Source organism: Lytechinus pictus, chromosome 17, assembly GCF_037042905.1.
Source record: "Lytechinus pictus isolate F3 Inbred chromosome 17, Lp3.0, whole genome shotgun sequence".
Lineage (NCBI taxonomy): Eukaryota > Metazoa > Echinodermata > Echinoidea > Temnopleuroida > Toxopneustidae > Lytechinus > Lytechinus pictus.
Window position 1 is genome coordinate 18,164,447 of NC_087261.1, and position 144,179 is coordinate 18,308,625.

General features: G+C 36.4%; 3 protein-coding genes across 3 annotated transcripts in view; all 3 read left to right on the top strand.

Moving 5' to 3' along the window:
* Positions 1-5,396: 5,396 nt before the first annotated feature.
* LOC135157259 (plexin-A4-like) lies at positions 5,397-74,144 on the top strand. The gene is made up of 37 exons (XM_064112242.1): positions 5,397-5,719; positions 7,823-8,376; positions 17,855-17,959; positions 20,239-20,457; positions 22,542-22,682; positions 23,044-23,165; positions 26,072-26,204; positions 27,529-27,682; positions 27,997-28,096; positions 36,535-36,649; positions 37,430-37,567; positions 38,250-38,348; positions 39,028-39,121; positions 39,478-39,668; positions 40,160-40,314; positions 40,856-40,970; positions 41,813-41,946; positions 43,176-43,352; positions 47,504-47,597; positions 48,638-48,877; positions 51,258-51,446; positions 52,412-52,640; positions 53,033-53,172; positions 53,671-53,792; positions 55,420-55,485; positions 57,200-57,277; positions 57,550-57,616; positions 58,135-58,281; positions 58,698-58,851; positions 59,682-59,782; positions 60,431-60,536; positions 60,878-60,960; positions 61,454-61,564; positions 62,279-62,445; positions 62,963-63,101; positions 63,502-63,642; positions 71,589-74,144. Exons 2-37 carry the CDS (start codon positions 8,350-8,352, stop codon positions 71,673-71,675), a joined length of 4,680 nt encoding a protein of 1,559 aa, XP_063968312.1. The 5' UTR covers positions 5,397-5,719; positions 7,823-8,349; the 3' UTR covers positions 71,676-74,144.
* Positions 74,145-99,489: 25,345 nt separating this feature from the next.
* On the top strand, positions 99,490-101,395 carry LOC135157350 (plexin-A4-like). The gene is made up of 2 exons (XM_064112582.1): positions 99,490-100,521; positions 101,378-101,395. The coding sequence occupies exons 1-2, from the start codon at positions 99,490-99,492 to the stop codon at positions 101,393-101,395; spliced, it is 1,050 nt and encodes a 349-aa protein (XP_063968652.1).
* A 5,732-nt stretch (positions 101,396-107,127) lies between these two features.
* Positions 107,128-144,179, top strand: part of LOC129280171 (plexin-B1-like) — a 46,990-nt gene continuing 9,938 nt past the window's right edge. Inside the window, exons 1-27 of the mRNA XM_064112459.1 lie at positions 107,128-107,157; positions 112,635-112,775; positions 113,131-113,252; positions 114,544-114,673; positions 115,360-115,513; positions 115,890-115,989; positions 120,459-120,573; positions 121,333-121,470; positions 124,276-124,374; positions 125,066-125,159; positions 125,518-125,708; positions 126,174-126,331; positions 126,877-126,991; positions 127,559-127,692; positions 128,694-128,870; positions 129,894-129,993; positions 130,433-130,669; positions 134,502-134,690; positions 135,440-135,665; positions 135,924-136,066; positions 136,601-136,722; positions 137,897-137,962; positions 138,523-138,597; positions 139,045-139,111; positions 141,559-141,705; positions 143,297-143,450; positions 144,176-144,179. The exon at positions 144,176-144,179 is cut by the window's right edge and continues 109 nt beyond it. Coding sequence (XP_063968529.1) covers positions 107,128-107,157; positions 112,635-112,775; positions 113,131-113,252; positions 114,544-114,673; positions 115,360-115,513; positions 115,890-115,989; positions 120,459-120,573; positions 121,333-121,470; positions 124,276-124,374; positions 125,066-125,159; positions 125,518-125,708; positions 126,174-126,331; positions 126,877-126,991; positions 127,559-127,692; positions 128,694-128,870; positions 129,894-129,993; positions 130,433-130,669; positions 134,502-134,690; positions 135,440-135,665; positions 135,924-136,066; positions 136,601-136,722; positions 137,897-137,962; positions 138,523-138,597; positions 139,045-139,111; positions 141,559-141,705; positions 143,297-143,450; positions 144,176-144,179 — 3,428 coding nt within the window. The remainder of the gene's footprint in view (positions 107,158-112,634; positions 112,776-113,130; positions 113,253-114,543; positions 114,674-115,359; positions 115,514-115,889; positions 115,990-120,458; positions 120,574-121,332; positions 121,471-124,275; positions 124,375-125,065; positions 125,160-125,517; positions 125,709-126,173; positions 126,332-126,876; positions 126,992-127,558; positions 127,693-128,693; positions 128,871-129,893; positions 129,994-130,432; positions 130,670-134,501; positions 134,691-135,439; positions 135,666-135,923; positions 136,067-136,600; positions 136,723-137,896; positions 137,963-138,522; positions 138,598-139,044; positions 139,112-141,558; positions 141,706-143,296; positions 143,451-144,175) is intronic.

Below are 144,179 nucleotides of genomic sequence, written 5' to 3' on the forward strand. Positions count from 1 at the left end.
TCATCTTTCCCTTTCCTTTTTTAATACCCCTCAGCATGCTCAGATGCAGAGAAGGACCAGTCATTGTCACAGGAGATTGGCAATGATTATGATACCCCTGCCCCTTCACCCATGAGACTCCTATGGCCAGGCTCTAGCAAGCATGTGCATCGACCCTCTACTAGCCAAGACAGGAGACACACATTACCTGTAGGATGCATTTTATGAGCAACATTTTGCTGGCGATAATAGACTAACATAGAAATCAAATATTTACCAGCTTAGTGATTTTTTTTTAAATTGATGTCAATGTAAGGGTTACATTTTTTGTGTTTGCACTTTGTTTTCAAAAAAAATAAATAATCTGATATTTTTTTTTATTGTGAAAAATGAATTTGAAAATCGCCAGCCCTGTGTTTGAATAGAAATATTGATGTGTCCTATTTTCCAATGAATATTGTACATCTGCATTCAATGTTACAATTGTTAAGCGGATCATTTGTTACTTTTTTCAAGTTATGAAAATGCAAAATGTTTAAATCTAAATGATTTTTTTAATATGAACATGTGCAGTGTATTTACATGCTATCAAACTACAGAGTTTTGTAGATCTATTTGTTTACTGCAGAAATTTTATCTGAGCAAATGACTCTGAATCATTTTCATTAAATTTGATTGAGGATTATTAGCACTAAACAAATGCCATTACTGTTCCCATAGATTAAAGGAAGAACAGACATTTATTTCGTTTGACTAACTACAGATGTGAAGTCTCACATAGAATTAAAAAAATGTATACATATTCAATTTCACACTCCTATTTAGCCATTGCAGTTTGGCTCTGTAAGTCATGAAAGGCAAATGGACAAGGAAGATGGATATGTATTATGTGCTTTAAACAGATTACATGTACATTGTTTTATGTTAGTAACTACAGAGATTCTACCTCTACAAAGGAGACTGAAATCACTAATACAGAATCATAATGGGGAAATTAAAAAGATTTGTGTAATGCACTGGTGTTTTCCCACATTACGTGTTGTTTATTGAAATATTGATTACTATGTTTTTGTATTATTCCTTTCTAATAATGTTTTTTTCTCATATTATTGCATAGCCTTATTGCAAACCTTCAGCTATTTTGTATTCCCATTTACCAAAAGTTTCAGTGCAGTGTATCTCACTTATGAAAGACAATAACTATTGATTTAATGTGAAATAATGTTCCTGTCTTTTGACAACCGGTTTGAAAAATATCAATTGTCTTGATGAATTTTATTTTTTGTAATTTATTAATACACTGTATACATGTACGGTGATTCTAAAAAGTTAGCGAACTCAACCAGAAAAAGCACTCCTGCATGCGGAGTGTTGAGTGGAGACAACAACACTACATTGTTTGGTGAGCCCAGACAAACAAACTTTATTGAATGTAATATTTTATTACCTGACTTCAGGATAAAATATCAAAACATGGCAGACTTGAACACTTGAAATATATTCATTGTCTGGTGGGGTTTTCTAACTTCTTAGCACCACTGTGATTCATTCCTGTTTGTGAGTGTTATATTGCATGTATGTGGCAGTAAGAGTGCAGTGTGTGTCTTTAATTCATGTGTAGTGTCATTCATAAACAGTCAGACCGCAGGTCCCTATGCTAATGAGCAAAAAGGCCAGATTCATCCAAATCATCTCGTGGCTGAATCCTCTTTGCAAAATCTCGTGATTCGTGAGATTTTCTTTCTCTAAGAATTGACCTGTTTTAACCTCTATTTAAATGAAATATCATTGCACCATCAGACAGAGTAAATGTTATTCTTTCATACGGGTTATTTATTTTGTATACAATATTTTGATAAATAAGTAAATTTTTGGCCTGAAAATGTGCCTCAAAACTTAATTTTATTCCTCTGTTTTCTTTTGGAAATTGTGCAAAACTTTATATTTTGAGCCTCAATGATATATATAGCACCATAAAGCTGAACTTCTGTACTTTCTCACAATGCCACTCTTGATATGCGGCACCTTTTAATCGGGTCAAGATCACACTTCCCACCAAGGTACAAGACGAGATTTCTGAAATGTTGTACTGAAATCCAGAGTTCTGATTGGCTGGATAAGGTTCACAGAACAACAGGCGCTGGTAATTTGAGGAGATTACCACATGGGAAGTGTGACCTTCCCATGAACCCAGGCACTGGAACCGTTGGAATTTGCCAGTGTGTGGTCCCTCTGACCAATCAGAGTGCAGTATTCTTGTTATCAAGCTGCTTTATGTACTTGGACAATGAAAAGTGTGATCTTGACCCGATTAAACCAATTTTTATTTTGAAACCTATACCATTTCAAAGCATACATATTCACCTTTATCATGATTTAAAAAATCATTTGGGCTTAAACAAAAATAAAGTGTGAAAATAATTATTTTGTAGCATATTTTAGATCAAAATTTTTACCTATATTACAAAATCTTTGAATAAGTTCAAACACATGACCTGAAAGAATAATTATTCTTCTTTACAATGATACCAGAATCATGAAATTCAATGCACAATTACAGCAGCAATGACCGAATGAAAAGAGGTATTTTGGTCCGCATCAAGCTCATTAAATATGCAAAACTTCTCAAGTCATGAATATCACTTGGATGAAAGAAGCCACTTTTTTGGGACCTGCCTACTACTAAAAATGTACTGATACATGTATATCCATATAGACCAAGTCTTTGTAGCTGATACATTTCACCATCACTCATTGATCAATCATACAAGATCAAGCCAATTAAATTAACACAATCATAACACATCAAATCAAAAAGACACACAATGGCATACAAACTAACTCACAAATGCATCAAACGTTCACAGATGAGAGATGAAAGCAAAAGACACAATCGGGGATGAATTTGTTTTTAATTTTATTTTATTGGTGTATACATAAATATTAAGGGGCCAATGTACAAATTCATGAATTAAAACATAACAAAGCAAATAAAAGATAATTACAGTATTCTATCAAAACTTAGTGTACTTTATACTAGATATCACATGACCTGAAAGTTATATAAGAAAAGAGGGATAAGCACTGGAAGAGAGAGAGAGAGGGGGGGGGGGGAATATGTGTGAGAGAGAGAGGGTAGTACCGATAAATGTATAGAGCAGTGCTGGTATAGAGAAAACTGAGTGAAGTACATGTAGAAAGAAAAAAAAAAGTGGTGAAGGAGAGTGAAATGGAAAAAAAAATAAACTCGAGAATTTTCATATTTTTCATATTTTTCTTTTAACTTACCCTTTAATTATTAGGACATTATCCATTCTGCCCATCAGGGGTGGTGACTTTGGGGGAAGGGACAGTGTCCCCACACTTATTGAAGCACTAACAAAGTGCCCCTTTTTCCAAAAGAAAAACGCCCCCCCCCCCCCCCTTACAGACGTTCCTAGTGCCATTTTTTTCTTAGAAATAGAAGGATGTGTGTCATGTGTCAATGGGTGCCCTTTTGCCTTTTTATAAGTGCCCATTCTCTATAAGTTGCTTGTGTTAACCGCTCTTCCAACTAGCACACTCGCTTGCTATGCTCGCTCGCTTGATATATGACCCACAAGCATATAATCTTTATATTTAATAATCAGAAATCTCCTCAGTCAAAAAAAAGTTTTGTCCAATTTAAATGACCACGAAAAAACAGCCATTACAAAAAAAACTGATTGTAAATGTCATCATTTAATTAGAGTGGTGTACGCCCTTTTCAAAAGAAAATGCCATTTTATTACCTACCGCCCCTCCCCACTTCCACCTTTGCCCCACTGCCCCTGTCATTCATGATGAATGTGTAGAAAACAACTAACATACATAAGAGCAAGTCTAATTAAGTTTTACTACTAGCAACCTTATGTAAAAGCAATACAGATATAACTGCTTGAACACAAGAGGGCGCTGTAGATTTAAAAATTTGAATAATTAATCACTGTGCAACTTTTGACCTTGACGAGTTATGAAACAATGTTCAGTGATTTTTCTCTAAAATGTGACCAAAAATTAGGTAGATACAAGAGTTGAGGCACGAAAATGAAAAAGGAGGCAAATATTTAATGTATGGCCCGCGGTCTAGTGGTCTAAAATGGCAAAGAAGAATCACCTTTTTCAAAAGGGGTTAGGTCCATTTCAGTTAAGTTGCAAAGGGGTGAGGTCCACACATAATTTTTTTGGAAAAGAATATTTAAAAAAATATGAAGACAGGTAGATTTCTTTCATACCCAATGTTATGTTCTCATAGTAGGGTATCATGAAAATTTAATTTCGCATAAGAATATTGCAATATGGGAGAATAAAAAAATATATTATTGGAGTGGACCTAACCCCTTTTTAAACAAACTCTTCTGAAGAGCTCATTTGTCAAAAGGGGTTAGGTCCATTGTATAATAAATGTTATTGTTTTCTGTCTCAAATTTTAAGTCACTCTGATGAAAACAAAGAAAATTTTGAAATCCACATGAAAACATGAATAAAAGTGGCAAAGAAAAATCACTTTTTTAATCAAAATAGATTGGATTCATTTCAGTTTACTTGCAAAAGAGGTTAGGTCCACAATGACAATTTTTAAAAGAATATATAGAAAAAAATGAAGACAGGTAGATTTCTGTTATATCCAATTTTATGTTAACATGATAGGGTAGTACATCATGACAATTTAGTTTCTCATAAGAATATTGCAGTAAGTGAGAATAAAAAACGTGGTTTTTCTCGGAATGGTCCAAAGTGGACCTAACCCCATTTGCAACTAAACTTGTATATTATAAAGTGTGGGAAGAAACCCTCTTTAGCCCCTTTACCAGGTACGACGTCGTCCAATTTCCACCCCCAGTTGTGCCATTTCCATAAAAAATACAGCTATTTAAAAGGGAAGTTCATCCTCAACGAAATGGTTGTGGTAAAATTGCCATAAAAAAGTACTGGTGAACGTTTCAGGGCAATCCATCAAGGATTAAGAACTTTTTAGAATTTGTACTTTTTTATTTGTGATGTAATGGTAAGAACCGAGCAGCTGCCCCATTTGTAGTTAAGTATTAAATGCATGAAATTTCATTTGTTTAGCGAATTATGATGACTATTCCCCCTTCAGGAGCGTTTGTGAAATAATCGGTTAGTTGATACATGTACATGTATAATAAAGATCCCGATACAAATTATGTTCATGTTATTTTTAGAAAGGACCTTGTTCAAAGGGTAGAGCCAAAGTATTGTTGCACATCTATTCAACGAATACTGATGACATGGATGATTAGATATCTTGTCGCCAGAGCTCTTGTAAAAATCAACACTCAGAGATTGGAATAGCATGACAATTTCTTTACAACGTGTTCTTATAAAGCGGTGTCACATTGTACCAATCTATGTTCATCAGCCTGTGACATAACGGTACAAGAAAAAAGTCTGGAAAACATGAGCACGGTAGCGGATCAGGGCTGGGCGCAGGAGAAATATCTTCCGCTATATGTTAAGAATTTCCCCATTAATCATTCACATTAATAAAGCAACATCTACGAAAAATTACGTCGGCGACTTTTTTATTTAAACATGTGTTATTTGCAACCTCTATATTTCAAAATTTTGGAACCGCCACTGTAAACGTGATTGTTTATACAATACCCATAAAGTATTATGGAGGCAATAACTATGGTGTTTCTTTTTGAGGAAGATCTACCTTTGAGCTCGTTCCACTGTGATCAAGGGGGTGAAATAGGTATGTGTTGTTTATTCATTGCTCTTTTTTTAAATACCAGGTGTTTTTCCATATTTTAAAGACATTGCAGGTGAAACATGTATTAAATACTAGACTTTGTCTTGACCTGTCTAAACTATAAACAAAAAGAACGATGGTTGAAACACATAGACTGTATACATTCACATTTCGCTATAATGGAACGTTCTAAAAGAGGAAGCAGTATTCAGTTTAATCAAAGCTGACAAATACAATAACTATATTTTTAGTGGTCCTCGTGAATGTTCACGCTATATCTTTTTTTTATCCAGTTGGGATGGTAAGTCTTGATATATACATATAATTTCTTTCGCCAGCGCATATTTTAAATTGTTTGTAGAAAATTTATATCAGATCATTTATCCTAGTAGTGATATGTAGGTTTATGTATAAAGCACGTCTCCTTTTCAAGACAATTTTAGATCCTAAGAGAGAGTTGCACAAAAGGAGAAAACAAAGTATAGAATTGACTAAAATTGAATCAACATTTGTTTCCACAAAATGGGTGACGCAACGTAGGCTTTGCTTTAGAGCTCCTTTTTTAAACTTAAACCAATGAGGTAGGTCATATCATTGATTGCACAGTTGTAAGAAAATATAACAGTCACAATTAAGTATTTTCCATCTTTTTTTTTTTTCGGCTAAGTAGTTTATTATGCCCGATCATATAATTTGCTATAGCTTGTAACCCGTGGACACTTTGGTCATTATTTTAATTATTATTATTATTGTTATTTTGGCATCACCTGTGCCTGTGAGGTGTAAAGCGAACTGAATCACTATGACCCGCATGTCTCTCATCCCGATATAACAGATTGGGGAGTGCAGGTGGACCACTACACCGCGGTTTCCCCTTACTCTTGTACGAATAGTGCAGTGGGTTCTCGTGCAAAGGGGGTGACTCTCCTTTACACGGGGCCTCCATTTTAAGTCCTATCCGAGGGACGAAGTGTTTTCCACTGTAACATAGCATGCATCTATGGGACAGAGGAGAGACGTTTACACGCAACACAGGCTTCAGTCATCCGCCTGGGGTGTATCACTGTGTGATGCCCTAAATGTCTTTTACGCCAAGGCAAAACGATCGATCCAATGTGATATTCTAGGTGACGCTTTTATTAAAAATGCTCGCAAATTTCCCATTCTAAAACATGTCAACGTTTAACAAGTTTCGGAGATGTTATGAAATACTATAGTTGTCTGAAACTTATGCGCATTGTATAGTATACAAATAGATAGCGAATAGGCATGAGTGTGATGGTGCGAGATTTTGCATGAGGTGAAAGAAAGATGCTCTATTCAACGAGGCGTTAGCCGAGTTGAATAGAGCGTCTCTTTCTTTCACCGAATGCAAAATCACGCACCATTGCACGAATAATAATATTCGCTATTTGTGTTGTACAACGCCTCGTAAGTTAGCGAAAACATGAAAAAACAAGAGTTTTTTCCTGCATTAATCTATGAAAAGGGAGCAAAAAATTGAAAGCGAAAAGCAAAATCCCACAAGCGCACATGACCTTGGGCAGCAATGCGCATTGAGCCAGCAGGCTTATACGCGTATCGCACCTTCATTTTACTGAGCGCAATGAATTAAATCGTATTGTGACGTCACCTCCTAAAGCCGTGCAACGGTACATTTTGGATGGTACGTCTTGTGTTCAACGGTACGAATGTTTGACATTCAGCCTCTCATTTGCTCGCGTACAACAAGCTTAGTAGGCGTTGTACAATCTCAGATGTCAAACAAAAAGCAAAGAAACAAACGTACGTATAAGAACAATGGTGGTTCATTGTGTGTTGGCTCAGTTGGTAGATCGTCCGTCTCACAACCGGGAGGTCAAACCGTGGCTACGTCAAACCAAAAAGACGTTAAGAGATGTTGCTACTCTGTTTGGTGTTCCAACGATTAAAGGGATAGAGTCTCGTCGATCTGGCGCTGCACAGCGGCTGCCAGGCCCATGATCAATTGGGCAAAGCAAAATATCGGAGTATTTCATTTCATGTCTATTTCGAACAATCAAATTTTCAACATCATTTTTAATTTTTTTTCATAAAATGTTATTTCACTCACTTTTTTTAATGCAGGTTGTGAATAAACAAAGAAGCCTGGATGCTGGAAAAATAAGACATGGCGCAAAATAGACCACATAATATGAAGAGAGCATATATGCTCTATCTGGGTCTCATAATATTTCACTCCAAATCAATCCAATCAGCTCCTCTGTCCTCCTACTTGGTATCTTCATTTACACCTCCTGATTCTGACTCCAACCTACCATTCAACCACATCGCCATCAACAACATCACTGGCGACATCTATATAGGAGCACGAGAGAGGCTTTACCAACTCGACGCACACCTGAACCTCAAACAGACTGTGGACACTGGCATGTGTTCTTTTCCGAATTACGACCGTTTTAATGATAACAAACTCTTAATAACTGTTATAACACCTCGGAACTATACGCTGATTACTTGTGGAGGCTGTGGTGATAATTGCCAGACAAGGAATTTGGATGATGTATCGGTCACGAGAGATTTATATAATTCTCGGAAAGTAGTGGCACCAGGAGACCTACCAACTGTGGGAGTCGTTGCTCTTGGTGCGGACTATGAAACATATAGAATTACTAAACATGGTGAATCTTTTTACTTATTCATTGCGATAAGTGGCGGGGGAGCTTTTGAATTTAGTAGCATTTCAAAGTACAGTCTTGCAGACCTTCAATTACAACAATACATACCAGCGTATGTCTTTACTGACGATTCAACACGGTCCAAACATATGGGCCCGAATTCACAAAGGTGGTTTTTGCAGAAACCATGGTTTCAACCGTGGGTTTTACTGATTTTGCGATTCACAAAGGTGGTTTCAAATGAAACCATGGTTTCAACCGTGGGTTATCGGCATGATTTTGAGTCAACTGTTTTAGGTGGTTTCAAACCGTGGGTTTTAGAAAAACCATGGTTTTTAGGCACATTGACCAATCACAGAACAGTATTTCGGTACATTGCTGAGCAAGTGGAGATAGACGACGATAAATAGATTTGCACGAAAAGAAAAGAAGCTAGAAGCGAAGCGTGTAATATCGGTATTTGCCGAGCTGTGAGAACATCGTGAGTAATTTACCATTTTATAGCGACGATGAATATTTCTTTCTTCGTCTGTATGTATTTTTTGTGAAGAAATATTATAATTAATGCTGTAAATGCATTCAGAGTTAGGAGCGGAACGGTGGACTTGTGACAGGAAAAGCACTATCGCACGCAAGTTATTTTCCAGTCCCACGCGTGTATTTTTGTGTCCTGTCAAAAGATAATGAAGAGCTCTCCGTACAGAGTCGCTCAGCTCTAACACAGGGAGCTCAGCTCAGGAGAAGCGATGCATGACAAAGCCACCAAAGTAGTCAGACTTTCAACCACAATTGTGCAAAAGTCAACAAAATTTTGTTCTTAATTTATACCTTAGTTTGATATTATTTTCTAGTAGGAATTAAAGTAACTGCACAATTAACTTGGACATGTTCAATGTTGACTTTTGTTGTTGGGTCAATTTAGTGAAAGGGAAAACACTTCGTAAGTCAAGACAGTTTCTAAATTCTATTTCTAGATATTGTTAATTGTTTGTAAATCCTGTCTCCAATAAGAGTGATCACAACAAAATATTATTCAAAATTCAATTATTCAGATCCAACTGGAGAAATGTTGGAACTAGATTTAGCCTAGACAGCTGGCAGCCGTCTGTTTCGAGGAGTTTTTTAACTTTTTTTTTTTTTTAAATTTCTCCTCGTACACAGACGGCTCGCTAGCGTGCAGCCACCATTAGGGGACTTGCAATGCAAAATCCCCCCGTCGGGGCTCTTCAATTTTTGTCTTTAATGAATAAAAATTTTGAAAATTAACGCGACCAAAATGCAAATTAATATTCCCTCTCTGCATTAATTGCCAAAAAACGGAGAAAAATCAAGTTAAAAGGAACAAAAACAGTGACTTACCTCGGCTGTCGCGCAAATTCACTTCCCCGTTTTATCCGATCTTAAGTACATAAACATATGGCCATTGATCCCCTGTACAGATCGCGCTAGAACTTCGGTCTCTGTATTTGGTGAGTGAAGCCAACGGAGTTCAGCTGAACAACCAACATAACACTACAGAGACCGAAGCTTTTGGTCTAGATTTAGCCTCGACATGCTCGAGGACTCTGAATGATAATTTTGAGTTGACAGTGTCTTTTCATCATGGAGCCGGAGCCCAAGTTAGACATGCGCTAGGCCCTGGCCTAGGCTAGGGCAGGCCTGCCTAGAGCTGTGTCAGTGTGTATCGAAGTTTGAAGACAATGTAATTGATGGAATCCCTTCAATATCCACATCACTGCTAATTGCTTAAATACACAGAATTAATTTAAATTTTAATTTTTATACATTTTTTACACCTAAACTCTAAAGCATAAAAAGGAATATTTTTATAGAGCCTAGGCTAGGCCTAGGGCCTAAATAATCAAACATGAAAAATTAGAGGTTTCTTTCCAGACTGATCTGGCGGCCATTGCAAAATCTTCTCATACCTTGCTGCGTAATACAATAGGCATGATAATATCATACCTTCTGTATTACGCAGCAAGGTATCATTGATAGGCTCGACTTGCTTTGTTTATATGATGTACATGTAGCTACAATTGTCAATACGATGAGCTATGTTATGAAGCACCATTCTGTCATACAATTCATTGAATAAATTAACAAATCAGCCCAAATGATAATATGAATTTGCATTTTGGTTGGAAATCTGGCAGGTTTGAGAGATGTTGAATTATGTTTCATGTCCATGATTAGATTTTAAAGGAATTTCATGTAGATCTACCTGTACTTTGTTTATTTCCGCAGTAAATTTTTGAATGGATGAAAACATCGTACAAAATGCGCAGGCTGTCCTGAGAGACTAAGGAGGATTGTTAGAAAGGTATGTTCATATTTTTTGTTGTTTCTATGTGGACTATTGTCTATTTTATAATTTTTTTTTTTTTTAATAATCATGATAAAGAACCACTTTATTTGATCATTTTCAATCTTGGATGATGTACACATCTGACAGTGACTGAATTAATCTAAATTTTGTGTCACATGGTCAATGGTCATGGAGTACATGCCTAAATCATAGTAAATGTCAAATATTTTGTAGATCCAGTAGATCAATTTAAATTTATGAGAATGACGATGTGATTAGGTTGTTGGCAAAATAAGGAATTTATAAGTCAACTGACCAAATATGCAGATTTCTCAAAAGGTACATTAATTTTGACAGTATGCAGTAAAGGTAGTTAATAATAATAATAATAATAATATAGGGTAGGGTATTTATATTGCGCACATATCCACCTTGTAATTAGGTGCTCAAGGCGCTCCTATATTACCCGGCTAAGCTAGGCGTCCATAGCGCACACAGCTTTTTAAGGAATTACTTCCTACCGGTACCCATTTACCTCACCTGGGTTGAGTGCAGCACATTGTGGATCAGTTTCTTGCTGAAAGAAATTACGCCATGGCTGGGATTCGAACCCACGACCCTCTGTTTCAAAGTCCGAAGACTAATCCACTGGGCCACAACGCTCCAGTTAAGAATACATAGGTTTTTTTTCAATGTTGTTTAGATATTTTCTCTTGCTTCTAACATTAGGAATATGCCAACCAGAACTGCAATTAGGAGGAACCTTTGTGAGTTGTAAGAGGATGAAGCTTTCAAGTACAGTAGGCTTATCGCTTTTTAAAGAGACCACACGCTACCTCATCAACATGCTTGAAGATGATCTGGGCCTGAGGAGGGACAAAGGGCCTAGTGACCTTTCTTTCTGCAAGTATTGACAATTCTGCGTTTGTATGCTGTAAGTATTTTTTTTAATAAGAAAGTTATGACATAAACATCTCAAGACAAGCCTAGTGTATGCAAATATTAGTGATGTTCTTGTAAGAAGAAATTGAACTCAAAGTAAAAAGTGATAATACATTTTGGCAACTGCCTGTTTTTAATTCACAATGAACTGAGCATATGATTATTATTTCTTTTTTCTTTTTTTTGTTGAAAAAAATATAAAATACAATCAGAAATGTAAATTAGAACTAGAAGTTTTGTCATCCATTGTGGACAGATTCTTCCAAAATCCCTAATTTACATTAAGGAAAAAATATGAGAGGTTGTTTCATTATCTTGGTTATTTGAAAAAAAGTATTGCATCTACTTTGCTCAATGTATGTTTGTCACACAAATGTTTATGGGGTACGGAAAGGTTTAGCCTTTAGACCAGTAAAGTAATGTTAAACTGAGTTCTATGATATTTAACCCTAATTCTCCGGGGGGGGGGGTATAGTGGCCCGCCCCCTCGACAATTTTCGCGATATATCTGCTGCGCAAAATTTTTTGACCTCGCCACTCACTAACTTTTTACTTTCAAGTCTCGTGCAAATTTTGAGACCAAATTTGTGACGCCCGGGTACGCGGTTACGACATTACGCAGCATTATGTAAGTGCATGTCAGACCCAAAATTGCTCATAAACTTGATTTCATGTACAAATCCAATGCAAATTGTGTATTTAGCCAAAATTCATGAATGTATCATTATTTCCACTTTTACTGATTTAACTTAATTAATTTTGCCTTGTTTATGATCAGAATTAAGTCTGAAACGATTTCCATCGAAAAAACAATAAAAGAAACAATCAGTAAAAAAACAAAGAAATACATAAGAAATTTAAAAAACAATGAAATACATAAGAAATTGGTCTTGGTACCAGAATTTTTTTCATTCAAAACTGTTAGGAATGCTATAAAGAATATTTTCACCAAAAAATAGCATTCTAGGAGCTTTATTTAGTGAATTCAGTGAAATTTACCAATGCAACTGCGTAGATTACGTCATTCTCTACCATCATGCAAATTTTCATTGTTATCGTGCAATCCGCGGCTGAGCTCTTAAGGGGGGCCATAATGCCCCCCTCCCCCCCCCCCTGGGAATGACAAGAATCAAAATACCCCGGGAGATTTAGGGTTAATGGATTCCATATATTGGATCAAAAACAGGCCTGATTTTTTAAATCTTAGAATGTAAAGACAATAGAATAGTTATTTATTGTTTTCTCTCTGTCTTTTAAAAAAGAAAAATAAAAACAAAGAGTAAGGTGCAACTTCTGGCAATATATCTTCATTTACAGGATAATTTCAGGGAATACAGGGTGATGAGGCATCAGTGTTGCAATCATCTGTCGAGTGATCAAAGATGTTTCTCAAGCCATAGCAAGAAGAAAGAGGTTTTGTGAGAACTTCAACAACCAGAGATGAGATTGAGGCTACCCATCAACATCTGTCTGAGCACCAGTACTACAGGAATTCAAGAGTTAATAGGTGACGTGTGATTGATGGAACACATTTCTATATATTAAAGATAATAGGAATTCCTGGAGGGAAACAAGCTTTGTACTTAACTTTCTTGAAGGCCAAGTCCACCCAAACAAAAAGTTTCTTTGATATAATAGAGAAAAGTCCAATGAGCATGACACAAAAATGTCATCAAAATTTGATGCAAAATGAGGGAGGTTCTGACATTTTGAAGTTTCGCTTATTTTCACAAATGCACATCCTGGTCAGTGTGCAAATGAGTCACGACCAAGTGGCATTCTCCACTCACTGTTTCTTTTTGTAAAAAAATTTTCCCCTCATAATGTGTATACAATACAGGAGTATGGTTTGATTTCCCCCTGAAACTTTTGTAAAAAGCCATTGTGGCAACCTATACTCAATTCGATGAAGAGTTTTATTGTCATTGTGAATTCTGTAAAAATTCAAGTATTGTAATATATTTCGTATATTGATATACAAAAGAAAGAGTGAGTGTGTGACATCATAGACTTGTTTGCATATCACCTGTTTTGTGCATATAAGTGATTTGTGTGATTCTTTGATATGTCATTACTTTCTTATTTTACATCCTATTTTGATGTTTTCAACATGTTCAGTGTCATGCCTGTTTTATTTTTCTCTATCCATTCAAATTAACTTTTTGTTGTACAGTGGACTTGCTCTAGAACAGGTATTTTTGTAATGTACAAGTAAAAATGTCATTATTTATTTGTGTCTTTTCTTTTTAACACTTTTTTACTGGGGGGGGGGAGGGGGTTGAATCAACCTACCTTGAGATCTTTGCCAACGATCACATAAATGCCTTGAAAATTGGTATGATAATAGTGGGGGGTGTAATGTGCAATGAAATATGGTTAATTTTTTCGAAATCGTCAGATCTTTTATATGAATTATGCTAATTTATGCGTGAATTATGCTAATTTATGCGTAAATTATACTTTTATACCATTGCTAACAATCAAAAATGTAAAAAAAAATCCTAGTTTGAAAATGAATTTCTTATGTATTTTATTGTTTTATGAATTTCTTATGTATATCTTTGTTTTTCAACCTTTTGGTTTTCTTTATTAAGAAGATGAGAAAACTCAACATTGACCTTGTACACAAAATCGCGTTTTGGAGCAATTTTGGGTCTGACATGCACTTATGTAATGTTGAGTAATTTTCCAAATGCATACCAGGCATCGTAAATTTGGTCTCAAAAGATGTGCAAGACTTCAAAATAAAATGTTGGCGAGCGGCACGGTCGTATAATTTCGCACAGTGGAATGGTCGTGGAAAATGTTGAGGGTGGGGGGGGGGGGTTGATTCACCCCCCTGCGGTTTTAGGGTTAAAATAGCACATTACTGAGAATTTCACATGAATACAAAGGAAAATAATCTAATCTATTTCTTTTTTAAGTATTTGAAATTAACTTTTATCAGATTTAGTTTCTTTGACAGACTACATATCTTCAATGATTTTTAAATTTAAACAGTTTGTTAAAAAAAAACACTATTTAATCACGAAGCATCAAATGTAGATTCCTCATATTTACTTTTTCATGTGAAATATTCTCACATATTTTAAATTGTATTTTTCAAATGATTAGAACTTTGATAGCTCCCAGAAAGTTTATTGCATGCTCCAAAATATGCATGTGTCCATGAGGATGATGAGGTCAAGGGTCATCAATTTAAATTGCTCTCATGTCTTTTATTTTTGCATTAGTTGTGTTTACACTTGGTACAGATAACCATTGAGGATTAAATACCACCGTATGTCCACGAGGATGATAAGGTCAAAAGATCATATTGCATAGTTTATTGATCATGATATCAGGCGAGACACGTGGTTCACCTTGTTTTTTGTTGAAATGTATTATTTTCATGTGTCCCCAGGGCAACAGCCTATCTGGGGCAACCATGTAGCCTTATGAGTTGAGCTCTACTCGGGCAACTGGGAAAACACTAGCTTGGCCTGGCACATGCACATTTAGGGGGCATGAATGAAACAAAAGGGCAATTAATGCATTTTCTTGGAAAAAATATAATTTCAATTGACCCCCAAGGATAACCTGATGGCCTAGTTGAGGAAACCAGGCAGCCTAACTAGTAGAGCTTGACTCGGTCAACCAGAAAAACACCAGCTAATGATTAACACTAATAATTATTCATTTAGGCCATTATTGTATTGTAATTCAAGAATGTGGCAAGATATCAAAACCTGGAATAAGTATTTATTTATGTCACAAATATTTGTAATTTTACAATATGATATAAAATGCCAATTGAGTATTAGATTTTCAGTGTGTTATATTTTTATGTAATTTCCTGGTGTGATTTTCCAAGGTGCCAGGTGATTTCATGCAAATTAAATATATACAGAAAAGATACAAGAGTAGTCTTAATTCCCTTTTCCTGATTTGGACGAAGTAATCATGAAGATGATCAAGAGGACTTTGGTGGTGATGAGGATTTTGATGGTGTTGCTGCTGATGGTGGGATGATGAAGTTGGTGGTGACGAGTGGTGGTGGTCATACATGTGATGGATTGATGATGTTGGTGGTGATGAGATGATAGCAATGGTGATGATAGTGTTGATGGTAATGATGTTGACGATAGTAATGATCATCCCCTTTAATCTCCAGCACTCCTCTTAACTATATATATCCCTCTCATCGACATCCCTCCTCTGATCATCTCCCTTCCTCACAATCTCCATCCCTCCTCTCATCTCCATCCCTCCTCTCACCATCTCCATCACTCTATCCTCTCATCTCCATCGTCTGATCCCCTCCATCCCTCATCTCCATCCCCGTCTCAATCACCTCCATCCCTCCCATTATCTCCATCACCCTCATCTCTTTTCTCTCATCATTTCCATCCCTCTCAACATCTCCATTTGTCTCAGGAAAATGCCTATACACAAGATAGAATTTAACAGTCAAAATACTTCTTTTTAAATATAATGTCCCTTAGTAAAGTGGGTTTTATTATTTACCATATAAATTTGAATAATTACATAGTAAACACTGTATACTTAATCGAATTTGCATTTTTGAAAGTGAAACTGAATTTTGTTCATGCACACTTTCAGTGGATATGAAAATTTTCAGTAAAATTAAATTATTAAAAATTCCAGGGGGGGGGGCAACTGCTGCGTACGGCCATGCTTTTGAACATTTTTTGGGCCGGGATGATATCGTCCCAAGCCGGCCCCCATGTATATTTTCCCTTAATACTCAAACAGCTACGTAATATGCATAGAACTCATTCTAAGGCTAAGCTGTAAACCAGGGGAAAAGTAATATAAAAAGCAATATATTATTCAATAAGCTGCAAGAAAAGTTAAAATAAATCAGGGGAAAACAAGGAATTGAAAGGGGCAAAATTAGATCAATTTATCCATGTAATTTTAAATTCTGTAAAAAAATGCTAAGCCCCCTATTATTTTTTTTTTTTATTGATCGCTTCATTCGGCCCGACATGCCCACACCATATTTAGGGGGCCGGGGCGAAAACGCCCCCCTGCAGCCTCGGCATGCGTACGTTATTAGTACTACATTTAATTTTAGCCTGAATCGAACATCCACAAGCCAAAGAAATTGAAGCCTATTATTACTTAAAACTAAGCTATACACCATTGAAAATAAATATACATAAACAAAAACATTTATTTAAAAATGTAGAAGGGCAGAGCCTCAGCTCAGCCAGGCAAGCTCGGCTCTTTACACGCTCACTTCCGTTGAGGATATTCGGGGCGTAATCGCCCCGGCAGCTAGGGGGGCCGAGCTACGCAGTATTGCGATGAAAAGCACCGAATCGTTCATCCGATTTTCGCTACTCACGGGGCTCACGATCAGAGAGAAAAGATGACAAACCTCAACAATCGTGCATCTACACTGAATGTTACTCTCTCTATGAAGAAATTGAGTTAAAGGAATACAAGAAAGTCTATCTTCTGCGACAAAAGTGAAGAAAATAAATTATGATCACAAAATTAAGTCAGTTCTTGAGCCGGGGCCGAGTCAAGTACCAATACACGCGGGCCGGCTACATGGGAATCGCGAGATAGCTAGAAGCGCATAAAATTACACTTTTTGATATTTCACCGAAAAAAAAAGTTGTAGTAAGTGAAGAATCAGACCATATTACCAGTGCTAGCTGTTGAATGTAAGTTTTCAATGAACTGAGCATGCTCAGTACATGCTAAAAAGGGGAAATCCCTAGTTTTTAGGTAAAACCCACGGTTTAAACCATGGTTTCATTTGAGACCACTGTTGAAACCATGGTTTCATTTGAGACCACTGTTGAAACCGTGGGTTTTAGAAACCATCGTTTGTGAATAGCAAGTTTTAGAAACCATGGTTTTTGAAAAACCATGGTTTCTAAAACCCACGGTTTCTGAAAACCATGGTTTCAAATGAAACCACCTTTGTGAATTCGGGCCATGATCTCTTACGAGGACTTTATATACGTTTTTATATCAAGAAACGAGGAAACTTATTTAGGACGTATTTGTCGTGATTCACCCGACCAAGATTTCGAATCGTACACGGAGATAGAGCTACAATGTACACGTGGTGGATCTCAGAATATTATTCAATCGGCTTACATTGGACCAGCAGGATCCCAGTTAGCTGAATCGATGAATATCAACACCACGGATGACGTATTGTACGCGGTATTTTCATCTTCACCTTCGTCTTCTCTTTGTGTGTATAAGATGATCGATGTCCAGCAGGGCTTTGAAGATGCTATCTTAGGTTGCATTCTCGGAGAGGGCACTGGCACTGAGAATAGCTTCATATCTGGAAGTAAATGTGAAAAGGTAAGTTGTTTTGATTTGATGACCATGAATGATTGTTCTTCTTTTTTTTTTTGGGGGGGGGGTGAATTTATCTATTTAGATAGTCAAATTAAAATCGTAATTAAATTAGTTCAGGTTTGTCAAGGATTTCCTTCTCGCGATTATACCAGACTGGTAGGTTTGCTTTGCCCCCACATGCATCCCTGAAATGATTTGTTAATGAAAAGAACCGGAACCAAGCATTCGTGCCCTCGGTTTCTTTACACTCTACCCTGAACAAAAATGATTAATCCAAAACAAAAATGCTACAGACGTTATCTTAAAAAAATCATTGCAACATTGAAATCTGACGAGATTCTGTAACTTGTGAAATTTGAAATCAAAGAAGGAGAACATGCAAAAAATCCCATTTCAAAGATTAATCCTTCAATTCAAGATAAATGTAGCGTAATTTCTACGAGACCTGAGGTATAAAAATTTGAGATGTTGGTGTCATAACTCTGTGTACGTGAAACGATAAACCCTGCGATGACCCAGGGAAAGGGGGCTAGCCCAGTGGAAACAAAGAGAGGAAAAATAAGAGATGAACGGATATATAACATACAAAAATATCCCCCAAATACTGATAAACATATAATTATAATGCAAAGGAGGTGTCGTGACGAATTTACATGCATCCCGCCTCCCACCTCCACACACACACACACCAAACATGATGGAAAGTGTGAACAAGGCCCTCACAGTAAACACCAACTCTCCAAGGCTGTTGCTCCGCTCCATCATGTCCATGTAGGATCCATCATGTTCACCCCCCCCCCCTTGAGCAATAAATACAGACAGAAAGCATAAATGATATTAATATTGTTTTATTTTTAAAATAACATTACACGTTGGTCTTTATCTAGATTAGCCGGGGCCTTAAGTCAACATAATATTTCGAACCAGGTAGAAGAGAGCCTGCTTGCAGATTCTCTTCTACCTGGTAATGTAAGGTAAACAAAAAATAAACACACACACACTTATATCTTTGATTGTTCAAACTTTATTCTTTGCCGAGCAAGAGCTGCGGATCAAATTGCAATTTGTTCCGTAGCTCTTGCTCGGCAAAGAATAAAGTTTGAACAATCAAAGATATAAGTGTGTGTGTGTTTATTTTTTGACCTTACATTACTATGTGAGGTATACATATACGTCATCGCAGTGGATTGTCTCTTATGTTATTTTTTTTAGAAGTCCTCCCTCCCCCATGAACAATTGATAATCCTCCGCACCAACACCCATGTTTAAAATATATAATTAAATGATAAAGCAATGCAAAATATAGTACAATTTGAAAAAGTGTATTTCCATACCATCAAAAGAACACAAGTAGTCATGCATTCTTCCTCACTTGACCCTGCCAATAAATTAATCTATGTTTTATACCTACACGTCAACACGACATAAATCGTTTATGCTGAATATATTCAGGTGCCGTGGCCGAGTGGACTAAGGTGCCTTGCTAATTGCTATACATGGAAAGTCCCGCATACATTCGTAATTCCGGAGCTTCGTTATTCCGAAGGTTCGGATATTCCAAAGGTTCGTTATTCCAAAGGTTCGTATTTCCGAAGGTTCGTTAGTCCGAAAATGAAATGAGGTTCGTAATTCCGAAGGTTCGTTAGTCCGAAAACGAAGTGAGGTTCGTAATTCCGTAGGTTCGTTAGTCCGAAAACAAAATGAGGTTCGTAATTCCGACGGTTCGTTAGTCCAAAAACTAAATGATTGACGAACCTTATTTCGTTTTCGGACTAACGAACCTTCGGAACAACGAACCTTATTTCGTTGTCGGATTAAATAAACTTCGGAACAACGAACCTTATTTCGTTTTCGGATTAACGAACTTTCGGAACATCGAACCTTATTTCGTTTTCGGATTATCGAACCTTCGGAATAACTAACCTTCGGAATAACGCCACAAATGTTCGGATTGACGAACCCTTTTACGTCTTCAGATTAACGAACATCGAGGTATAGGCAATTTACGTGTTTCGGAATTACGAACCTTCGGTATTACGAACCTTCGGAATTACGAAGTGTAACCGAAAGTCCGGGGTTCGATCCCCGGCCACAGCACCTATGCCCGTGAGCAAGGTATTTAATCGACAATGCTCTTTTGTCCTGCTTTGAAATAAATGAAAATGCTATACGCATTCTTTGTAACTAGGTGTGCGCTTGTTTAAAAAAAATATTCACTACACTCTTAGTCATATATTCCTGCCCACCAAATGCATTACATGCTTTCTGTTTTCACCTGACAGTATCCCGCTCCGAATTACACACCACCGGAATGGTACCCGTGTAGAGTTACATTTGAAGACGGGTATGTACTGTACAGTTATGTCAGTGCAACGAATCCCCTTTCTGCCTCACCCACCACTACTATCCCTAATAATGTGATTTCAACCTCAATTGTGACCACCATAGAAAGACACCACACAGTAGCATTCGTAGGAAATACAGAAGGAAGCCTACATAAGGTACGTGCACCAGGGTCCCGTCTTACAAAGAGTTACGATTGATCCAATTAATCTCAGGTATATGGAAATCCATCAAAGGTAAAAAAAAAATTCTTTAGGAAATTTGCTCAATGTCCTTTGAAAACGAAGAGAAGCATAAGGGGAAGGCAGTTGTGACACTTTTTGCATTTTGCATGTTAGAATTGATATGACTAATACTATTGTAGAAATAAGAACCTTGCCTTTAAATTTGATTCTTGGGAAACATTTTTCACCTATATATAACTTTCTACCCCCACACTGAAATTCATGGTGATCTTTGAAAAAACCAATGTCAAATGGCTCAACTTGCCCCATATGTGGGGTAAGATGTGCCACCTGCGGGGGTAAGTTGAGCCACAAAATCTAAAAGTATGCGGGAAGAAGCAGTATGTCATTTTTTTATTTTAAGTCTTTCTCTTTTTTAATCTCTATAAATACTAACATCCTCTAAAAGTAAAAGAACTATCATGTGAATTTGCACCTTTCTGCCTGCATATCAATGGCTCTTCATGTTTTCTTTTATTTTCTATTATACATTACCATCAGAATTACCATGGATTAACTTTATTATTTAAAGACGTGTGTGGGTAAAATGCACTCATCTATTTTACACCCTTTTTTGCTGAAATTTGTATTTTTCCCTCTAAAAAGTCATTTTTGTTTCAAAGTCGAAAACAATGTGGTAGGGATAAAGATTGTGTAATGGGTCATCAATACATGAAACCATCACAATGTCTGACTCATTCATTATTGGCCTGGGGTGGTGGCTCAACTTGCCCCTATGCTCAACTTACCCCGCCTTCCCCTACTGAATTGTCGAGAAAACAGTGAATGTATGAATATGCATCACTTCTAAAAAATATTTTAAACAAACATGTATTTTAGATGTTTACATTGCTGGCTTCCCATAGTTACGATTGATCGGATCAATCATAACTCTTTGTAAGACGGGGCCCAGGACTACCTCCCCGCCCCCTTCCACACGTACACACATCCGAACATTTTACACACGCCAACCTGCACACCCATTAAGCCCTTTCTTTTCTTTTTTTTTAAGGAAAAGTCTGATGAATATTTTAGGGAATGAAATATTGTATATGCAAATGATCATACTCCTAGCGAATTTTTAACAGAAGAAAACTACAGAAAGGTTTTGTTTGAACAAATCTCCTCAAGTTTATATACCATGATGAATATGCGTGGTTATATTAGTATTTACAAGTTATTTGGTAGCAGAGTTTGTTTAATGTGTAAAGTAGACCCTGCGGCAGAAGACTCGTGTTGTCATGGGTCAGCTGAACAGGGCGATCACCTAATTGTCTTAATGATGCAATTTCTGTAGGCTTGTATAGGCCTTTTTTCTTATTGGTAAATATATATTTGTTTCGTATACATGAAGTTTTTGTTACGGATTATCTTCTCTTTTTTTAAATTAACAGAAATGAAGTGACTGCAACATTATTTTCACACATTGAATAATTGTGCAATATTTTTTTTATCTGATTAGTGTCGCCAATATTGCTGATAATATTTCTTGAGAAATGAGCCAAGATGATTAATCTTATATGAATGCTCTATAATATTTTCAAAAGGTTCGTCATTTTCTTCTTACCCCTCCGTGCTTTTGAGTTGGCTTGAAATTGAAATTTTAAAAATGAAGACTGCTTAATTGACGTCGTTTTCTTTATCTCAAATCGACCAGCACCGTGTCATCTTTAATTTTCACTGACAAAATAATTCTCTAAAATAAATTATCTAACTATTTATCAAACGTTTTAAGAACAAATTCGTTCAGCTTCTCGTGAAAATAATATATATTGCAACAACAAGATAGACAGATAATGGGTTAAAAACGGTTTCAAAATATCACGTGGAAGTAGTTGTGAAGCCTCTTATCCATGAATAGACAAGAGCCATCGACACATCTCGGTTATGTGGTCGTCTTTTTTCTTCGTGATTTCTTCTATAAACTGTTTATTGTTGGATACATGTATTTCAACGTAGGCCTAATATATTCGAAATGTTAAAAGGCTAATTATCACTTGCTGTGTTTGTCAAAAAAGATTAACATAGTGAACACTTCTTTCGGGTACGTGTATGAAGACATCTTTCTTGGAGGTGGTTCTGTCTTACAGGAGATGTTCCTTGATGAATTAAAAGAGCAACTTACACTTGCTACAAGCTCAGACCGACACTCGACGCAGGTGAGAATTTTCTTATACAAGGTTTAATTGAAGTTAATGGAAATAAGACTTTAATTACCAAAAAGTCCACATGTGAGAAAAGTTAAATCTAGCATTATAGTGCACTTGGTAAGAATTTAACTAAATACATGAGGAAAAGCAAATAACGTGATAAATTGTAGTTATGGTATCACACGAAAATGGTAATCTATTTTTTTTCTAAAGCTCTGAGACGATTTTTTTGTGATATGGAGACGGACACAGCGTGCTATCAACATGAAACCGACTTTTGTATACCATTATGAATTCTGGAATAGGTCCTTATTGTAATTCATAAAAAGAACTCCGGTACAATAATTGTTTACCTCTTTTACAAATGAAGAATCGGGTTGTTACAGTCGATATAGTCAACTGTGGACAGTACCAGACCTGCGAGGAGTGCATTGGTGAGGATGGTGGAAATGATGGAGATCCTTACTGTGGATGGTGTACTCTAGAGGCAAGGCAAGTTTGCAGTATATTTACTTTCGCCCCCCTATCCATAATTGACATAGGCTTACATGATGATAATTGGACTTGAATAAATTCTATATCACTTCTTTCCGATTATTATTTGGTTATACTTTTTCATTATCTCTCTTTTTTAATGTTCTTATTTACATTGTCACTGTGCAATGAACTAAAGAACAGCATGATATACAATAACATTTAACATTAAAAATACACATTTTATAGGTGTAAGAAGAAATAATATACTTTCCAAAAGCATGTACAAAAATGTAAAATTGACCATACGATTGTGATTTTTTGTATGCTCAGCCCCTCCCCCACACTTTGAAAACCGTTCCGCGGCCCCTGTATTGTGACGTATCATCATAGGGGTTTTGGTAGTATCCTCTACAACTTGTTAGGTCTTATTAAAATTTGAAAATGTTGGTGGCTACCCCGATTATAGTCCCCTCCCCCATTTTTAAATTCTGGATACCCCCTGATTTGTGCATGAATTAAACTGATCATGAGAAATTGTTAGGAAAATAATACATTTATGCAGTATAAAGAGTATTCATTCCTAAGTTTTCGAATGTGCTCGCTCAACCATGAAAATGTTAAAAGTTCGGAAAGTGTGTGGTGATAGAAATGATGGTTGATAAAAACAACAGCAATTAAAGTCACATTTGAAACCGAATTTGCCCCCAATATTGAACTTATTACCCTTTAAAATTAGTCTGTGACATTGAAAATACCCATTTTCTAACTTTGATGCATGCTCACTCATCCATGAATAAACAAATCGATTTCATTTTTGCACAGAATTCTGCCCATAGGTTGATAAACATTACTGCCAAATGACATTGCTAAAGACAGCCTTGAAAAAAAGTTCCACCATATTTAATATTGGGTTACTTATTCATAAACATATGCACCCGTAATGTACACAAGTCAAAAGAGAGGAAGTCAAAATTTTAACAAATTTGAAATAAGGGTTTGTTTCATGGACGGTTTCTGTTACTTCTGCCAACAGTTATTTCATGAAACTTCGCACATGGCTTCAGGGTGACACTATCCAAAAGGCGCACACACCAAAATAACAATTCGATACGGCACAGAGTGGGGCCAAGGCCTTGAACTTTCTTACCATTTGCATAATTTTCGAATATTGTGTGCTCACTGATGCATTAAGCATCGGGATTTTCATAAAAATCAAATCAAATGAACCATGCAAGGAGGTTTGTGACAGATATCCATAGTTACAAATTGCATTTTTTCCAATAACGTAAAAAAGAGCTAATCACATTCCACATGTTCATTCAAGCGTGAATGTTTAATTGAACGCCTTTGAATCATTGAAGCATGTTAATTGCTCATGAACATAACGAAAAAATTGATAAAAGATCAGTATCAGTTACCAAAATGACACAATACTTGCCTATGATATTTCAAAATCGTATTTTTTGTTTTCAATAAATGTTCATTGATCCGTGAAACGATGCATATTGTTAAAGATACTCTTCCCAAAAATAATTTTCATCATATTCGATCATTTTTATTGATAAAAATGTGTAAAAAATCTAATTATAGCAAATTTGGACTTGTGTTTATTCAACCGTGAAATTTAGCCAAAAAAGTTGTATCGTCTTTTAGAAAGTACCTTTACAAGCCTTCTGACTATTTTTCATGATGAGAGTGTCGAATCAGTTCATATGAAATGGAATCAAAGTCATGATATTTGGCTTGTGACTTTTGAAAAGTGAATTTTTTGCCTTCCGACGGTGCTCACTGAAGCATGACGTAAAATACGTTCATAACATTTACTCAGAAGGTAGCTTATAAAATTACCTACACGCTCATGTAAAAATACATCAAAAACTCGCATTGGTTCGGAAATTATTGATGTTTGTTCAAGGGGGGGACTTACTTTTTTTGTTGTGTATAATTGAGGTGCAGTTCACGAAGGAATTCCCATCGAAAATCATGATCCTTGTTTTTAAATGATGTTTTTTGCCAAAAAGTTTTAGGGCGTTACATTGTAAAACCAATCAGGCCTATTTATTCCTCCTTTTTCAGGTTTCCATATTTTTTTTTTAATTATCATTTCGCTCTTTCAAAATAAAGTTTAATATAATTTGTTCAACTTTTTATTAACATGATTAAGCATGGGAAATACATTCGTTAAATAGGTTATATTTCAATTTAAACGAATTAAAGATTTTCCGAAAAAGTTTAAATATCGGAATTTCCAGAATAATACTTGGTTTTTTTTTCTTCATTTTTTTTTACTTTTTCATTCCAAGTTTTTTCATAAGCATCAAACATATTTTGAATAGAATACACCCCTAGCAGTAATACACTTTTCCAATCAATCTTATTAAAAATAATACTAATAAAAGTTCCAAAATTACCTGAGCTTTTCGAAATATTGAACGATGGTCCAGCAACTTCACATAACATTTTGACTCTTTCTATTACATTTTTAAGGACAGTTCATGTGCTACAGATACTGTTGTGTCATTAGCGAATTGACTAATCTCGACCTCAACTTTACATTATCCTTCAAACTTATACCTTAAATGATATCATACTTATTTAAATCAATTGATGCAAAAAATCTACAACTACTAAGAATAACAGGGCATTCCCCTGGACAACCTTGTCTCACTCGTCTAGTTAGAGGGAAATTACTGCATTTTTAAACTTAAATTTACACCTCTCTGCCTCAGCATATCAAGCTTTTATATAATTAATGAATTTTTTACCAAAATTAAAATTTGCAAGGGCTCTATAAAAAAAAATTCAATAAACTTTAACAAGGCCTTTTTAGGTTAAAATAAAATAGTCCCCGACTTTGTATGTTTCTCAAATAATTGATTTGCTTCCTAATCCACTTTCACGTATATCCTTTCCACCACAAGGTGTACCCGATACGAAGAATGTCCTTCCCCTAATGAATCTACCCGGTGGCTGTCTTACAATGCCATCCAATGTGTATCCATCTCAGATGTCCAGCCTGATCATAGACTGCCTTATCAAAATACAGAACAAGAGGTATGTGGTGTTCTTAGACAAGAAGTTTTTGGAGTAGAATGCTTTTGGGTGATCTCAGGTTCGGTCATGGCCTTAAAGTTTCCTAGTTATGGCACTTTTTAAACAGAAAGTTCCATTATACATTAATGGAAATTTATAGTAAAAAACGATATAAAAAATCCAGCCAGATCTTACATAAAAAAATAACGTAAAACGAAAGGCCCGATTTAACCGTGAAAATGCTGTTGAATCATTAAAATACTAACATAAACCATGAACGTTAAGGTGGAAAGACACACGGCATGTTACCAGAAATCTTGGAAACTTGTTAAAAATCTGCGGTTAGAAACGTAAGCTGTATTAAGCTATTGTGGAACGTTGTGGCCCAGTGGATTAGTCTTCGGACTTTGAAACAGAGGGTCGTGGGTTCGAATCCCAGGCATGGCGTAATTTCCTTCCGCAAGAAATTTATCCACACTGTGCTGCACTCAACCCAGGTGAGGTGAATGGGTACTCGGTAGGAAGAAATTCCTTGAATGCTTTGAGCGCCTAGGCAGCCCAGCTAAAGCCGTGGTAATAATAATAGCAGGGCCCGCTGGGAGAACAGTTTTCGGAACTGAAGCGGCTTCCCTGAGTAAATATACCCGTATTATTAATATTATTATTATCCATTGGCAATGAACTCAGTGCACTGAATCCACTTTGCTTCACGTATAATATTAGTGATTAACGTCTGGGCCTACTGATTATTTGCCTTCTCAATGGAATTAATAAAAAAATTATGATGATTAATTTATGTGTTTTCAATAAATATTAAAGAATGTTGTTTTTATTTAAGGTGCATTTTGTAGTCATCTAGCATGTCTAGGATTAATTACGAAACATTGAAAAGTCTCGCTGATGTGGTTTACGGTACACCATGTGAAGTGTTGTAGAAACAGTGGATAGGAGAAGAGAAGAAATGGATAGGCGAGAAAGTGGAGATTTGAGAGTAGAGTATTCTTTCTTGAAAGTAGTCCTGAAAAGGACTGTAAACCAGGAAAGATTGATGAGTTGAGAACAGCTTGAGTAGAAGAGCTAGTGAGGAGATGCTGGCTTGAGTCGGCGAGTAGAGATGATGAGTAGTAGAGAGACTCGACGTTTCGGGCAGGTTGACTGTCCGTCTTCAGACAGTTGTACAGCGATTGTACATACCACCATGCAAACCTTCAAACAACATTGAAAAGTCTGCTCCTACAACAAAATCGAAAAATATTTTTATATCGTTAAATATGTAACAAGAGGTCATTCAGTTATTTAAAACAATTTGCTATCAAAGGTTATCCTTTCTCTTTACCGACTCTAGATCACCATTACTGTACAGCAGCTTCCAACCCTCAAAGACAACCACCAATACCAGTGTGCCTTCGACTCTTACCTGGTCAATGCTGTTACAACGTCCGACATAGTAGTTTGTACAATCCCTCCTGTGGACGAATTGCCTACAATCCCTGTAGAAGGTGAGGCGAGAACTGTTAGTCTTATCGAGGCTCTTATGGCTTTACCATTATTACATGTATAGTTCTTTTCTTTATCTTTAAGAACTTAAAGACCTCAGTCTTTTTCCCCAGATTAATGACTGAAACTTTTATTAAACATAGGTATTTTAAGCATCTGAAAATCACTCATCATTTTGCAACGAATGACGATCCCTTGCCAATATACTGGAAACTATTTTTTTTCACTAACCATGTCGTTGACGTCCCTTAGAAGATATTGTTGATTATTTTTGTTTGTTGTTGTTGTTATTTTTTTATTTTGTTTCAACTACCAGATGACCATAAGAATTTGACTCTCTCCATGTTCTCAACGGAGACCACAGTTTACTTCATAAGCACGGATTTTATCCTGTTTGACTGCACCTATCATAAATCGTATGTAACAAATTTCACTGGATATTTAACACAGCGCGTTATATTGTATGAAGGTAATAATTGCACATTTTATTGTCTATGTAGAATGTTTTTTCCCTTTATGTGATAAATGTTGCCATGCCCCATTTGCTTAGATAAATTTAAGGAACATCTTGGAAATTCGTACTAATAACTTCGATCTGGCATCTATCGTGTATTTCCTTAAAGAATTTGCCACTTCGTTACGAATAAGAACTTGCAAGTAATTCCCTTAATTTGCAGTAAAAAAAGGGTGTAACTCTGACCCTGAGCTTTACATTTTTCTGAGCTCATTCTTGTTTATACCCATGATTATACCCATGTTTATACCCATAATAACACACTACATTTGTTACATATTATGTTTGATTTATTAAAAGGAAGATTTAATCGCGATTATATTTTTTAAGAAGTTGTGCAGGGGAAGTTGTCAACGTTTTTCCAACGTTAATTGATATGTAGGATTAAAAGTTTGTGAGACACTTCCCAGTCCAAGCTTCGAAGAATATCTTAACGATTGAACGTAGATATATTATTATATCCAGCCCTGATCGTATCTAGCATAATGTTTTTAATGCTTAAACTGACACATTCGAACACCCACACAAACACCCTCACCCACACCCATCCAGATCAACACTCTATCTATTTATTAGTATTTCATTTTTGCAATTACAATGGCTTTCCTAATTACGTTATATTTACTTTTGACTAAAACTTGTCTTATCCAAAATTTATCGGCCAGTCAGTAGGTCCATGGTACAATAATCATGATAATATCAAACCAAATGTTATCTCTAACATGTGCATGAATTTGGGAATTTTCTTGATCTGCATAGGTGGATCCAGGGGGTCGAGGCCCCCCCCCCCCCTATTGGCGGAGCAAAAAAAGGGCGGAGAAAGAAAAAAAAAGGGGGGAAAGAGAGGAGGAAAAAGGGAAAGAAAAAATAAGAAGAAGACGTGTGAATAAAATATGTTGAGGGAAAGACTTAAAAAAAAAAAAAATCATGTTACCGCGCTCGATTGCATAATTATATTGCTCAATAGGCTGATATGGAGCTTAAAGGGATCGTTTAACTTTGTGAACAGCTGATTTAAAAAATTCTCAAACTGAGTTGAAACGTGCGTATGAGTGCCTGTATTTGTCCTCAAAAACCCTGAAACAGACCACAATATAGGATGAAAAACTCTAATTTAGATACAAGTAGCAATTTATTAGCCTGATTTTGAGAACCGTCTAGTAGACGGGTTCAGCTTATGACCACTTTTCTCCAATTCAAAATGTCCGTTAGCTATTTTGACTGCCTTCTGTTGTGTGTATCTCCTATACACACACTATAAGCTGCACTGTACATTCAGTGTATACCTTGTAAACACTGTATGTAGGTCATGCTGTGTTCATCTAGAATTAATGTGTTGTGGTGCACAGATTCCCTGTATACACATAGTCATTGAAACCAACTCCCAATTATTTCAAACTTTGGTTTACATCTCCAAGGTTTTAAAATTGATCCTGTAAATATAATACTTTGAAACTTTTGGGATGGTATTTTTACACTATAAGCCTAATGTTTAGCCCATTTTCAGGAACCAAAAGGAGATTTTTGTTTAAATCAGAACAAAGTGAAATAATCACTTTAATATATCAAGTTTTGAAGTCAATATACAACATATATTTCAGCTCGGATATCGATCTTTCTTCTGTTGGATTTACAATTTGATTGTTTAAATGCCCTGTAAAATGTATGTTTTATGGTATGTATAATGAAGAATTTAGTTGCAAAAGGGGTTAGGTCCACTTTGGACCATTCTGAGAAAAACCATGTTTTTTATTCTCACTTTTTGCAATATTCTTATGAGAAAGTAAATTGTCATGATGTACTACCATATCATGTGAACATAAAATTGGGTATAAAAGAAATCTACCTGTCTTCATATTTTTTTCTATATTTAAAAACAAATATCAATGTGGACCTAACCCCTTTTGCGAGTAAACTGAAATAAATCCAACCTCTTTTGATTAAAAAAGTGATTTTTCTTTGCCACTTTCATTCATGTTTTCATTTGAATTTCGAATTTTCTTTGGTATCATCAGAGTGACTAAGAATTTAGAGGTTTAGAGACAGAAAACAATGAAATTTATGAAAAATGGACCTAACCCCTTTTGACAAATGAGTTCTTCAGAAAAGTTTGGTTGCAAAAGGGGTAAGGTCCACTCCAAGAAAATCATTTTTTTTATTCTTCCATATTACAATATTCTTATGCGAAACTGAATTTTCATGATACCCTACCATGAGAACATAAAATTGGATATAAAAGATATCTACCAGTCTTCATATTTTTAAAGAAATTTTTATCAAAAAAAATTATGTGTGGACCTAACCCCTTTTGCAACTAAACTGGAATAGACCTAAACCCTTTTGAAAAAAAAGTGATTTTTCTTTGCCATTCTATTTCTTGTTTTAATAGGAATTTCAACATTTCTTTGGTATCATCTTTTAGAGCTACTAAAAATCTGTACATTGAGACATAAAGGTCAAATTTGATGAAAAATGGACCTAACCCCTTTTGACAAATGAGTTCTTCAGAAAAGTTTGGTTGCAAAAGGGGTAAGGTCCATTCCAAGAAAATCATATTTTTATTCTCCCATATTACAATATTCTTATGCGAAACTGAATTTTCCTGATACCCTACCATGAGAACATAAAATTGGATATTAAAAAAAAATCTACCAGTCTTCATATTTTTAAAGATATTTTTATCCAAAAAAATTATGTGTGGACCTAACCCCTTTGCAACTAAACTGGAATAGACATAAACCCTTTTGAAAAAAGTGATTTTTCTTTGCCATTTTAGTTCACTTTTTAATAGGAATTTCAACTTTTCTTTGGTATCATCTTATAGAGCTACATGTACTAATAATTTGGACATTGAGACATAAAGGTCAAATTTGATGAAAAATTGACCTAACCCCTTTTGCAAGTGAGCTCTTCAATATAAACATTTTCAGCTCGCGATGCGCGCTGGAATTATTTGATTTGTCAAATACCTACTGTCTTCATGCATTCCATAAATTTAGCAAAATATCAATTTTCAGGTGTGATTTCAAAGCGTAAGGCTATAAGCTAGCGCTGCGCGCTCGCATTTTGAATGGTTAGTAATGTATCACTCTATATTCTATAACAAAACTACTTAAAATCTCCTTTTCATGAAAGTTATCAAAATTTCGGCTCGCGATTTGCGCTCCCATTGTTAATTGTTAATTGTTAAAATTATATTAACCAATGCATCCTATTCATAATTACAAAAGTGCTTCGAATGTCCAGTTTTAGGTCTTAATAGCAACAAATTTCACGCTTTCATTATGTTTATTAGATTAAGAAATAACATTATTTTTCATGAATTCCTAATAACTAAATTGTCCTTTTTTCAGAATGTAATATCGACAAGTTTCATCTCACGCCTAGGAAGAGGAATAGGAAGATGGTTATCATTTCCATATGATGACAAAATGCCCTTAGCATGTCCCGGTTCTAGATCAAAATAATAATCTAAAAATATCAGCATGCGCTTCGTGCTCGCATAATTCATTAAGTGCAATCCACATCAACTCCACGATTTTCTTACACAGTGCTTGAAATCATTCTTAAATTAACCCTTTTTTCAGATCGGAATATGAAATACTTTCAGCTCACGCTTCGCGCTCGCATTTTTTTTTTTCATGATAAAACAAAATTATTCAGAATGCTCAGAATTTAGGTCTAAATCTAAAATACATGTATGCATGTTTATTGAGATACGTAGCTTGTACTTAAAACGTGCTTAAATGATCCACTTTTAGATCGGAATTTCAAGAAAATCTGCTGGGGCTTCGCGTCCGCATTATTAATGAAGGTAGATAACCATCTTTTCATGATTTACAAAACATGAATAGAGTGTCTCTCTTTTTTGAAGGTCTGAAATCTCAATTTTTTTTTTCGCTCGCACTTCTTGCTCGCATCAATTAGTTACATCCCTTTCGTGATAAAAAAAGTGCTTAGAATTTCCATATTTTAGGTCGGAATGTCAAATATTTTCAGCTCGCGCTTCGTTCTCGCATTATTGAATTCTTGAAATGTTTATCGTTTTCATGGCTAACTGCAAACAGTCCTTGCAAGTCCCTTTTCGATAAGGCCAGAACGTATATTAAGAATTTATGTTCGCGCTTCGCGCTCGCAGTAATTATCTTGTTACATACGCATCTTGATCAGGATTAACCCTTTGCGTGCGACGGGCTTCCACAGAAGCCCAGTGAGTCGTTCACTTAGCTACGACGGGCTTCTACAGAAGCCGAGATTTTTTTGGTCTAATTCGATGAAGTTTTTCAGCTTTTTCGTAATTGTTATGTACTAAAACCTCTGCCATTATTTCCTTTATAAACCTATTTCGATAACAGAATGAAAAAAATATACAGCTACGTGGGGAAAAATCCCGAAAATAGGAAATCATTTCAACTTTACCCGATTTTTTCGTTGGATTCAGACGGGGACGAATAAATTTGGTGACGAGCACGTACGCGCGCGCAAAAGGCCTGATCACGTGAGATGTTTGGATCACGTGATTTGATCCATATCGTACGCCAACATCTTTTCTGCAAGATCGTCACGTAATAAGCTACGCGTTTATTCACCATTTTCGTCTTATTATTTGTTTCAGCAAGGAGATTTCACTCTAGAATGATATCTCCTCGGTTTCATCGATCGATTGTATTTTCAGAAAAACAAAAAAGCTTGTACGAGAGTAATGTCTTAGTACTTTGAGCTGATCTCGGTACACTTTTGAACTTTTTCACTCCCCATAATACGATCATCTCTCTTCTTCTCATTATTTTTGTCTACTATTCTGTAAAAAAAAGAGAAAAGAAAGCAGTTTAGCGCACCATTCATCTTATGCTCTTTTCAAAAGGGAAACGCCCATGTTTTTCACGATATCCGCACTACCCGAACAAAAGAAGGTCAGGGCGGCCACTCAAACAAAATCCTTCCGAAAAGAGCAGGATACAGATGGTCAACGCCCCGAACAAAAGGAAGATTAGTGTTTATCGAGAGGATGACTTATTGAATGCTTTTCGTACTTAGCAATACAAAAAGCTTTTATGAATACTTTTATTTATTTCGACCAACATACCGGAACTAAAAACAACAAACTTTGTATCATTTACCAACAACTAGTAGGTGCTTATGACATCCGTCAGTGATTCAAAGCGCTTTCCCTTGGTGATGATGCATATAAGGATGAAATAAGAACCATTTAGGGAAATGGTAGGAAAAAAATGTTGAGATGTCACGGAGAACGAGAGAGAATGAGAGACAGAGAATAAAAGGGTTAATAGACAAGTGCGCGTTGCTAAAATCCATGAATATCCACTTAAACCATGGACCTATTACGAATATAGATTACTAAAAAAAATCCCACAACGTTTGTTTGTCGCAACTCGGTCCTCAGACCCTTGTCAAACTGATGACTTATTTTTATTATTCTTGTTTGACATACCCCTTCCCCCTCCAGATAGAAATGTTCTGACCTGCACTCTAATATTGCTTGTTTGTCTCCTCTCTCCGATTTTCTGCTTTTTTTTCGTCAATTTCTTATTTTTTTTAACCGGCGAAAAGCGTGGTAGAAAAGATTCATTTAGAAAAAATCCAACCCACCCGTTTTTGTTCCCGTTACTGCAAACAAACATTTGGGTCGCTTACCCTGGTTAGCATCAAAACCAAAATATCTTATTTCTTACATAAAAAACGGGGGCCGCTGAGCGTTTTTGATAATGGAGGGGTTGAGCCGATAGTTGGAGGGAGTGGACCGGCCAAAAGAAAAATTACAAATTTATATAGACTTCGGATTTTTTTGTACATGTTTGCTGAAGGGGAGAGGACTGAAACTTCCTACCAACTCCGCCGCTTCTGTACTATTAGATTGAACGATTAAAACGATAGAGGCAAAAGTGAATTATCTAATAATAATAATAATAATATGCAACATTTATATAGCGCTTAATATAAATGTTTCTAAGCGCTGCATACTATTACTATTATGATTTGTTTTAATGATTTATTTATTAACATTATTACTTCATGTGTTTTTGGTTGTGAAATCAAGGAGACAAATAAAAAATAGAACAAAACGAAAGAACAAATAAAAAACACTTTTAATTGCAGATGTTATAATTTATTTAAGAAAAAATAATTTCTCTTACTTTTAGTAGTTGCTAGCATGGCTCTTTTGGAGGGAAAAGTAAAATAAAGAAAGAAACATAGGAAGTGACAAGGAGAGAGTCGGGAGACATGATTTCAGATTTACAATTTTAGTCACTCGTACTCGTGTAACTTTGAAATAATTTCAAGATATTACCAATCGAATACTGGTGCGCAAACTTCAGGAAGAAAATTATTTTACTATTACAATAGCTGCGTGGCAAATCGAATTAAATGAGACATATAATTTACGAAAAAATCTTTAAAAAAATGATTTTTAGTGAAAGATGGAGGCCTCTGTCTTGCCATATCCTCAAGCCCCAAGTTCACAAAAAATAGATTAGTCGTGCCGTGCATTTTCTTTTGCGATAGATATCTACCCACGTTATTGGAAATGGAAGATGATATAGAATTTATTGTGAAATGACAGTTACAATATTGTAGTAGTTTTAAAAGGTTTTTCGGGACTTTTTTTGAGAATCTGGGAGAAAACCCCCCTAAATTTTCGACATGATGGCAACGATGCAATAGGATGAGAGGCTCACAAATGCAACAATCTCTGATCAATACAAGTTGGCAAAATCGAGGCATACTCTCGAAACGATTTCCGATGAAGAGAGAGAAAGGGAGAGAGAGAGGTAGAAGTAATGTAAAATGACAGGTACTGAGAAGAAATAAATCAGAGAGAATTGATAGAGGGGGATGGGGCGGGTATACCTCGTAATCCAAATCGGGGAGAAGGAAGACGATACATATATCATTTAAATGAGAAGAACTAAAAGGGGAAAAAAAGGTGTAGAGGGGAGGGGATATAGAAATACTTTATAAAAAAAGAAATACTTCCCCTTTTTGTATACGTTTCCTGAAGGGGGGGGGGTGGACTCCCGCCTCCTACCAACTCCAACACCCCTGTACTGTTTTAATTGAACGATTAAAAAGAAAGAGACAAAAAGTGATACAAATCTTTCATGATTTATTTATTAATTTTGTTTTCGATTGTGAAAAACACCAGAACGGTAAAAAAAAAAAAAAATGGAGGAACATAATAAAACACTTTTAATTTAGATGTTACAATTTCATTAGATGAAAATAATTTACTTTCTCTCATTGTGACGAACAGTAGTCGGTAGCATGGTTATTTTGGAGGGAAAAAGAAGATAAAGAAAAATGAAATGTAGAACGAGACGAGGAGAGCGTTGGGAGGTATGATTTCAGATCCACTATATAATTTGAAACTTATTTACACCTTCACTCTTTGAAATTGCAACGGAAAACATTTCGAATATTGGTATGTAATCTTCAGGAACATTTTTTTTTTAAATACAAACCATAATCTATGAAAAGATACCAAAGACGATATTTAGTGAAACGTTGAGGCCACCGTCTTGAAGTCCCCCAAAAATCACAAAATAGTTTCGGACTTTCGTTGCGCGGTGTTAAATCGTCATCATCGCACTTGCAAGGAAAAATTCGCGCTTTTTTGTTCATTCTGGAAAATAAAGGTATTTGGTATGCTGTGATTTCACCCAAAACGGATTATCGTTGTAATTATACACTTTGCAAATGATCTCTCTACAAGGAGGTAAAGAGACAATTCATGAGTAGCGGGACAATAGGCAATGAAAAAAAGCACTAGAGCAGACAACAAAGCGGTATCGATCGAACCCGACCTGTCCGCGCGTGCTGATTGCCCTTACGCATTTTTGTACACAGTGCCTATTGACTTGGGGAAAAAGCGAAGATTTTACAAAATAACACGACTTTTTCCTCATAAATTTCTTAACTATTCTGTTGATTTGAGAAGCGAAACCTGTATTTCTAGAAAGAAAAATGTCTGATCTTTCATCTTTACATTTACTAAAAATCCTGAAAATACATCAGTTTGGCGAAATTAGCAATTGATTGGGAAAACACCGCCACAGATCCAAATACCAGCAATGTACCAAAACGGCTCCGCCGCAGGGAGAGGTATCGGGATTCGCGGGTCCGCACGCAAAGGGTTAAAAACATTGCTCAGAATGTTCAATTGTCAGGACAAAAAAAATAAGATTTCCAAAAAAATCTATGGGCGAAAGCTGGATCCGCCACTGGATCTGGACCGGTATAAAATAAATAAATTGCCTTTTGAAAAAAAATGTCAATTTCACTGTAGTATTATAAGGAATAAAACTGAGTTTTCTTTTTCAGTTGTTCATTTTGTGTCTCAAGTGCATGGCCATGTGACTGGTGTGTTTATGACAACATGTGTACGCATGAGAGCAGTTCATGCCAAGACGGTGAAACAGTGGTGATTGGAGAAAATGTAAGCATTTTATCAGTAAAAACATAAGCCTATACCGTGTAGATTTTCATCTCGGGTTACGTAATTTATTTAGCTTTTGTATCAAAAGAGGTTTAATGTAATACTTCAGCAAGTCGCTGATTAAAATACGATGTTTGTGAACCTTTGAAAAGTAATAAAAACATATTTAAAAAATCGCTGAATGAAATCAATCTTGATTTATTCTTCTTCTTCTTCCTAAAATTAATCTTCATTTTTAAAAAGAATTTTGATATGTTTAAACAATCAGAATTGCTTTAAGATTTATCTTTTAATTGTTGGTTTTATTCAAGTTACTTCAGGCAAATTGATTTAAAAACTTAGAACGTAGATGTACCATATTTGATTCATGCTTTACAGCATTGTAATAGTAAGTATCATGTTCAGCATCTTTGATATATTAGTTACACTCGTCATGATTCTATTGGCATAACTAATTATCATCTTCATTATTGTAATTGATCATCATGTATCATAGTTCGTTATGATAATTATTTCTACTATGTTTGCTTCGTTGCTGTATTAAGTAACATTATCCGTTTAAAATCATAATACTTGGCTACTACTACGACTACTACCAAAACATATATCATAATGTAGTCATTATGTCCAATCTCATCATGAATATTATCATTACCAGCATTACCCCTATGATTTAACATTTCATATTTGAAATCATATCAAGCTCTCCATTTAACCTTGGTTAAGAAATGTCATAAGAAACACATAACTGATTATACCCATTGAATTTATTCCATTTAGAATCCCAAAGGTTCTGGAGACAAAGGACAGAGTTACTGTCCTCAGCTCGTTGGTACATCAGAAACCTTCTTCATACCAGTGAATATTCCTTCAAGTTTCTCACTAGTGACAAAAAATATTCCTACAGATCAAACAAAGGTACTGGTGTGATGTAATGCCAGTTGTAACGTGAACGTTTATATTTATCCTTACATCCACGACATTTCGCCCACTGTCACTCATTGCAATACACTTCAAAAACAAAAATGCGAAAAGGGTGGAAAGGGCCGAGTAGTGATTAGACAGCGTTGTCCTCCCTTATCAAGAACGCTGTCACTTTTCAGCCATCTGCATGACCTACCCATTCCATCCTTTCATTTTTTAAAGAATATATCTTATACCCACATTATATACTTATTACTTTTACTGCAGCTTTAATACCAGGGCCTACTGCCGGGTTCGCAGCTGCTGCTGTAGTACTTTTTTGGCTAGACTGCCCATGGTTACTTTTAATGCAGTTAATTTTGCAGATGCGGCTGTTGTTGCTGCCACACTTAGTTTCTCTGAATGTTAGATTTCATGTGACCGCATAATAACAAATGCCTCTACGAATAGGCCTATATACCTACTGCTATACTGTCAAGGCTAGACCGATTAGCATGCAGGTTTTAAATCACAGTGATTGAATGAAACCATAATCAATTTATTATTAGTATCATTGTTAGTATTAAGTATTGAACGTAGCAAACCTTTGCTCTTGATAAGAATCAAATCATTATAATAATGTTGATGACAAAATGTATATTTGATGATTTTATTTGTTTTTATTCTATGTTCACAGATCCAGTCATTCGATTGCATTCTTCTAATTGATGGAGATGAGACACGAGTAGAAACTACATTCTTCAATGAAAGTTATGTTTTGTGTGGGGCTAAAGAGGTGAACATTACTTATTTAACGTATTCAAGTCATATCGTGTATGCGTCAACATCCTTCAAAATGCAGATATTCTATAATTTATTAACTGAAAGTATTAAATTTCATCAAAGAATATTTAATAAATTCATTCCTGCCGATGTATATAAACGCTCTTTTAAATATCTAGAGCGCCAATGTCATGCTTCACATACTTGATTTAATATTTGCCTCAGGAACAGTCTTTTACGTATCTTTGACAAATTGAAATCACAGAATCGCTCCGTAAACGTGTAATTCTCAACCGCAACCTTGTCGAACTGTTCCTATATGAACATTGACACTCTAATATCTGTTATATTTTAGCTTTTATCAATAAACACCTATTACATTTATATCTCGCCCACGTCTCCTGCCAATTAGCACATCTCTTTAATACAAGAGTGACTTTATTACAACAGAGTTATTAACAATTAGTAGCTCAATGGCATTACTAATGGCAGTGTATAGCATTTATGAGAACAGTTCAATGGGGAGGCTTGATTAGACCGAACAGAATGTGCTAACAAGAAATTAGATTATAATGGACAAGCATTTCCCGACATATCCGTCTCCCATTCTTCTTAAGAAGAAAATACTAAATATTCAAACAGATGAAGTATACTCCAGCATTGGCATTTTTAAATTATATACATTTTTACAGTACATGTATGATGACGACATCCTTCAGAACAATGTAAGCGTCTCCGTTCAATGGAATGACCAGCACTATATAGATGACCCTAATGATGCATATGGTATGACAAAAGAATCTGCAGTAATTTTTCTTTATCTATCTTCTAATTTGAAACTTCTTAAAACATTAACGTATTAACAAGGTATTTTCTGTGTAGTAGCTTTAGGCACAATGGAAACTGCTGTGCTTTATTTCAACTTCTGTGATCAACACCTAAACTGTTGAATTACTTATTATCAGTATAAAAAAGTAACGACGATTTATTATTTTATTTAACGTTTTACTAGCATAAATTGCCCGCAATTTAATAAATTGGTGAACCATTTTTTGAGAAATCCGTACATAAAATGTGAGGGGCTTGTATTTTGGTTTGCGAAAATATCTTGTAATACGAACAAACTTACTTTTACCTTGAAGTAACTCTGTACAAGTGTTCAGCCAACGATGGAAGCTGCAGCCGGTGTCTATCTCCGGAATCAACACCTTCGTTTCTAAACTGCGGTTGGTGTGGGAACGACTGTAATGTCATTGAGAGTGATGTTTGTCAGAGCAATCGATTTGTCAATCAGAATGAGGCCAATCTTTGTTCATCACCAGTAATAACTGAAGTAAGATGATATTATACTTCATGGGGTTTTTTAGAGTAATAAGAGTCAACTTGTCAAAAGTCTGCCTCGCGTCTTCTATTGCAGCTTTCCTGCAGTCCTCAATGTTTTGTTTATGAATACTGTGATGATTTTTTTATGAAAAGCGGTTTGCAGGATTGTTTTTGGGTAAGATGCTTCTCTGAATTTTGACAGGGTGTCTTTAGAGTATGTTCTTGTTGTATTTAACAATATTAGATATTGGCAGGCAGAATTGATATACATGTATATATATATATATATATTTATTTATCATATTATGGTTTCATCATTTGCTTTCCAGAGCAAAAAAAAAGATGTAAAAAAATGATACATAGTCAAGTGATAAGCATTACCTTCTGCCTAATATGGTTAAGGTCTATGCCGTTGTTATTTATTATTATTATGAATTATCAATGATCTTTGTAATAAATGTGAAAGGCCAAAAGATAAAAACAAATCATTTTTTTCTATAGTTTTATCCCATATCAGGTCCAATTAATGGCATTACAAGATTGGAAATCATCGGAACCGACCTAGGAGTGGCATTTCATGATGTACTAAATGTTACAATAGGAGACTTGGTGTGTAGCCTGACTGACATGGATTCCTACTATCAACCAGGGCAGAGGTAAAGGTGTCGTATCGGGAGGGGGGCGGGGGGCAAGGCCCTTGCAGGGCCATGGATATCACATTTAATATCGTAGACAAATAAAAAGCGCTCGCCGTCATCATCAGAAGTAAGAAGGTCTGCGATGTGTGATTTTAGAGCTCACCTCCGGTGCTATCATACCACTAGCAAATGGCCGAAGAAGACATGATTGTTTACATCAATGTAAAAAATTTAATAATCATGATTATTTTGTGATATCTTTATTACATCAAACTCCCAGAACATGCAGCTATGCACGTATTCAACTTAAATTTGTCTTTCGTATTCCTACAGTCTTCCCAGTATGTGGCAGTTTTTGAGTATGCATTAAATGTCATTCAGTCCTCAATGTGTGCACGTCATTGGTTAATTGCCATTGTGCGTGTCATCTCTAATTCTTTCTTTGATTCATGATTCATTAAACATAGTATAAGAATATATGCAATATTTTTTGTCTGAGTACACATATCAGTTTCATTTTTAAATAAGTTATCAAATGACACACCGTCTCTCTTTTCAGCGTTAGTTGCCTAATACGGTTATCTTCCGAGGTAACATCAGGACAAATCGCGATTAAGATAAGGTCTGGTGAAGAGACTAGGACCGGAAACAGTAAAGAACATTTCCACTATAGGGTTAGTGCATTCAAAGGAACTATAATCATTTGTTCATAACACTAAGCATACTAAACGCTTTGATAAATTTTGTTAGAAAACCTATCATTTTGTTTTACGAATTCACATGTTGGGCAGTTATTAAAAACAATTCTATGGAGCTAAAAAAGAAACATTAAATCAACTAGATTCATAGCATTCCAATTTGATGATAAATATTTTTTTTTCAATCACACAATACTTTGAAACAAGCTTAATATGTACATTTTCTTTATTGCCTAATAGGTCTACATATTTTATCTAGGGTGCCATACAAAATTCCTCAATGAGTTATCGTGTCGTGTGGTCCAGTGGTTAGAGCATTGGACTCATAACCGCAAGGTTGTGAGTTCGAATCCCAACTCTGCCATTGTCTCCACTTTGATAAAAAGGCCCGAGAGTGATATCTGTCGTCTATAACGTCAGCCACTATGACTGATTAACCTAGACGTAAAATGTTTCATAGGTAATTGGTTATATACCAGCTTGGCGTTTACCAGCAAAATGCTGTCCTGCCGAGTTCCTACGAGAGTTACCACAAACAGAAACATAAACAGAAGGAAATGCCATACATGCTCATTTCCAAAAAAAATCCAAATTAATAAGGTATACAGTGTAATACTATGGGACGCCACTAGGGAATGATATATACTAACTTATCTAACTGTGCATAAAGATGCAACATCACGTCGGTAACCTCCTACTGCTCCAACACAGTTGTTGACGCCCATTTTGTTTTGTTTGTTTCCAGTTCTTCCGAACTTCGTCGAAACAGAATTGTTCTCAACCGATTGATAAATAAACCTCCACTTGTGTTTTTATAGGATCCCATGATCTCAGGGTTTAGCCCTACTGAGGGACAGGCAGCGGGAGGAACCCGAATCACAATTACAGGAATGTACCTCAACACAGGAAGAATCATCGAAGCTAGATTTGGAGAAGCACGTTGCAATGATTTGTAAATAACCTTCATCTCTGTTCCTATTTTTAGTGTAACATAATACATATACATTTTAATTTATAATACTATGCTTGGAATTGTGAATTATAATAGGATTTGTATCTTTTGACAAAAAAGAGAAAAAAATGTGTTAAAAAAATGGGTATTCAATTAATGTGCACGCGTACATAATACATGTAACAATTGGATTGTAAGGAGCATGACCTCTTTAGATTGGCAGGGGCCCGTAACACAAAGCTTAGTAATGATCGTAAAACATTTTTCTACGATTGATTGCATTGACTACAATGTGCAATCAATCGTTAAAATCAAGCGTACGACCAATCGCCAAACTATATGTTACGGGTCCCTGATGATGTCATATCCCCACTTGTTCTTTTGTATTTTAGTATATGAAATTAGGTTTATTCAAAATTAATTGGATTGACAAGTAATGATGTGCCTTATTTATTTCTTGCGCAACTTATTACGTCTTAATGGAGACACATCATTTGCACATTTATAAAAAATATATATAATTAACAATTATGATTTCGTTTAATACCATTAAAAAAGGAAAGTGGGGATGTGACATCATCCGCCCACCTAATGAATATTCATGAAGACATGTTTAGAACTATTTCACCAGAAAAAAATCTAATCTTTTTCTTTATTAGTTTTTCAACTTTGATCAAATTTTCGGAATTTGCTCTGTGAAGTGTACTCTTTTTATTGAGATAAAAAAATATTCAGACCGGAGCATCCGTTCAACTTGTAGGTAGATTGCACGCGAGAAATGGGCATGATGCAACGCAAATTGTTTCATCATGGACATGCAGCAATTAATCAAGTACATCATATTGCATGAAATGATATTGCATTTGCATCACTAGCAGTATATTATTGATAAGGCTAATAAATACAATAATATTATGAAGGTCAAACACTGATTGGGGGGGGGGGGGCTGATCATTAATAGGTGAAACTGTGCCTCTTCGCAGTTTTGCGATGATGAGTTCGATCACTCACGAAACAAAGAAAAAACACGTTACTATATCAAATAATATTCGACTAAGTAATAGTGATCTTTATATTTTTGCATTCATAAAATCAATTTCTCTCAGAAAACAATAATACACATTTATTAAGGACATATTATATAGATGGTAAAGAAATATGGTGATCGAGCTCACTAAATACCTGCTACTTCCAAGGCAACAATTCATGAACGTATCATTTTTTTTTAGGACCGTTCATGATATGAGAGCGACCTGCATTACAAGCAGTATAACACTTAATGAAGAGACTTCATTGATATTCATCATGTCGTTTGATGAAGTGGAAAGAATGTTTAGTGAATTCAGCTTCACTTACAAGTTAAACCCAGTAATTATTGATATTAACAGATCCGAAGCAATTATGTCGTAAGTCCACTTTTCATCTTTTTTTCCAACAATTTGATGCTGACTCATTCGTCTTTTTCGACAATGAAACTGGTATGGAAAGCCAATTTGATTATAAACGCGCGTCACGATTTTAAGACGATGTATCGGTATGCCATTTATATCAATACGTCACTTTTGTATTTTCTGATACCTTATACCTAGTGCAAATATTCATTTAATACGTAATACCCCCATCTCACTAGATGGCGATTCCACTGCGATCGTCAAAAATCGACAAAGCGTGGTATAACGTAGCTTGATCGTCCCTTGATCTTTTCAATCTTCTCCGTCGTACCTTGATCTTCTCTGAAGCGGCAAGGATCGCCACCATCTTTATGGTCGCCACAAAATTTTGAACATGTTCAAAACTTACGTAGCGAGATCGCGGAGGTGCTAAAGCGCATCACAATCGAGTCATGAGCGTATTACAAACGACATATTCGTAGCTGTAACGGAGCCCCAACGCATAAAGCGTAGTATAAGCGCATTAAAAGCGGCACCGATCGCCCGTGGTTTTCAGGCCCGTTCCCAAGACAATTCTGCTACGCTGCTTCCGTTTACAAGGCGACTGCCTTGCGCTCGACACGCTTCACACAGCTTCCACCACGACGCTTCCTTATTTGGGTGGCATGTGGCACACGTTCTCAGCCCGCTACAGGCGTTCGCGTTGCGCTTTTGCTGCGCCGCTGATGACTGGGCAGCGATTGCGCAACAACCCTCCGCGCTGCTATAAAACGCCGTGCCGATGGTGGTGGATTATCATATTTGCAACAGATTACGAGAAGATACCACGGCGTTTTCAAACATACCTCACAGAAAAAGGACCAGAAAAGGGAAAGCTGCCCAAGCTACCCCTCTTAGGCCGGCGGTCGAAGAGGAAGATAGGTTATGGTGGTGGTAGAGGAGGAGGTAGAGGAGGAAGAAGAGGGGGTACAGGAGGAGGATGAAAATCTTACTGCTGAGCCAGCTGGAAAGAGAAAAAAGACGCTCACATGTCTTGATGACGAAATGGGTTACCTCTGCAGAAATAAATAAATTGATTATGTTTTGAAAATAAATTGAATTCTAACCACAGTGACAGTAGACAACATCAAATTGTTTTAATGATTCGATCACTAATGTATTGATTGGGAAAGGCAATCTTTAGGGAGATTCTGGCATTGTGCCCCCCTCCCCCTCCCTTTTTATGAGTGCTCTCACATCGGTAGACCACTTCTTGTCAGCAAATTTGAAAGGAATTTACCAAATATTTTTGAGTGACAAACTTTGTGGAAAAAAATAAACAGAATATCAAAGATTTTTATGCTCTTTTATGAAATTATGGATGCATCCCTCATATTAACTATTGGGCTCATCGACATCTTTTGAATGAAATTTTAAAAATATTGTATATTATGACTTAGGTGACAGCCAGGATCGGACCCTGTATCTTTTTGGCCTCCTCCTTCTCCTGTCCTCGCATTCAACTTTTAACTGATGTTCTTTTAGAATGCCAAGATGTATAAGTCCAACCAAATTCTGGACATCCATGTTGGTCGGAGGTTGGCAATCGACTGAGAAATGTGTCATGTGCCGCGATTAGTATGCCGATTGCTTGAAATCGTTTCAAGAGCCCATCATGAACGTAACATAATCGCTTCATTCGTAACACCACCGTACCGAGGTCCTAATTAGCGTATGAGCCTCGTTGTACGATCGCTTTGATCGCAGAAGCAGCGCATCACATCTGCCTCGAATCGTCGCAAGAAAGTGGCATCGTCGTACTTTCAGCGTATTACCATCGCCTTCAGCGCAGGTCGGTCGCATAGAAGTTGCAGTGCAATCGTCTCGCAGGCTAAAAATAGAATTCGAGGAAGATTCTGCTACGATTTGCGGGATTTACACAGATCGCCATGATCGCCTTCCTAGTGAGATGGGGGTATAACGTTGTATTCTTATTGTAGTGTGATCTTGGGCGTCGGCGCAGAGGATTATCCTTTGTTCTTGGGTGGATCTATTGTGGCGTCCCTCCAAATGAAGAGCTCAGTTGCAAAAGGGGTTAGGTCCATTTTTCATCAAATTTGATTTTTTTGTCTCAGTGTACAGTGCGTCCCAGAAAAAACGAAACCGAGATTTATCGATGATTTGTCATAACTTAATCACATATACAATAGACAAATGACCTACAGTACCATTGTAAAGCTTAGAATCTCCTCTTTCATCTGAAATTACTTAGATTAGATTATCATTCACGCATGAGTGAGCAAAAACAATTTGAAGATGGGATACCAAAAAGTCATTTGGCGGGGGCTATCTGAATTTAAAAAAGAAAATCACATGCCTAAACAGTTCAATATCTGCTCTTTTATTTGATACCTCAATTAAAGAAAATGGTCAAGAAATAAGAAAGTTCTGGTTATTTGAAACAAGGCTTGATTTTCAATAATTTTATGAAATTAAGAGGTCTTACAGGCTAGCGTCCAGACTCACTCGACACTCCGTTTTGTTGACGATCAGCCATGCATTAAATCTTTTGTTACCGTGCGATATTTTCTGTGGGAAACCGGTGAAAACACGTTGACTTAATGAAATTATGGAAATACAAGCATTGTTTCGAGGAATCATAACTTTTTTACTTCTTGACCATTTTCTGTGATTAAGGTATCAAATAAAAGAGCAGATATTGAACTTTTCAGTCATGTGATTTTCTTTTTGAAATTCAGACACCCCCCGCCAAATGAGCTTTTGGCATCCTTTCTTTGAATTGTTTTTGCTCACTCATGCTTGAATAAGGAATAATCTAAGTAGTATCAGATGAAAGAGGAGATCCTAAGCTTAACAATGGTAGGTCACTTGTCTATTGTATTTATGATTAAGTTATGATAAATCATCGCTAAATCTCGGTTTCGTTTTTTGTGGGACGCACTGTATAGATTTTAGTAGCTCTGTAAGATGATACCAAATAAAAAATGAAATTCCCATTAAAAAGTCATCTAAAATGGCAAAGAAAAATTACTTTTTTTCAAAAGGGGTTAGGTCCATTTCATTTTAGTTGCAAAAGGGGTTAGGTCCACACATATTTTTTTTTGGAAAATAATATTTACAAAAATATGAAGACAGGTGGACTTCTGTTATACCCAATTTTACGTTCTCTTGGTAGAGTATCACGAAAATTTAATTTCGCATAAGAATATTGCAATATGGGAGAATACAAAAAAAATGATTTTCTTGGAGTGGACCTAACCCCTTTTGCAAACAAACTATTCTGAAGAGCTCATTTGTCAAAAGGGGTTAGGTCCATTGTTCATAAATTTTTATTGTTTTCTGTCCCAAATCCTCTAAATTTTTAGTCGTTCTAATGAAAACAAAGACATACATTGGAAATTCACATGAAAATATAAATAAAAGTGGCAAAGAAAAATCACCTTTTTAATCATAATAGATTGGTTTCATGTTGTTTAGTTGCAAAAGGGGTTAGGACCACGATTGTGATTTTTAAAAGAATATATAGAAAAAAATGAGACAGGTAGATTTCTTTTATATATACCAAATTTTATGTTTACATGATAGGGTAGTATATCATGACAATTTAGTTTCTCATATGAGTATTGCAGTAAGTGAGAATTAAAAAACATGTTTTTTCTGGGAATGGTAAAAGTGGATCTAATCCCTTTTGCAACTAAACTCTTCAAATACAAAACTTAGGATTGCTCTGCTCCGACGCCCATGATCGTGACTGGTCTATTTTGTCATTTGTTACGTCATGAATTCGTTCACGCGCGTATTAACAGATTGGCTTTCCACAGATTAGGCGCCAAGTAGGCCTACATGAATGGGCCAACGTAGAACCTAATATAGTCTGTCATCGCAAAGCATAGTACATGTATATTGTATGCTAAAATATATACATCATGAATGTTTTGATTCTGTATACGTATATTATCTGAAAACTTGCATATTTGTTTTATAAAAGATATCCACTTGGATTAAAGAGATTTTATAGAGAATATTCTCATTCTCCAAAGAAAATATGGCACAGGCTGAATGCATATATTAATATGAAGTATAAAGCATTTAGGGATATTATTCTCATGTAGAACCGCCAGATGACTATTCCACTCTCGATCTTTTTGAATGTTTGTTTGACATAGAGGAGGTCTTAATATTGAAATAACAGGAGAACGTTTTGATCTGGTCCAAATCCCAAGGATCATTGTTACGTCACCAACAACTAGCGCATTTGAGGTAAGATACAATTTCTAAAGTCGCAGTTTGCTCATTTTCTGAGAATGCGAGTGAAAGTGGTGTATAATTTGAACTAAAAGAATTTTAAGAACGTCGAATGATTGTCAACCTTTACTTTGGAGTAAAGGCCAAATTAGTTCCAAATCTAACCAGTCGTAATATTGCTGTGATGCCATTACGACTAGGTTTTATCTTTGTATTCTAATAAGGATGTTAGCATAGTCAAAGATTTGAACATATGTATTCGTACGATAATTTGGAAAATTGCGCAGTAAAGATATTTCATGTCTCAATATTAGCATTAAATCCTACTTCGTTTTATTACAAAATTGTGTCGCAGACAAATCATAAGTTTTGCAGTGGCCTTAACATTATGTTTGTTTTGGTTGGTATGGGTATGCGCGTTTGGGAGTGTGCGTGTATTTAGGCGAAGGAGCGTTAAAGGTTGGTGTTGTTTTCCATAATCGAATTTATCAATTTTGAATCAATATTATTTCTTAAATAATTTTGTTTCCGGTGCACTAGTCAGATGAGAAAGGCATAACTGAGGTTCAACACTAATCTGTAATCATAAACAATCGTGCAAAACAGGCAAATGAAAATCAGTACTTAGAGGTTTGATTTTTGACAAGTGTCAGTTTATACTATCTCTCCTGTTCATGCACTTCATTTTCATATCAAATCAGATGCAGCTGAATTCGATAGAATTAGAAGACACTGCGGTGTTAATTTAACACCAGGCCGGAATCTGTATATGACCACAACAGAGAGGTGTTGAAACAACACTTGTTTGAAATTAAATAGATGTTGTTTTAACACTAATTGGTGTTGTATAAACGCCTATTTGGAATTAGTCCAAAATCAAACTGGTGTTGATTTAAAACTTCTCTGGTATGGTCAAATATAGATTCCGGACTGGTATTAAATTTATACCCCGGTTTTTTCAGTGCACGCATTTATTCCAGGTAGTAATCCTGCATAAAGTAAAGATTATAGGGCATTATAATAAACCTTGCATCATTTCTAAAAATATATATCAGCTTTGCAACGGAACAGACACTCTGCTGATATGCCCATCGCCAAAATTTCCTGACGATGTCGCCTCTACCGTGAGGAAAAGAGCACCTGACGTAATCACGTTTGTCGCAAATCTGACATTTGACTTCGATGGCTACATAATCAATGGCGGCTTGATAGAATACTACCCAGACCCAATTTATGAAAGCTTCGGTGGACCAAACAGACTCTATGAAAGCAGTAACGGACGGCTCGAAATAACAGTAATTATATTCCCGTTTGCCTCACTCGTTCCGCTATCTTGTTTTATCTCCTGGATAAGAATAAATGCATACAAAGAATAATTATCAAAAACCTTGTCCTTTTACCAGTTTTACATTTCAGTTTTCGATTTAAATGCATATGAGTACTTTGTTAATTGTCATGAGTGAATGGTCTGTACCAGTGATACCTCAATAATTGAACCGAAAAACTAAAGAATAATTGAATTAAAAAGCATCTTTAACGTTCAGTTTTAATTATTTATTCATTATATTTATCAAATTATTCATGCATTTATTTCTTATAACTTTTATTTGAAAAAAAAAATCATCTTTAATATGAAATGATGCTCATGACTGACAACTGAGCGAATAGTTCTCTCTCTGAAATTTCGAAACCCGTTTATTGTTTTGTACATCATCCTTTCCATGACATGCCTTGATAAGACCATGGACTACTCTGAGTAGTAGGTCCATAATGAGATTAACTTCTTCTTCTTCTTATGTTGGTTTGAGTGGCGATTAGTCATATTTGACTATTGTCGCCATTGACTATATTAATACAAAATCTCACTTCTCACATAATGATATTATTACCAATATGATGTATACATATATGAAATATTTTTCTTGTGTATCCTTTTAATATGAAAAAGGATAATTATGGTATGTACAAAAGTTTGCCGTAACTCTTGTCAAAATGGCATATAAACAAATCTTCACCAAAAACAAACCGCTATCTTCAGCTTAGTTCCAACTAGTTGCGCTTGCCCTGCCCTTTCAAAGATGCAATCATACCGGTCAGCACGGTACATTGTGCCGATTTTTCGGCATTAAATGCCTAGGTCACCCATGCATAGGCGAGGGGGCGCTAGTGTACCTGTGCTTATAGATGGGTTAAACATTAAAATAATTTGTTTCTTTTTTTTTAAACAACAACAACAACAACAAGGCGAAAACACTTGTGGGCCTTGTTAGTTATATGTGCAGAACATATCATATTGTATATATTATATTATACATTAGTATGTATATATATATATATATATATATATACATATATATTTCATTTCACATTAGACTTGTACAAGCATATCCTTTCATATTTCTTATAGACAATACAATATAAAAATAGTACATCACTCCTTACTAAAACGTTTCGTTCTTGAAACGAAACGTAAAAATGCTTTCTGTATCCCTGGGTCATCTTTTTTTAAATACTCCATTATTTGTCCTGGCTGTGATTCATTCAATTCTACAAGGAGCATTGATCTTTCAATTATATATTTTGGACAATGTAAAAGATAATGTCTGACAGTTTCTACCTCAGGACATCTATCACAAAACCCTGTTGGATGGATCCCTAATCTTAGTAGATCTTGGTTAAGACCAGCGACTCAAAAACGGAGACGATGGAGCACAGTTTCCTGTCTCCCTAGATTACATTTATATGTGGATAACACTGATGGTTGCAATTCTTTCAGTGCTGAGTTAGTTTTATTCCATCTTTCTTGCCAAACTATCTTACAACTTTTTGAAATAAGTTGCATAATTTCTGATAATGTTATTTGATTATGAATTTCTATTTTGTTTGATAAAGCTTTTTTTGCGCAGGAGTCTGCTATTTCATTTCCTTTTATTCCACAGTGTCCAGGGATCCACTGTAGGTATATATCTAAACCTTTATATTTGAGTCTTGTAGTAATAGTCAGAATTTATGTGATAATAGGATCGTCTTTCCGATTCTGTAAAGATAAAAGTGCACTTAATGAGTCACTGAAAAAAACAACACCTGTATATATATCTAAATATTATATCCATTCCAGTGCAAGAATAATCGCAATTAATTCCGCCCTATAGGAGGAGGTAAAACTAGATAACCTTTTGCCTTGGTAAAAAGAAAAATAAGGTACATAGAAAGCGGCTAACTTCTTCTTCTTCTTATGTTGGTTTGAGTGGCGATTAGTCATATTTGACTATTGTCGCCATTGACTCTATTATTACAAAATCTCACTTCTCACATAATGATATTATTACCAATATGATGTATACATATATGAAATATTATTCTTGTGTATCCTTCTAATATGAAAAAGGATAATTATGGTATGTACAAAAGTTTGCCGTAACTCTTGTCAAAATGGCATATAAACAAATCTTCACCAAAAACAAACCGCTATCTTCAGCTCAGTTCCAACTAGTTGCGCTTGCCCTGCCCTTTCAAAGATGCAATCATGCCGGTCAGCACGGTACATTGTGCCGATCTGAATACAACTGAATGTATTTTTACAGCTACTGTATCTTCAATGTAAAAAAAGGAATTAAATTTTTTATCATAATTGCATGAATATTGACGAATATGCAGTTTTTTCTCTTTATCCAGGGATTTAATTTAGATCTGGGAAGTAGAAAGGATGATATTCAGATTCTACTTGGACCAAGCAGTGTATGTGATGTGGATTACCTTAAAACCGATGTTGTTGGATGCCAGCTACCCGAAGAGAGACCCCTCGCAGGTGATGAGAATGGAACACGCAGTGAAGGAACCACGAGGAACTTACCAGCAGTGACGGTAATTCAAGTCTTAACATTTGTTTGTTTGGGGACAGTGCTCTACACAAAACGAGCACATGGTGGATCTTCATCCATTTGTGACCAGTCACTCCCAAACCAACAATAATTCACCAAGGAGAGATTTCTGGGTAAATAACCAAAATACTAATTTTCCCTTTTTTAGCTACAAAAATATCTTTATCAGAAAGAATAATTGATCTTCCTTCAGACTGTCATCATTCTATATAAGTTGTAAAGTTGAATGAAAAAAAAAAGGTTTCATTTGACACCAGTCTTTGCAGACTGCTCGATTTTTTTTACTAAATTGCACAGTAAGCAAATCTCATGCTTGAGTGATTACAAACTTCAGACCTTGTTTTCTCTTATATTTTTTTCAACTCGTTATTGTGATGGTTATTCCTAATAAAGTTTGACAAGTTATGCACCATGTTCGAGCTTGGATCTACTACCTTTTCAAGATAAAAAACCATTTGTACATCACTTCAGGCGACTTCATGGTCTAGGGGTGGCTGATTACATGTATATGCATTTAGATTTCAATTTCTTTAGTCACAATGTGAACGAAACCATCCCGAATGTTATATTAACATCTGAGTGTCTCGATTGTTATGTACAAGGGTGTGTACGGTGTATGACGCGCACGAGAAAGTGTAAAGGCTATAGGGGTAAAGGTGAAAATTAGAATGCGTGAGCTTACGCGCATCAGCAATAGGGTGTAGGTGTGAGTGTTTGTGTGTTGTTTGGGCTGGGTATACGTGTGAGTAATATGGTTTTGCGTGTGTTTGTGGCTGTGGGTGTTATGTGTGCTGATGTGTCGTTGCGTTTGTAGGTGTGTGCTAGTGGGCAAAACACCGTCAGAGTACTTACTCTGGATAGACAAAGTTTGGAAGCTTTGAATCGGTTTTATCGCACGAAACTTGTGGCTTACTTGGCATGGTCAATTATTTCAATTATGTTCTAAAGGTGTTACACGGAAACCTAAAGTTCTATCCGGGATTTGTTTCAGCGTGGCCTACGGAAGGAAACCCGTTGATAGCTACCGTAATACCCACTGTTATTGTATTGCTCATCTTCATCACCATACCTACAATTATTCTAGCCTGTTGGTATAGGAAGAAACGGCTTGAAGTGAAACGTGCCAAGGAAGAAGTAGCCATGGTTCGAATGAACATCCTGAAAAGAGTTCGCGAAGGTATTTAGGGCGTTTTTACTTTCAGTCAATATGTTGCATTTTCCCGTTTGACTAGTCCACGGAGGGAACAATGTATTGCATATGAATTTAACACAAAAATAAGTACCTGATGCATGGGATGTAAGATAAATAGGGGGGGTAAATTCATTTATTCTGATATTCATTGATATACATTATTATCTCTCTTGAAGTATTTCGATCCATCAAGTTTATATAATACTTTACTTTTTGACTAATATAAAATTTATTTAGAACAACAATTCGAATGGAATACGCTTATTTCATTTATAGAATAGGGCATGTCTTACAGTTCAAATTGACAGCAATATGATGAGACTCGCTTGAAATATATGTTCACCTTCGATCGACTAATTCCTTTGTCTTATGATCAGTCTCTAGTACAAGTTTAGATATGACGGATGCTGATAACAGAGTTCAGTCTCAAGGAGTTCGTTTTGTGGGGAATGTCCAGTATGTGACACTGATGATGTTTGCCGGGCTAGGTGTTCACCCAGAAACATCAGATCCAGAGGTATCAATCTATTATTTTCTTTAAATTCTGGTTATCTTATCTCTCTTTTTTGTTTTGTTTGTTTAAAGGAATTCAAAGTAATAGTACAACAATAATAATATCATTAATAATAATAAAAATAATAATAACAATTATAAATCAGACAATTCATCCAATACAATACAGTGTAAACCGTATTGCCCATTCATCGAATACAAGTACATGATCTTGCGGCATACTCCATAGCAAAACAATATAATTTATGCGAAATATGTTTATTCAAATATGAAATCACCGATGTAGGTCTCATTGCCAATGATAGGATCGTAATAGCTTTAGTGATCTGGATATCCAAATGCTCCTGACTTTCACTCATTATTATTCACTCATTCTTCCTCCATTCATTGGTCTACTTTTTAAAGATTTTTTTTCTCTCTTTCATATGAAACCAACTGGTTTAAAATCCCTTTGAATCCTACAAAAATTGATATATTCAATATGCTCACTTTATGTTCCCAGTACATGGAAGACTTTATGGAGCATTCAGTTATCGTATTCTACCGAATGCTAAAAAAGAAGGAGAAAATGATAGAGTTCGTCAGGCAATTGGAAACGAAGAAAACGGGACAAGGTCGAGAAAGGTACGACGGATTTTTTTTTTCTGAAAGTACGTTATGAAAATTAATAACCACTTGACAGCAGTATGATGTCCCGTTGAATTAAGAGGTTGTTTATCATGTTTATGTTTGTCAGTAATTTGTCATGAAAAAATAAGAAGAAAAAAAGAAGAGAAAACAAAAGCAACTCGGTAGTCAGACCCCATTCGTGAACTCCGCGATTATAACGTTTACTTTTAAATTAATAATAATAGTAATAATGTAGGTCTATAGCGCATTTCAGACCTGCAGGACTTTACATAAATAATATCATACAATATAAGACATTGCTTAAAATTACACTTAAACTGAACATCAACATTAATCAAATACATATGGCACAAGTATAAGGAATTATCTAATTGAATGCTTCATTGAAGAAAAATGTTTTAAGTTGGGATTTGAAAAGTCCAAGATTATTTTGTGATCGGAGATTACTGGATAGGGAATTCCAAAGGGCGCTATAGGAGAAGGACCTTTTACCATGCGTCTTATTTCTTAGTCTAGGTACTTGAAGGAGCTGTTGGGTTGATGATCCTAGTGTACTTGAGGGCGTGTATGGAGAAATGAGTTCAGAGATATTTCGAGCCAAGACCGTGGACAGCATTAAATGTTATTACAAGGACCTTGAAGCGAATTCGTAATTAAATGGGTAGCCAGTGATGTTATTTGAGTATTGGTATGATGTGGTTGTGTTTTTTGGATCTGGTGACAAGTCTTGCGGCTGAATATTGGATTCTTTGGAGCTTTGCTATATCTTTGTCCGGGATTCTAGACAAGAGACTTTCACGGTTATCGAGAAGGGAAGACACGAAGGCATGAATGAGGGTCTCAGTCACATTCTTACTAAGGTATGACCGAATAATTCCAATAGGTCTCAGAGCAACTGAGGCCTTGCGAAAAACCATGTTGACGTGTTGGCGCATGTTTATATTCTTGTAAGAAATGACACTAGATCACATACTGAAGGGGATGGCAGAACCTGGCCATTGACATCAAAGTCAGAGCCTCCTGAACTCGTCTGAAAGAAGATGAGACATAAAGCACCTCCATTTGCTGTCATTCAGTTTCAAATGATTGCTTACCATCCAGTTCCGTACTTCCTGGAGGCAGATTCCAAGACTCCCTATACAACATTCTCCATTTCTGAAGACTTTAAGGAGAGGATAAGTTGTGCAGAGAAACCATCTGCTTGAATGATATCATGAACTGGCGTAGTTTAGCAAATAAAGAGAATCGGACCGATTACTGATCCTTGAGGCAAGCCCCACAAGCAGTGGTGTTAAATCAAAGGTGTTGTCTTGAACACGCACTTTCTGCTCCCTTCCAGACAAGTAAGATGTTAACCATTGCAATGCCATACCAGTCACCCCAGTTTTGTACTTCAGTCTAGAAACCAGATTGTCTCGGATGATAGCATGCATCTTTTTTTCGGAGTGTGCGTGTGTGGTGCTGCATGAACCCCCCCCCCCCAAAAAAAAAAAAAAAAGACTATTTTAAATAGCTCAATAAAAAGTACTGCATGCTCAAGAAATGTTCACCATTAATCGGGTACAGCGCACAACAATTACTAACATTATGACCTACGGGTTTTTTTACTCTCTTTTTGTAGGGAATTAATTGCATCCCTGTTAGCAATCACGTTCGTCAGTGAATGGAATTCAATTGTCTTTACAGAGTAAGTTCATTTTTTCTCACCTTTCTTTACATTTAAGCATGTACTATATAATTTTCTTCCGTGGTTGCACTGTTACAGACTACAGTGCCACAACATATTTTGCCCTCGTTCTATATTCCATGGTCATTTGAACAATCCTAGTTATAGATAAAGGAACAATTTGTGTTGTCAAAGTTTGACGTAAATTTCGACTTGGGCTATGTACACTTTTTAACAAGATGTGTCCCTCATTAAATAAGTGGTGAGACAAATAACAAAAATACCACATAAAATTGAAATTTTACGGAAATACCAGAAAAAAATAGAAGCAAGCTGCATTTGAAAAACGCCCCTAAAATTTCATTTTGTAAAGAATTACAGAGTTATATAAAGTGTATTTTAAATAGAAAGAAATTAACAAATCAAAATAATTCATATACGTTTATACCCATTCCGTTGCGTCCACATCTACATGTATAGTCCTTGATGAAGATCAACTGTAATCTCCAGCAAGAACAGGAAACTGACAAACTAAATTCAGCATTACAACCAAATTCTCGTGGAGCACATTAAAAAAAAATCTATAAAACAGGCACGCTTGCGTGGAAAAAGAGAACTGAAAGAATATGATCAATGAAAGTTTGAGAAAAGTTAGACGAACAGTAAGAAAGCTGAGAGTATTTGACTGTCCACTGCGAACAAAATTTGATATGACCCCCAAATAATGTACAACACCCCTTTTTTCCTACCCATTCGACACTGAAATCCAACATAACATCTCTTTTGAGGTCTCATAGGACAAATAACTCATCCATGGTATAATGTTTTAAAACCTGTATTATCTGTCCTGATATTGAAAGAGCACCTGACATTGCGATCGACTAGATAAACGAGAGGTTTAAGTTGAATACATACGTAAGTCCCGCCCCCCTCCACTCAGTGTTATTTAGGGTACGCCTATGCTCGTTCCCTCCCTTTGAAAGAACCCCCCCCCCCCCCCTTTCTCATGTCTGCCAAAATGTCTGAACCCCCCTTTCGCGGGCTTTTCCTGCCTTGGAGACCCCCCTAAATCTGGAACACTGCTCAATGTACGCCCTATCTCAGGTGAGATCTCATTCCAACCCCCTATCTCAGGACAGACAACCTCCCCCCCCCCCCCCCCTCCCCTTCATCTCAGGTAAGCTTTAATTACAATAGAGGTTCCCTGATGTCATAATGGAGGACAAAACAATAGCAAAACCATGACTTTTCATAGTCTGATGCACAGGTTTTTATTGTTTGTCCTCCAATATGGCTGCTTGTGGGAACCCTCTCTACCTTACGAAAATAATTGACGTTCAAAATGCTCCAAATTGTCCAACTTTGACAGTTTCGCAGGATCCGAAAGATATGCAAGTTATGATTATGAGGTGATTTCCCAACAAATATTGATAGGATTAAAAGACAAAAACTGGTTATCAAAGACGACATAATTATGGAGGTTTTTAAACGAACAAGTATATCGAGGAAACTGAGGTACAAGTTGCATGACAAAATATGAGATCTGATGTCTACAACCATTCAACTAACACACTGCAGTATCATTGCAGAGAATGGGGCACTAAGCCTGATATACAAAATATATACAATGTTGGTGATCCTGTAACTTGCTGACATTTTGCGAAAACCAAATTAACTTAATGTTCATCGATTACTTATATTCATGTTTCATTTATCCCGTTCATTCAATTTTCAGAGTGATGACCGCACTTGTTGAAGATGAAATCATGGGGGCATCTGAATCCAGAAGACCACTGGACAAATTATTCACAAAGTAAGAAATCAATCCTTCGGTTGGGTTTGGGGTTATCATTGTCATGCATAACGTAATGTAAACAGTGCTTATTAATTTACGTTTAAAAAAACAATAGATCGAATCTCATTATGTCAGAATCATAAAGTCTTAAATCAAGCTTTAGAAAGAGACGTCAACTTCTGATACTAAACCAATTCCATGAATAAAGTCTAGCATATCGTTGTTATGCAATTATCTTGAACATACATATAAACTATGCATCATCATGATTGTATATCCTCTCATTTAAGAACTGAATCTATCACCGAGAAACTGATCAGCAATTGGTTTTCAATCTGCATGTTCGAATACCTAAAGGTGAGGCCTGTTTTTCCCAATTTAAAAAGAAAAAAAAAATATATAAGAGTATTTACCCAACTTCTTCAGTATCAAATTGTAGTATTAACCTTCAGTTAAACTGAAAAATCATAGTTAATGGAGAAAACCAGATGTTTGTAGTAACCAATTTAGCATACAACATGAATATGCTCCTACACCCAAAATGCACTAGATTTTGTATTGAATGATCATGGATTAGATTTTTTTTTCCATTAAGGTAAACATCCTATACGTACATAGGTCACTTTTGAAATTTGATCGTGGTATATTGAATGTAGCATTGCGCAATGTTTGGGGGGTTTTTTTAGTTCCTTTAAGAGAACTTAAAACCAAAAATACCTATGAAAAATATGTGTCATGGCTATAAAAGAAAATTAATCAATAGCGTAGAACGTAATTAGAAGGTAGTGTATATTGTACACCATTACATGTTTAATGTTGAACTCGCTCGCGCACAGTTCTTTCTATTTACTTTCTCGTTTCATGTACTACCTCAGGTATATGGACTCTATTCATTATTCATGCTGTACCAAGCAATAAAGACCCAAGCAGAGAAAGGTCCTATAGATGCTGTGACAGGGGTTGCGTACTACACGCTGGAGGCTGATAAACTCATAGATGAAGAGATCGACTTTCATTCTCTTGTACGTGCACGGAAATTATGATACTTGAGATTATACTGGTAGCAAAATTCCCGATAGAACAAAACCAATTTTAGTCATATAATATACTTCGGACCGTATTTGTATATCATGAGGGGTGTCCTTTTATATTATGGACTTTTTTGAAATGGAGGTCCTCGTCTGAAATAAAATAAAAAAATCTTTGATCTCATTGTAGGTTTAAAAAGTCTCTACGTACATGTAATTAACAATAAAAGCATAAACTCTATGAGCGAACAGTCATATCGTATGTGTTTTTTGGGGTGTGTTTCTTTCTAGAAAGTCAACAAGAGAAGTACTTTACTGATACCTACGAAAAACTCAGGTTATACATTTGCAATGAAAATACAGTACTCTAAAAATATCTTATACTTTCGTTTACATTGCTATTGATGTAGAACATCGATGTTGTTGATGAAGACGGCCATACCTATGTTCGAGTAAACGTTTTGAATGTTGATACCGTGAAGCAAGCCAAACAGAAGATCCTAGATTGCCTTTGGATGAAGGGTTTCTGCCTGCTACCGAGGGATGTTGATGCAGTTGACCTTGGTGAGAATAATAATGATATAGGGCAATCAGAATAGGTGTTGAATTTAAGCTGACATGAATTATTTAAAGACGTCTTCTGATACTAACGTAAATTCTGACGCTTATGTAAATTATTTCATGATGCCGAAAATGAATATGTATGTACCATTCACAGAAGATAAGAAAACCCACAATGGTAAAGCACGATAGCTTGAAAGATCAACAAAGTATGTGGTGGAGCCTAGCGTTAGAAGACTGAATTGATCAACTCGGAAAAAAGGCGCAATAAACGGACTACCAGAACAAAGGACAGGCGTAGATTAAGCAATAGAGTACCAAGGTGCGACGTCAGTTGCCATGGTGTCATGACAGGCTGGTTCTAAACAGAGTCGCAGCTGACGATCGTCTGTACATGACTTTGGCTCGTCTGAAAAAAAAATGCTAGTAGTGATTAAATTCACATAGCAGCCATTTTCTCTTATGGGAAACACACGCTTTCAATCGGCGGGTTCATATGTTTAGACCCAGGCCGCCATGACACCATGGTAACTGACGTCATCGCTTCGGTACTCTATTCTGTGTTTAATGAGGAAGGTGTTGATTCTCATGACACAAATTTCGTGGTACCTGTAGGGCCGTAATATTAATCAAATTAACTTGAATAGGGATGTTAGGCATTTCGTGTAGGCGTTCTGACTGCCAGTATTTAAATGAAACAGCAGTATAATAAATTCAACTGAAATGCCCGATACACAACAACATGGATCATCATTCTGCCGATAAGATCAATACTTCACGTTTCATATTTAGTTATCCAAAGTGAATTTTCGCTCGTATACATTTTTTTAAAGTTTGGATCGAATCTCCTGAAAGCTATACTTTGCTTCAGGATGTTGACGACATGTCTGAGACACAGAGCAAGGTCATGTTCAATACAATGAAGAGCTACGGGGTTCGTAATGGTTTCTTCTACCTTATTTTGCGATAACTATTATAAATCCGGATGTTTTATTTACTCACATCATAAGAAAGATGCTCACTCATTTAAGCAATTACAAACCTGTAATCATTGTAAGACGGCAGTAAAGTAAGTATGGAGTAAGAATGAGTAAGTAAACTTCAATAATGAGGCATTCTGACGGAATAATTGGATTATCCATATCTACCGACGCACGGGTGTTAAAATCACCCACACACAAAAGCGTTCTGTACATGTAAATATATTGACATGGTGCATGGTTGTCAATTTGAAATGATTTACTTGAGTTTGATAAGGATCCGCTAATTAATTTCCAAAGCAAATAGGGGCAACAGTTTGTTGATTTGTTTTTGAAGCCAGATCTCCTCACGACGTGTACTCGTTTGCCAACATGTACCATTTTGTTAATCCTAAAGTTACTGGTCTTGTTTTTTTTTTACTTTACCCATTACTGTTTTTTGCTGTATCCCTGCAATATAACTTCAGCGTTCCGAGGAAGATGCGTAATATTGCTTTCAGTTTGTATGCATTGGATTGATATCTTTAGGGAGTACCGATCTACTGAGAGAGAGAGAGGTTGAATATTGGTACATCGATTTTCAACTGTATTTCATTTATTAGATTAGGAACGGATCTCGTGTTGCACTGGTAGGTAAGAACCAGCTACCGAAAGCACCTGTCAATGGCTACCAAGCTCTTGATGTCAAAGAATTATCTTCGAACACATGTAAGTAAATACATCTGAATATTTTAAAATGTACCCATCATGACTTGTGCTAAAAAAAAAGGAAATGCCTTCCTTAATCACCTGTGAATCTTCCCAGAGTGAAAAAAACAGACCTTTAAATTTCTAGTCTCGAATGATTTCCATATCAATATATAGAGAAAATCGTCAAACGTGACATATTACAGCACTCATTGTCGGTAAATGATGAACTCGGTATGAATACTCTCAAGTACAGAGAATTCGACTTTTTTTAGCCTTGGCTTGTATGTTATCGTCATCTGTTGAAAAAAAACCTTTGAATTCATATAAATTTTAATAAATGTTTCTTTCCCCTCCCTCAGATGAATCCTTGATACCTGTATCAGATGAGACGAATCGTACATCAGGACCATCTCTACAGACTTTGAATGCTGTCCATTTGAAGGTTTTTAGCTAGAATTGTGACATTTGTATGGTTTTGCGTTGTTTTATCGTGTAGTTGAGAAAATTCGTCTTTTTTTACCTCGTACTTATATCACGAGTTATTTCATGTTTGATCGCTGAAGCCAAATCCACGATTGGGATGAGAGGGTGGGCAAAAGTAAATCAGAAATGTCAAAAATTACTACATTTTACGGATGAAGCTAGCCCAAAAAATGAAAAGTTTGATAGAAGCCATAATTTTTTCCAAGTATAATTGCCTGATCATGTTTTCCAATGATTTCAAGGCTATAATGTATTTTGCATTGCTTATTATAATTTTCAAGTTGTAAACAATATTCTTTTGGGGAAGGGCAAATCGATATTCACCTAACCGTCCCAGGATCGACTCTGCTTGACTCTATCTTCACCCTATATCTACAAAATGTGTATGTAGGCTGCAATTTATTGAATGCGTAGATGATGTATGTTTTCGATTGACTGTTTAAATCGCCCAGATTGATGCTGAAGGGCCAACAAGGAAAGCAGTCAACCTGCCTGATAACATTAAAAGAAAGAGAGCAGAGCTTGATCGGAATCTTGCTATCCCACACATGCTTAAAATGAAAGTAAGTTATTGTATCTCCGATGTAATGGTAGTGGAGTCAGTATCTCCTACTGAAAATAACACAGTGCTAGAGTGTGTTCACAGTGTGGAACACAGTGTGAAATCACCTTCACACTGCTAAACTTGATTACTGCAACAGTGTGAATCACATATTCACATAGTCGACTATGTGAGCACGCTGTGAACACAGTCACGCTGTCGAAATTGTCCACAGTGTGAACATACATGTACTTGTATCTTAAAATGGTTGAATCTGGGTGTTTTAACAGTGGGAATTATAATTTCACATAGTCCACTATGTGAGCGTACTGTGATCCGTACGACACTAGTCTTTCCAGTATTAATTGAGGCCACGAAGGGAGTAATTCTGAAAATGATAGGATTGTCCATTGCTAATATCCACATTAAATTTCAAATAATTGCTCAGTACGATTATGTGTGATAGTGAAATTCCCAGTCTTTGGTGACATTAAATTTCTTATGTGGGCACCGGTTCAAAGAAACATTTATGACTCTGGTCTAATCATTACCATATATCATCATTTTTTTAATGATTGTAAAGCATTACTGTTATTTTTTTATCAACATTGTATCATTTGCATTCTCATCAGTATCACCATTTCCATAACGATCGTCATCACTATAACTACATGTATGATAATCATAAAATCGCATTTGGAAGTTGTGATGTCGGTTTAATATCGTTGATTTGTAGGCATCAATAGGTCCATACGTAGATGGAGTCTTTGAGGTTATGTTCAAGAAACCATCCAGGATCCCTCTACCTGTAAAGCATCTCTTTGACACGTTTGATGACCTTGCCGTCAAGTACACCGATGGGAAATCGTCCAAGGAATGCGCGCAAAATTGGAAAATGAATTGGTGAGCCAAATTCTACTATTAATATTCTTATTACATTATATATAATTTTGAAATAAAACATAAAATCAAAATACATCAGTATCCATACACACTTGTCAGAGCACCCTATTCTTGAAGTTTAGGGTTTTAAATCTAACCACGAAATAATGCTTTAAACGCACTTGTAATGTAGACCCATCCGTAATTAAATGGCTTTTTTTTTTGTCTTGTTTAGTCCATCAAGTCCAAGTCTTCTTTTGGTTGTCCATCCAGGATCTGAATCATTAACACTTATTTGTGTTTCTTTACATCCTTTACATCACAAGTTTTTTTTTTTAGGTTATGTTTTTCTCCACCTCATCATTTTCCATTGTTGAAGCAACATATGAAAGTAAACCTTCACGCAAAAACCCTGTCAAAAGCTAACACAATGTACATTTTGTTATACGGAGGCAGCTCTTCCCCGAAAGTTCCAGAATAGTAATGCAGATGTTTGTTTTATGTCTTGTCGTTTACCCTCATTTACTATCTTGTGTAGTTTGTCTCGCTTCTGGTGCCAAGTACTTACCAACCTACAATCTTTGTTTGATATGCCAAGATCAGAAACAGCTGATCGATGTGTCATCGCTGTTGCTGAAGCCATTGCAGATGCAGCTAGGACTGCCACGCTGTCACAGGTAAATATACCAATTACGCTATTAATCTTCCAAAAAATATTTGTATTACCAATTTGTCTATTCATTTTCGTTTTGTCCTTTATTCAATCAATCCACATAAAATCGATTGATATCTGCACTCTCAGTTCATTCCCAGTGTTCTGCCTAATAAACAAGCAAGTTTTTTTAATGTTACAACTTTTATATTCAACATCCGCCTTTGATAAAATCCACCTTATGTTTCGTTGGACTTTCTCCTTGATGAATATTCAGGTGGGCCTATCAAATATAAAATGACTGGAAGCGATCGAGAAAAAAAAATCGCCTCAAATGGGAGCAAAGTTGCTAATGGGAAAATGCCTAAGCTCAAACCAATATCGTATACGTTCATTGTTTTTTATTCATGCTCCGCTAATATCAGAGTGAATCAAACCATCTACCCTACTACAATGAACATCCGCTACAGCGACAGATGATGTCTGACTACTGCTCCCTGATATCAAGCCAACCAAAGGTCAAGTCAAGACTCAAGTTAACAAGAGCCTGTTCATCCATCACAAAGGTAAGTTGTTATTAAGGAATACTTCCTTTTTTGTCTCACCTGCATAGCAGAGTGAGACTATAAGCGCCGCTTTTCCGACGGCGGCGGTGGCGGCGTCAACATAAAATCTTAATCGAAGATTAAGTTTTTAGTATAGATGTCTGTATAGATGTCTTTTTGTGCATCGTATCATATGCCCGTGCAACGTCATCATAACTTAGAAATTATATGAAGCTAGCTCATGAAACTCGAACAAAAGCTTAAGAAAGTATTACTAAACATCCTGCCTGAGTTTCAGGTCACATGACTAAGGTCAAAGGTCAATGGGTCAATGAACTTAGACCATGTTGGGGATATCAACTTCAAAATCTTAACCGAAGGTTAAGTTTTTGAAATGACATCATAAGTTAAAAAGTATATAGACCTAGTTCAGAACACACGAGAAATCAAGTATAACTAAACATCCTGCCGGAGTTTCAAGTCACATGAACAAGGCCAAATGTCATTTAGGGCCAATGAACTTTGGCCAAGTTGGGGGTATATGTTGAATTACCATCTTAACTTTAAAAAGTCTATTGAGCTGTTTCATGAAACATGGACAAAAGAGTAATCAAGTATCACTGAACATCATGTGCGAATATCAGATCACATGACCAAGATAAAAGGTCATGTAAGGTCAATGAACTTTGGCCAAGTTGGGGGTATTTGTTGAATTGCCATCATAACTTTGAAAGTGTATTGGTCTAGTTCATAAAACTTGAACATATGAGTAATCAAGTATCACTGAACATCCTGTGAGAGTTTCAGGTCACATGACCAAGGTCAAAGGTCAGTGAACTTTGGCCATGTCGGGGGTATTTGTTGAATTTCAATCATAACTTTCAAAATTTATGGATCTGACTCATGAAACTTGGACATAAGTGTAATAAAATATCACCAAACATCCTGTGTGAGTTTCAGGTCACATGATCAAGGTCTAAGGTCATTTAAGGTCAATAAAATTTGGCCATGTTGGGGGCATCTGTTGAAATAACAACATAACTCTAAGTTTATTGGTCTAGTTAATAGAACTTGGACATAAGAGTAATCAAGTATCACTGAACATCATTTGCGAATTTCAGGTCACATGACTAAGGCAGTAGTTATGGTATAGACCTCATACCTATTTGACCCGGTCATGACCTTTGACCACACGACCTTTGACCCATGCCCTTTGACCACATGATCTTTAGTCCGGTCAGCCTTTGACCTATAGCCTGTCAGCCTTTGACCTTTGGCCCGGTCAGCCATGACCTTTAGTCCGGTCAGCCTTTGACCACATGACCTTTGACCCATGCCCTTTGACCACATGACCTTTAGTCCGGTCAGCCTTTGACCGCATGAACTTTACCCTGGTCAGCCTTTGACCACACGACCCGATGGGTTGACCCAGACTTCCGGCCAGCATGTCCCCATGAAATGGTATTACGACACAGTTACGCAACCACCGGGATGTCATAGAATTACCCTTATTGCACCCTACGGTATTGCACCACCGTTGCGTCATCGCCGCGTATGGATGACTTCCGGTCGACCTTATCACACGATGCAGCGACGTTGCACGGGCATATGATACGATGCACAAAAAGACATCTATACAGTTTCTTATTTAAAAAGTTATCATTCTCCGCCTACAGCGGATATGTCAAGCGCCTCGCATGACGTCACCAGTTACGCAAGCACCGTGATGTCATATCCCAGGGAATTACCCTTTACCCGGTATTGCACCACCGTGGCGCAATCGTCACGTATAGGATACGATGCACAAAACAGACGTAAGATTTCTGCACAGTTTCCTATTGAAAAATTGATCTTTCTCCGCCTATATACCAGCAGATATGTCAAGTGCCTCGCATGACGTCACCATGAAATGGTGTTAGCGACGCAACCACCGTGATGTCATCCCAGGGAATTACCCTTATCGCACCGTATCGGTATTGCACCACCGTGGCGCAATCGTCACGAATAGGATACGATGCACAAAACAGACGTATGATTTCTACACAGTTTCCTATTGAAAAAGTTATCTTTCTCTGCCTACCAGCAGATATGTCAAGTGCCTCGCGGTTCACGAATCAATCACCCCAAAAATCCGTAAGCTATGATCCGTAAGAATCCGCAAAAATCCGTAAGAATCCGCAAAAATCCGTAAGAATCCGTAAAAATCCGTAAAAATCCGTAAGAATCTGTAAAAATCCGTAAGAATCTGTAAGAATCCGTAAGGATCCGTAAAAATCCGTAAGAATCTGTAAAAATCCGTAAGAATCCGTAAGCTAGAATCCGTAAGCTATAATCCGTAAAATTCCGTAGGAATCCGCAAAAATCCGTAAGAATCAAAGTACCTTCGCGTGCGTTTTATGATTACGTATAATTACAAGGTTGAACGTTAATTTTCTTCATTTCCCAACAAATAATCATCGAGTCAGCATGAATACGTTGGATATGTCCAACCGTTACGCTTGTTCACGATGCGATAAAACTTTTAGTAGGAAGTATGATATGCAGAGGCATGAACAAAATGAGCATGATACTGGAGAAGAAACGAGTGAAGATGAAGACTCCGACCCACCCTCTCAAATGCAAATAGTTGAAGAATCCAACGATGATTCCGAAACGAGTGTATCAGAAAACGATGGACACGAATCGTCAATGACAGCAAACATGGAAGAAACTGAAGACAACCTCGCTTATCGAGGATGGTTAGAGCAAGCCATGACGGCCACCAAGGACTTGAGAGACGAAAAATATCAGAAATACATCTCAGAAGGAATGGAAGAAGAAGACGCTAAAGCAAAGGCTCACGTGAAACTAATGTGGGCAGTCAAACGCATCTTTTTCGATCTTTACTCTCAGTTCTTGCAGCAGAACGTGTACCTCGAAGACGCTGACATCTATCATGAAATCGTGTCCGATCTCTCGGAAAGATTAGAGAATGGCATGGAATTCCGGAAAGCCGTACAGAGAGTGTTCTAAAGCCAGGCATGGTTCACAATTCGATGGTTTATTCCAGTATCAAGGTGACGATGACGATGATGATGGTGGAGAAGAAACGGAGGGTGAAGATGGAGTCTACAACTAAAGGCACAAACATCAGCTTGTCGAATAATAATAATCCAAGAAAACGCCGTCAACATAAATGACAGTTTGAACTTCATTGTGTTCATATTTTTTTAATGCCATCCATAGACATGTGTTACAATCCATTAAGTTAAGCGAAGAAATAGAAAAACGAGAACTTCACTTTAATATTAACAATGAACAGTTAACAATTAGTTTGTTATTACAACATAATTTGAGAACAAAACTTACATTATTTTACCTTTGTATCAAAATCTGCTGTTTATACAGTATCTGAACCTATCTACATTGAAATGGAATAGAATAAATGATAAGAATAAAGAATCATCCTTGACTGTATAGTGTTTCATGTTATCACCATCTGTACTGCGGATGAATGAAGTTGATTTAAAGGAGTCATCTACTGGTTTCAATATAGTATACTTTTTGCGAGTCAGAGAGCCGGGCAGTTAAAATGAAAAGTATGGAAATATGAACAAAACAGTATGAAAAAGTCAGAGAGTTTTGATGGGGAAAAGTCTGGAATGAGTAGAGCCTGAGATGTCACTATTATCATGAGTATAATCACATGTTGGATTACCAATAATTGTTGTAATAAGAGGCAGAGAGAGAGTCGGTTTTCACCTAGCTTTCCAATAGGATATCCCAAGTTCAATGACGCGCGTTGGCCGTGCATGGGGTGATTGATTCGTGAACCGCGAGGCACTTGACACATCTGCTGGTAGGCAGAGAAAGATAACTTTTTCAATAGGAAACTGTGTAGAAATCATACGTCTGTTTTGTGCATCGTATCCTATACGTGACGATTGCGCCACGGTGGTGCAATACCGATACGGTGCGATAAGGGTAATTCCCTGGGATGACATCACGGTGGTTGCGTCCCTAACACCATTTCATGGTGACGTCATGCGAGGCACTTGACATATCTGCTGGTATATAGGCGGAGAAAGATCAATTTTTCAATAGGAAACTGTGCAGAAATCTTACGTCTGTTTTGTGCATCGTATCCTATACGTGACGATTGCGCCACGGTGGTGCAATACCGATACGGTGCGATAAGGGTAATTCCCTGGGATGACATCACGGTGGTTGCGTCCCTAACACCATTTCATGGTGACGTCATGCGAGGCACTTGACATATCTGCTGGTATATAGGCGGAGAAAGATCAATTTTTCAATAGGAAACTGTGCAGAAATCTTACGTCTGTTTTGTGCATCGTATCCTATACGTGACGATTGCGCCACGGTGGTGCAATACCGGGTAAAGGGTAATTCCCTGGGATATGACATCACGGTGCTTGCGTAACTGGTGACGTCATGCGAGGCGCTTGACATATCCGCTGTAGGCGGAGATTGATAACTTTTTAAATAAGAAACTGTATAGATGTCTTTTTGTGCATCGTATCATATGCCCGTGCAACGTCGCGTCGCTGCATCGTGTGATAAGGTCGACCGGAAGTCATCCATACGCGGCGATGACGCAACGGTGGTGCAATACCGTAGGGTGCAATAAGGGTAATTCTATGACATCCCGGTGGTTGCGTAACTGTGTCGTAATACCATTTCATGGTGACATGGCTGGCCGGAAGTCTGGGTCAACCCATCGGGTCGTGTGGTCAAAGGCTGACCAGGGTAAAGTTCATGCGGTCAAAGGCTGACCGAACTAAAGGTCATGGCTGACCGGGCTAAAGGTCAAAAGCTGACCGGACTAAAGGTCATGTGGTCAAAGGGCATGGGTCAAAGGTCATGTGGTCAAAGGCTGACCGGACTAAAGGTCATGGCTGACCGGGCCAAAGGTCAAAGGCTGACAGGCTATAGGTCAAAGGCTGACCGGACTAAAGGTCATGTGGTCAAAGGGCATGGGTCAAAGGTCGTGTGGTCAAAGGTCATGACCGGGTCAAATAGGTATGAGGTCTATACCATAACTACTTAAGGCCAAAGGTCAATGGACTTTGGCCATGTTGGGGATATTTGAAGACCTCACTTGCAAAAGGGGTTGGGTCCATTTTTCATGAAATTTGATTTGTTGGTCTCAATGTATAGATTTTTAGTAGCTCTATAAGATGGTACCAAAGAAAAGTTGAAATTCCTATTTAAAAGTGATCAAAAATTGCAAAGAAAAATCCCTTTTTTCAGAAGGGGTTAGGTCCATTCCAGTTTAGTTGCAAATAGGGTTAGGTCCACACCGATTTTTTTGGAAAAGAATATTTAAAAAAATATGAATAAAGGTAGATTTCTTTTATACCGAATTTTATGTTGTCATGGTAGGGAATCTTAAAAAATTATTTTCGCATAAGAATATGCAATATAGGAGAATTAAAAAAATTATTTTCTTGGAGTGGACCTAACCCCTTTTGCAAACAAACTCTTCTGAAGAGCCCATTTGTCAAAAGGGGTTAGGTCCATTGTTCATAAATTTTATTGTTTTCTGTCTCAAAACCTCTAATTTTTTTGTCGCTTTGATGAAAACAAAGAAAATTTGAAATTTACATGAAAACGTGAATAAAAGTGGCAAAGAAAAATCACTTGTTTAATCATTCATTTCAGTTTACTTGCAAAAGGGGTTAGGTCCACAATGATAATTTTTAAAAGAATATATAGAAAAAAAATGAAGACAGGTAGATTTCTTTTATACCCAATTTTATGTTTACATGATAGGGTAGTACATCATCACAATTTAGTTTCTCATAAGAATATTGCAGTAAGTGAGAAAAAAAAAATGTTTTTTCTCAGAATGGTCCAAAGTGGACCTAACCCCTTTTGCAACTAAACTCTTCATTTGTTGAATAACCTTCATAACTCTGAAAGTGTATGGATCTACATGTAGTTCATAAAAATTGGACATAAGAGTAATCAAGTATCACTGAACATCTCATGCGAGTTTCAGGTCACACGACCAAAGTCAAAAGTCATCTAAGGTCATGGAACTTTGGCCATTTTGGAGGTAATTATTAGATTGTTGTCATAACTTTCAAAGTTTTAAGATATAGTTTATATAATGCGGATATAGGGGTAATCAAGTATCATTGACAAGTCTTAGGTCGCATGATCAAGGTCAAATGTCATTTATTGTCAATGAACGTAGTATTTTATCATAATATGAATGGTGTTTTTTTAATAATTATTTTATAGTAGTTTTCAAAGTCAGCACTGCTGCTATATTGAATCGCGCGATGTAGGTGAGACAGCCAGAGGCGCTCCACTTGTTATTATTTATACTCCGATTGTTTTGACACACCCAGCCAGAAAGGGAGGAGCAAGGTGGGGATGGGGTCTCAGCAAAATTGTACGCACGTGCATATTCAAGTTTTTAAAACCACTCTTCAAACTTACAGTCTAAATTTAAATCATTTTGTCCGTTCCGCCATCCAACCTTTTAAATGACCTCTTTATTGACAACACAGCGCATCTCGGGTAAAACATTTCTATACTGAGAATAAAATACTTGGGGCGATTTGGTGAACCAAAAACATGCCTACATTGGGCCGTGATCTCAAAGCAATCCCTTGGTCAACCCTGGTTTATACCGCACATGCATGGAGTGACATTTGCAACCTCATTCATCACGGATAAATAGTTAAGTCATGAGGTAAAAAATTGTTCCAAAATGAACCGTTTTGTTTCAGGAAGGCAATGATAATGATATAATGAGCATTCGACAATTCCAATGCAACATTCGTTAAGTTATCTTTTTGATAAATAAAGAGTTTGTTGCAAAAGGGGGTAGATCCACTTTGGACCATTCCGAGAAAAATCGTGTTTTTTAATCTCACTTATTGCAATATTCTTATGAGAAACTAGATTGTCAAGATGTACTACCCTATCGTGTGAACATAAAATTAGGTATAAACGAAATCTACCTGTCTTCAATTTTTTCTATATATTTTTTTTTCTTCAAAAAATATCATTGTAGACCTAACCACACTGAAATTAATACAATCTCTTTTGAAGAAAAGAAGTGTTCTTTCTTTGGCGTTTTCATTCACGTTTTGATGTGAATTTCAAATTTTCTTGGGCATCATCGGAGCGACTAAAAATCAATAGGTTTTAAGACAGAAAACAATAAAAATTTTGAAAAATGGATCTAACACATTTTGAAAAATTTACTCTTTGGAAGAGTTTTGTTGCAAAAGGGGTTAGGTCCACTTCAAGAAAATCATCTTTTTTATTCTCCCATATTACAATATCATGTGAAATTAAATTTTCATGATACCCTACCATCGACCATGTGTACATAAAATTGGAAATTAGAAAAATCTACCTATCTTCATATTTTTTTAAATATTTTTTTCAAAAAAAAAAACTTTTGTGTACCTAACCCCTTCTGCAACCAAACTAAAATGGACCAAACCCCTTTAAAAAATGTTATTTTTCTTTGCCATTTTTGTTTACTTTTTAATGGGAAATTAAACTTGTCTTTGGTATCGACAACTTAAAGTCTAAACATTGAGACAAAAAAAAAAATCGAATTTTAGGGAAAATGGACCTAACCCATTTTGCAACTAAGCTCTTCAAATATTAAAGGAATGGGATTGAATCACTCATTTCTGACAGGGGCCGCGGAACCGGGGGGCTGGGGGGGGGGGGGGGGGCTTCAGCCCCCCCCCCCCCCCACTTTTTTCCAAAACCGTGTACAAAAATGTAAAAATTACCATATGCATGTGATTTTTAGCATGGTCAGCCCCCCCCCCTTTTGGCTCAGCCCCCCCACTTTGAAAACCGTTCCGCGGCCCCTGTCTGAGGTGTGTAGATTAAAATTATAGTCGCGTCTAGAGAGGCCCTTGTTTAAATACAATGTTAAAATTTATTCATATTTATTTTCATCTTTCATTTAATCACATTCATTACAGGAGTTCAAAGGTCATTTCAGTCATCTTTCGAATTTGCTGCACCTTTACAACCTCACCAAGGATGACGTAGAGGGCCTCTTGAATTAAAGTGCATGAAAAGACCTTAATTTCATCCTTCAAGTACTATCATTAAGGCGCCAATCAAATTAACATCCGCGATCGGCACCACTATGTGGATGTTGGTAATGGGACGATCTTAAGAAATAGTTGTATTATAACTAGGACGACCCAATCATACCTTTTCCATGTTCAAGCTTTTCGTGGTCTTAGTAACCAAAATTTTATTTCACTACTTGCCATTTATAATAACCCTTATAGGCCATACGATTTAGATTAATACATACCGTTAACAACAAGTGTGTATTCTTCCAGTTTCTGCCTGGGGATTAACAATGAAATTCATTTGTTCTTTCTACTAATGTCATCAAGCATCTAAGTATTGGGAACTTCTCCCTGGCGTGACATTATTTAGGAATAGGGGGTAGCTTAAAGAATTACAAGATAAAAGATTCATTTTGTCTAATAATTGTTAAATAACTTGTACCAAACAAGAATTTTCATAGTATTTAGTCATGCCATTTGTTGTTTGACCAGTGTAAAATGTGATTGTGTACATGTAGATGTAAATGTAGATGTATGCCTGAAATTTCCATCTGTTTATGTCTAGAATTTGTATTATCCATTTGCATTTTATGATGCTTGTATTTTGTATTGTTTTATGTTATACAGGGCCCCCGCCGGCCCAAGTACAACAGTATTTGACTACTGATAGGGTGGTAAACTGCCAATTCGTCTACTGCCAACTCGTCCTCTCATCACATAGTCTAATTTCATTTAGTCTATAACCATTCCGTGCATAAAAATTTCGTCTAAAAACCATTTGGTCCAATAATCATTTTAGTCCAATAATCACTTCGTCCAATCACCAGATTGTCTATGACCATTTCGTCTAGTAACCAGTTGGTCTAATAACCCATTTCCTTTGCATTCATGTCGCCCAAGTAACACCAAGTCCATTCAAACCAAATGTTATATGGGCTACGTGGCTATTGGACCAACTGTTTATTAGACGAAATGACAATTAGACCATGTGCATAGTGAACGAACTAATGGTAGCCCAAATGATAGTAGATGAGTTGGTAATTGGACGAATTGACATCAGACCAATTCGAAATAAACCGATGAGGATACCTTGTTCAAATGATACGTAAAAGATAAATAAATAAATGAATGAATAACTAAATAATAAAATTGTAGAATCTCATAAACTCTGCAAATTATCAACTTGTATAAACAGCTACTTATTTAAGAGTACATTAAAAACGATATAATAATAATGGGGATGATGATAATAATAATGAAAATAATAATAATGATAGTAATGATAATGATGATAATAATAATAATAATGATGATAATAATAATTTTAATTTATAAAGCGCTATTTCCGGAGGATATAAAGCGCCGTTAATAGCATAAGACAAGTTAAGGTTTAAAGTTATACAGGTGTGTTTTAAGATACATCAGATTCCATTCAAATTGAAATGAAGAAAATGTGCTACGAGATCGTGATCTTGCACAATACGTAATGCAAAACTTCTATTCCATCACTCATGTATTTACCACCCGATGTTTGTATAATCTTTAAAAATCTTTAGTTTTCTTGATTCTGTCTATTAATCTATAACACCTTAAATAGAGTTGATATATTGTTTTCATTTATAATTCACAAGCCCTCAAACAAAGATTTCCGTACCAGTTAACATTTCAATCGTTTGTACCATTAACTATTAAATTTAACGGGTAAAAATGGGTGTATCATATCATTTTGTAATGTTAAAACTGATATTAGTAATATTAGTGTAACTGATCGTGTAGCGTTCTCTTTCTTACAGATTAATATATGAAAATTAGTAGTATTAGAAACGCGGAGTAATTACATGGTATATATAAGTTTTAATACTATAATAATCCAAAATTTAGGAATAGAATATTTGTTAATATTTTAATGATGTATGTTCGAGTCAATGAATTATATTATGCAGGTCTTAAAATGATATGTAGCGTTCTCTCTTTTTTACATATGGAAATATAAAAATGGGTAGTATTACTAACGCATGGTGGTTACATGGTAAGTTGAATAAAAGTTAACGCTTTTAAAATTAAGAATTTAAGATTTGTATATTTATATTATAGATATCCTTTATGATGTATGTTCGAGTCAATGGGTTATGTTATGCAGGTCTTAAAATAAATGTGTCTATATCATAAACAAAACGCATATCTTCGCATGGATCGTGGTCTAGCCACCAATCGTCTTAAACACATTAACACAAAAGTAGATTTTTTATAAACGGATAAGTGTATCATAGCCAATGAAACAGGCTCTTTATGGCTTCATAATTATATCTGTATATTGTATGGAACTGTCCTCATCGTGGCAGATAAAGATAAATAATTGTTTAAAAAAAGAATAATCAATTTTAATTTCAAGAGACATACTTTTTTCAATTGTAATTTCGTACACATTTTTATTGAAGATTCTCGCAATGCACGTGGTGATCATAAAAATACAATGATTTGAATATAATTTCCATGGTATTTATACTGATTATTCCATTCTAACTCGTATTATTATTAAAACATAAACTAATAGATATATATATATATATAGCTTGAAAGTTGTGTAAATGTTTGAATTGAAAATTGAGTATTACACCTCGTATGAGAGGGGTTGTGAGGCTGCGGGTAAATGGCTGTGTGTGAGAGAGAACACACGTGTGCATGTTTGTGACCACAATTGAACCGAGGACATATAGGGGAAGGCGGGGTAAGTTGTGACACTTTTTGCATTTTGCATGATAGAATTGATATGGCTAATAATATTGTAGAAATAAGTACCTTGCCTTTAAATATGATTCTTGGGAAATCTTTTTCACCTATATACAACTTTCTACCCTCACATTGAAAGTCGTTGTGACCTTTGAAAAAAACGATGTCAAGTGGCACAACTTGCCCCATCTGTGGGGTAAGTTGTGCCACCTTCGAGGGTAAGTTGAGCCACAAAAACTATGTACAAAATGTATGCGGGAAGAACCAGCATGTCAATTTTTTATTTAAAGTCTTTTCACTTGCTAATTCTCTAAAAATACTAACATTCTCTAAAAGTAAAAGAACTGTCATGTGAATTTGCTCTTTTCTGCCTGCATATCGATGGCTTTTTAAGGTTTGATTTTGTTTTTCTTTACATTACCATAAGAATAACCATGGCTCAACTTGCCCCATGTTTGCTGGCTCAACTTACCCCAGTCCGAACTTAATGCGATAATTTCGCATCCACACATTTCTTATGTATCCATCATGTAAAAGACTGTGACAAGAATGAAGATCCATACCTGGACTGACAATGTTGTTCTTATGCTTTATTATATGTAAAGAAGTGTGTGTGTAAAAAACACTTATCTATTTCACACCCTTTTTTACTTTTTTGGCTGAAATTTGTATTTTTCCCTCTAAAAAAGTACTTTTTGTTTCAAAGTTGAAAAGAATGTGGTGGGGTTAAGGGTTATGTAATGGGTCATCAATACATGACACCACCATAATGTCTGACTCATTCATTATTGGCCTGGGGGTGGTGGCTCAACTTGCCCCTATGCTCAACTTACCCCGCCTTCCCCTACATACTCTAGAGGAGCATACGACCCTGCATGCGATCCCATTTTAAGCCGTCTAAAATTATATGCTCTTCCGTAGAAGAGCAGAGTGAAGACCTCGATTCGAAAGATAAAACCAGAGATGTGTTCGGTATAATAGTTAAGTTTCATATTGATCATTGATGTACGAGATTCTTCGTGACTCGTAACGTGTATAAACTGTCCAAAAATTGTTGGCATTAAATGTAGAGTGACAAATCTTTATTCAAACAAAGTCCTCGATTCCTAGCATAAATGTGAATGTGTGTATGTTGTGGGGGTATAATAAAGTGCGTTTATGTTTGTCCTAGAAATAGAGTGAGGAAGACACAGAGACAAATCCAGGGGAAGAGATAAAGAGAGAGGGGACGAAAACAATACACACCCAGAAAATGTTTGCAATTTAACACTTATATCAACCTTTTTTGGAGTATAAACTTGTACCTTAAATGGAAATGGGTGAAAGTTAAGCTTTTTTGTTTGTATTTGCACCAATAAATGCTCGTCTGCACCCTCAAAGGTGCAACTTTTCACCTTTACAGGTGCTTCATACTTGAGGTTATGAAAGGTTTAACCTTTCAACTTTATTATACTGTTCAATTCTGCATCATTAATTTATAGCTAACTGCACCATTAAAGATTCAAAATCAGCATAATTGCACTCATTATACAGTAACCCCTTGTTTGCTGCTGTAAAACCATTTTGGTTCAAATTTGAACCCATATTTCTTAGTGTGTACAGACATAGAAAGTAGAGAGCCATCAATAAGTAAAAGCAAGTATGGGAGGAAGTACATGAGAAAAGGCAGTTGCAGAGAGGGTACGGGATAACGGCAGCGAGAGAGGGGAATCAATTTTAGATGAGACAAACATTTAAACTGTTGACTACTGAGTTATATAGAGTATGTATAGTTTGCACTGGGTCCCTTTGTTTCCAGTAGTAGAGGATTAATCATATTCCACATGAACGGTTAGCTTTATACCCTCACAAACAAGAGGTACAAAAGGCCCAGATCCATAATAACGGTGGTTGTTTTTACTTGCACGCTGTAAGCAATTTTTTTCGGATAATGTACATACACTTGCACTTCACCAGTACGAAAATACGGTTACACTTCGTAATTCCGAAGGTTCGTAATTCCGAAGGTTCTTTATTCCGAAGGTTCGTAATTCCGAAACACGTAAATTGCCTATACCTCGATGTTCGTTAATCCGAAAACGTAAAAGGGTTTGTTAATCCGAACATTTGTGGCGTTATTCCGAAGGTTCATTATTCCGAAGGTTCAATAATCCGAAAACGAAATAAGGTTCGATGTTCCGAAGGTTCGTTAATCCGAAAACGAAATAAGGTTCGTTGTTCCGAAGGTTCGTTATTCCGAAAACGAAATAAGGTTAGTTAATCATTTAGTTTTCGGACTAACGAACCTTCGGAATTACGAACCTCATTTCTTTTTCGGATTAACGAACCTTCGGAATAACGAACCTCATTTCGTTTTCGGACTAACGAACCTTCGAAATTACGAACCTTCGGAAATACGAACCTTCGGAATAACGAACCTTCGGAATATCGGAACCTTCGGAAAACCGAAGCTTCGGAATTACGAATGTATGCGCGAAAATACACTAGACGGTGGCCTGTACCGTTTCCAGAAGAAGAAGAAGAAGAACATGAAGAAGGTATCACCTAACGCCGGGACAATATACTTCAATTTACTTTTTTGTCCTTTTAAGTGTAATCCTTTTTAGCAAAGGTTTCCAGACTAATAATTGACACACTTTTTTGAGAAACGGGGTAATGCAATTGTCATCAACTAAATATGCATATAACTACAGAGGAACCAGTCAATGTTTTGCGAGAGATTGAGAGGAACAAAAAATAAAGGGTGACATTTTTAAAGAAATCACTGCATTAATGGAAAAAAAAAGTTACCTCAATGATATAACGGACATTTCTCGATAATTATGTACATTAAAAAACAAAACAAAAAAGAATAAAATATGTACAAACACACACGTGCCCACACCCACCCACCACACATACAAATGTCCAGCTTGGCCAACTATGAAATAACCCATAATTTAAGGGGGAAAAAACACTATATATAGCTTTATTTAGATTATCAAAGAGGATTTTTGTTTACATTACACTTTAAACCGATAGTTCCCAGTACCATCACGTCATATTACCAAATAAGCTTCCGACACCTTTACTTTTCAGGATGAATGAAGGGTCACGATATTCATATTTCCCAACTGCAATAAAATAATGAACATAACATTGAATTAACTCAACTGTGGCGAGGCATTTATGTGCCTCTGTTCATCGTTTTGTTTGATTTACGGAATTTAAACCTTTTGTAATATTTGGGTAACGATGGAGTGATGTGAATGATTCAGCGAAGCCTATTATTGAATAAAAATACTTATGTGCGTCTGAATGGATATTAAATGGTGTAATATTCGCAACATTATGTAGTTGGAGTAAAGCAAGAGAGAATAAAAGAAAACCCCTGAGTAGTTACGTGATACGGAAATTAACGGATTTGAAACCGTACTAAATATGGAAATCACCTAATTATAGGCATACTGCTGTCGTGTCCTCATCCTTAACGCTTAATTGTATAATACAAATGGTTCGAGTACAAAATAATGCACAATTTTTTTTTTCTGAATAAGAAAATCTTCTTTTCTATTTAATATTTATCTTACTGTATTTTAAGGGAAAACTGAGAACGTAGGGTAGGCCTCTAATGGAATCATCACATGTTTAAAAATATACGACTAAAACTAAATTAAGGAGGAGGCAATGGAGATTGCCCAAAGAATTCAAAATTCTGTCATTGGTGGCTCTTCTAACTGGTGCTTTCATTAAACAAAGTGATATTAATATGAAAATAAATGTACACATGTTCTTGAAAATCAAACTTTGTAATAAATCCTAACTTTTGAGGAAAAGATGAAAGCAGAAGCAACAACAGTAAACATTAGTTTCACAAACCTATTAAATACACAATTACGTTTAAATAAGCCTCTGGATGTTTCGCCTGAATTACGCAATTAAATATAGCAGCTGAATTGAAAACAAGAATTGAATATTTATTCACAAAAAACATCAGTATGATAATAAAAAACAAAGTTCATTGACCCTAAATGACCTTTAACCTTAGTTATGTGACCTGAAACTCGGAAAGAATGTTCAATTATATTTCATCACTCTTGTGTGTAAGTTTTATGCACTAGATCCATAGACTCTCAGATTTATGACGGCAATTCGAAATATACCCCAACATGGCCAAAGTTAATTGACCCTAAATCACCTATGACCTTAGACATGTGACCTGAAACTCACACAGGATGTATAGTGACACTTGATTAATATTCTATGACGGTAATTCAAAACATACCCCAACATAACCAAAGTTCATTGACCCTTAATGACCTTTGATCTCTTTGTGACCTGAAACTCAGTGATATACCTTAACCCTTCCCAGGTAGCTAAAATATATGGGGCCCATCTGGTAATCCTGTGGGCGCAATTCTGTTCCGAGTTGGGTAAAATATGGGCAACCCATATGGTACCCAGGTGACATCTGGGGCCCACAATCCGTTTGCACCCTGGTCCTCGTCCAGGCCAAATACAAGCATGTGGGTTTTATGCAGGTTACATGTCGGCCGCGGAACATAGAGCCCATATATAGCCCAGATAAACCATCTGGTCCCAAAATGTATATCTGGGACCCAGATGACATTTATTTTATCAATTCATCTGGGCCTTGTCTGGGCCCCACATGGGTAAGTGGGTTTTATGTGGGTTACATGTGGGCAGTGGGACATAGGGCCCAGATAGAGCCAATATAAACCATCTGGGCCCCAAAGGTCTACCTGTGAACTATCTGGGCCCAGATGCCCCATCTGGGGCCCATATTCCGTTTGCACCGCTGTCCCCATCCGGGCCCATAATGGGCATGTGGGTTTAATGCAAGTTATATGTGGCCGTGGAACATAGAGCCCATATAGATCCTAGATAAACCCCTTGGGCCCCATGAAGACCTATCTGGGTACCATATGGGATAATTTTGCCCACATGGTACCCAGATTGGTTCAAGTATTTTTCATTTTCATTTATTTATTCCAAATTCTCATTAAAAAACATACAACATACAAATCAAAGAATACACTATATACAAATAAGGATACAAAAATAGAATAACAACAGAATAAATGAGAATATGAAGGCCAGCATAGGCCAATGGCCTTTCTAAGGCCGGGCTCCCAAGACCATAATAAAATCATGATAATCGTAGAAGAGAGAGAGAGAGAGAGGGGGGGGGGGAAAGAGGGAGAGAATTTAAAGTGTATGAGGGGTAATAAGGCAATTATAACTTATAATTATAACATCCAGATTTATTTATAGGCATCAATAAGGAATTTTTTATAGCCGTTTTTGAAGGAGGCAAGAGATGGGCGTCTTTTTATTTCTTTAGGTATTTTTTTAAGTACAAGTATGGCTGATAGTAACCCACATGGGCCCCATGTGGGTTCCTACATGTATATGGGATCTATGTACCGTTTGCACCCGGGTTCCCAAATTGGTTCTGCATGGGTTGGAGGTCTCGTTTCCACCTGGGTCTCATCTGGGCCCAATGTGGGCTCCACGTGGGTTCATTAAAAAAATAATTAGTGTTATTAAGGTCATTGAAGCACATTTTGGCAACTCATTACACAAAGCCGTATTATCTTATCCTATCCTAAAATTCTACATCCTAATCCTAAATCCTAATCCTATCCTACACCTATTTAACAGGTCTTGTCATTGACTTCTATACATGTATAACGAGCGAGTTTACAAAACTTGACAAATTATGGTTAACAATATTGCTGGATAATATTGAATGTGGAACCCAGATGTGAACCATCTGGGTCCCATGTTGCATGCAGGAGGTTCATCTTGGAACCATATGGCATCCATTTTGGCAAAGCGAAATAAAAGCACTTACATGTCAAAATCGGAATTTTTGTGCAAACAAGTATTTCCAACGTCAGATTGCGTTACTACATGAAGTAGTTGTGTGTTTTGCGATAATTTAGTTGAGGGCAACCTTTTTGAAAATATTTCGGATTGATTACAAATTTATTTAGCTCGAGTTTAGTGAGCGAGTGAGTGGTCTTTAAGTTGAAAGATGTAAAACTCACTTTATGGTCAATTTTGGCGCTAATTACTGTTAATAAGGTATCCTTTAAGTTGTATGTTGAATAGATAGTAGCCGGTGACACTTATTCTCATAACTTCAAGAGAACATAAACTATGCATAGGCGGTTGCTCATTTTGCCAATGGGGGTGGGTATGCAGGGAAAAACACATTTTATCCACATTTTCCCCCGCTCGGCCACTTAAAGCTAATTTTTTGTATTTTTTTCAGAGGTAGTCCTAATAACTCCTAAACTAAAGACTTAAGTTTTGAGTACATCTTATTTTTTATTCCTACAAACATAATCATAAAATCTACATCAATATTGCGAGCACAGGACGTGAGATCAATTTTTTTGGCATTTCATATAGGCCTCTATGATTATTTAAACAGGAAAAACAAAAAAATCATAGCAGTTCTTATTATCACGAAAAGAGACTTTGTACTGACATGAAAAGGCATCTGTTAATGACTTCTTTAAGTGGCTCATGATATTGCCCAGAACAACACACAGTGGTCCCATGTGGGGCCGTCATATTTGGTTCTGGGATAATCTTTATCCCAATTGCCCAGAACAACACATATGGGGGCCCACGTGTATTGTTCTGGGATGATTTCTATTCAGATTGCCCTGAACAAAACATAGGGGGCACATATGTGTTGTTCTGAGATGATTTCCATCTGGATTTTTTCCAGAACAACACACTTTGGCCCCATGTGGGGTTCACACATGTTGTTCTGGGATGATCTCTATTCAGATTGCCCAGAACAAAGCATATGGGTGCTCACGTGTGTTGTTCTGGGATGATTTCCACCTGGATATTGCCCAGAACAACCTACATTGGTCCCATGTGGGGCCCATATGTATTGTTATGGGATTATCTCTATTCAGATTGCCCAGAACAACACATATTGGAACTATTTAGGCCCTATATGTGTTGTTCTGGGATGATTTCTATTCAGATTGCCCAGAAAAACATATAAGGATTCAAGTTTACTTTATCAAGATTTTGAAAACATATTTGCTGTAAAAGGTCTTCACTTTGTACATCTAAATGTAAGATCTATTCTACCAAAAATTTCAGAACTTCGAATTATATTTAAGAGAAAGATTTTGCAGTCATTGCTTTCACAGAAACATGGCTAAATGACTCGGTGAATGATGAAGAATTCAATATAGATGGATACAAAGTAATACGCAATTATAGATTATCAGGCTCTGGGGGTGGTGTATGTTTTTATGTCAGAAATGATATTGCATTCAATATCATAGATGTTTTAAGTTTTAAGTACAGGTAATTCTGAATCACTGTGGATTAATTTGCTTCTACCAAGATCAAAACCAATTATTGCTGGCGTTATTCATAGGCCTCCCAAAAGCAATCAATTTATTGAGAAGATGTCAAGTATTCTCGATACATTAAAAAAAGATGATGAAATTATACTTTTAGGTGATATGAATGTTTGTCTTTTTCAGAAATCTCCACTGGCTACAAAATATACTGACTTATTGAGTCTTCATGGATTTAGCCAACTCATCAAAGATGCAACCCGTGTCACACGGTGACAGCCCGCGAGACCAAGGGCCCGCGAGACCGAAGGCTCACGAGGCCGAAGGTCCGCGAGACCTACTCCCCCCCCCCTTCATTAGGTGCCGCGTTCGAGTGGTTTAAGGCGCCTCGTTGCAGCGGCGTAACAGGTGCCTGTTATTAGAGGGGGGAGGGGGCAGAGCCAAATATTTCCCAGTAACTCCGTCTAGAATTAGTGGCATAACTAGGATTTAATTAAAGGTGGCGGTAGTCAGTGCGCGAAGCGTGTGAAACACTGAGCGCGCAAAACGCGTTCCGGGGGGGGGGGGGGGCTGTGACGATCCCTTGAACTATTCCTTGTCTGCTCTCGCTCGTCTTACGTTCTCCTATACCTTTTTATTTTCTCGCTCATGTTTCCCCTTTTTTTTGGGGGGGGGGTTGGGTTTTTGTTTGCTACGAGGGCGTAAATAATTAATAAATATAATCTATTTATTTATTCATTCAACTATTCATTAATAGATTCCTTTTTAATATCAATTTTCTGCCGGAGTATTATTAGACTGGGAATAGTTTGCAAAAATGCTTTTCATACACTACGAAATCGGACACCCCATCCCCTCTCTCACTTCATTGTCTAACGAAATCATATCATAGTCTCTGAAGAAATCTACACAACCAAGTTGAAACCAAAAAAATATTACGATTAGAATGATGAACCCAAATACAGTGGCGCCGCATCCGAAGTGGGCTGTTGCAAATTTCAAGATTTTTTTTTCAGAAATATCCTAACCATATTTTGCATAGAAACGCACACACTAATAGACACAGAGCACATTCAAATAAATTGGATATTCTTCCAAGTTCTTTTCCTCTGTACTTTGCTCACATCTCGTTTTACTTTCAATTTCTCATATCGTTCCTCTTGACCCCCCCCCCCTTCTCTCTCTCTCCTTCTCTGTTCTCTGTAATTATGCTAACATCTTATTCCTAAATTTCGCTTTTTTTTTTTTCTTCGTGATTTTTGTTTACGTCTTTTCTCTATATATGCTGTAGGTAAACTCAGCGCTTCCATTATTATATTTTCCTTCCCTTTTACGGTCATTTTTACTATCATTTACCTCAGCTACCATTTTTCTTCATCTGGATTTCTCTTTTCTTCTTTCCTCTCTATCTTATGTCCTTCCTCTTTCACGCTTCCTTTACATTAATAATATCAATAAAAATATCAATAATCGTGTGATGATAATGATAATAATGGTGAATAACAACGACGATAGAAACAAATATTAGGTTTATTATGTTTTATTGCCTTAAAAAAAAGTTTTCACATTTACTCTATATCAGACAATCTTCATGTTCCAGTGCTAAGAACTTTGCAACCGAAAACCATTATACTCTCACTGGCCGAGGGGTACCCCTCCCAGAAGAAGGACCCCCACTCTATCAAGAACCTCCAAAAGATTCCCATTTTCCCATGAGAAATGCCCCTTTACAAACGCGTTCAGTGCTCTTTTCTTTCTACCTTACAATACAACGACCCGTTTTCTTTTACACTGCTTTTGTTCATCTATTGATAAGCCCCATCATTTTTAATGATTAAGTAGTGTCAGTGAAATTAGGCAACGTAAGTTTATACTGTAAGTGATCACCCACCCTCCCTGCACCCCCCCCCCCTCCCGAGAGCCGTTTCTTGCGCGCAGTGTTTCGCACGATTCGCGTGCTCACCACCGCCCCCTAAAATGAAATCCTTGCAACACCACTGATTCTAAATCTAGTTACCAGGAATTTGCCCCCCCCCCCCCCGATAACAGGCAGAGAATGTAAGAGGAGCGGGAGCAGACAAGGAACAATTCGAAGAAAACGTCGGAGCTTCCGTGCTTTGCGCGGGAAGGGGAAAGCTCCCCCTTATAGGGAGCGCCTTTCGCGCGCTCAGTATTAAGTGTTTCGCCACTTGCGTGCTCACTACCGCCCCTTAAAATGAAATCCTTCTGGACTTAGTTACCGGAAAATACTTTGGCTTTACCCCCCCCCCCCCCCGGCCCCCCGAAAACAGGCTGAAGACCTATTAAGATGAGAGGGAGCAGACAAGGAACAATTCACAGGAACGTCGGATCGAGCTTTCACGCTTCGACACTCCCCCTCCCTGCACCCCAAGGGAGCGCGCTTCCCGTGCTCATTACCCCCCCCCCCCCTAAACTGAAATCCTAGCTATGTCACTAATTCTATAGACGGAGTTACCGGTAAAAAATAGGCTATGCCCCCTTCCCCTTAGCCTCTTGTCGAGGCCCTGGCGGCTGCTTCCCGAGCCAGGGCCTCTTGACATCTGAACTGAATTATATATTCATGAGGAACGTTTTCCTAATGAATATACAGGAGTCATGATATTACCGGTCACCGAGTAAACCAATGAAATGTCAGAGCTGTTTCGTCTTGGGTTTGGAATACTATAGTAGTCCGGGATAGTCCACTATTAATTGCGGGACACTAAAGGGGATATAACCAGCAAAATGATACAAGTTGTGGTACTACTACTACTACTACTACTGGCCGTAACAGACCCATCACCGCCCCGAAACTTCCCGGGAGATACTGCTCAGCCGCTGGTTAGACTCGAGTCAACTCCCAGCAACTCCACCCCAGCTTCCCTCACTGCACTGTACAGCGGAGATCGATAATCGACGCCCCGGATCGACCGGTGGAATCGCATGAAATATTACATTTTTTCCATATCCTGTGGGTAGATTTACAAAGACATCTCGTCCTTTCAGTGCAGAGTTAATTTCATCGACTTGCAAATCCTTAAATCGGTCAATATTCAGCATTTTAGAGGCATATTCAATGCTCTTTGATATTTCGTCGTCACTCTTCGCCAAGAATCAAAGGGTCGTTATTCAAGATGAGCTCATGAATATTTAATATGACGTCATAGCAGCCCGCGCTCTCATTGGATGATTTTCACCGACCAGTTTTTGGTAAAAACAATAAAAAACAAAATAAAGTCGGTGAAATTCGGCACAGATGTCAAGAGGCCCTGTCTCGCGGCGCTCTGCTTCGCTCTCTCCCTTGCTTTGCCATGTTCGCTCGGAAAGCAGCCGACAGGGCCTCGACAAGAGGCTACCTTCCCCTCTGATAACAGGCATACGCCGCTGCAACGAGGCGCCTTAAACCACTCGGCACCTGATGACGGAAAAAAGTCGGTCTTTCGGGCCTTCGGCCTCGTGGGCCTTCGGTCTCGCGGACCTTCGGCCTCGCGGGCCTTCGGTCAAGTGATCGGACACCTGTCACACACACATGTTCTTCTTTATTGGACCATGTTATTTGTAATAACGAACAAAAAATAAGTTAAAGTGGTGTTATTGATTTTGGTATAAGTGACCATTCATTTACTTTCTGCACACGAAAGAAAATTAGGCTGGCTATAGGTGTTCATAGAACCAGTGATATTAGATCGTTGAAAAAATATAGCGAAGAATCTTTCAATCTTAAACTGTCTGCCATTGATTAATCAGATTTAACCCAATGCACTGACGTAAATAAGGCTTGGTCAGTTTTTCAAAATACTTTTATTTCAACGTTGAATATGAAAGCGCCTCAAAAACGGATTGGAATTAAACAGAGATCAGGAAACTGGATGACTAAAGATATTATTTTATCTTATTCGAGAAAGAAATGTGGCCTATAAAAAAACGAAGAAAAATCTAAGCGATGAGGATTATGACACGCTTTTTAAAAGATACAAGAAATAAAAAATATGGTTTAAAGAGAAGTGAAAAAGGCCAAATAAGAATACCTACAAAAGAAAATAAATTGATTATAAAAGACTTTGGCAGAATCTAAAAAGTTTGGGATTAAAAAAGAAAATGGAAAGGACCAAGAATTAGTCGTTTCAATTGACGGAGAATTATGTCATGATACGACAACTATTTCCAATGAATCAAATTCCTATTTACAAATGTCGCAGCTACGTTGGTAGATAAAATTCCGTCTTGCAAAGACATTTTCAGTGCAGACAGTGAGAACATTCGTAAATTTTATGAAAACAAAGGTATAAGCCAAGATAAATTTGAATTATTTCCTGTTAGTGATCAATTCATTTTTACTGAGTTGCGTAAATTAAATGTATCAAAAAGCACTGGGTTAGATTTGATACCTGCTAAATTTCTAAAAGAAGGAGCAGAGTTTGTACAAACCATTACGTTTCTTGATAAATCTATTTATCTTTACTAGCACTTTCCCAGAGGATAAGGAAATTGCAAAAGTAACTCCTTTTCATAAGAAGAAAGATAAAACTGCTGTTGAAAACTACAGACCTATCAGTGTTTTAAGCATAGTATCCGAAATTCTAGAAAAGGCAGTATGTGTTCAGATCGAAAAATATTTAAAGAAAATGATATGATTTACGAATATCAGTCTGGTTTTCGACATGACAATTCGACTGAGACATGCCTTATTCACTTGACCTATTATCTGAGAACTAATACTTCTAAGGGACAATTTGTTGGGATGGTACTCCCAGATCTTCAAAAAGCATTTGATACAGTTAATCATGGCATCTTATTGAAAAATTACAAATAATGGGTTTTAACTAGGCTACAGTAGCATGGTTCAAATCATTCTTGTCGAATCGACATCAAGTAGTGGCTATTCGCGATATCTGCTCCAAAATTATGCCTATAACGTGTGGAGTTCCACAGGGAAGTATTTTAGGCCTAATTCTATTTTCAACTTATATCAAATGACATGTCTATTTTTATAAAAGCTGACTGTAAATTATTATTGTATGCAGATAATAGCGTACTACTTTGTTCAAATTCCAACCCAAAATTTGTTGAGGAAAAACTTAGCGAACAGCTGTCTACATGTGTCGATTGGATGACTGACAATATATTATCGTTACACTTAGGCAAAACCGAGAGCATTCTGTTTTGTTCTAAAAGTAGTTATAAAACTTCATTTGAATTTGAAGTATCATGCAATAATAAGATAATTCAGAGGAAAGAATCTGTAAAGTATTTAGGCATTGAGTAGACCAGCTCCCTTTCATTTTCATCTCTAGTAGAATCAATCGTAAAAAAGGCGAATGCCCGTTTGAAATTTATGTACAGGTATCAAAGTCGTATGGATCAGAAAGCAAGGTGTATTCTCTGTTTTGCTCTTATTTAGAGTTTATTTGACTATGCTAACCCTGCTTGGTTTAGTGGCATAAGCGAACTCGATAAAAAGAAGTTGAAAATTATACAGAATAAAATGGTTAGATTCATTAACTGTTCTGGTCCCAGAACCCATGTTGGCTACACCGAACTCTCTGGAGCAGGTTTTCTTGAAGTCAACAAAAGATCAAAACAGCTTATTTTGCACCACGTGCATAAAATCTATCACAGTATATCGAATCATTATATTGGATCAAACTTTAATCTAGTTACCGAATTACATAAATATAATACAAGAAACAGCCATTTCAACTTTTGCTTACCAGAAAGGGTAGGTAGTATTGGTAACTCCTTTTATTACAATGCTATACAACATTGGAATTCCCTTCCCTATGATATAAAGGAAATAGGAAACTTTTTGCATTTTAAGAGGAAATTGAAAGAATATCTTTCACTTGAGAGTCAAAGAGGAGATGCAAATGATATGTTATACGGTTGATTTAGCCGGAATACTGACCACGTTCTTTTCTCTTCTCTACCAGGTATTATTATTTATTTTACATAGTTTAATTGAAGTTTCGATATGTCCTTTCTCCTATTCTTTCTATTTCTTTTATCTCTTCCTTCTATTCTCCTCTTCGTGTTGTTATTGTTGTCGCTGTTTTTTGCTCTTGTTTTTCTTATTCTTTTTCTTCCTCATCCTTTTCTTCCGTAATTCTCCTTCTCTTTTTCCCCTTTCTTCTTCTATTCCTCCTCCTTCTTCTCCTTCTTTTCTTCTTCTTCGTTATATTCTTGTATATATTCTCTATATATCTTATTTATTGGTAATAGTAAATTCTGATTTTTTTCTTCATTTTTTTAATATCTAAATATAATTTTACCATTTTATAATCTTAATTATGTATGTCAAGGACCCCACTGGAAATAAGCTTTCGAGCTTTCGTGGGTCATCCTGTGCAAGCCTGTTGTTTTAATGCTACTGTATATAATTATGTTATGGTGACTTGCCAAATAACATCAATCGATCAATTAAGTGGGACCACATGTGTTTTTCTGGGATGATCTCTATTCAGAACAACACATATTGGAACTATGTGTTATTCTGGGAGGATTTCCATTTGGAGTTTGCCCAGAATAGCACATATGGGGCCATGTGAAGCCCAGAGGTGTTTCTCTGGGATGTTTTCTGCTCAGAATTGCCTAAAAATATATACAGTGCGTCCCAGAAAAAACGAGACCGAGATTTAGCGATGATTTATCATAACTTAATCATAAATAAAATAGACAAATGACCTACCATTGTAAAGCTTAGAATCTCCTCTTTCATCTGGTATTACTTTGATTATTCCTCATTCACGCATGATTGAGCAAAAACAATTCGAAGAAAGGATGCCAAAAACTCATTTGGCGGGGAGTATCTGAATTTCAAAAAGAAAATCATATGACTAAAAAGTTCAATATCTTCTCTATTCTTTGATACCTAAATCACAGAAAATGGTCAAGTAGTAAAAAAGTTATGATCCCTCGAAACAATGCTTGTATTTCCATAATTTCATTAAATAAACGTGTTTTCACCGGTTTCCCACTGAAGCTATCGCACGGTAACAAAAGACTTAATGCATGGCTGATCGTCAACAAAACGGAGTGTCGAGTGAGTTTGAACGCTAGCCTGTAAATCCTCTTCATTTTATGAAATTATTGAAATTCAAGCCTTATTTCAAATAACCAGAACTTTGTTAATTCTTGACCATTTTCTGTAATTGAGGTATCAAATTAAAGAACAGATATTGAACTTTTTAAAAATGTGGTTTTCTTTTTAAAACCCAGATACGGCCCGCCAAGTGACTTTTTGGTATCCCCTTTTCAAATTGTTTTTGCTCACTCATGCGTGAATGAGAAATAATCTAAGTAATTTCATATGAAAGAGGGGATTCTAAGCTTTAAAATGGTAAGTAATTTGTCTGTTGTATTTGCGATTAAGTTATGATAAATCATCGATAAATCTCGGTTTCGTTTTTTGTGGGACGCACTGTATAGGACCCATATGGGTAGGGTTTGGGATAATATATATTTGAATCGACCATATGGGTCCCAGATGGGATTCATGCGGGGCATATGTGTCCCAGTCAGCCCAGATAAAACCCATATGGGGCCCAGTTGTTTTGCTACCTGGGTTATGCCCAAGTTTCAATAACTAGATCTATATACTTTCAAAATTATGACGACATTTCAGAGAACTTAACCTTGGTTAAGATTTTGATGTTTTTACCAAACATGGTCTAAGTTCATTGAAACTCAGGCAGGATATTCAGTCATACTTGATTACCCTTATCATGCTTATGTCCAAGTTTGATGAACTAGATCTATATACTTTAAAGTTATGATGACGTTTCATAATATCCATGTTGATGGCGCCGCCACCGTCGGAATGGGGTGCCGACAGTCTCGCTCTGCTGTGCAGGTGAGACAAAAAGAAAACACTAAATTTTATTGTGCATATACAATGCTCATTTCCATGATTATTGATCGAAGTAGAAAGCAGGTTTTTATCATAAACAATGATGGGAAAAGGAAAAGTTTAGCAAAAACTAAGATGCGGTACACATCCCGATTCCTTAAAGTAAAAATTAAAAAAAAATATTATGAGAGTTAAATTAAAAGCAATCAAAAAAATATAAGAAAGGTAACCCAAACTGCAAATTAAACTTTGAATATGACACTAAATGCTGATCACGAAATTCGTTTTTTTTTTTGTTAACCCAAAATTTGCCAGAAATTTTTATGACATGCATATAAATGTGCGAGCGAACGAGGTTGGAATACTGAATGGGGACCAAAGATGTCTTTCAAGTGTTTCAAGGTCTATGTGTATATATATGTGAGGCTGAATGCATTGAAATATATTGCGAGCGAGCACATAAAGCACTAGATGGTGCATTTGGTCGATGAAAATAGTGCGCAAAGTAGTTTTAGAGTTGATGTACTAACATTTGCTCGCCTAATACCCCTTTCATACTGCCCTCTTCATTTTTCACCGGCGAACTTCTCCGGCTCGCATTCCTCACTTCCCCGGCGAAGAAAAAAATGTACCCTTTCGCACTGACATTTCTTCCCCGGCGAAAGTCAACGGGCGATTGCAGAACAAACGAAAGAAAATTGTAAACATTACTTCTTACCTATTACAAAAAGGTATCAAAAAAATTAATTACCTTGTTTTTATATTTTAGCGCATTTTATACATGTAAAAAGTGCTTTTTAATAAATATTGTTAGTAAAAAAAAAATTATGTTCGAGGGCATCTACTTGGCCATAGCATTCAGCTGAGCTTGCAACTAGCGCGCGCGGATTCTCGGTACAGGGGACTTCGGGAGAGAAAAAAATTGACCTCTGACGTCATGAAAGAGGAGAAGTTCTCCGGTTTGCTTTCATACTGGCCTTTTCATCGGCGAACTTCGCCGGTAAAACAGTTTTGCCGGCGAAGTTCTCCACCTCTAGAGGTGGTAAAGTTCGCCGGTGAAAAGCGCAATATGAAAGGGGTATTAATCACGTAAATGTCTACACTGAATGGATTGATGACTGAGAAAAAAATGGCGACTGTTGGCTAATTTACAAACTCTTAGGTGTTGTAGTTGGTGAATTCTTACGCTTACTATTGGTAATCCAATGACCAGGAGTGTACATACAAAGGATAATTTGTCCGCGAAGCAAAAAAAAATTAAAAAGGTCTTCAACCACAAATAAAGGATTTCGTACCAGAAAAAAAAATTTACAAGCAAAAAAGAAAGGCCTTCAAGTTCAAAAGAGGGGGCACACGTCGGTTTTCATTGCATTTTTACATTACAAATTATTAATTTTGCTTCTCAAAGGGGGGGGGGGGGCACGTCCCCTGGATCAGTTGTGACTCGTCCCTTAGGTACGCTAGTGTTTGTGACTATTTTAAGGTTTCACGAGCGTAAAACATTTTCCATAGACTGTTGTGTAAAAATAACACTTAAAAAGCAAATCATTAAAAATTGGGAACTAAATTAGTGGGTTGAATTCAATTCAATTCAATTCTATTTGTTTTTCATTCTTCAACATAATACAAATAATTACAAGATGAATAAATTCAATTTAAATAAAAGCATGAACAAAATTCAACATTGAATAAGTGATATACAAACAAATCTTAATTAACATGCATGTCAAATTTAAATCAATATAATTGTTAACTAACAGTGGGCAGGATATGATTTATATCTGGCATTTCAATTCTGACCAGAAAGGGTACCTGCACCAACTCATTTTAAAAATAAATAGGCATTTATGACGTCGAAATCTCCTGCGGGATCTCCTGACGGGATGAAATTCATCACCTGAAACAGTATATCCTTTATTCTTCCACCAGTCAAATAGTTTCAAAAGTTCGTTGATATTTCTTACAAATATTGGCCCAGGACATTTAATAGTTGCCCTGTATACATGTCCTATGACCAGGGTTAGAGGGCCAATCAGCTATATCAATTTAAAATTTAATAAAAATGGGAATGGGTTGGATGGAATGAATATATTTTGCCTTCCTGTTGCACTAAGCCTCGTGACACTTTTGAGCGCCCTCAGCATGCTCAGTGAGGACAAGAAATATCATATATAAATACCATTTGCATGTCGATAAAAAGCGTTGTACTTTATTGTTCAGATTGTTTATTTTGTGTTGCTTGAACAATGGTTCATTCCATTATCCTGGGGGATATTTTAGTTCGTTAACGTGAAATGTGGATAATTCATATGCCAAACATGCATCGATGGGGGTCTTTTATGTGTACTACTTAAAACAAATCAAAGATTTTGATAAAGGTAGCTCATAGTTCGCCAAAGGTACTTTTAGAAAGCCTCAAATTACCATTTGAATATTTGAAATTATCCTTTTTTAAGATATGGTACATTCTAAAAGCGGAAGAAGTGTAAAAATCAATCGAAGTTCCAATTCTCACCAGACATTTCATACAGCATTGCCGTCCAACTGATGAGTCTCTGCAAAGTCAGCGCAATGTTTTATCCTGCCTAATTTAACTTGAAAAGTGAGTATCGAATAAATTCTCATAAATCAGTCTAATTTACTCCACGTCTGTTAAGGAGAAAATCAGGCAATCAAATTAAGTGTCAAGTTAAGCTGACGTTATCCTGTGACTATGAACTCTAAGTGTAGTTGCTGACAAATGATTTATGACTACATAAATTATCAACGTACCATAGTGGGACCTCCTGTAAAAATGTGCATTTCAACCTTACTTGCAAGAAGATAAATGAATATTAAAGAAATGAATAGCTTGGCCGATAGCTTTATGGGGTATTTCAGTCAGTACCTATTAGTTGATGTGTCAATGTTTATGTTTCTAAATAAATGACTTGCATACATTTGAGCATGCATATAGATGCATGTAAAGTAGTGTTATTACCTTTTGACCTTTTCCGTTTCCCCCTAGTTTATAATAGGAACTTTATAATTTATAGTTTATAATTAATAGTTGAATAAACTTTTTTCTTTTTGATAGTAAGAAAATGAAGAGCCCATTGTTTCTTTGCTATACATACATATCATTTCATACTTATTAATTTTTATTATACAATATTGGCCTCTAATCAAAGAGGAATCTTTCTTCTAGGCTGACCGTTGTTGTAAATTGAGATTATATGCCTAATCGAAACCTTCTCTCATTCGCATACTTCGATTTCTGTTACGTAGTGACATACATTTATTTTGGTCATAAATGTGACTGAAACCATTCGCCCGCTTCTCTTTGCAATGATATCCGTATGACAATTCATTGAGTTGTACTACTTACACAGAAACCAATGGGTGGAACCTATGTAAACAAACTGTAGGAAAGGTCTCTCATCTTTACCTTTACCGAATATATCATACTGTATGTACAATTATCATGAATATAAAATACACTACAATATCAAGCCTATTTAGAAAAGGGATACTTACAATATTTCGGTGACGTTGGAAAACGAAATGAACAGTAGGATTGTCATACATACTGTTACTTCATTCTAAGAAAATAAATAAAAATTTTAAGCATAGGATACTACTTGATGTTCGTACTGCCCCCTACGATGTATTTGAAAAACATCTAACAAACCATTTGATTCCGCTTCTTTTTTTTTTGTTCCGTTAAATGGGAAGTGAGACTGAATAGGATCTTGATTTAAATAGGCCCTACTTCAAGAAAAGGCGCAAGACCAACAAAGACCCCATCAACAATCGTGGGTAGGCTTTCCCAAACAAAAATCAAAGGGAATTAAACTAGAAATAATGCGTTTATTAAATTGGAAAACTTCCCTTACAAAAAAAAAATTGCTGGTTTACCATTGGAATACCATTCGGAAGTACCAGTGTAATACCATTCGGAAGTTCAGAAGTACCATTCGGAATACCAATTCGGAAGTACCAGTGGAATACCAATCGGAAGTACCAGTGGAATATTCATCTGGAGTATACCAGTGGAATACCATTTGAAAATACCATTCAAAATGTATCATTGGTACCATTCATCCACCATTGAAATGTACCATTCGATCTAATTTACATTTTTTGGACAAATTATGCATATCAATGGTAATGAACGGTACCATTCATCCACCATTGAAATGTACCATTCAACCTAATTTACATTTTTCGGACAAATTTGCATATCAATGGTAAATGAATGGTACCATTCATTCACCATTGAAAATACCATATAAATTGTACCATTGGTACCATTCATCCACCATTGAAATATACCATTCGATATACCATTCATAATCCACCATTCATCTACCATTGAAACACCATTTACAATCCACCACTCGTCTACCATAGACATACCATTCACAGTCCACCATTCATCTACCATTGAAACACCATTCACAATCCACCACTCGTCTACCATAGACATACCATTCACAGTCCACTATTCTTCTACCATTGAAACACCATTCACAATCCACCACTCGTCTACCATAGACATACCATTCACATTTCATCATTCATTTACCATTGAAACACCATTCACAATCCACCACTCGTCTACCATAGAGACCACCATTGGACTACCATAGATAATCTACCATTGGGCTACCATAAAGTACACCACTGGTCTACCATAAAAGTGTACCATTTGGGCTACCATAGATAGTTTACCATTGGTCTACCATTGGGTTACCATAAATAATCCACCGTTGGTCTACCATACAGAGTATACCATTGGGTTACCACAAATAATCCACCATTGATCTACCAAACACGATCTACCATTTTGCCACCATTCAGTTCCATAGGCTTACGATTAAACAAAATGAACTATTTGTCTACTATTTAGCTACTATGAATGATTAGTATACCACTCATTTTTTTTTTTTTTTTTATGGCAAACTAGTGAATAGTGGGCAAAAAGTAGACAGTGTATACTATTACAAATTGAGTCATTGGTATAATATAAAGCGGGCATGATAAATGCAGACAACGTAGTACAAAATTTGTACAATATATACAGTCAATAATAAATATAAGTACATAAACTATATACCAAAATATAACAAAAGGATATGATTTTAATCTAAACTTTCGATAACATCTTTTATTTCTAGAAAAAAAAGCAATATAAATATAGCACATGGCTCTGCACATTCGCATAAAAAGAATACTGTATCTTTGTCTTTGGTACATGAATACAAACATAACCTAAAATGTATGATTTGTTTACACTGTGATCCCAACAACTTGAGCTATCGACAAAAAAGTAACATGCAAAACAAAAAACTGCATCAAAAATTCCTATATAAATTGGTAGTTAAAACATGAAGTAGAAACTTGCACCTTTCACACACTGACAAATATATATACATGTATATACACATCTAAAATACAATTGTATGTGCTTGCTATGTCAAATTAATGTTCAACCTTTTGAATACTAACTGCTCATTCCGCCGTCTTGACCAGAAATAAAGTTTAACATGAATAATGAAGAACATACATGTAATTAGAAATGCTTCAGCCAGATTTCAAATACCATATAATGCTAGTTTATATGTTCATACTTCAGCCTATTAAAATGGGCATTAACTATACAAAAATCACCCGGTTGAATATTCAAATTATTGAAAGTTGACTTAAAAATGCAAGTTTTCCTGTATTAAATGTCCTGCCCATTTTTTTTTTCTGATATCTCAGAAAGATATTATATTTTACTTTTACATATTTTCTTTTTAATATATTTTCCTTGTAAATTTTTTCATCAGTGAAACAATGATATAAATTATTTTATGTACAAAATCCTTGGTAATGTTTGTTAGTTGATGGCATTGTTGGTGTGGAATCATGCTCATCTTATAAACAAACAAATTATGGGGGTGGGGTTTATAATGCTTGGCAGAGTTTGTATTGCATCATGTCCAAGAACAGAGTTGTATCATTAAAATACAAATATGGACTGTATCTAAAAATGCAGCATAATACATACTTTGTATATATTGTCTAGACGTTTATATTTTGGCAAGGTATTTTTTAAAGAGATAGAGAGAGCTAGCTTTGCTTACAACTTAGACATTACATTTCTTCTCTTGCTTGAGTTAAATCACTGATGTTACACATCAAAAAACACTTTGTTTAAAGATGATGCTGGGTAAAAATTGCACTGAATGAAATTTCTTAAATTATTTATGTGGGGGTAGAATAATTGACACAAAGCTGAGGGACAGAAGGGCCTACATAATGGAATTTCCTTCAGTGCCCCCCCCCCCCCCCGGCCATCCCTATGTGCATACTTTTTATTATTATTATTATTTATTCGGCAATTAAAAATACATGATAGTACAATACAAATCACACAGACAATAGGATATAGGTGACATAGTACAAAGGACCTGGAATAGAGATGAAGGGGCTGCCTGGGTTAGGAAAAGGTAAACTGAATTACCATGGCCCACAGGCCTTCCTTCCCACACCCCTTCACCTCAATCCAGGTCAGTTAAGAATATAAAAAAAGAAATATGTAAACTGAAACTGGCAACAATTAATTTGAGGGAAACAAGTGTACCATGGATCAATCAGCAATCATCATTTCAATATATTACGGACTAGCATATTCAATGACATTTCAATTGTACAAATTATGTGTATATTAATGTTCAGAATGATGGAAAATATTTACAATACATACAATTTATGTTCAGAATATCATATTTATAAATAAATACAGATAATTATATAGCATATTATAATTCACAACAGTTTGGCAAGAATTAAAGAATAAGTTCCTGTGTTACCATCCCTAATTAATTCCACTTTGTCACTTAAAAATGATCTCTGAAAATTCTTTGGCAATCAATGGTTCCTCCCCCGGAAGAACCAAACATTAACAGTTTGTTACATAACTTTTGTTTTCTATAGGAATGATACTTCAATAAAAATATACTTGACAAAGTTACTTGAAAAAAAAGGAAGACAATTTGTTTTGTTATGACAGTCAACTCATATGCATTTACAGTATTCAGGCAGTGTTTTTGTTGAGGAATGTGGGTTCCTTTCCAAAGATTGAGGAAAAACTGATTTCACTGGAAACATAATTTGTATATGTTACAAGAAATGTTTGATAGAAATGGTATGAATACCCGAGACCACATAAATATACACACTGTTATCATACATAAAATTTACATCATTGTGGGCATTACGGTAGTAAGAATTACACAAATGAGGTACCTTTGGAACAGTATAACACGCCCAAGCATAGCCATGGAAATTTAAACTATTTCAAATGTATTAAAGATGACGACAATGTTCGACTTTGTTGATCGAGTAAACTTCGATGATCAAGTTGACGAATAAGATAATGACAAAGTTTGACTTCGATGTCGTTGATCGACTAAACTTCGATGATCAAGTTGACGAATAAGATAATGACGAAGTTCGACTTCTATGTCGTTGATCGACTAAACTTCGATGATCAAGTTGACGAATAAGATAATAACAAAAAATCGATGTCGTCACTGTCGTGATTGACTAAAATTCGATGATGAGGTTGACGAGTAAGAATAAGATAATGTTCGATGTCGTGGAACTCCAAAGCTCTATGATGATGTTGAAGAATAAGACAATGTTCGATGATGAGAAGACAATTACTAAGAGCAGTCGAAATTCAAGTCCATCGCTCAATAAGAAACTAGTTCAAAGTTAATAGATCCAAAGCGGTTGGCGAAATAAATCAATGAAATGAAGTTTGATGATTATTGTTCTCAAATGGCAAAGCGAGATCAGTGCATTGAGCGAAGCTACCAAGACGAAGAAAAACTAATGAACTGAGCTAAAAGAGCAGAGCCCTTGTTGACCTAACGCTCATTCTCGAACTTCTGGGGATCATTCTCCACAATCAGCCAAATTTTCTACTAAACAAGACTTTCGTCCAATCAGATTGGTTTAAAACGCACTAATCAGAAAGATAAAAAAATCTGACCAATCACAGCTAAACAATACAGAAATGAAAAATGTCCGAGAAGGACTAAAATGTGTTTGCTATTTATCAAAAATCTATCCATATAAAAAGACTGTGATTGCTAGCCAGACATCTAGAATAAGACTAAGGACAATAATTAAAAATCTCTCTATCTAATACAATTTCTTAAAGAAACAAATGGATAACTACGAATTACAAGCAAAAAAATACCTCCAAAAGTTGACTTAGCACACCAGGAACGTACATCGCTACCGCAACCACCGCCAGTCAAGGAAATGTCAGAAGAAAGGAATGCGCGCATAAAAAAAGGCACGTGCGTGGCGAGAAACAACCAAAAGTCACGTGGACCTAAAAAGGTCACGAACAGAGCATGGGAGAATTTTATTGTTTATAAACAAAGGAGCTGAAGGAAAAGATTAAAAGGTAAAAAAGACTAGGTGGTTGCGCTAACGGAATTAAAACCAAAATGAGCCTTATTTACAAGTCTATCTAAACTGCAATATTATTTAACAAACAGACCACAGCTAACACGAGCTGCTACAATACCATTCACCATAAACACTACCATTAAACACCATTCACCACACATACTTCTACCATTTGAACACTGGCTACCATTGACATCACAATTAAAATACCATTCACCATACACACTACCATTAAACGCCATTCACATACAGACTTAAGCGCTGGTTGCCATTGCCACCACAATTGAAATACCATTCAGCATACAGACTACCATTAAACACCATTCACCACACATACTTCCACCAGTGGAACACTGGCTACCATTGGCATCACAATTTAAATACCACTCACCATACAGAATACCATACACCATTCATCACAAAGCTGTCTACCATTGAACACTGGCTACCATTTTCATCACAATTAAAACACCATTCACCATACAGACTACCATTAAACACCATTCACCACACAGACTTCTACAATTTTAACACTGGCTACCATTGACATCACCATTAAAAACCATTCACCATACAGACTACCATTAAACACCATTCACCATACAGACTTCCAACAGTGGTACACACTGGCTACCATTGCCATCGCAAAACATCATTCACCATACACACTCTACCATTAAAACACCACTCACCATTCAGACCCAACCATAAAAACACCATTCACCATTCAGACCATTCGATTAAAACCCCTTTCACCATTCAGACTCCACCATTAAAGCACCATTTACCATTCAGACTCCACCATTCACCATTCAGAGTCCACCATTCACCATTCAGACTTTACCATTCACCATTTAGACTCCACCATTTAAACACCATACACCATTCAGACTCCACCATTGAAACACCATTCACCATTCAGATGCCACCATTCAAATACCATTGAAATACCATATACCATTGAAGCTACCATTCATGTACCATTGATTTACCATTGGATTTTTTTGTAAGGGTTAGCAAGGCAAATTAATTGACTAAGGAGTGGTGTAAATGAATATACGAGCGAGGAGGGGGGGGGGGCGTGAAAGCAAAATTTGGAGCTAGAATTCAAATAATGGGATGGGCTTGCGGAGAGAATCTTGATTAAAAAATTCAAAGGAAAATTGCAGGACCAGAAAAGCTATTACCAATCATTTATCAACACATGTAACAGCAAAATAAGAAACGTGTCGATGAGGCAATGTTCATGCATCATGCAAAGAAAACCGGTTTTAATCACCATACTTTTTTATTGAGCTTTTCCGTGTATTTTATAGGTCATTGTCATAGTAGCCGTTTGGGTTTTTGTATTCCAAATAAATATTTATATATTTATTTTACAGATTTCATCTGTATTCGCAAGCCTACTTCGTAGGAAATATCGAGAGTCATGACTCAGAGTTGGAAGGGAGAATTTATCACCCTGATCCTGGTATCATATCTGATCGTATCAATCCATTCAGCTCCTCTCTCCGCCTACTTGGTGTCTTCATTTACCCCTCCTGATCCTGACCCCAACCTGCCATTCAACCACATCGCCTTCAACAACATCACTGGAGATATTTACATAGGAGCACGGGAGAGGCTCTACCAACTCGACTCAGACCTGAACCTCAAAGAGACTGTGGACACTGGGGAGTGTTCTCATCCAAATAAAGACCATGTTAATGATAACAAACTCTTGATTTCCCTGGTAACACCTCAGAACTACAGGCTCATTGCTTGTGGGGGATGTGACGGGGATTGTCAGACAAGTAGCCTGGATAATATCACACTCGACCAGAAAAGTGTCTCCACTACCAATAAAGTTGTGTCAACAGGAGACCGACCTACTGTGGGAGCCATTGTTCTTGGTGCCGACAATGAAAATACTGGAGAGGGTAAAATTGATGGGGATTATTTTTTATTTAATGGGATAAGTGGCGGAGCTCCTAGGGATACATATTTTATTTCAAAGCGCAGACTAATAGACCATGTATCACTGCAAGAAGTACCTGGAATTGCCGTTGTTCTACCTTCAGAAAAAAACAATCTCGTCTTCCAACATCTTATTTCTTACAAAGATTACCTTTACTACTTCATATCAAGAGGAGAGATAACTTATCTAGGACGCCTTTGTCGTAATACACTAGACGATAATTTCGAATCGTACACGGAGATAGAGCTACAATGTACACGTGGTGGATCTCAGAATATTATTCAATCAGCTTACATTGGACCAGCAGGATCCCAGTTAGCTGAATCGATGAATGTCAACACCACGGATGACTTATTGTACGCGGTATTTTCATCTACATCTTCGTCTTCTCTTTGTGTGTATAAGATGATCGATGTCCAGCAGAGCTTTGATGATGCTATCTTAAAATGTATTAATGGGACTGGCAACAAGAATAGCTTCCTAGTTGGAAGTATGTGTAATACGGTGAGTCGTTGTGGTCTGATGATGAGGAATAAAAAAAAAATATTCCAAATGTCTTCATTCATATCATGATATTATATACATGATTGGATAAGCATAATAATCAATTCATGTTTGTCGGGTTTTTCCTTATCAGCTTATCGCATAGTAGGCTGATGCATCCCAACAGTAATATTATGATATGTTTAATATTGAAGAAGCAGAAATGCGCTTCTAACTCTTTACACACTGAATTAATTTTTGGGGAAATAATGACAATTGTTTCCATATTATTTTATTTTATTCAAGATTTCCTTATTGCACCATTGGTACTTATTATTACATAGATGTTATCCAAGAACTATTGCCTTTTATATATATATCTAATTCGAAGTTAGGGGAAAACTGATTGTTACGATTCTTGAACTAATAGTACGAATGAGCAAGATTGCATCATCAGCACGCAAATGATAGGATAAGACTTATTGAGACTGGAAATTTTGCGCCGATCCTTATTGTTCAATTAAAGTAAAACACAATCCATCGGATTTCCACGCACTATAACTGAAAAAGGGATGATAAAAAAATAAGAATATCGACGTTATGATGTTAAAAGATTATTGAATTTTGACCAAACGTAATTCTGCAACTCATGAAACTTGAAATCTCCGAAGGAGCTCGGTAAAACGGACTCCAGTACCTGATAAAAAAGTACCTGACAAAATTTTTATCGTCAGTTGAGAAAATATGTCGTTTGTACATGATAGGTTAACAAAAAATTAGGGGTACCTGATGTTATTTTGGGTCTATAGACACTAAGGGTTATTGTGAAGAATTTGCCATTTCCACTTTTGTGATTTTTGGTGATTTTGTTATAAAGCACGAATGCATTGAGTGATGTATGAATTTGCAAATGTTTCGGTAGGGGTCGCTGGCGTGTGTTATATCCAGAAGTTCATCCATATTCCTGGGTCCCTTTTACCAGTCCATGAGGTAGAACGGACCTTCACTCAAAAATTCTATGAGCTCCATTTTCAAGAAAACTATTGGGTTCAGAAGAAAATGAATACGGGCCTTTTTAGGTTTTACCAAATCCTATCCTTTGCTGAAATTTGATTATTTGAAAAATGATTGAATGATTTAGCACAGGAAAAGGAGTACAGTATCGAATATGCTTTTCTAAACCCCAAAATAATATGAGTAGAGCTTGGCCTGTCTCTACATTCTTCCTCGCGTAATCCTGACATAAGATCAATCTAGCCGCCCTTTCACACGGTACCAAAATCGTAATATGAATGATGATTCCGGTGAAAATTAATTCTAATGACGTGTGAGCACGTGTGTAAGCACGTGTGAAACCAAACACGAATCACGAACACTTATTTAAATCACGATTTCAAATTCTACTTCGGAGGTAAATTCCAGGGCCTTTTCACACGTTAATCTTTAATCATCATTGTACTGATGATTGCTATTGTAATCGTGACTGAGATTAGCGTTCGTGATTCTAAACATGCTCTAATTTGGTTTCACGAGTGCTAAATATTCGTCATTAGCCTTATTTTTCACTGGAATCATCATTCAAATTACGATTTTTTACAGTGTGAAAGGGAGGCCAGTTAAGTTTCACTCAAATTACGGTAAGAATTTTACGTCTGAAAGGCTTGACCCAAAACATCTTTTGGGGCAGAGCTTACGTGACCTTTCAAGCACTGCCATAGATAATACAATTGTCATGCACTCATCGTATTGCGATGCAGTGCTTTGATTGAGAAGTCACCAATGACATTACCAGGGGCGGATCCAGCTTTCGCCATGGGGGGGGGGGGGGCCGAAAAAAAAGTTTACCCATATTTTCCCCGATCGGCCGCAGAAGGTTGAGGTTTATTTGTTTTTTCGAAGGAGTAATCCTAAAGGTCATTTTTAGCTTTATTCTCACCAAAACATGAACAAATAATAATCTTACATTAGCCCTAATAGTACGAAAGCGAAGCGCGAGCCTATTTTTTAAAGGAAATGTTATGTATTTTGTCCTGAAAATTGAACACTCTGAGCAATTATTGTGATCGTGAACAAGATGTGTATACGCAACTGAATAATTACTGTGAGCGTGAATAGCGAGCAGAAATTTGTAATATACGTTCTGGCCTGATAAAAATCGGACCTTCTAAGGACTGTTTGCAGTTACCCATAAAAACGATACATATTTCCACAATAAAAAAAATGCAAGCGCGAAGCGCGTTCTGAAATTTTTTGACCTAAAAATCGGACATTCTGGGCACTTTTTGTAATCATAAACAAGTTAAGGTATATAACTTAACATTTCAGGCGAGCGCGAAGCGCGAGCCAAAAAATAAGAGATTTAGACCTAAAAACGGGACACACAATTCATGTTTGTAAGTCGCGAAAAAGATAACTAATTAAATATCTTCCTACATTGATAATGCCAGCGCGAAGCGTGAGAAGAATTTTTTTGATATTCTGATATGAAACTGGATAATTCAAGCACGTTTTGAATAAAGAACAAACTGCGTATTTATAGTGTGCACGTGTCTTTGAGTTTTATACCTAGAATCTGGGCATTCTAAATACATTTTTTTTATTATGAAAATCAATAATACGCAAGCGCGAGCTGAAAAAAAATTGATGGTGATCTGAAAAGGGTAAATTTAAGCACTTTTTCAATCATCGTATTGTGAAGTGGATATGGATCGTAATTCACAAATGATGCGAGCACAAAGCGCGAGCTGATTTTTTTAATTATTATAAATATTTAGACCTAGCAACCGGGGAAATTGTAAGGACATTTTGTCATCATATGAAAATGACTACTTTACTATTCCTCTTCCTAACCGCGAGATGAAACTTGTCGATATCGATATTCCATTCTGAAAAATGGGACAATTACATTATTAGGAATTCATGAAACTGTTAATTACCTCAATTATCAATCTAGTATTAATGAGAGCGCGAAATCTGTTGACTCAATTAAAGCCTGAAGGTTTGTGGGGATCGGGCCGACCGTTACGAGGCCGTAAATTAAACATGGGTATAATACCTCCTTTGTACTTTTCTTTCTGTTGATCAGGGGGGCGGGCCGGCTGCGAAATTATTTTTCCCACCGAGTTCTGGACCAACATATGAATATTCATGACTTGCGTCTTCTGATTAAGAGTACGCATGCGCGTGGACTTCGCCTCGACGCGAGCCGGTCGTAAGCATTCACATTGCTAAGAATGAATTAGCATCGTCAAATTACCGGTACCCTTACATAGTTACATAGGCCTTATAGGCTTAGATCTATATATATATATATATATATATATATATATATATATATATATATATATATATATATATATATATATATATCCATTTCTTAAATACTTATCAAACTAGCTGCCATTAATGGCAAGACATGTGCTAGGCTAGGGCTAGCTTAGGCTAGCGCATTAACTTTACCTCAAATCTGGACCTGTCTAATGCCTAATACTAATAGTAATAGCCGACTAATGCCATGGTTAACTTCGAACCGGTAAATTCCGAACTTTACGTTTGATTTTATTTACCATGGTTTAATATGTCTTGTCCGTATACAGAACCAGTCCTAGATCTAAAAAAAGATATCTTAGTTCTAGTCTAGTCTCTAGATCTAGACTCTGATCTACGCTGTATCAGCATGGAACAACTAGTGTACCAAGGGGGGGGGGGGCAGACGATTTACAACTTATCCAGGGGACGTGCCCCCCCCCCCCCCCCTTTGAGAAGCCAAATTAATAATCTGCAGTGGCGTAGCTAGGATTTTTTTCCTGGGGGGGGGGGCACTGGGGAGTCCTTGCATTTTCAGGAGGGGGGCACCGGCCATTTTTTCCGGTGTGTGTGTATGTGTCACAAGGGCGGATCGGACTTTCGCAAATAGGGGACGGGGCCCGAAATTATCTTCACCATTATTTTCCCCGAGCAGTCATTTCTTAGTTTTATTCTTATAAAACAACATAAACATGAAATAATCTCGTAAGCCTTATAAAAAGTGTGAGCGCGAAGCGCAAGCGATTTTTTTTTAAATAAATATTATGGGCAATGGTATGTGTGGTCGTGAACAAGATTCGTATGTAATTAGATGGTTACTGCAAACGCCAAGTACGAACAGAAATTTGTATTAACTGTTCTAGCATTATCGAAAAGGGACCTGTTAAGGACTACTTTCAGTTACCCACGAAGACGGTGTATATTTCAAGTAATGCGAGCGCGAAGCGCGAGCAATTTTTGACATTCTGACCTAACAAATTTTGTATTAATAAATGGGATAGGTATGAAACTAAACAATTGGTGCGAGCGCGAAGCGCGATAGGAAGAAAATTGAGATTTTAGACCTAAAAGCAGGACACTCTATTCATTTTTGTAATCATAAATAAGATATAGTTAATTGGGTATCATTAATAATGCGATCGTGAAGCGTGAGCAGACAATTATTGATATTCTGATGTGAAACTGGATAATTTAAGTACATTTTAAATAAAGAACATGCAGGCTATCGCGCATGTTTTAGATTTAGACCTAGAATCTGGGCATTCTGAATACATTTGTCTAATGGAACATTATGGAATACACGTAGACATTATGAACTTGGCAAATCAAACAATGTGACCACGCAGCGTACGTGAGCTTAAAATGCTGATATGTAGACCATAAAACGGACATTTAACAGAGCACTTAAATTTATAATTAAATGAAAAAAAAAATATGAAAGCTCGAACGAAGTGCGAGCTAAAATATGTTTTGTATATTGACTTCAAAACTTGCTCCATATCAGCCTATTGAGCAAGATATGAATCTCATCGAACAGGCAATTCTGGCGCGAAGTGCAAGCAAAATTTTTTATATAGTAACATGAAAGATTCTTTTTTCACGGTCTTCCCCTCACATTATTTCATTCCCTCGCCTTCCTCCCCTTATTTTCCTTTTCTTTTTTTTTCTTCTGTCTTTATTCTCCATTTCCTTTTTCTTTTCTTCTTTCTCCCCCCCCTTTTTTTTTTTTGCTCTGCCAATTTTTTTTCGGGGGGGGGGGCACGTGCCTCCCCCCCCCGTAGCTACGCCACTGCTGCACTGGCGTACCTAGGATTTTCCAAAAGGGGGGCACATTTTTGGAGGATATTTCGTCCGTGAAAAAATGTGACAAGCCCCCCCCCAAAAAAAAAAAAAATCTTCACGTTCAAAAGAGGGGGCATACGTCTTTTTCATTGCATTTTTACATTACAAATTATTCATTTGGCTTCTCAAAGGGGGGGGGGCACGTCTCCTGAATCAGTTGTAACTCGTCAGAGGGGCAGTCTGCTCCCCCCCCCCCCCCCCCCCCGTTTGGTACACTAGTGGTTCCATGCTGATACAGCGTAGATCAGAGTCTAGATCTAGAGGCTAGACTCGAACTAAGATAAAAAATAATTTTAGATCTAGGACTGGTTTTGTATACGGACTAGACAAACCATGGCAAATAAGCTAACATCTGTTTAACGTAAACCTTATTAAACGTAAAGTTCGGTATTAACCAGTTCGAAGTTAACCATGGCATTACTCGGCTATTCAGTGTTGTAGTCAAGGCTCAAACCTCCAAGGCCAAGGCCAAGGCTTCAATACCAAAGGCCAAGGCCAAGGCATGGAAACCCAAGGCCAATGAAGGCCTGAAAACCTCAAGGCCAAGGCATTTCAAACTACTGCGCTAGCCTAAGCGAGCCCTAGCCTAGCACATGTCTTGCCATTAATGGCAGCTAGTTTGATAAATTGGATATATATATATATAGATCTAAGCCTATAAGGCCTATGTAACTATGTAAGGGTACCTGTAATTTGACGATGCTAATTCATTCTGAGCAACGTGAATGCTTACGACCGGCACTGGTCGCGTCGAGGCGAAGTCCACGCGCATGCGTACTCTTAATCAGAAGACGCAAGTCATGAATATCCATATGTTGGTCCAGAACTCGGTGGGAAAAATAATTTCGCGGGCCGGCTCGGCCACTCTTGGATCCGCGCCTAAATACCGCCTTCGCTCGGGAATTCGAATTCATATTCATATCACAGTTTTCGAGTGAGCGTATGAATGGTCAGATGATTCGAAAGACGAATTGCAATCATCATTACAATGATGATTCAAGATTCTCGTGTGAAAAGGCCCTTACCGCTCTTTCACACGGTAAAAACAAATCGTGATTTGAATGATGTTTCCAGTGAAAAATTACGAATATTTAGCACGTGTGAAACCAAACTACAACATGATAAGAATCAAGAACGATAATCACGGTCACGACTACAATAGCAATCACCCTTACAATTATGATTCAAGATTCACGTGTGAAAAGGCCCTTAGTGTAATATATTTTCAAGAGATATCATAATCAATCCCTGTCAGCCTAATGTAATGAACACTTTTTCACTTTCACTCGATAGAATACTGTCGAAAATCCGGATTCATTCCTGTGCAGAGCAACAATAGTTGAAGATGGGTCTCAATCAACTATTTACAAGTATGCCAGTGCAACGAATCCCCTCTCTGCCTCACCCATCATCATCATCCCTGATGTGATTTCAACCTCAATTGTAACAACCATAGAAAGAAATCACACGGTGGCGTTCATGGGAGATACAGAAGGAAGCCTACATAAGGTACTACGTGCATCATGACCACCCCTCCCCTCGCACACCCACCCAAGTATTTTACATACACCATCATACACACTCATTAGGCTTTTATTTTTCTAGGAACAGTTAGATGAATATTTAGATAATAGTACGTTATATTGCACTCTCTATAGCCAGTGGCGGCGGAAGAATGAAAACTTAGGGGCGGGAAAAATACATTTTGTTATTTTTGTTTATTGTTTGGATATTCAATTTTTTTTTAAAGCATTGAAGATAATGCGGATTTTTGTTAACAGAAACAAAAGTGAAAACTACAATCGCGATTAAAATGATTTGTGCATATTGCTTCTAAATAAAGCTCCATGTTTCCTCGAGAGCAGATTATATCCCTGAGTGGCGTAATGAGCCAAAAAAATTGAGGGGCTATTTAGCGTATCGCGTAAAGTTTACAAAAAGTTCTGAGCGAGCAAAAGTTTCCATACTTTTGCAAAAATTAAATTTTATGATAGATTTTGACATCATATTCAGAAAATAATATCATATTTCACCATTCTTTTTCTCCTTTCATTTTCCCTTCTGTCTTTTTTCTCGGTCGTAAAAATTTAGGGGTGGAAGAGCCCCCCCCCCCCCCGCATCTAAATATGTACGCCAGTGAATTTTCTCCTAACAGATAGTGCGTGAGGGAAGCGCGAGCGAAATATTTAGCTTTTACCTAATGATATTATATTTTTCCGTATTTTTTTTATTGCCCCTTCCCCTTATTTTCATTATTTTCTTATCATTCCTATCTTGTTTATATTTCTTTTTCTTCTCCTTCCTTGATCTCTTGTCCCTTTTGTTTTCTTTACGTGTGCGAAGCGAGAGGCGGGTAGGGTTCTGGAAGCAAAGCCCGCCGCAGCTCCAGAATTCTGACAAAACACAAAATATTTACAAGTTAATCTAAGTTGAACAATTTTGGTTAAAAGATATAAGATCGGACAACAACACGAACACTGAAAGTGTTTTTACATTGTACGAAAAGGGAACTAATTGGTTTGAAAACAATCAGGAAATGCGAGCGAATGCAAAGAGTAAGCTTGAAAATGTTCGCGCATGTTCAGAATCAGATGCTATTATGTCTTTCAATATTTCTTTTTACTAGTATATTAGGCATATTCCTTATAACATTACATTTTGAAGGATAATAAACAAACTCCCGACATTATCATGGACCTGGGAAGTGTGGGTGTTGTATTATTGATAAGATTTGTTTTCTTGATATTCGGTTCGGGGTCCGACCACTTGACCGAAGGTCCGCGAGGCCGAGGGTCCGCGAGACCGAGGGTCCGCTAGACCGAGGGTCCGCTAGACCGAGGGTCCGCGAGACCGAGGGTCCGCGAGACCGAGGGTCCGCGAGACCGAGAGTCCGCGAGACCGAAGGCCCGCGAGACCGACTTTTTTCCCCTTCATCGGTTGCCGCGGTCGAGTGGTTTAAGACGCCTCGTTGCAGCGGCGTAACAGGTGCCTGTTATCGGGAAGGGGGGCCAAATAATTCCCGGTAACTAAATAGAATCGGTGGCGTTGCTAAGATTTCATTTTAGGGGGGCGGTGGTGAGCACGCGAATCGTGCGAAACACGTACTGCGCGCACGAAACGTCTCTCTAGGGGGGGATGTAGGGAGGGGGTGTTTCTGCTACTTACAGTATAAACTAACGATGCCTTATTTCACTGACACTACTCAATCATTAACTCTACTCATTTAACGTTTATTTTTATGGTAATTCTGCTTCATGATCTTGTGCATTTAATGTTTAACAAGAAAACTGGAAATATTATGGAAATACAAACACCTGGAACATTGAACCTTCATTATGGGCAATCCTATCTTAGCTTTTTTTTTCATTTAAACAGAATTATAAGAAGAACAAGAAGGTGAAAGTTCTGAAGAAAAGAACGTACATTAATACCAGTCCTCGGGAGTATGGTCCTTCGGGGGAGTTTTCAGTGGGGAGTTATCATGGGGGAGTTCTACTAAAACCCATTTTTTATTGGTGTTGTTACTATTTTTGTTATCATGATATCAGCAGCTGCAGCAGTAGTAGAAGTAGAAGTCGAAGTAGTAGTAGTAGTAGTAGTTGTTGTTGTAGTAGTTGTAGTAGTCGTATTCATATCCGTAGTAGTAGTAGTAGTAGTATTAGCAGTTATAATATTACCGTTGTTTTTATCATCATAATTATTATTATTACTATCATTTAAATTGTTAACATTATTCGGCATTTTTGTTTTGCTTTGTTTCATTTTGTCTCCTTTGTTTTATTCATCACTTTAGTTTATTCAATTAATTTTTAAAACCGACACTCCAAGTATATGGATGAATATTTCTCTAATACCAGACAACGTTTTATAAACAGTCCTGTATGTTAAAGTTATGTCTCTGAAATCTAGATGAAGAAAAAAATGGTAGGTGAGGTAAATGATAATAAAAAATGGCCGTAAAAAGGAAGGAAAATGAATTACTATAAGCGCCGAGTTCACCTAGAGCATAGAGAAAAGACGTAGACAAAAATTACGAAGAAAAAAAAGCGAAATCATTATGAAAGAGAACAGAGAAGGAGAGAGAGAGAGAGAGAAGGTGGGGTTAAGAGGAACGATAGGAGAAATTGAAAGTAAAAAGAGCTGTAAGAAAAGTACAAAGGAAAAGAACTGGGAAGAATATCCAATTTATTTATTTCAATGTGCTCTGTGTCTATCAGTGTGTGGGATGAGTGTGTGCGTTTCTATTCAAAATATGGTTAGGATATTTCTATAAAAAAAATCTTGAAATTTGCAACAGCCCACTTCGGATGCGGCGCCAGTGTATTTGGGTTTATCAGTCTAATTGTTGTAACATTTTTTTGGTTTCACCTCCGTTGTGTAGATTTCTTCAGAGACTATGATATGATTTCGTTAGACGATAAAGTGAGAGAGGGGATGGGGTGTCCGATTTCGTAGTATTATGAAAATAATCTTTGCAAACTATTCCCACTCTAATAATACTCCAGCAGAAGCTGAAATGTTACAAAATTGATATGAAAAAAAGGGAATCTATTAATGAATAGTTGAATAAATGAATGAATAACAAAAATGAACAATTATATGTATTAATTGATTACAAGGTATAGGAGAACGTAAGACGAGCGAGAGCAGACAAGGAACAATTCGAAGAAAACGTCAGAGCTTCCGTGCTTCGCGCGGGAAGGGGAAAACTCCCCTTAAAATATGGATCGCCATTCGCGCGCTCATTATTAAGTAATTCTCACACTTCGCGTGCTCACCACCGCCCCCTAACATGCCTAAAATGAAATCCTAGCAAAGCCACTGATTCTGGACTTAGTTACCGGGATTTTTTTGCACTGCCCCCCCCCCCCCCCCCCCCCCTCTGATAACAGGCACCTGTTGCGCCGCTGCAACGAGGCGCCTTAAACCACTCGACCGCGGCAACCGATGAAGGGGGAAGAAGTCGGTCTCGCGGGCCTTCGGTCTTGCGGACCTTCGGTCTCGCGGACCCTCGGTCTCGCGGACCCTCACCATTAGGTTCTAATGCTATGATATAGAGATTTAAACCTAATCCCCTTCATTTTAGTGATTTGTTGCGTGTCGCTTCTGATCTGACGAAAAATGCATGGGGAGCAAGTTTGAAATTTTGTGCATTTAGTTATTTCTTGCTATTCTATATAGGTTTTGATATTTTCAGTTTTAGTGTACTCGTTGTTTTTATCATATATAATTTCGCTTCCTCTTTCTTTCCTTCGGTAACCTTTTCCCTTTTTTCATTCTCTTTCTTTCTTTCTTTCTTTATTTCTTTCTTCCTTCTTTCCTTTCTTTCTTTCTTTCTGTCTTGTTTACTTTCTTTCTTTCTTATTTATCTCTTTTTCCCTTTTTCTTGTTTGATGGGGAAAGTCCCCAGCTCCTTAAATTAAGAGGAATCACGCCCCCCCCCCCCGCCGGCTTCCGCCGCCTTTGCCTGGAGCGATCATTCTATCAGATGTTCACCAAAATAACTACAGAAATCATTTGTTTGAAAAAAAATCCCTCAGTTTTTGCTCACATACAATGACAAACCTGTGTGAATTTAGAGTTAGTCTAAAGGACAAGTCCATCCCCAACAAAAAAGTTGGTTTGAATAAAAAGAGAAAAATCCAACAAGCGAAACACTGAAAATTTCATCAAAATCGGATGTAAAATAAGAAAGTTATGGCATTTTGATGTTTCGCTTAATTTTACAAAACAGTTATATGCACATCTTGGTCGGTAAGCAAACGAGGAGACTGAAGACGTCAACCACTCACTATTTTTTTGAATTCTATTATATGAAATATGGAGTATTATTTATTATTTATTAATTTTCTCCTCATTGTCAAGTGAAACAATTATCAATTCCTCCCTGAACCTGTGGAATTTGCACTGTTTAATGATATAAGGTTCATTCAAGTTGGTCCTTATTGTTAAATCTGTGAAAAATGAAATATTGTATAATTCAAACAATAAAAAACAAAAGAAATAGTGAGTGAGGGACATCATCTACTGTCTCACTTGCATGTCACCGAGTTATGCTTATCACTGTTTTGTGCCAAAATAAGCGAAACTTTAGAATGTCAAAACTTATTTTACATCCGATTTTAATGAAATTTTCAGCGTTATGCTACTTTGATTTTTCTCAATTTATTCAAATCAACATTATTCTGGGGTGGACTTGACCATTAGTCATGGGCGATTTTGTTGTATGCAATTTCATCTTGTTTGTATAATTTATAAACTGGACCTCACAACAGTTCAGTTATGTTGTCATTGTTCAGCTGAACCATGTGATTCTTCCAATTAGCGTACGTTGCAATTATCATATTTATCGTATGTATACAGTATGTAGGCATTTTTTCGTTATAGATTAAACATTTTGAATCTACATAAGTGAAGCAAGTGAAACACTATTTTCACTAATTAGATAACTTTGCAATATTTGATCTTATCCTTTAATCTGATGAGTGCTGCCGATTGGTGATAATACATTTTGAGGCATGGGCCTTGACCATTAATCTTATATGGATATTCAATTACGTAATCTTTGCTTTTGAGTTGTTTGAAAATGAAAAAAAAAATGAGGACGCTTTACTGATTTTTAAAATCACAACTCGACCAGCACCATGTCATCTTTGATTTGCTCTGAGAAAAGAATTCTAGAAAATAAATTGTCTGGCGATTCATCAAACGTTTGACACAAATTTGACCCGCATAGCATGTAAATATTATATATTCCATCAAAAAAAAATATAATGTGGAAGTAATTGCGAAGCCTCTTATCAATGTATAGACCATACAGGGCCGTCCATACATTATGGTTTTGTGGTTTTCTTTCTTCTTCTTAGTTGGCAATTATCAAGATGTTTCTATATACCTTCAATCGTTGGATACATGTATTTCAACGTAATATATTCCAAAGGCCAAAAAGCTGATTATCACTAGCTTGTTGTGTTTGTCAAAAATAGTTGAACATAGTAAACAGCTCATTCGGGTACGTTTATGAAGATGTCTTCCTTGGAGGTGGATCTGTTTTACAAGAGATGTTTATCGATGAATCAAAAAAGCAACTTACACTTGCTACAAGCTCAGACCGAAACTCGATGCAGGTGAGAATATTCTTATACAAGCTTAATTTGAAATTAATGGAAATAAAAATTTAACTACGAAATAGTACACATGTGAGAGAAGTTAAATCTAGCATTATAGTGCACTTCGTAAGAATCTAATCAAATAGATGTGGAAACGCGAATAACATAAATTTTAGCTTTGGTATCACACGAAAGTGATTATCTTTGTTTCCTCAAGCTTTAAGATTTGTTTCTGATGTGGAGACGGACAACGCGTGTTATCAACATGAACCAGACTTCTGTATACCATTATGAGTTGTGGAATAAGCAATTATTGTAATTCATAAAAAAACCCAGTACAATAATTGTTTCCCTCTTTTACAATAATGTGAAGAATCGGGTTGTTACAATGGATTTAGTCAACTGTGGACAGTACCAGACCTGCGAGGAGTGCAATGGTGAGGATGGTGGAAATGATGGAGATCCTTACTGTGGATGGTGTACTCTAAAGGCAATGTAAGTTTGCAGTATATTTACTTTCGCCCCCCCCCCCCCCTCCATCCATAATTGACATAGGCTTACATGATAATCATGGAATTCCAATGAATTCCATTTAACCTCTTCCGATTGTTATTTGGTTATACTTTTTTCAGTATCTCTCTTTTTTAATATTCTTATTTACATCGTCACTGTGCAATGAACTGAAAAACATTATGATATACAATAACATTTAACATGAAAAATACACATTTTATAGGTGTAAGAAGAAATAATATTAGATACTTATTGAATAGTGAGCCAACATAATGCGTAATTTATCTTTTCAATCTTCTTTTTTTTTTTGCAATTTTCCAAAACACACTCTTTGTTCTTTATTGTATTTTTTCAAAGAACGTTTCAAATATTTCTTTAAAATCTGATTTTTTTTTTCTGTGGAGAAATTGCGTGAGAAGCTAAATTAAGCAATGCATTAAAAATTATATGATGTTGTGTCCATCAACTTGTTTTGTTTGTTTGTTCAACTTTTTATTAACATGATCAAGCATGGGAAATGCAGTCGTTAAATAGGTTATATTTCAATTTAAACGAATTAAAATTTTGAATACAGTCAGCGTTTCCGAAAAAGTTAAAATATCGGAATTTCCAGAATAATACTTGGTTTTGATTTTTTTTTTTCAATTTTTTTCGTAAGCATCAAACATATTTTTAATAAAATACACCCCTAGCAGTAATACACTTTTCCAATCAATCTTTTTAAAAAGAATATTAATGAAAGTTCCAAAACTTCCTGAGCTTTTCGAAATATTGAACGATGGTCCAGCAACTTCACATCACATTTTTCTCTTTCCATTACATTTTGAAGGACAGTTCATCTGCTACAAATACTGTGGTGTCATTAGCGAGTCGACTAATCTTGACATCAACTGAATTATTTACATTATCCTCAAACTAATTCTTTAAATGTTATCCTACTTATTCAAATCAATTGATAAAAAGTATACAACTACTGAAACTATCAGGGCAGACACTGGACAACCTTGTCTCACTCGTCTAGTAAGAGGGAAATGAATTACTGCCAATTACAATTCATGTTAGAACTCTCTGCTTCAGCATATTTAATTTTTATATAATTAATGAAATTTTTTACCAAAATAAACATTTCCAAGGGCTCTATAAAGAAAATTCCTATGAACTTTATTAAATGCCTTTTTAGGTCCGATATAAAATATTCCCCGATTTTTTTATTGTTGTCAAATAATTGATAAGCTTCCAAATCCACTTTCATGTATATCCTTTCCACCACAAGTTGTACCCGATACGAAGAATGTCCTTCTCCTGATGAATCTACTCGGTGGCTGTCTTACAATGTCATCCAATGTGTATCCATCTCAGATGTCCAGCCTGATCATAGACTACCATATCAAATTACACAAGAGGTTTGTGGTGTTCTCAGACAAGAAGTTTTTGGAGTAGAATGCTTATGGGTGATCTCAAGTTCGGCCATGGCCTTAAAGTTTCCTAGTGAGGGTTATGGCACTTTTTAACATAAATTTTCTGTATACTTTAATGGAAATTTACAGTAAAAAAAAGGGGAAAAATCCAGCCAGCTTTTACATCGAAAATAACGTAAAACAAAAGGCTCGATTAAACCGTGATAATACTGTTGAATCATTAAAATACTAAAATTAACCATAAACGTTAAGGTGAAAAGACACGGCATGTTACCAGAAATCTTGGAAACTTGTTTAGAATCTGCAGAAGAAACGTAAGCCGTATTAAGCTATCCATTGGGAACGAACTCAGTGCGCTAAATACACCTTGTTCAACTAACTTGACTAACGTCTGGGCCTACTGATCACTGGCCTTATACATGTGTTTATTAAAACAAAATAATAATGATTAATATATTGTTTTCAATAAAAATGATAGACATTTGTTTTCATTTTAGGTGCATTTTATAGTCATCTTGCATGTCTAGGTTTAGGTATGAAACATTGAAAAGTCTGCTCTTACAACAAAATCGGAAAATATTTTAAAACATCATCAATAGGTAACAAGAGGCCATTCAGTTATCTAAAATAATTTGATATCAAAGGTTATATTTTCTCTTTACCGACTCTAGATCACCATTACTGTACAGCAGCTTCCAACCCTCAAAGACAACGAACAATACCAGTGTGCCTTCGACTCTTACCTGGTCAATGCTGTTACAACGTCCGACACAGTAGTCTGTAAAACTCCTCCTGTGGACGAATTGCCTACAATTCCTGAAGAAGGTGAGGCGAGAACTGTTAGGCTCATCGAGGTTCTTATGGCTTTACCATTATTACATTTATAGTTATTTTCTATATCTATAAGAACTTGAAGACCTCAGTCTTTTTCCCCAGATTAATGACTGGAACTTTCATTAAACATACGTATTGAACTTTCATTAAACATACGTATTGAACTTTCATTACACATACGTATTTTAAGAATCTGAAAATGAAAATCACAAATTCTTTTGCAACTTACGAATGAGGATCCTTTATACTTTATACAATATACTGGAAACAATTTTTTTCACTAACCATATCGTTGACGTCCCTTGGAAGATATTGTTGATTTTTTTTTGTTTGTTGTTATTTGTTTTTATTTTGTTTCAACCACCAGATGACCATAAGAATTTGACCCTTTTCATTTTTTCAACGGAGACCACAGTTTACTTCATAAGCACGGATTTTATCTTGTTTGACTGCACCCATCATAAATCGTATGTAACAAACTTCACTGAATTATTTTAACACAGCGCTTTTTTTGCACATTTTATATGTAATAATGGTTGGTTGGGAGGGATTTTTTTACCTGATTGCTAAGAAAGCATGAATGCTTGTAAGCAAGCAACCAGAGGACCGACGGCTTAAGGTCCTCTCCGAAGGACCTGGTAATGAGGATTAATGCTTTACCAAAGGGCACTAGCGCACCAAGTGGGAATCGAATCCGGGTCACCGGAATACGAATCCCCGCTCTACCGACTGAGCTATTGCGCCTCCTGTAGAATGATGTTTTCCCTCTATGTGATAAATTTTGCCATGTCCCATTTACTTAGAGAAATTTAAGGAGCATCCTGGAAATCTATTGTGTATTTCCTTAAAGAATCTGCCACTTTGTTACGAATAAGAACTTGCAAGCAATTCACTTAATTTGCAGTAAAAAATGTATAACTCTGACCCTGTGCCTTACATTTCTTGTTTATAGTCATACGTAATAATAACACATTACACATGTTACATATTATGTTTGATTTATTAAAAGGAAAATGTAATCGCGATTATATCTTTAAAGAAGTTGTGCAGGGGAAGTTGTCAAGCAAGACACATTCACCATTGACGGTACATATAATCATGGTCCATAACGTATTTTCTTTCAGCATGTTCGGAGGAATATTCAGCTGTTAAAGTCGTTCCAATATGACTCAACTGATCTAGAGACAAGTCTCTTAATATTATACTTATACACACGTCTTCTGATCAAATTTGTTTTCATTATTGACTTAAAATATAAACTGAAATGAGTTTTAGAACTCCTTACAGTCAAAGAAAAAAAAGAAAATATAACATGGTGCGGACTTTAACATCGATTAATGTACGAGTAAATGTTTGAAATCATAAATTGGTATCAGGCCCCTCAACGTTTTTCCAACGTTTACTGATATGTAGGATGACAATTTTGTCAGACTCGGCAGTCCAAGCTTCGAAGAATATCTTAACTATTGAACGTGGATATATTATTATATCAAGGCCTGGTCATATTTAGTATAATGCTTCTGTCAGGATCAAACCTTGGTTTTTGCTTACCTAAAGATTTGGTCACCAATCACTCCAAATCACATAAACAACATCACATACCCCAAGCATCCTTTTTTAAAGTGAAGAGAGCTATGATGTAGTCAAAGTACACATAAGTAATTGCACTGCACAATGATCATTCCGGTTTAAAGTTGTTTATTACAACTATATCATTTCGCTCCAAATGCGATTCATTTCCATGGAAATTTCAACAATGAATGTAACATGAGTTCACATATAACTGATATTGACTTTCAAAAGATACCAACAAAATTAAGTTTGATTTTATCAATCAAGAATTTCAGTTTTGGAGAAAAAAAAATATCAGTAATGGATGGGAGAAATAATAATTTGTGAAAATTATTTTAAGTCGGAAATTGTTAAAAACTTACAACGTAAAAGTAAGCCTTTTAAAGTTACAGAAAACAAGCTTCTGATTGATAGAATTAATACAACAAAATCTGGATCAACATTTCAGACCAAAATTACCTTTTAGATTGAAGAATCTAATATTTCTCCTTTTTAAGCTGAAATATACTGATTAAATACAAAATAGACTCACCACCATTGTGGGTAGGACAAACTCCAAACTTAATTAAAACTGAGGGTCATAATTATCTTCCCTGCTCCTCAGAACACAACCTCTCTCTAAGAGTAACAAAATGAAAGTGATCCTACTCTCTGTGCAAAGCAATTTGGTGCACTGTACAATCAATGGACCTCGGGCGGGTCTTGGAATGCTAAGTGTTTATTTCACTTGCTACTCGAACCTGGAACCTACAAGAAAAGAACCTGCAAGAGCTGAATACGTTATAGCCCTTCCTATTTAAAGTAATTAAATACATGGGTTTTTTTATTATACAAGTCAATCAATAATACTGCCATCACAAGGCCAAAATGAGTAATTTATAATTACCTTTTAAATTTAGATTTTCTTTATTTAAACACAACTTTGAGAATTACACCATTAATCAATTTTTCCTGTTAACATTTTCTATGTTAAATAAACACATTTTAGAATTCGGCTTTAGTGCAAAAATAAAAAAAAGAATTGCTTGTGACAGTTTATAATGCTTAAACAGACACATCGGAACACTCACACCCAACCTATCTATTAGTATTTCATTCTTGCAATTACAATGGCTCTCCTAATTACGTTATAATTACTTTTGACTAAAACTTGTCTTATCCAAAATTTATCGGCCAGTCAGTGGTATTATCATGTATGTTTAAGGTACAATAATCATGATAATATCAAACCAAAATTTATCTCTGAACATGTGTATGGATTTGGGAATTTTCTAGATCTGCGTAGGCGGATCCCTTTTCAGGTGTGATTGTCAAAACGTAGGTCTATCAGCTAGCGCTGCGCGCTCGCATTTTGATTGGTTAGTAATGTATCCCTTTATAGTTAATTCTATAGCAAAACTACTTAAAATCCCCTTTTCGTGACAGTTATCAAAATTTCGGTTCGCGATTTGCGCTCCCATTAATTGTTAAAAATATAATTAAGCAATGCATCCTTTTCATAATTACAAACGCGCTTCAAATGTCCAGTTTCAGGTCTTAATAGCAACATATTTCACGCTCTCATTAGGTTTATTAGATTAATAAATAACATTTTTTTTAATGAGTTTCTAATAACTAAATTGTCACCCTCTTCAGAATGTAATATCTACAAGTTTCATCTCACGCCTAGGAAGAGGAATAGGAAGATCAGAAGATGGTCATCACTTCCACATGATGACAAAATGTCCTTAGCATGTACCGGTTCTAAATCAAAATAATAATTTAAAGATATCAGCCTGCGCTTGGCGCTTGCATGATTCACTAAGTGCAATCCACATCCACTCCACGATTTCCCTACACAGGGCTTGAAATAATTCTTAAATTAACTCTTTTTTTTTCAGATCAGAATATCAAATACTTTCCTTCAGCTCGCGCTTCGCGCTAGCATTTTTTATTTTCATGATAAAACAAACTTATTCAGAATGCTCAGAATCTAGGTCTAAATCTAAAATACGTGCAGGCATGTTTATCGAGATACGTAGCTTGTACTTTATTTAAAACGTGCTTAAATGATCCACTTTTAGACCAAAATATCAAAAAAAATTCTGCTGGGGCTGTGGCCGCATTATTAATGAAGGTAGATAACAATCTTTTCATGATTTACAAAACATGAATAAAGTGTCTCTCATTTTTAGGTCTGAAATCTCATTTCCCCCCCTCGCACTTCTTGCTCGGCTAAGCTCGATTAGTTACATTCCCTTTATGAATGAAAAAGTGCTTAGAATTTCCATATTTTAGGTTGGAATGTCAAATATTTTCAGCTCGCGCTTCGTACTCGCATTATTAAATTGTTGGATTATAAATATCGTTTTCATGGCTAACTGAAAAGTCCTTGCAGGTCCCTTTTCGATCAGGCCAGATGTATATTAAGAATTTATGCTCGCGCTTCGCGCTCGCAGTTATTATCTAGTTACATACGCATCTTGATTAGGATTACAAACATTGCCCAGAATGTTCAATTTTCAGGACAAAAAAATGAAATTTCCAAACAAATTTGCTCGCTTTTTAAGTGGGGCTAATGAGATTATTACATTTTTATTTTGTTCTATAAGCATACAGGTAAGAAGTGACTGCTAGGACTTCCCCTTCAAAGAAACAAACAAAAATCAACTTCGAGCGGCCCATCAACGAAATGTGGGTGGGAAAAGATCGCCCCCACTCCCTTTGGGCGAAAGCTGGATCCACCACCGGATCTGGACCGGTATAAAATTAATAAAATGTCAATTTCACTGTAGTATTGTATACAAATATACGATGACACTCGAGGATCTGGCTAAAAATATTCGCATCGAAGAAACATCACATAGTACTGTTCTCCCGAGGGCCATCGGCCCGAGGGAGAATAGTATACTATGTGATGTTCCTGAGTGCGAATAGTTTTAGCCTGTTCCGAGAATGGGTCATTGTATATTTGTTTTAAATCCCTTCCACTCATACCATTTTACAGCGAAACGATTTTAATAAGTCGATATAGAACAATCGTTGAGAAAATAGTAAGTCTTGCTGTATGAATCGTCTGTTCAGCGAGCGCACCTGGTTAGTGCAGCTCGCCGAAAGTTTCCCGTGGCATGCAGTGCAGAGTACCGTTCGGCTGAGCAGCGCTCTGCTCTCATCGCGCCGCACAGCTCGCGAATCGCGAGGTAGGGGGGGGGGGTAAAAAAACCGTATAGTTCACTTTTTCTCTAGGGGAAAAATGGACTATGCGTGACGTCAGCAAGGAAAATTAACTATTTCATGGCAAACGTTTTTCGTAGTAAAACTATTCTTTTTCTTCTTGTGTACACTCTCAATACAACAATCTTAAGTAAGGGATATTCTCTTTCAGTTGTTCGTCTTGTGTCTCAAGTGCATGGCCATGTGACTGGTGTGTTTATGACAACATGTGTACGCATGAGAGCAGTTCATGCCAAGACGGTGAAACAGTGGTGATTGGAGAAAATGTAAGCATTTTATGAAAACATAGGGCTACCTGGTAGCTTTTCACATTTGACCCCGGGATATGTTGTATCGAAAGAGGTTTAATGTAATAATTTAGCGAGTCGCTGAATGAAATACGATGTTTGGAACCTTTGAAAATCAATAAAACTTATTAAAAAAAAAACGCTGAATAAAATTAATCTTAATCTTTTTCTTCTCCTTCCCAAAATTTACTTCATTTGTAATGAAAATTTTAATAGTTTTAATAATCAGAAATACTTTAAGGTTTATCTTTTAATTGTTGGTTTCATTCAAGTTACTTCAAACAAATTGATTTTAAAACTTAGAACGTAGATGTACCCTATTTGATTCATGCTTTTCAGAATTGTAATAGTAAGTATCATGTTTACCATCTTTGATATATTAGTTACACTCATCATGATTTTATTGGCATTATCATATTCATTATTGTAATTGATCATCATTGTATCGTAGTTCGTTATGATAATTATTTATATTATGTTTGCTTTGTTGTTGTTATTAGTAGTAACATTATCCGTTTGCAATCATAATACTTGGCTACTACTACGACTACTACCAATACATTTATTATATTGTAGTCATTATGCCCAATCTCATCATGAATATTATCATTACCAGCATTACCCTTATGATTTAACATTTCATATTTGAAATCATATAAAGCTCTCCATCTAAATTTGGTTAAGAAATGTCATAAGAATCACATAACTGATGATACCCGTTGAATTTCTTACTTTTAGAATCCCACAGGTTCTGGAGATAAAGGTCAGAGTTACTGTCCTCAGCTGGTTGGTACATCAGAAACCTTCTTCATACCAGTGAATATTCCTTCAAGTTTCTCACTAGTGGCAAAAAATATTCCTACAGATCGAACAAAGGTACTGCTTTGGTGTAATGATAGTTGTAACCATTATTCGTTCTTACATTCACGACATTTGCCCCACTGTCACTCATTGCAATACACTTCAAAAACAAAAAGGCGGAAAGGGTGGAAAAGGGGTCGAGGAGTGACCAGAGAGCGTTGTCGACCCTCATCCAGAACGCTGTCACTTTTCAGCCAGTTGCATGATTTACCATTTCCGTCCTTTCAGTTTTTAGAGTGTATCTTACCATACCCCCATTATCTACTTACTACTGTTACTGCTATATACAAGGCGAGGGCCTACTGCCGATTCCACTGCTGCTGTTGCTGCTCTAGTACTCTTCCTTGGCTAGACTACCAATAGACACTTCTACTGCAGTTAATATTGCTGATGCAGCTGTTGTTGCTGCTTAGTTTCTCTGAATGTTAGGTTTTATGTGACTGCATAACCACAAATGATTCTACAAATAGGACTATATACATACTGCTATACTGACAGGGTTAGACTGATTATCATGCAAATTTTAAATCACAGTGATTGATTAAAACCATAATCAATTCATTATTAGTATCACTGTTATTATTAAGTATTGAACGTAGCGAACGTTTGTTCTTGATAAGAATGAAATCATTATAATATTCAAATTCAAATTCAAATTCAAATTTATTTATTTTATTTCACTTCCATCAAACAAAAACAAATTGTATACCATATATAAACATAAATATTTGTATCCGTTGCAAACAAAATTAATGATACATATGTTGTGAAAAAACACTTAGACAATTTCGGCAACACATTGTAGGTTTTAAATATGTATACTAATTTTTCAATAGAAATTAAATTAAGATAGAAATGGGGGGACCCACTAAAAAGCAATGCTTGTACAATGTTGGCCCCTCAAAAAATAGATAACACAACAAATAACAAAATAACAAAGTATAAATACAGATAATCAAATGAGAAAAAAATAAATACATGAGAGGGAAATACAAAATAAATACAAAGTTATCAGAAATATATAGTTTGATAAAGGACAAAACAACCCGTCCTATAAATATCCACCCTTCCCCACCCCACCCCCCCCCCCAACAAAAAAAGAGAAGAAAAAAGGGGAGAATGCCCTGAGAAGATGGATGGGTGCTGCTGTACGTAGATAGAACACATGCCGTCGTGGACTCAAGCAAACTGGATTCAATGATGTGTATAAAAGGAGAAAAATATAAAATAACCTGGAAAGAATATAATGCACGAAGAATGTGATTGATACCGTGAACAAATAACCGGTAGGAAGGCGGATAAGCGGACAGGCGAGGAGAAAATAGAGAGGATAGACACAATAATGTATGAGGTTCAATAATGAGCACATCTGAGAAGGACTTGTGTCAGATTTTTTTTTTTTTATAAAAAAAGGATAATAATTATTTTATGTTTTAATTGTAGTCTTTAAAGTAATAATGATGACTTGACAGAGATGATGAATTAAACTTAACTTGGGAGTATATTATAAGGTTTTAATAGAGATAATTTCAATTTAGTCTTAAAAGAGTTCAAAGATTTTGCATTTGTTATATCATTATGAAGTGAGTTCCATAACTTCGGTCCATCAGATATAAATGTGTTCTGAGCCCGCAAAGTTCTTAAAAGTGGTAAATGAAATTCACCCAATCGCCTTGTTGGATAGTTGTGAATGGATTGATTTTTTGGAAACATTGAATTAAATACATTTGGGAGGTTGTTGTTGTTATAGTTATACATAAACTGACCGAGAAATGCTATTTTTGGTAACGATATCAAAATGAGTTCGTACAGAATCCAATGAAATGACCACCAAAGTGTCTGTTTGTATAAATAAAACGTATGTGCCAAAGGATTCTGGAAGAAATTGTGTAATTGCTGAGAAATCAGCAAAAAAGCACAGGATTCGGGTAGAGCGTCGGGCACGACGCTCAAAGCAATAATTATACACTGCCCCACGTGCGCTTATCTGTGTTGGGGATCTTCAGTCTGAACATTTTTCAGCGTAGATTTCACGAAGTTCAGTTTATGTAACTGTACCAGATCTAGATCCTCGATGATATACTGACAATTAAGCCTTGTTTTATAGACTTTTTCATGAAATAAGTGTTTACTGCAACTACTGGAATTTCTCTTTAAACAAATATAAGTCTTCTTTTTCGATATTTTATGTTTAAAAAATAATGGGTCAGTATGAGACAAATATGCCGTGTGACATATAATACGTAGAGACTTCTTTTGTAATAGGAGTAATTTGTCTAAGAGTGTTTGTTGTGTATTACCCCACGCTAAAATTCCATAATTTAAATAAGGCAATATAAGGGATGAATATAATGTAAGCAGGGACGATAATGGTAAACAAAATTTAAGCTTGTTAGTTATACCAATGTTGCGTGAAATAGTTTTACATATGTTATCTATGTGAAATTTCCATGAGAGCTTATTATCGACTGTTATTCCAAGAAAATTAATATGGGATACATTTTCCAAGGGAGTTCCATCTAAAATAATATCAACAGGAAATGTATTTATAGAGTTGCTAAACAACATATATTTTGTTTTTTGAAGATTTAGTGACAATTTATTTGCTCTTATCCATTCGGTGACATTTTCTAGTTCAGAGTTGATTATATTAGCAAGGTGAAGAGGATTTTTATGTGAAAAAAATAAGTTAGAGTCGTCCGCAAAGAGAATGAAAGAAAGAACATCTGATGATCTACAAAAATCATTAATATAAACTATGAACATATTGTTGATGACTTTATGTGTTTTTGATATTTTTTTTAAATTCAATGTTCACAGATCCAGTCATTCGATTGCATTCTTCTTATTGATGGAGATGAGGCACGAGTAGAAACCACAATCGTCAATGAAAGTTATGTTCTGTGTGGGGCTAAAGAGGTGAACATTACTTATTTAAAGTATTCAAGTCATATCGTGTATGCGTCAACATCCTTCAAAATACAGATATTCTATAATTTATTAACTGAAAGTATTAAATTTCATCAAAGAATATTTAATAAATTCATACCTGCCGATGTACATAAACGCTCTTTAAAAAATATCTAAAACGCCAATATCATGCTTCACATACTTAATGTAATATGTACTTTGCCTCAGGAACAGTCTATTCCGTATCTTTGACAAATTGAAATCACAGAATCGTTCAGTAAACGTGTAATTCTCAACCGCAACCTTGTCGAGCTACTCCTATATGAACATTGACAATCCCATGTATATTATGTTTTAGCTTTACTTTATCAATTAACACCTATTCTCGCCCACGTCCCCTGCCAATTAGCACATCTCTTACAACATGTACAAGTGGGAGGTCGGTACACGAAGTACTTTTGACTTTATCACCATAGAGTTACTAACAATTAGTAGCTCCATGGCATTACCAATGACAGTGAATAGCATTTATATGCACTAACAAGGAATTAGATTATGTAAGAGCAATAGCTCCGTGGTAGGAGCGTTTCCTTACATATCCATATCCCAACCCTCTGGGGAAGCAAATACTAAACATTATAACAGATGAAGTATACTCCAGCCTTGATCTTTTTTTAATTATATATATGTATTTTTACAGTACATGTATGATGACGACATCCTTCAGAACAATGTAAGCGTCTCCGTTCAATGGAATGACCAGCACTATATAGATGACCCTAATGATGCATATGGTATGACATAAGTAACTTCAGTATTTTTTTCTTTATCCATCTTCTAATATGAAACTTCTTATAACATTAACGTATTAACTAATTATTTTCTGTAACTTTAGGCACAATAGTAAGAGTTTGTGCTTTATTTCAACGGCTGTGATGAACACCTTCAACGTGTTGAAGTATCTCTTATCAGTATAAATAAAACTAACGACGATTTATTATTTTATTTTAATTTTGATAGGCATAAATTTCTCGCAATGTTTAAATATTTGGTGGACCAATTTTACAAAGATTCGTACGTAAAATGTGAGGGCTTGTGTTTCGGACTGCGTAGATATCTAGTTATACTAACAAACTTTTGTTTGCCTTGAAGTGACTCTGTACAAGTGTTCCGCCAACGATGGAAGCTGCAGCCGGTGTCTATCTCCGGAAGCAACACCTTCGTTCCTGAACTGCGGTTGGTGTTGGAATGACTGTAATGTCATTGAGAGTGATGTTTGTCAGAGCAATCGATTTGTCAATCAGAATGAGACCAATAATTGTTCAGCACCAGTAATAACTGAAGTAAGATGATATTATACTTTATGTTTTTTTATCAAGTATCAAGAGTCAACTTGTCAAAAGTCTGCCTCGCGTCTTTTATACCAGAATTCCCGCTGTAAGCCTAGGATGCTATGTGCCTTTTATTGCAGCTTTCCTGCAGTCCCCAATGTTTTGTTTATGATTACTGTGATGATTTTTTTTATGAAAAGCTGTTTGCAAGATTGTTTTGGGGTAAGACGCTTCTCTGAATTTTGACACGGTGTCTTTAGAGTATTTTCTTGTTGTATTTAACAATATTAGATATCGGCAGGCAGAATTGATATATTTTTATTATATTATGATTTCATCGTTTGTCTTCCACAACAAAAATGATAAAGAACTAATACATAGTCAAGTGATAACCTTTGTGTGATTTACTATAATTACGAATTATCAGTTATCTTTGTATGTGAAAAATCAGAAGACCAAAAACCCTTTTTTCTATAGTTTTATCCCATATCAGGTCCAATTAATAATGGCAGTACAAGATTGGAAATCATCGGAACCGACTTAGGAGTGGCATTTATTGATATACTAGAGGTTACTGTAGGAGAGTTGATGTGTAGCCTTACTGACATGGATTCCTACTATCAACCAGGGCAGAGGTAACGGTGTCGTTTCGGGAAGGGGGGGGGGGGGCAAGGCCCTTTCAGTGCTATGGATACCATGTTCAATATTGCAGACAAATAAAAAGCGCTCGCCGTCATCATCAGAAGATAAAAGGCCTGCGATTTTGTGATTTTAGAGCTCAGCTACGGTGCTATCATACCGCTAGCAAATGGCCCAAGAAGACATGATTGTTTACATCAATGTAACAAATTGAATAATCATGATTTTTTTTGTGATATCTTTATTACATCAAACTCCAAGAACATGTAGCTATGCACGTATTCAACTTAAATTTGGCTTTCGTATTCCTACAGTCTTCCTAGTATGTGGCAGTTGTTGAGTATGCATTAATGTCATTCAGTCCTCAATGTGTGCACGTCATTGGTTAATTGCCATTGTGCGTTTCATCTCTAATTCTTTCACTGATTCTTGATTCATTAAACATAGTATAAAATAATATATGCAATATTATATGTCTGAGTACACATATCAGTTTCATATGTAAATAAGTTATCAAATGACACACTGTCTCTCTTTTCAGTGTAAGTTGCCTAACTGGGGTATCTCCCGCGGTAACATCAGGACACATTTCGATTAAGATATGGTCTGGTAGTGAGACTAGGACCGGAAACAGTATTGAACGGTTCCACTATAGGGTTAGTGCATTCAAAGGAACTATATATTGTAATTTGTTCATAACACTAAGCATACTAAACGCTTTAATAAATTTTGTTAGTAAACCTAGCATTTTTGTTTTACGAATACACATGTTGGGCAGTTATTGAAAACAATTCGGTGGAGCTAAAAATGAAACATTGAATCAACTAGATTCATAGCGTTCCAATTTGATGATAAAGGTTTTTTTCAATCACACAATACTTTAAAACATGCTTAATATACACATTTTCTTTATTGCCTAATAGGTCTACATTCTTTATCTGGGGTGCCATACAAAATTCCTCAATGGATTAAGGAAATGCCATTCATGCTCATTGTAAAAAATGCCAAAATAATAAGGTATAATATTATGGGACGCCACTTGGGAATAACCAACTTATTTAACTGTGCATAAAGACGCAACAACACGTCGGTCATCTCCTACATGTCCTACTGCTCCAACACAGTTGTTGGAGACCATTTTGTTTTGTTTGTTTCTGTTCTTCTAAACATAAATGTTCGCATCCCATGGGTAAATAAACCTCCACTAATGTTTTTTATTACAGGATCCCATGATCTCGGGGTTTAGCCCCACTGAGGGACAGGCAGCGGGAGGGACCCGTGTCACCATTGCAGGAATGTACCTAAACACAGGAAGAATCATCGAAGCGAGATTCGGAGTAGCACAATGCAACGAATTGTGAGTGTCATCCCGGGGGGGGGGGCACTTCCATTCACGAGTGGATACCATGCGCGACCATGGGGTCTCGAAAAGCACCCTAAACACGTAATTTCCATATTCTTAAAATGCGCCCCTTAACAAGTATTGGCATGTGAAACCCTACCCTTAACAAGTATTGGTAACAAAACGATACTCTTGGCAAATGTTCCCTGAAATGAACCCCTAAACAAGTACAGGAATGTTTTATTGTTACGGGTCCTTCGGTCGTCGGCTTTACCTTATATGGTTTAGTACGACCCCACCTTCTACACCTCGCGCAAATCGGACTCTAAACACGAAGTGTTGGGGCAAAAAGGACATCCTTTATACAACATTTGAATTTTGTTTTATCATCCCAGCGAATTCGACCCTAAACACGTAATTTTCCTTGCGAAATAGATACCCTTTTTTCATTATTTTTGTGTTTTTGACACCCTTATCACGTTACGTACGTAACATGCCCTATCGTAAAAAGACATCCTTTTTACGTGTTTTTTTGGTCGCGCATGGTATCCACTCGTCAATGTAAGTGCCCTCCCCCCCCCCCCCCGGGGTGTCATCATGCATAATCTTAAATATTATGACAAAACAATGCGTGAGACTGTAATACAGTCACTGTATGTTCTAAAATAATGCGAAAACTGAAGTTAGGAAGATTAGTTTATTGTCCGTTTTTCTTTTTATCATACGCACACACGCACCCACCCTCAAATATACACACACGCTCAAACACACTCCTTCGGTCAAACTTCAGACTAACCCCTCTTCCACGCTCACCAAGCTGAAAGAACCGTAGGCACTCTGGCATTCCAAAGTTGATCAACAAAATTGCTTTCTTGGATAGTGAAGTTGAAATTATCTTCGAAATTCAATAACCTTTACCTCTTACCAGTCAAATACGTAATACATTACTTTTCAGATTGGAACAAAGTAATTTTTACGACTTTAACTTACTTAACCGATTTGCTCCAATCTTTCAGGAAGTTCGAAAATTCGACGATGACTTGTATTACAAGCGGCATAACCAATAATGAAGAAACCTCTGCAAAATTGATCATGTCATTTGATGAAGTGGAAAGAATGTTTGAGGATTACAGCTTTACCTACAAAGTAAACCCGGTAATAATGAATATAGGCACGCACAAATCCATTCTGTCGTAAGTATATATTCCGTGGTCTTTTTATATATTTTTCGCAATAATGATTTTAGTAATAATGAATGGGTACCTGACAGGAATTTATTCCTTGAAATGCCGAGCGCTGGAGAGGCTGCTTGAGCTACAACCAGAGTAATAATATTCAAGTCCTTTGGAAGCGAATAGAGACGTTATTCATAATGTGTTATGCGCTATACAAGAACTGACTTTTACCATCATTATTGTTATTATATGAAAATAATGATGACAATACTACTAATAATAATCACATTTGATAACACATAACAATATCAATAAAAATGGATTAATTATAATAATGTATACATTTTCATTTGATTCGATTTCATTTTAGAGTTGTTTCTCCATCATTCATACATCCGACCATGAGTAAAATATACAACATTCAAAACGAAGATTTGGGAAAATGATAGTACAATGATTACATGTATTAGAAATAATAATCTTAGAAATGAACGTGTGATACCTAGATTGAAATGATAAAATAAGAAATTATGACACATGAATTTTAAAAATCCGTTAATTTCGTTAATAAAAAAATGAAACATTGGAATTATTTTCTACATTTTAATTTTACTGATGTAAGTTTCCTTTTTACAAATATGCATATATTTCTAAAGATAAAACTTAATTCTCTTTAATACAAGGTAGTGCAAGTAACAACTCAAGAGCTAAACTACTAGCTCTGGCTTGTAGTTATTGGTTCTTTTCCCGGGATAAAACATTTAATTCACATAATCCAAAATGATTAATAGAAAGATAAATAATTTTCAGCATCACTACATCATTTCTACTGGAAATATTGCCAGGAGTTCATCTTCTTTTATCGTAGTGTTATCATGACAATCATCTTCTTCAAGCGCAAAAAAGTAATTGCACTCGTTTAAAAGTGCTCCCTTTTTATTTCATGCACACAGATAAAAATGATTACAAACCTTACCTGATAAGATTTGTAGATTACTTGTGTTTTTTTTTTCTCTCTCTCCCTGCTTTGGTTTAATACAGAGGAGGCATTGATATCGAAGTAACGGGAGAAAGATTTGATCTGATCCAGGAGCCTAGGGTTTTCGTTACTTCACTCACGACGAATGCCACCAGATCCGAGGTATATTACGCAAACAATCATAAAATAGATTTGTGTGTGTGTGTGTTAATATTTAGTTAAGCTTCACAGCTCATGTGATGTGCTTGGAGAGAGATCACTGTGATCCACACGTCTCAACTCCCAATACAAGTCAAGAAATAAAAGTAGAAAGGAAAACTAAAAAATCGTTCGTATTATTCTACAACTCAGACTTCTTCATGCTCTTGTTTTCTCGCGGTACGTCCACCTTTCGTTGAATGACTCTATTTTTGGACATGTGTGTGTGTTGTTGCCATAATTGTTGAGGTTTCTGTAACGATTCAAAATTTCTTTTTTTATGGCAATCGCGATCAAGCAGTGAACGATTGCGAAACATTAAATTAGATCATGGCAATTTAATCCGGTTATCAATCAAGCTCTATGTAGTTTTTTTTTGTAGTTGTTTTGTTGAATCACACAGGAGTGCAATGGAACGGATACTCTTCTTGTTTGTCCTACACCAAGTTCCCCTGATGATGTCATACCGAACAGAAGAAGACGAACAGTAAATGACACAATAGAGGCAAATCTGGCCTTTGACTTTGATGGATACATCATCGATGGCGGCCTCATTGAATACTACCCAGACCCTCTCTATTACAGCTTTGGTGGATCAGACAGAATCTATGAAAGCGGCAACAGTCGACTTGAGATCGAAGTGAGTCTGACCTTCTCGGGAAATATCTATAACATGTATAAGCCAATATCAATAGATCGTTACAAATTTCTAATAAAATGGCCACTGTTTTTGGTTGTGCCGAGTTTCCCATTGCTCCATTGAAGTTATACTGTTCACAAGACACTGATAATGCTCTTTCCACTGAAGATTAGTTTCGATGGCTCTAAACTTGGAGACCTCTTATGAGAACTGTCCCGCATCCATGTTATTTGATGTTCGGTTAAATATATAAAAGGTATTAAAATGAAAAGTTTCTTGAGGATTGCCAAATTATTTCGGTCATCAATCTGCACACCACTTTAAAGAGAATTGGGGTACTTCAACAGTTTGCAGATACTCGACACAACCATGCAATCGCTCTGCGCGGTATATTAGATAAACAGGTCAAACACATACATAACGAAATCTAACCCCTACGCACCTGTCCCTCACTGGAAATGCAGTGAGTTTGGGATACCGAGAAGGAAGCAGGATTTAGGTCTGTTAGCACTGAGTTCCAACTCGGATTAGGGGCTAGTTCAATGATCACCAAATAAGAATATATATTTCAAATTATAAAGTAATGCAACAAACATAAGCGCTGGAACACAATAGAAATAAGATGTCATATACTTATAATTAATTCTCTGACCTCAGAACTGTCACTGAATCAAACAAAAATTATAACGACGAATAACTATTATGTTTCATCTATCTTCTCACTGTATATATTTTATGACATATTATCCAAACTCAACTAGAATGAGCGTTCAAATTTTACGAGGGAGATGGGGAGGAGAGGAATTAGTAATGGAGGAAATGTTAGTAAATTAAGTGGCCACTTACATACGCGATCGCAAGTTTACAAAACAGTTCAGTTGTTGACGGGGACTTTCCTGACGGGTGTGATGACGAGGACAGGGACGATTCGATGACGATGACTTGAACGATGGCGATGACGATGACTGGACCGATGAGGTGACTGGATCGTTGAGGTGACAAGGACTGGATTTATGAGGTGACGACAAGAGCGGGGACGATGGAACGACGACGACGACAGGAGCAGTGAAGGACAAGGACGAGGACCGGAGCTTAATAGATGAAGACGTTGACGCAAACTTTGAAGAACTTGATAGGTTATAGCAATAGGAATGAAAATTTCCAGTTGCTAACTGTTTGAAATACTTGGAATGTACTTTTCTTTGTTGCAGTCCGCTTTATATTGCACGAAATAATATTCTGTCGGTCTGACGAACTTCTTCGATCCAAATATATTAGTAGTTAGTTAGAATATAGAGAATATTTGATGATGATGACGATGATGGGCGAAGGTGCAGGGTGGTTGGCTAGATCGGGGTCCAAGAGAGGGGCATCAAGGAGGGGGTAGTAAAGGGGGTCGCCAAGTGAGGGGTCCAGGTGGGGGTGTCCAAGTGAGGAAAACTAGCTTGGGGTCATCTTTTATACCTAATTACATATTCACTAAACTCAAATCTAATTGGACAGGGATATCTGCTGAAGGGCGTGACTTAAATCAAACTACACTTTTCATTGGTCAAGTTTAAGGAAGGCTGGGGTGCATGTTTCAATTACTGGTACTTGTTGGAGAGCTTATACTGTCTCAACAAGACTACATGTGAGTATGAAAAGAAGATTGAAATAGCATAGAAAAATGAAAATAAAGACAAATGCAGAGAGATAGCAAGGCATACGAATATGAAATATTGAAAGATATATTATTAAAGACAGATAGATAGCACGATGTAAGGCAAATATGCCACTATGCTACAGAAATAACAATTGTCCCAAATGAACAGCGACTAGAATAACATGTGTCTGATCATGTCTTTGGTTATATATCATCATTCACCATATATCTATGGACCCCATTGAAGAACAGTATAGTCATCGCTGATGTGGTTTACGGTACACCATGTGAAGTGTTGTAGAAACAGTGGATAGGAGAAGAGAAGAAATGGATAGGCGAGAAAGTGGAGATTTGGGGGTAGAGTATTCTTTCTTGAAAGTAGTCCTGAAAAGGATAGTCATGTCGACTAAAGTATAGTCATGTCGACTAAACTGATAATGGGCTATCCATCCGTTTTGCTTTTTGTGTTTTTATACGGAAAATAAATACTATACTATATACTATACTATACTATTTACAAGCTAATTGACTGGAATCTAGGCCGACTGCTCGATATAGTACATTACATCCTACATATATCCTATCATATTATAGTGATTGGTTTAAATCGAATCATGTGACCAAATATATTTTAACTATGCTGTCGCGTGACGTCAGACCTCGATATATTTTTTGTTGTATCCGTCATAATAATAATCTAAACCGGTGATTGGTCTAAACTTCGTCATGTCAGCAAAGATACATGCGGGGGGGGGGGGGGCACTCGGTATATAATGCATAGTGTGTATGTGCCGCGGAGGGGACCCCCATTTTTACACTCAAATTTCTGTTCCAAGGCATAGCATTTTTGTCTTATTGAGAAAAAGAACAAAGAAAGCTGCTGCAAAGCATAGCATTTTCTTCTTATCGAGGAAAAAGAAGAAAGAAATCCGCTCCAAAGCTTCGCATGTTTTCCGTTACGCCGTTCCGGCCGTATTGATCTGCTACAATGAGCCGCAATATTGGTAAAAAGCGGCCGCAAAGCGCTGTCCGACCATCGCCTCTGCGCTAGCGCACCCGGCGGCCGTGCCGCCGGGCTAGCTGCATGCACGTATACCCGTTCCATAAGGATGAATACGCACTCACACGCAGGCGATCCGTTTTTTGTCTCGCCCGCGGCACAGACCTACTACTTTTTTGGTCGAGTACCCCCCTCCCCCCCCCCCCCCCCTGCGATACATGCAGTTCCAACAAATGTCACAAAATTTGCACAAAATGCCAAGAATCGCGACTACTTGCCGTAAAGCATACAGGAAAAGTACCCGAGCCGTATTAAATAATAATAACACAAAAAAACTTTTACGGCTTGGTGGGCGTGGCTTATTAAATCTCAATCGCATGGAGATCTTGTAACAGTGTCCGCGTACACGCAGTGAGCTATTAACTTTATTAAATTCTATTAATAATATCACACTCGAAGGCCGGGATCACCCTTTTTTTTTATTATATAAGCGATACACAGGTGTGAGTTCATCGGTAGGTTTTGTAAGCATGAGGTAACTATGGAACTGTTAAAACCAACGAGGCGCAGCCGATTGGATTTAGACTAGTTTCCATAGTTACCGCATGCTCACTAGTCATACCGATGCACAAACGAACCTATGTATCATTTGTTTTATACAATTTTTTAAGGCTAAGAATTTTTTGACAACATGCGTATCAAGTATTTACCGACACATGGCTAGCCAAGCATCCGGTAAATTTACTATGCATAAGTAATTACCGAACTATGGCAATTTTACCGGATGTATGGCTGGTCATGCGTCAATACTATGCATGACACCGATTCTATAATATTTACTATCTGTTGTATTTATGATAATACCGATGACGAATATTAACCAAATATACACGGTCTTCGATCAGAGGCTTAGTGAAACTATGGGCCCTCAGTGACGTGAATGCGACCACTTTTCCATTGGGCATGTTTGGGCTTCGCCCCACGCGAAAAAAGTTATTGCCAGACCAAACTTGGATACACATAACTATTTGTATATTATGATTCAAAATCGCTTATTTTCCTACTACCTTATGTACATTTATCTGTGCGTCATTTTACTCAATGCGTTTATATTAGAAATTGATCAGCGACAGATAACATAAATTTATCATCAACGCACTGTTCACATATTTTATTCCTTTTTTTAGGGAATGAACCTTAACTTAGCCAGCACGGAAGATGATGTTACAGTTTTGATAGGTCCTGATGTTGTCTGTGATGTGGATGATCTTGAGACGGATGTGTTACGATGTCAGCTACCGGAGAAGAAGCCTCAACCTGGTAACATCAATGGAACAGTTGAACCAGGACCTACTCAAGGGCTACCAGCTGTCACGGTATGTCGTTACTTATAGGCAGTCCCACATGTTACACGTTTGCACTCAAAAGGCAGTTTACCCTATAATGTCACGTTGCGCTACTGACTTTATATTTCTGATGTTCTGAATGTAACGAATCAGAGCTTTCCCTCAGACCACATACTCAACTGAAATTGACCTGTAAAACATATCTGAGGACAGACTAGATAGCAAAACATCATGATTAATACAGTCAAAAAGTCCCTCAAAACTTACTTATTTCAGCTGATGTGTAGTAATTAACTTGTAGGATGAGCGTGCGCCTATGAATCCTTTTAACAGATATATGGCGCAATATAAATGCTCTGGATCATCATCATGATCAAAAGCAGAAATGTATATATGCAACGCAAAAAGTATTTTCTTGCCCTTATCAGCAGCTTGTACATGTTGTAGGAGGCCGTTGTAGCATAGCATATCATCATTACCATAGCATTGCTGCTTCAACAATATTGTCCTTTCTTTTCAAGGTGATTGCGTTTTGCCACAGTTCATTGAATGACAGATAAGCATGCATGATTATTATTACCATACATTTCTTTATAAAACGAATATTCAAACAGGCCAAATTCTCGTTATATACCTAAAATTCTCGGCTGTAAGCATGGCACGTATAAACCTTACCAGTTTATGCATGCATACATTTATCACAAGATTCAAAGATTAGAAGACTACAAAATAGCAAATCTAAAAGAGAACAATTATTTTTTTTTTCAAATCAAGTACAGGTATTCCATGGAAATCTGGTGTTCTATCCTGGCTACGTAGATTACTCGACGACAACCATTAACATTGGTCTCATTGTCGGTATTGTACTTGGTGTTGCTGTGTTCGTCATCATTGTCCTTGTCGTGGTAGGCGTCATTCTCTACAGACGAAGTCACCAGAATATAAGCAAACAAGTCCGTGAGATTGAGATGTTAGAGAAGAAGATCCAAGGTCGAGTGCAAACAGGTACAAGGCGTCTTTAAAGAATATATAGCGCTGTTTGATTTCTGTTTCTTTTCTAAAATGGTGGAAATGTTTTTCAATTCAACAAACTTTCTTTTCCTCCCTCCCGTTCCTTGTATTTTCCCCTCTTTTTATTCAATATATGTCATTTCAACCTGAGGTACCCCTATAAAAATATGGCTCTATAATTAATATGATAAGTTGCATAAAATAGGAGTCAAATACTCGTATTGATCATATTCGTTTCTTCTCAATGTCTAGCTTTTCATGAACTACAGACCGACATGTCTGAAGTGGAGGAGCAAATCGGCCATCTTGGTGTACCATTTGCGAATGCACTGGATTACTTAAAGAATATGCTCTTTGCAGGCTTGGCTATTCTTCCACCAACCACAGACCCTGAGGTAAAACATGTCAGGCAATCTATAATTTATTATAATAGTATTGATGTAGACATGACTTTCGTTGCAGTGAGATTTCCAACGTCAACAAATGGATTAAGTCAGCCGTGGAACACTTCATAAAAACAATAATTTTATCATTTAATGATTAGTATTAAACAGTAACGAGGGAAGTCTAAACGTGTTTATGTGTCTAGAGACTACCTCACGAAAACAGTGAAGATACAAACAGAAAGTTTCATCGTCCTTTAGTCCTGGTGGTGCATGGGGACGCTGGTCGTTGTTATAAGTTCATATATGGATCTTAAACGTTAACATGCTCATAAGCAGATGATTTATCATATGTTAGTGGCAGTCCTTGCAACACCAGATTCTGAAGTAAACTGTTGCCATGGACGGTGACGAATGACTCAATCTCCATTTTGACAATTTTCAAGATTAACTTATCGTAACAATGAACATAAAACAGTAATCAAAGGTCTTCCAAGACATTATTTCACTTTATGATATTGAATACTGTCCACTTTCTTTCTATAGTATTTGAACTCGAATCTTGAGACAGCGATGATCATGTTTTCAAGGCACCTTAGTAATCCAGACTTCTTGACCAACTACATCAAACATCTTGAGGAACAAAGGAAAACGCAGCGAAGAGATAGGTTCGATATATGTTTTATCAAAAATTACATTGTTTGATGGATAAACTCTCGGGAAGTGAAATGTACAACATAGTAATCAAAGAAGTCAATTTGAAGGCATATGCACATGTTAATCTAAGGGTTGACATAAATGCTTGCATAGTTACGTCGTTTACCCTGCATTAAACTGATAAAAAGGCACGAATTGCAATGCATATTAACAATTTCGAAATGAAGTCCTGCTCCATGTCCATGTCTTTGGCAACAAACTTTGTACACAGCTTTGCTTATCAAATATGCACAAAAAGCATTTACAAATAGATGTGATTTATTTTCTACAAAATATTTTTCAACTGAATTCATATCATTGTGCAATATAAATATATAAACTGAATTCATATCATTGTGCAATATTACTTTTTAAACATAAACACAGTTTACTTCATAAATCATTATCTTCGATGCTTATTGTAAATTTATCTGTGCATGAATGTTACACAAGAAATAAAAATAAATATCATTTATGGACTGTTAATAGAAATTATGTATCATTTTCATTTAGACATCATGCACCAGTTGTGTGGAATAATCTCCCCATCGCAATAAAGTTTCTCAACTCAATGTATGCTTTTAAAAGAAAATTGGAGTTTTATTTAATCAATACTACTTAAATTTTGTCTTTACTTCACTGCCTGTTTTGTTTTGGATTTGTGCGGACTTTGTACTGTATTTTATTGTGTTCTGTTTTGTTCTCATTGTAAACAATTATATGCCCATTACCTATTCATAAATTTTCTTTACTTAAATATGATTTATAAATGGATTTTATTCTATTCTATATTGTATTTTCAAGGGTGGTTATCCAGTCAATTCCTTTTGGTTTTTTTATGACCGCCCTATTCCAATATACTGATGTGTTCTTCTATATTGTATATCATATTTTAATATTATGTTTTAATTTTTTTTACTGCTCAAGTTTTCATGCAATTGTATGATATGTGTATGTTTTATTGGAATTAAATAAATGAATTGAATTGAATTGAATTGATATGTAATGCCGACAGCTGATTTATTTGTTTATTGTGACGAAACTTCAAAGTAATAATAAAAAAAAAAGATGCAAACATACTGCTACAACTGTAGAACGTCTATTAAAATACGTATATTCATTTTTTTTTCTTTTAATCTACCGTAGGGTCAACATTGCCTCTCTTATAACCACCGTATTGATTACAGAAGGAAAGTTTGGATATTTCACAGAGTAAGTGTGTTATAAGTATCAAATCCATTCGTATTACTTTGAAAAGGGTGTGACTGTTCTACCCCCCCCCCCCTCCGGAATTTCCGTTAGAAATTTAAAAAAATAACGAATAGTGCACTTTTCCCAATACTTTTGTTTTAACCAGTAGTTAACCCATAAAGAATGAGAAAACAAAATTGATATCGAAAAAAATAAGGATTTAACGTGTATCGAGTTCTGCCAACTAATAGTGTAAAGCATTATGAAGGTAAAGTTTTGCATTTTTCTTCTACTCGAATTTTACTCGAATAAACAACGTACATTCGTATAATCGTGATAAAAATAGAATTAACATATAAATTGTAAAGAGATGTTTAAAGACTTTGTAAGATTTAGAAACAACCGTGCTACAATCAATAATCGGGAGAGTATTTGCTGCGACGAGTATATGAATTCATGATCATTTAATAACTTGTGAGAAATACTATAGGAACACTTTTTACGGTTTCTGTTTAAACTGAATGTTTCCTTTCCTTCTACACACAAAATTATAACCTATTTATTGGTGTATTACATTTCAGAACTCTCTTCAAGTTGTTGGAAGAATGCATCGAGGAGGGTGCAGAGAGCGGAAGAGCTAAATCGCTCTTTAGGAGGTTTGAAACATTGCAATGCGTTATATCTAATGAATAGAACGGTATTTACTCAATACATTAATTTGAATATAACTAATATGTGTTTTTTTTTATAATAATTCTCAGATAATCCATCTGTTGTCCAACAGTAAAGCGTTGTTATTTCGAAACTCGTAAAATGTTCAATCAAGAGATGGTAAAGCTGAAAGGTCATGCAAGATCGCCTATTTCAATCATCATAATATGGTTTACCATTAAGGAGTTTTCTGTTCCCTGATGATGATGATAATAAACATTGCTTAAAGCGCATATCACAGTGATAACATTACGTATCTGATGCACTTAGAAAATGACAATAAGAGAAGAAGGAACAACATCTTTACAGAGGAGCACATAATCGATGATGTACATGAATATCTTATTTTACAAAAAGGAATTGGCTCAAACATTTTGAGATTTTTTTTTCAGGAATGAGACGATCGTTGAAAAACTCCTCTCCAACTGGATAGCAATCTGCATGTATCGATACCTCAAGGTAGTTACAATAAACAACATTATTAAATGAATTTAAACATGGTCGTTATGAATAGTTTTTTTAACGTTTTCAAACAAACCAGGCCAAGAGCATTAGGTTTAACATGGAAATTTATGGTAACAAGCTGATTTTTTTTTCAGTATAGGTCCAGGAACGTGCCGAGAATAACATATTAAAAGTCCTCATAAATCTTTTTGGGGGTTTTCCGAACTCCAAAATGGCGTCTAAAATGGCCACCATTCACAGAAAACGGACATAACTCAATCATTATTCACACTAGACATACAATTTGGTGCATATTTTATGGTTTAACCCTAAAAGGACTGGGGCATGATGCCCCCCCCCCCCCACGACTCTTCGCAAGATATTTCCGACACACAAGAAGATAGCGCCGCAAATCTTATGACTTTTTTTTAAGTCTTGCGCAACTTTTGACACCAAATTCGCGACATACGGGTATAGCATCTGGACGTCACGTGAATTTGTACGAGGCAATGTCATGCCGAAAATTGCTAATTTTTATACTTTGTGTACAAAGACTATTTAGTGAGAGATGAAATTCATAAAATGGTGATTATTTTTCGTTCTAATTGTTCTGCTTAATCAATTTAGGGTTTGATTGAGTTAAATGGTCTGTAATAATTTTCATTGAAAAAACAAAGAAATACATTAAAAAAAAAATAGATAAAAAATAAATTCATAAGGGGAAAAATGGCTTTCGCAATATTCCTTTGTGAAAACCTTTGAATTAGATTACAAAGATGATATCTGCAAAAAAGAAGGAAATTTGAAGTGTAATAGGGTCTTGAATATGCAAATAATGTTTTTCATGAATAAATTTGCATATATCATTCATAATAAATAAAAAATAATTATTTTCTAAATTCTTTATTATACAAGCTTATAGTTTATATGGTAAAGAATCTGCGTGCCTAATTTCGGCGCGATCGCGCGAACGGCGGCCGAGATCAGAAGGGGGGCATCATGCCCCCCAGTCCTCAATACATCTAAAATAGCCCAGTCCTTTAAGGGTTAAAGGGGTAAAAAGATCAAGTGATACAGGTTAGGGTCAAAATCAGCAGACCAGGGTACCTAAAATTCTTAGATTACGTCCAAAATGGCTGCCGAAGCCTAAAAATCAACAAATCATCTATTACTTATTTTAATGGCTTTTTAATTTCGTTTCTATTCAATGGTCAAGAAGTACATAAGGACAAGTTACAAGGACAGTCAGTGGTCAAATATGTCCAAAAATCCAAGATGGCTTCCAAAAATGGAGTCTAAAATGGGTGCTTTTACTTACAAATGGACATAATTCATTTGATACCTGCCTGAGATATATGGTTATGGTGTCAAATCCATGGCTTTATGTGAATGGCAGCCATTTTGGACGCCATCTTGGATTACGGAAAAACCCCAAAGAGGATTTATGAGAACTTTAAGTATGTTATTCTAGACATATTCCTGGACCTATCCTGAAAAAAAAATCAGCTTGTTACTAGAAATGTCCCTTTTTTGGCCATTTTGGCCTAATGCTCTTGGCCTAAACGATGGAAGAGGATAAAATAAAAGTTTTAGACACGTCGTAAATAATTGTCTACTTCTTTCTCGTTTTCAAATCTTGAGAAAAATATATATGCAAGAAACTGTGGTATATTAGTGCGCTACCCCCCCCCCATTGTTATAGACTTCAGATTACACATATCAGAGCTTGTATAAGTTACGTTATCACTACCAAGTGATAAAAAAGACTAATACCTCCTCCTTGAATTGCTATCTGCATAATCATAAGAGAAAGGTAGGCGATATCTTTACTCAGAATAAAGATATCGAGTACACAAAGATGATGTCTTTGTTTTTACTTTTTGTTTCCCTTACGCATTTATTGATTTCATAGCTAATTTTTTCGTTTGACTGATGAGAATTAAGAACCTATTAAGTTTAAAGCATTAAGCAATTCTTCATGTTGATGTGATGAATGCTTAGTACATCCACCATTGCTTGCGTCTCTAAGACCACATTGCACACGCGGTTCTGCCCCGAAGAACTGCAACTGTTTAGAATTTATTCATAAGGGAGTAGGCTGGTTTGAGCAGCGGGAGGTGTGCATCCTGGGGAGGTGGAACTAAAATGTATGGGGGTGCACATCTTGGGGAGGTGAAACTAAAGTTTGGAAAATCAGCTGTTGAAAGCAGAAGGGGTACTGAATTTCGTTTTGCTTTCCATTGTCGGATCTCCTCTGCCCAAGCGGGAGAGCGCACGTGCACCTCCCCAGTCTACGCCCTTGATTCACTTTTATGTTCCACACTCTGTCATTTTTGTGATATCTCCCCCCCCCCCCCTGTTTCTGTTATTGTTACATAATTTATATAAACCTACATAATCGGGAACATTTTAAGTAATCGAACTTTGATCAAATTACCCCAATCATTTTATTTTCCAAACAGCGTCATGCGGCCGAACCTCTGTACTTGCTTTACCAGTCCATCAAGATACAGGTTGAGAAAGGACCAATTGATATCACTACAGGACAGTCTGTCTTCTCATTGAACTTTGAATGCCTCTTGGAAGAAGAAGTGGAATTCAACGAACTGGTATTCTACTTTTATTCCCATTCATGTGCCTTGCAAACAGTGATGATCGAGAATAATATTTATGTTTCATTGTACGCATGTGTGAAGGACCATGACCAAGTTAATATGTAAACATTAAAAACAAAAACTATTGTCTGGTGTCGTAACAATGAAATTTAAAGTTGGGAACTTAAGACGTTATTTTAGTGTATTCATTCATTTTTTTTCTAGTGGGGGTATTGCTAGGTCCGAGGTCAGTTTTGATTGAACAACCAATATAATGATAATAATGACAATAATTGCATTTATTTAGCGCTTTTTTCCAGAGGATACAAAGCGATGGCAAAAGACACGTAAAGGTTCATGATGTGTTTTAAGATGTTTTTGAAGAGGTCAAGAGAAGAGCGGTTTTGGAGAGATGGAAGAAGCTCGTTCCAGAGACAGGGGGGGGGGGGGGGGGGGGCAAGAAATGAAAAAGGTTGAAGTGGATTTTTTTTTCTGGATTTTGGAATGACATAGGAAGGAGCAGCTGCAGAACGAAACGAGTATGTCATGTATGTAGACCTTTGTTGCCGAAATAATGAATAACGGGAGGAAGGAAGTGTGGTTGACAGAGATTAAAAGGTTTCAACAAGTATTGGATAATGGATTCTATCAGAAACAGGTAGCCAATGTTTATAAGTGAAGCAACAATTGCCACTGATGCTAATTGCAAAGGTGGCGATGGTGAGGATGGCCATGGTCATAATTGACCTTTACAAAATATTAGAGAACAATAGCTATGGTATCGGTAACGTTGGTGGTGGTATAATTGATGGTGATATTTCATATTCATTATCATGATTATGATCAAAGTGAAAGTTGACTTGGACCAATGAATGATGAAGATGGAATGTGATGATAGCAATCTACGTATAATGGTGAGCACCTGTAAAGAAAGATATTGCAGTCTTTGCTTGGAAAAGGGGTCCTTTTTTATTTCAAGCACGTCCTTTTAAAATAAGTTGGTAAAATTAATGTAAGAAAGTTTTAATACTTATTCAAAAGTTTAGACACTGTTAAATAACTTGTTGGTGGAGTGATGGGCTTAAACAACTTGCTGAAATTTGTATACAGTGTTTTTAAAGTGTTAAAGGTGTCGATAATGTGGATAAAGACGGTTGTGATAGTGTGGTCTAGCCGCAAGTCGTGTGGTCTAGTGGTTAGAACATTGGACTTATGATTGAAAGGTTGTGAGTTCTAATCTCAACTCTGCCGTTATCTCCGCTTAAACCCCATCCCCCCCAAAAAAAAAAAAAAAAAAAAAAACAAGAGTAATTTTGTTGTCTATAAAGGTCAGCCACTCTGACTGATTAACCTTAACGTAATATCTTGAATATTAATTGATTATGTACTAGCCTGGCGTTGATACAACAGAAAGCTGCTTTGCCGAGTTCCTATGGGAATTAGAATAACAGAAACTTGCGAAAAGAAATAGTAATGTAAATAGCATAAATGCAGTCTCTTATGTTTTCTTTATAAAAGGAAACATGGACTCAATATCAATCATGCCAAAAGAAAGATTTTAAAAGGTGGCAGTGGTTGCAGCAATTACTTTTTCTTATTTTTACAGACCTTATCGGTTGTTGGCAGAGACAAAAGACACCTGTACTACGTCAAGGTTCTTGATGTTGATTGCATGACTCAAGTAAAACAGAAGATACTGGACGCTGCGTACAGAAACAGCCACATCGTACAGCAAAACAGGGCTCACGAGATGGATCTCCGTAAGAACTTATATCTGCTTAATATGGTTGGTTTAAAGGTGCACGATCCAAAGATTCGGAGCGCGCAGGTAAAAGTGGTGCGGACGATGCACGCTACGCGTAATATACGACGCGAACGCAGATGCCATATTCCAAATGCCCAATCGTACGCTACAGTTGCTGTTCGAAGTTTATGGCTGATTGGCTCCTCCTCCTCATTTGTGAAGTGACGTCAGCACATGTTTGGGCCATAGCCGATGTTACCAAAATCAACCCATCGTATGCAGGGGCAGCGAAAGCGGGGGTGGGAGGAGGGGCTGGAGGCTTCAGCCCCCCCCCCCCACACACACACACTTTTTTCCAAAACCGTGTACAAAAACGTAAAAATGACCATATGATTGTGATTTTTTGCATGGTAACCCCCCCCCCCCCCCCCCCCCACACACACACACACGTTTACTGTGCATGTGCATGACTGGCTGATAATTGACAGCTGCATGCTACATAGGTTACGTAGATCTATATGTATGTACAAAACCGTCCAACGGCGCCGCGGATCGTGCACCTTTAAATACATACATAACTTTAGTTTGAAAATGAAAGCAAGTGTGCACGTCGATCGACTTTGCAGTTTCCGTAAACGTTTTGCTGTTGTTTTGGCATTCATCAAGAAGATGGAGCAAATTGTGGTTTGCCTTGGTTTGCATACAATTGACAATCATATTCTTTCTTTACTCTGTTGTCAGTGTG

Coding starts and splice junctions, on each gene's coding strand:
- LOC135157350 (XM_064112582.1), top strand. CDS start 99,490: ATGACTCAGAGTTGGAAGGGAGAATTTATCACCCTGATCCTGGTATCA.
- LOC135157259 (XM_064112242.1), top strand. CDS start 8,350: ATGAAACATATAGAATTACTAAACATG. Junction 17,960..20,238: donor CTGGAAGTAAATGTGAAAAG/GTAAGTTGTTTT, acceptor TTCACCTGACAG/TATCCCGCTCCGAATTACAC. Junction 55,486..57,199: donor AATTCAATTGTCTTTACAGA/GTAAGTTCATTT, acceptor TTCAATTTTCAG/AGTGATGACCGCACTTGTTG.